Here is a 121,896-nt window from a genome sequence, read left to right on the forward strand (position 1 = left end):
TTGGCACTCAGCTTTCTTTATGGTCCAACTCTCACATCCATACATGACTACTAGAAAAACCATAGCTTTGACTAGACAGAACTTTGTTGGCAAAGTAGTCTCTGCTTCTTAATATGCCGTCTAGGTTGGTCATAACTTTTCTTCCAAGGAGCAAGCGTCTTTTAATTTCATGGCTGCAATCACCATCTGCAGTGATTTTGGAGCCCAAAAAATAAAGTCTCTCGCTGTTTTCCTATCTATTTGCCATGAAGTGATGGGACCAGATGCTATGATCTTAGTTTTCTGAATGTTGAGTTTTAAGCCAACTTTTTCACTCTCCTCATTGACTTTCATCAAGAGGCTCTTTAGTTCTTCTTCACTTTCTGCTTTAAGGGTGGTGTCATCTGCATATCTGAGGTTATTGATATTTCTCCTGTCAATCTTGATTCCAGCTTGTGCTTCATCCAGCCCGGCATTTCTCATGATGTACTCTGCATATAAGTTAAACAAGCAGGGTGACAATATACAGCCTTCACGTACTCCTTTCCTGATTTGGAACCAGTCTGTTGTTCCATGTCCAGTTCTAACTATTGCTTCAATAAAGCAGAAATACATGTTTTTCTGGAACTCTCTTGCTTTTTCAATGATCCAATGGATGTTGGCAATTTTATCTCTGGTTCCTCTGCCTTTTCTAAATACAAACAGATACAAACTATTATACATAAAATAGATAAGCAACACAGATTTATGTTGGGAGGATCTCCTGGAGGAGGAAATGGCAACCCACTCCAGTATTCCTGCCTGGAAAATTCCAAGGACAGAGGAGCCTTGTAAGCCACAGTCCACGGGGCAGCATAAGAGTTGGACATGACTTAGTAACTAAACAACAGGGAATCATATTCAAAACCTTGTAATAATTTGTAATGGAATACAACCTGAAAAAAAAAAAACTGCATCACTTTGTGTCCTGTAATCACAGGACCCTAAAATGAGAAAAACTTACAAATGTACAGTTTATTACAGGGAAAGCACACACCATATATAGCAAGGGTATGAAAGTCAAAATATACCTCACAGGGACTTCTCTGGTGGTCCAGTGGCTAAGATTCCACACTCCCAATGCACAGGGTCCAGGTTCAATCCCTGGTCAGGGAACTAGATCCCACATGCTACAACTAACAGTTTGCATGCTACAACTAAAGATCCCAAATGCTGCAACTAAGACCTGGCATAGCCAAATAAATAAATAAAAATAAATATTAAAAAAATACATCAAAGTGTATGATTCATAGCAGGGGTCTAGAAAGAACAAGTGTAGGGTCCCATTGTTTTTTTCCCCTCTGGTCCCACCAAATGTTTTGTACTCATTTTGTATCTTCCTGCCCCAGTGCCTAGAATCAGCCATTTCTTCAAGGAGCCCTGATTCCATTTATGGGAGAATGGTGTTTAGAAACAAAGATCTGGATGCGAGGTGTGCTTCCTACTGTTGGGGTGTAACTGTTTCTAGGTCATTTCAGCAGCCAGAGCCAGAAAATATATCTAAGTATACTATCTTACATATATAGACCTATCTATATTTCTGTATCTATTTACCAACTAGAGAACAGTATTTATGTATAGTTCTTTTTGTTGACAGTCTTACATTAGTTAAAACATGGGCTTTTAAAAACACATATATTGAGGTATAATTGACAAACATTATTATACTAGTGTCAGGTATATAACATAATGACTCAATATAAGTACATATTGCAAAATGATTCCCACAATAAGTCTAGTTAACATTCATCACTATACATAGTTACAGAATCTTTTTTCTTGTGATGAGAACTTTTAAGATCGACTCTCTTAGCAACTTTCAAATATGAAATATAGTAGTATTAACTATTATTAAATGAAGCACAAAATGATTCATGTAAATGAAGTAGAAATACATAAAACAAATGCAAATTAAGATAAATGAAAGATGAAAATACATTAATAGACTGGGCTTCCTTGGTGGCTCAGTGGTAAAAAATCTGCCTGCCAGTGCAGGCGACATGGGTTTGATCCCTGGTCTGGGGAGGTTCCACATGCCACAAGGCAAGTAGGTCTGTGCGCCACAACTACTGAGCCAGAGCTCTACAGCCTGTGAAACACAACTCCTGAGACCAGGTGCCACAACTACTGAAGCCCGAGCCCTAGAGCCCACGCTCCACAACAAGAAAAGCTACCTCAATAGGAAGCCTGTGCAATGCAACGAAGAGTAGCCCCTGCTTGCCACAACTAGAGAAAGCTTGTGTGCAGCAACAAAGACCCAGTGCAGCAATAAATAAATAAAAAAAATAGTGACATGGAAAGATATCCATGTCCTAATCCCCACAACTATTGAATATTATATCATATGACAAAGGGGATTTTACAGATGTGACTAAATTAAAATCTCGTGACTGACAGACTACCCTGGATTATCCAGGTGGGTCCTAAATGTAATCACAAGGGTCCTTAAAGAGGGCAGCAAGAAAGTCAAAGGAGATAGTAGGAGGCCTGAGAATGGAAGCAAAAGGTTGGAGTGATGTGAGGAAGGAGTCACAAGCTGAGGAAAACAGGCTGCTTCCGGAAGCTAGAAAAGTCGTGGAAAATGAATTCTTCTCTAGAGGTTCAAGAAGAAACCAGCCCTACAACACCTTGACTTTATTTAGCCTAGTGAAACTGATTTCAAATTTCTGGCCTCCAGAATTGTAAGAGAATAAATTTGTGTTAAATTTTTATAGCAGCGATAGGAAACTAATACACATATCTTTAGTTTTGCCTTTTTCAAAATGCCATATGAGGACTTCCCTGGTAGTACAGTGGATGGGAATCTGCTTGCCAATGCAGGGGACACGGGTTGGAGCCCTGTCTGGGAAGATCCCACATGTCATGGGGCAACTAAGCCTGTGAACCATAACTGCTGAGCCCAAGTGCTGCAACTACTGAAGCCTATATGCCCTGGAGCCCATGCTTGGCAACAGAAGGGGCCACTGCAATGAGAAGCCCATGCATCACAACTGGAGAGTAGCCTCCACTCTCCACAGTTACAGAAAAAACCCTTGTACAGCAACAAAGACCCCGTGCAACAACAACAACAACAAAAAGCCGTATCAATAGAATCATACAGTACTTTCGGGTCTTTGGACCCATTTTGCTTGGCAAAATGAATTAAGATTCATCAATGCTTATGTTATGCATACTTTACCACAAAAAGAAAGATTCATTCATTTTGCTGAGTGAATCAATAGATCTTTACTTCTTATTACTGACTAGTATTCCATTGTATGCATGCACCGGTTTGTTTACGGGTTTCCCAGGTGGCAAAAGTGGTAAAGAATCTGTCAGCCAAGCAGGAGATATGGGTTCGATCCTTGGGTCGGAAAGATCCCCTGGAGAAGGAAATGGCAACCCACTCCAGTATTCTTGCCTGGGAAATCCCATGAACAGAAGAACCTGATGGGCTACAGTCCATGCGGTCACAAAGAGGCAGACATGACTTAGCAACTAAACAGCAACAGCAACCAGTTTGTTTATCCATTCACCTGCTGAAGGACATCTGGTTGTTTCCAGTTTTTGATAATGATGCTATAAATATTTGCATACACGTTTGTGTGTGTACATAAATATTCATTTCACTTGGCTATTAAAACCAACTCATAGGTATTCATAGCTTTTAGGACATGGAGATGTAGATTTAAATAGCATTACCAGGGAAACATATTACTAAATAATACAAACAAAAAAAACCCAGACTTTTTAAGGCCAAGGTTACTTTCACAGAATAAGCTGTAAGTTCTCAGTTCCAGATATCTTATAAGATCCCTTTGTTAGATATAACATTTTAAGGACATCTTAAGAAACCAGAATATTGTCTTCTTATTCTGTTGCTGGGATTTCTTACAACAGCAGTTAGGAGGGCCCATGGTTTTTTCAGACTAAATGCTGAAATTTCATTATTCAGAACTATGAGAAATAAGGACAATTCTAAGAAGATTAAACTTACTATGGAAAGGAAAGGGGCAAAACAAAATTACAAACAATTGGAATAGGAACATGTAATGTTATCCATCTACGGTGTAAATAGAAAAAACCTAACAACAAATATTTGAATTTCTGATTTACAATATTAGCAATCCATTCACTCCTAGTCCTTAGTATTGTTTGCTATGAAACTTTGTCAAATGGTTTCATGAAGTCATTAAAATGTACCTGTTCTTTTTCAACAGATATGCAGTGACACTTCTGCCAAGGCAGTTTTGCCTGAATAGAGAAAAAATAAGACATTCAAACATAGAAGTGGCATTTTCCCCTAAGGCACCAAAGCCACAGAGGAAGAACTCTGAGTTGCAACACTCAATGCAAAATCAGGTTCATGTCACATAATTTGCAAAAGGTTTATAAAGCCAACAGCAAAGTATTTAACAAATATTTGTCAGGGTATGGGATTTTCTCCTATTTACAAGCTAACAAGTTAGTCTGTTACCATTTCCTGGATGCCAGCAGCACAGTAAGCAGTAGCAGCACCATCAGCATATTTGTGTGGGTTCCCCACAGCCCCAAGCCCCAAAAAGAGGCCATGCAGAGGGGCCAGGAGGACATACTATGTACACAATTCATGTCTGCATCACAGCCATGGGACACTGGCCTTGGGGAATTGACATCTTTTATAGTAAGCTTGCTCTTTACCCAGAAGGAAATATCACCTCCTCCCTCAAGGCAGCTCCTTGCACGTACAGCCCAGAGAAATGAGTCAGGTAAAGTGGTCAGGGCCTTGCATTCCTGGCACAGAAAGCAAGAACAAGCAGGGACACTCTGGGCTGTGTCAGATTGTATCTCCCAATTATACTATGCCCAGAGAGAAAAGAGGCCATCTCTCCTCCCACTTGAAGTGAACAGTAAGATGTACTGCCTGAAGTTTTGCCCCTAGAAGTACCTTCTGCCTTTAGCTGGTGCCAGCAAACTGTGCAAAAACCAGGCCTGTGCTTTTTCTCTGTTAACCAGTCATAGAGAACTCTCAGGAAGCCATAAATGTGGATTAAGTGAGAAATAAATTGATAGGATAAAGTACCACAGAGGTTTAAAACACCTCTCCAGGCAGTTTACTGGTGCCTTCTGACTAGCCTGGATTCAATCGTATATATAACATTATCATTTTCAAACAGAATACTGGTGTCATATCCAACTTTATGCTTCCATGGATTAGATAACATCTCGTTTCTAGCGGTCCTTTCAAGTGGCATATCTCACTCTCCTTTTGCCTTCCAGATCTCCTGCCCATGCTCTCGAATGAGTGAACCTACCCAGAAGCCAGAGGGCAAGGAAATCTATTGATCCAATCCCTTCCCAGGGTACAGTGAGGCAGAGAGGGTGGAGTGAATCTGGAAGGGCAATGGAAGATATCCAGCACAGCCCATAAATGGCATTGATGTCATTGGTGTGATTTTCTAAAACATTAAACCATTCTTGGTAAGGTTCCAAACAAAACAACACATACTCCTTTCAATTTACACAGTAGTTCCGTTCCTGGAAAATTCCAGGATATTAAAACTGCTCAAAAAATACTTTGAGTTATGCTTGCTTCAGCAGCAGTATACTAAGATTAGAATTATACAGAGAGGATAAGCATGGCCCTTGCACAGAATGACATGCACATTTGTGAAAGCATACCATATTTTTAAAAGTAAATTTTAGAAAAAGAAAGAAAGTACTTTAACTTTACATGTAAATGAGGTTAGGCTTAGGCTTGGATGACCACAGATAGTTTTTTCATACACGTGGAGGGCTAGAGGGACATTTGAAAATTATGTAAAACAGAGGAACGTTCATCCCTGTACAAATGTCATAGACACTGAAGGACACATGACATTCTTGGCTCCTGCCCTCTAACTGCCAGGAGATCCCTGCCAGGGGATTCCTGTCAATCACTGTAACAACCAAAATAGCCCCATGTGTTTTCAAAGTATACCCTTGATGGCACTGCCCCCAGGAAGACCCACTCTCCTAAGGCAAAACATTCATCCTTACAGAATTTGGGTTTGATACTTCACCCGTTAGTGGCTGGGGGAGACAACAAATGGAAGAAATGACTTCTCGATTCATGGCTCCTTGTTCAGTCCCATATACAGAAGTCTCTGACCCAGCTACCAAACACTTGCTGCAATTTCTAGCAACATGGGATTGTGAACTTGAATTTTATGATTTGGCATAAATAAAAAGCAAGAAAATAAATGGATGCAAAGCTCAAACTTCACATGGAGCCAGGTAAAGTTTATAAATAACCACAATTCGTGTGACTTGAAATTAAACTATAACATTTTTCTACGTTTAATTTACATATTTTTTTAAAATTTTGTTTCTTTTTTTCGGCTGCACCGTGGTGCATGTGGGGTCTTAGTTTCCCCACCAGGGATCTAACTTGTGCCCTCTGCTTGGGAGCATGGAGTCTTAACCCCTGGACCACCAGGTAAGTGCCTTAACTTACACATTTTAAGTAACACATACATGTTATATAAAATTACAAAATCTAGACACAAAAATAAAAAGTAAAAACATACTCTGTGGCATACAGAATCATGGCCCTCCTCAAAGATGTCCATGACCTTATCCCTGGAACCATTTACATGGCAAAAGGCATTCTGCAGATGTGACTAAGTGAAGGATTTTTTTTTTAATCAGAGGATAATTGCTTCTCAATGTTGGTTAATTTCTGCTGTACAACAACATGAATCAGCTATATGCATACATAAATTCCCTTCCCCTTGAGCCTCCCTCCCACTCTACCCTCCCTCCCACTCTGTCTTTCTAAGTGAAAGATCTTGAGATGGAGAGATTACCTTGAATGATCCATGTGCGCTCAATGTAATCACAAGGATTCTTAGAAAAGGGAAGGAGGGGAATCAGAAGGCCTCAAAACCTATAAGAAAATAAGTTTGTATTGTTTTAAGCTACTAATTTGTGGTTATTTGTTTCAGAAATAAGAAGAAATTCATAAACACCCCCCCACCCGTCACAGAGATCCACCATTGTTAACACCTCAGTACCTGTACTTCAAGAGGTTTTCCTACACTATTATGTGTATGCATGTGTGTGTACTTTTTGCAAGGATGGATCACAGTGTACATGCTATTTTATAACCTCCTTTTTTAAGTCAACAAACTCCATCTTTCCATTTCATCAAATACCTAAACCATATTAAAAATTTCCCAAATAACATAAAAATGCCCTTATCAGTTGTTTCATCCAAATCATGATCTGTTCAAGGACCACCAACAGCATTTAATTTTTAGGTATCTTTTGTTATGATGTTGACTATTGAAGAGATGGTCCTACAGTTGTTCAGAGCAACCTGCCACCTTCTGGGTTTGTTTAGTTTCTCTATTTTGAACATCATTATTAAATAATGGGTTTTCACAGAATTCATTTGTTTCCTTTAATTGCCACCATTAGTCTTTATAATGTTCTAAATGTTATGACTGTGGCCAGTGGAACATAACCTCATTGATTTTTGAGAACATTATGGATTGTGAGCATAAAAGATGTCCCTAGATCTCCTTGTACTTTCCCTGTCCCAGCCCTGGAAAAAGCTCTTTCTCCAAAAGGACCCAGCTTCCCTTTAAGGGGAATGGTCTTCAGAGGCTACAACCTGAGCACGAGGGAGGGTTCGTTAGTACTGAGGTGACATTGCTTTTAGGTCATTTTAATGGACAGACCTAAAAAAAAAATACATATTGTGGCAGACGTGCTTTAAGGTGACCACTATGATCCCTGTCTTCTGGTGTTCATACCTTTATGTACCTACCTTCTCCTAAAAGTGGGGAGAACTATGACTTGCTTCTGGTCAGTAGCATGTACCAAAGGTGAAAGGATGCACATGATCATATATATGTCCATCTGTGACTATAGCATGTATGGCTAACACCAGTCTTGCAAAGACACTATCTCCCTTGCTGGTTTTAAAGAAGCCAGCTGCCATGTTGTGAGCTGCTTTTGGAGAAGGCCACTTGGGTAAGGAACTAAGAGCAGCCTTTCGCTGAGAGCCAGCAAGAAACTGAGGCCCTCAGTCCAGCAGCCTACAAAGAATGAAAGGCTGCCAACAAACATGTGAGGCTGGAAGCAGATGTGACCGCAGCCCTGGCTAACACCTCGATTGCAGCTTTTTAGTCCCTGAAGCAGGGCATCTAACTAAGCTATGCCCAGACTCCTGACCCACAAAAAGTGTAATATAATAAATGTATCTTGCATTAAGCCTCTAAGTTGGTAGAAATATTGTTTTGTATAATAGATTATCAGCACACTAGTTAATCATGGATATACATGAATATTTTCAATTCCATTTTAATATTTCAATGTTTTCCTCAATTTCCTGGATTTTAGCCTAATATTTTTACCAGTAATGGAACTATTAGTCCTATCCCCTGGAGGACTGCACACTAAATTGTGAATGAAAAACTGAAAATGAGGGATCTCATTTCCATGCTTCCTCTCTTCCAATGGGAAAATTTATTCACTCATATTTTTTTTCTTATGGCCTTACTCATTTAAGTAAACTAAGTCTATGAAATCACTTCATGATACTTTTAGCCCTGAGATTCCTTTAAATTGTTACTACAAATTTTAATATTTCCTGTAAATATAGTACTTTATGGTTTAAAACAAATTTGCTCATGTATAGGTTTCTATAATAAATTTTGGAATAGTATTCAATTAGCAACCATTTGATTTAGGTAAAATTATCATACAAATTATCTACTTCTCGCTAATGATGTTTATTTCCCCAAACAAGGTATACCTACACTTCAAAAAAAAGTTTTAACAGTTAATACACAGTTTGATTCTTCATATTTTTAACTCACATATTAAATAAAAATTCAAAGTCGAAACTCTGAACAAATCTTATGATGAATAATGAGGTCCCTAATCTAAACCAATCACTTCTTTCTTGGAATATTTAGTAACAAATAATTTGTAAAATTATACAAGCACATTTATATTTCTATTATTTTTGCTCAAAAATTAAATGTTGTCAAATGTCTTCTTGAAATGATGTTATTTGTTGTTGTTGTTCAGTGGCTCAGTCATGTCCGACTTTTTGCAACCCCATGGACTGCAGCACGCCAGGCTTCCCTGTCCTTCACTATCTCCCAGAATTTGCTCAAATTCATGTCCATTGAGTGGGTGATGCCATCAACCATCTCATACTCTGTCATCCCCTTCTCCTCCTGCCTTCAATCTTTCCCAGCATCAGGTCTTTTCTAATGAGTTGGCTCTTTGCATCAGGTGGCCAAAATATTGGAGTTTCAGCTTCAGCATCAGTCCTTCCAATGAATATTTAGGGGTGATTTCCTTTAGGATTGACTGGTTGGATCTCCTTGCTGTCCAAGGGATTCTCAAGAGTCTTCTCCAGCACCACAGTTCAAAGGTGTCAATTCTTTGGTGCTCAGCCTTTTTTATTGTCCAGCTCTCACATCTGTGCATGACTATTGAAAAAACCATAGCTTTGACTCTACGACTTTGTAGGCAAAGTAATGTCTCTGCTTTTTTTTTAATCTAGGTTTGTCATTGCTTTTCTTCCAAGGGGCAAATGTCTTTTGGATTCATTTTGAATACTTGTCGATTACTTTCAGGTTCAACACAACATGTTATAGAATAATTCAGTCTGACAAAATAACATTTCCCAAAAGCACTATTTCCAGTAACAATTTCTCTGCTGAATAAAATTGACAGCAAATATTGTAAAATATCTCACAACCACCCGGCACATGGATCAATATTACTATAACATATTTTAAATAAAGTAGCAGTACTCGCTTTATAAAAGCTTGAGGAACAAGTTTCTCCTGACTAAAAATACCATACCCACCAAGAAAGAAATTGTTATTTAAATCAAAGACCTTTCTGGCACAGCTTCACATGTTCCTTAAAACACTCTTTTACATCATGAAATTTTTATCTGGATTTAATAATGTACTGAAGAGGCTAAAGCTGAAACTCCAATATTTTGGCTACCTGATGTGAAGAACTGACTCCTTAGAAAAGACCCTGATGCTGGGAAAGATTGAAGGCAGGAGGAGAAGGAGATGACAGAAGATGAGATGGTTGGATGGTATCACCGACTCAATGGACACGAGTTTGAGCAAGTTCCAGGAGTTGGTGATGGACAGGGAAGCCTGGCGTGCAGTAGTTCCTGGGGTTGCAAAGAGTCAAACACGACTGAGCGACTGAACTGAACTAACTGAAGAGGCTAACCTTGAGAAAAGGGTATGGGTTTTATTTACCTCTGTTCCCTGGTGTAGTATAGAAACTGGCATTGTAACTCAGTTAATGTTACATAAATGAATGGATAGTTGGGGGAAGGAAGGAAGGCAGGCAAATGATCAAATGAGATGGCCTTAAGTGGCTTTAAGTTACTCTGAAATATATTTAAACACCTTAAAAGGAATAAAGAAATTCAAAGCAATTAAGGACTGAAGGAAGTTAGCCAAAAGCTTAGTGAAAGCTGCAGATTTCCATGAGTCAGTTAAATAGGGATTAATAGGCTATAAACCCAGAAATGAGGATTATGTGGTCTATAGATACAACTCTTACTCTGAAATTTTGGAATTCATGTTATTTTATCTATAAAAGGGGAATTAGTCTAGCCTTTGAGACCACGAGAAACTGCAGATCTACAGCCCAGATGTCACAACCTAGCCAGTGTCTGGCCAACAACAACTCAAGTGACAATTATCTCAAAAGAGCACAGGTTCAACAGGAGCAATACTGCCCTCTAGGGAGAATTTTGGAAGTTTGTGGGTATTTTTTCTTGACACATTGAAGTGAAGCTGAAAAACAATGATAAAGGGGATCTTGAAAGTCACAAGAGAAAAAAACCACTAAGAAATGAAAATCAGAATACCAGAAGACTTTGCATCAGCCAACAATTGGTACCAGAAGACAGTGGAATGATATTTTCAAGTTGAAAAAGGGAAATTATTAGTAACGTAGGATTTTATACCTAGGTAAATTACCATTGTAAAGGCAAAATATAGACATTTACAGACATACAAAGAAGTAATTTACCACTCACAGACTTTCACTAAAAGAAACACTGTGGATGTACCAATTTCTGGTACCAGACAAGAAAAGAGTAAGCCCACTCCAATCTCTCTCTTCCACTTCAAACAACTAAAATTTCTGGGGGAAAAAACAGGACACAACAAGCAACTACTTGAGAATCCTGAAAAGTAAGCAAAGGAAGTGAATTGAGAAGAGAAGTAAAAACTTTAGGAAGTGACTCATACAGGGGTAAGTTACCAAAATTTTACCTACATTCTGTCCCAACACTGATCAGAAAGAAAGTCTCTAGCACAGCTACCGTAGACAGTACAAGGAGAAAAAAAATCCAAGGAACCCCATAGTTTGGGCCAGAGGTCTGAGAAAATGTGCCCCCAAAAGCTGGAAAGTGTAGGAGGAATCACTTTTAAAAAAATCTCACCCATCAGAGGACTTTAACAGGACCCAGATTCTTACTTTAGGTTCAGAATATTCAGTATACAATCCAAAATTACTTGACATACTAAGAATTAAGAAAATGTGACTAATTCCCAAAGGAAAAGACATTCAATGGATGCCAAATCCAAGATGATTCAGACGTTGAAATTGACAAAGACTTTAAAGCTGTTATAATTATGCTCTGTGAGGTAAACACACCCTTCAAATAAATAAAAAGATAGTTCGCAGCACAGTAAAAAGAAACTATAAAAACTAACCATTGGAAATTTTAGATGACAAAAATACAATATATGAAATTAAAAATTCACAGGATAAGTTTAGTAGAAGTAAATGTGTAATACATGTATAGAAAATATACATGTATAAAGTCCTCATTTTATATATATAATCACATATTTACTTCTATTCAGTTCATCTCATGCATTATGTTCATATAAAATGAGGATTATATAGGATATATTCTTACTTTAAAACTTTGGAATCCATATTGTTTTGTCTATAAAAAGGGGATTAGTCTAGCCTTGGGCACATGAGAAACTGAAGATCTACAGCCCAGATCTCACAACCCAGCCAGTCTCTGGCCAAACAGCAACCTCAATCAAATGAGATAGCAATTACCTCAAAAGTGCTATGGGCTCAATGAGGGGGCAATACTGCCCTCTAGGGGTCATTTTGGAAGTTAGTGGGTGCTTTTTCTTTTTGATACATTGGCATCAAACTGCAAAACATCAGTGATAGAGTATATATATATGAAGAGAGAATGATTGATTGTAAAGAACTGGATAATGCAATAGTGTGTGTGTGTGCCCAGTCATTGCTCTTTTCAACCCCATGGACTAAAACCTGCCAGGCTTCTCTGTCTGTGGAATTTTCCAAGCAAGAATACTGAAGTGGGTTGCCATTTCCTCCTCTATGGGATCTTCCTGACCCAAGGATTGAACCCATGTCTCCTGCACTGGCAGGTGGATTCTTTACCATCTGCACTGCCTGGGAAGTCTAATGTAATTGTGGAGGCTGCGAAAACCAAAATCTTCAGGGCACAAGAGGAGGCTGGAGACCCAAGGAAAAATTGATGTCACAGTCTTGAGTCCAAAAGCAGTCTAGAAGCAGAATTCTTTCTCCTTAAGAGAGGGAAATCTTTTCTCTTGAGGCCTTCAACTAATTAAATAAAGCCCACCCACATAATAAAGGATAACCTACTTTATTCAAGTCTGCTTATTTAAATGTTAACATATTTAAAAATATCTTCACAGCAACATCTAAACCAGTTTTTGACCAAACACTGGGTACCATAACCTAGCCAAGTTGACACATAAAAGTAACCATTACAGATGGCAAAGGAAACAATTAGTGAGACTGACGATAGATTAACAGAAATTATCCAATCCAAAAAATGGAAAGAAAGAAAACTGAAGAAATTTAACAGAACTTCAGAACTGTGAAAAAATACCAAAGAGTGTGTGTATACCACTTGTACCACTGGGGTCCCAGGAAAGCAGAAAGAGATTAGTACAGAAAAAATATTTGAAGAAATAATGGTTGAAAATTCTCCAGATTTGGATAAAGACATAAATATATAAGTAAATCCACAACAAGATAAACTGACCAACAAAAAATTCTGTTCATTCTTCTCTATTACATATAGAACATTTATAAAGAATGATCAGATATAAGTGACAAATGAAGTCTCAACAAATTTCAAAGCATCAGTAGTAGCCTTAACTCTGATGGAAAACAGCTATAAAAAGAAATTTTAAAAAAATTTAGCCTCAATAAAGCTGAAAAAATGTTTAGAACACTACAGTGCTGCTAAATAACTCATAGGTTTAACACTAAATCATGATTTGGCAAAGGATTCTTAGGTATGACACCAGAACCATGAGCAACAAAAGGGAACATAAATAAACTGGACTTTATGAAAATGAAAACCTTTTGTGTTTCAAAAGATACCATCAAGAAAATGCAAAAACTCAAAGAATGGGAGAACATATTTGCAAATCATAAATCTGATAAGAGCTTTGTATCCAGACTATATAAAGAACTATTACAACACAATAATATGAAGACAATCCATTTTTTTTAAAATGAGCAAATAATATGAATAGACATTTCTCTAAGGAAGATATACAAATGGCCAATAAACATATGAAAAGATGCTCAACATCACTCATTATTAGAGACATGCAAATCAAAACTACAATGAGGTATCACCTCACACCAGTCAGAATGGCCATTATCAAAAAATCTACAAAAAGTAAATACTGGAGAGGGTGTGGAGAAAAGGGAACCCTCCTGTAAGATTGGTGGGAATGAAAATTGATACAGCCATTATGGAGACAAGTATGGAGGTTCTTTAAAAGACTAGGAATAAATCTACCATATGAACCAGCAATCCCACTTACTGGGCATATACCCTGAGAAAAACCACAATTCTAAAAGACATATGCACCCCAATGTTCACTGCAGCACTATTTACAATAGCCAGGACATGGAAGCAGCCTAGATGTCTATCGACAGATGAATGGATAAAGAAGATGTGGTACATATATACAATGGAATATTACTCAGCCATAAAAGGGATGAATTTGAGTCAATTATAATGAGGTAGATGAACTAGAGCCTCTGACAGAGTGAAGTAAGTCAGAAAGAGAAAAACAAGTATCATATATTAATGCATATATATGGAATCTACAAAAATGGTACTGATGAACCTAGTAAAGGACTTGTGGATACAATGGGGGAAAGTTAGGATGGGATGAATTGAGAAGGTAGCATTGACATATATACACTATCATGTGTAAAAGAGTGGGAAATTGCTATATAACACATGGAGCCCAGCCTGGTTCTCTGTGATAACCTAGATGGGTGGGATAGGGGGAGGGGAGGGAGGCTCAACAAGGAGGGGAGGTATATGACTGCTTTGCATTGTTATATGGCAGAAACCAACATAATATTGTAAAGCAAGTTTCCTCCAATGAAAAAATAAATAAAACAAACAAACAAAAATGGGTAGAGGAGCTGAACAGACATTTTTCTAAGAGGACATATAGATGGCTAACAGGCACATGAAATGATGGTCAACATCATCAGCTGTTACAGAAATGCAAATCAAAACCACAATGAGATATCAACTCACACCTATCAGAATGGCAACTGTCAAAAAGGCAAGAAACAACAAGTACTAGCAAAGGTGTTGGGAAAAAGGAGCCCACATACACTGTTAGTAAGAATGTAGACTGGCACTGCCACTATGGAAAAAAAGATGGAGATTGGTCAAAAAATTAAGAACAGAACTATCACATGATCTGTCTATCCAACTTCCGGTTATTTATCCAAATACATGAACACTAATTTGAAAAGATATATGAACCCCTATGTACATCACAGCATTATTTACAATAGTCAAGATATGAAAACAACCTAAGCACCCATCAATGGACAAATGGATAAATGAGACATGATACACACACACACACACACACATATGACAGTGGAATACTACTCAGCCATAAAAATATGAAATCTTGCTATATGCAAGAACATGGATGGACCTTGAGGGTATTATGCAAAGTGAAATAAGTCAGATGTAGAAAGACAAATACCACATGATTTCAGACATGTGGAATACAAAACAAACAAACAAAAAAAACTAAATAAATGAACAAACCAAACAAAAACAAACGCATAGATACGGAGAACAGAGTAGTGGTGACCAAAGGGGAAGAGTGTAAGGATGAGATGGGTAAAGGGGGTCAAGTATATGGTGATGAAAGAAAACTAAATTTTTGGTAGTGAGTGCATTATAGTGTATACAGAAGTGTAAATATAATGTACACATGAAACTCATATAATGTTATAAACCAATGTTGCCTCAATAAAGAATAGCGTGAAAAAAAAAAGTTCAACATCATTAGCCATCAGGGAATGCAAATCAAAACAAAAATGGGATACCACTTCTCACCCACCAGGATCGCTAGAATCAAAAAGCCTCAACAAACTACAGGAACCCTCTCATTCATTGCAGGTGAGAACGTAAAACGTACAGTCACTCTGGAAGACAGTTTGGCAGTTTCATACAAAACTAAACATACTCTTACCATATGATCCAGCAATTTCTCTCCTCAGTATTTACCCAAATGAATCAAAAACTTATGCTCACACAAAAAACATCTGCACATGAGTATCCACAGCAGTTTTATTCATAATTGCCAAAATGTGGAAACAATCAAGACATCCTTCAATAGATGAATGAATAAACAAAGTGTTACATTCATACAATGGAATATTATTCAGTGATAAAAAGAAATAATCTATCAAGCCAGGAAGACATGGAGGAACTTTAAACACATATTGCTGAAGTGAAGGATGCTGACCTGAAAAGGTTATATACTGTACTATTCCAACTATGACATTCTAGAAAAGGCAAAACTATGGAGAGTGTAAAAAGATCAGTGGTTGCCAGGGGATGGAGGGGACAGAGGAAAAGAGGAATGAGTAGTGGAGCAAGGGGATTTTTAGGGTAGTAAATTATTCTGTATGACAACGTGCAAGGATGCTACCAGGACAGCACAGGAGTCACCGTGAAGGGGCCCCACTGGCCAAAAAGAATGAGAGAATTAGAAAATCAACATTTTGCCACCTCTAATGAAATTATGTATTTACATTCCAATTATCAGTGGAGGTTAAAACCTCTAGATGAGAGGTGAAATTGGAATTTTATAATGGAGAGGTAGCACTGAGAACACCTAGGTAACAAATACTTGACATACAAAGATTAAATGCTTTCCTCCTACAAGTCAAGGAAGATCAGAAATTGTCAGCTGACTACAAGAAGCGTGGCAAGCAGCCTGGAACAGTTTCTCCTTCACAGCCTCCTGGAGGAACCATTCCTGCTGACACCCTCATCTCAGACCTCTAGCCTCTGTAATCATGACACAATAAATTTCAGTTAAGTGATCCACTTTGTGGTAATTTGTTATGTCAGCCCTAGGAAACTAACACAAGTACTGATACACGCTACAGCATGGATAAATCTTGAAAACATTATACTAAATCAAAGTCAAGTATAAAAGGCCATATATGATATGATCCCATATATGTTAAAAGTCTAGAACAGGCAAATCCATAGAAACAGAAAGTAGATTAGTGGTTGCCAGGGGTTGGGGCATGAAATGACTGCCTAATGGATATGGGGTATGGGGCTTCAGGTTTGGGAATGAGATAGTGGTGCTGGTTACACAACTTCTTGAATATACTAGGACCCACCGAATCACACACTTTAAATGAATGAGTTTATGAGTTCAAATGAAGGAGTTGACAATATGTGAACTATATTTCAATAAAAAATAAATACCCTGAGCCTTAAGGAACAAGACAGTTCCAGTGGCTGCTCCTGGGGAAGGAGCTTGATTTAAGAAAAAAAAAGTGGAATAAAACAGAAAAGCCTGAGAATAAATGAGTTCCATATTCAGTTCAGGACCCTGGGGTGAAGAAAGTAAAGCCCTCAAAAGTAGAAAAGTGAGTATAAAAATATAAGTTCCCTGCTTCCTGGCCAGGACTCTGCACTTTCACTGCTGAGGGCACAGGTTTGGTCCCTGGTCAGGGAACCAGGGGGAGAAAAAAAGGAAAAAAAATACATGTAAGAGCAGAAATTAATGATAGAAAACAAAATAGTCAACAATAAAACTAAAATGTTGTTCTGTAACAAAATACTACATAAAAAAATCTCTAGGACGTCTGCTTACTAGAGAGATGAGAAAATAAACAACAAACAGTAATAGTAGATATTTTTAACAACATATGGGAATACTATGAACAACTTCCCTGATGGCTCAGATGGTAAAGAATCTGCCTGCAATGCAGGAGACCTGGGTTTGATCCCTGGGTAGGGAGATTCCCCTGGAGAAGGGAATGGCTACCCATTCCAGTGTTCTTGCCTGGAGAATTCCATTGACAGAAGAGCCTGGCAGGCTACAGACCATGGGGTCACACAGAGTCAGACACAACTGAGCGACTAACATACACAAATGAACAGCTTTATTCTAGTACATCTGAAAACTAAGAGGACATGGTGAGATTTCAAGAAAAATGTAAATTACCAAAACTTGAACTGACAATCAAACATCTCCCATGATAAGAAATACCAAGCCCATACAGTTTTACCAAAACTTCAAATAATACAAACAACACATTTCATAAAACAGAAGAAATGGAAAAGTTACTCAGACCATTTTATGAGGTGACATAAGCTTGATATCAAATCCGCAAAACAGTAAAATAAAGTAACATTTTAGAACACTTATTAATACACATGCAAATCTTCTGAATAAAATAGTAACAAATCAAATTTTTTTTCAATTATTTTTATTAGTTGGAGGCTAATTACTTCGCAACATTGCAGTGGGTTTTGTCATACATTGACATGAATCAGCCATGGAGTTACATGTATTCCCCATCCCGATCCCCCCTCCCACCTCCCCCCCCCACCCGATTCCCCTGGGTCCTCCCAGTGCACCTGACCCGAGCACCTGTCTCATGCATCCCACCTGGGCCGGTGGTCTGTTTCACCATAGATAATATACATGCTGTTCTCTCGAAACATCCCACCCTCGCCTTCTCCCACAGAGTCCAAAAGTCTGTTCTGTACATCTGTGTCTCTTTTTCTGTTTTGCATATAGGGTTATCATTACCATCTTTCTAAATTCCATATATATGTGTTAGTATGCTGTAATGATCTTTATCTTTCTGGCTTACTTCACTCTGTATAATGGGCTCCAGTTTCATCCATCTCATTAGAACTGATTCAAATGAATTCTTTTTAACGGCTGAGTAATATTCCATGGTGTATATGTACCACAGTTTCCTTATCCATTCGTCTGCTGATGGGCATCTAGGTTGCTTCCATGAACAAATCAAATTTAAGCAATGCATTAAAAAAAAAAGTAATGTGCAGAAATTCCCCAGTGGTCCAGTGGTTAGGGCTCCACACTGCCACTACAGGCGGCATGGGTTTGAACTCAGGTTACAAAACTAAAATCTGACAAGACACATGACGTAGCCAAAAAGAAAAAAAAGGTAATGTGCTGTGACCAAGTAGAACTTTTTGAGGAATGCATCAAGAGGAGTTCAATATGAGAAAATCTAGTAATATGATATTTTATAGACTAAAGGCAAAAATATGATCATTTCATCAGATATAGAAGAGAGAACTTTTTAAAAAAGGAAATTCCCTGGCAGTTCATACAGCATGGCAAAAATTAATAATAATATAATAAAACAAAATAAAAACCCTTAAGAGAATTACAATTAAATGGAAACTTTTTCAACCTGAAAAGAGCTTTTTTTTTTTTTTTTTAAAGACTATAGTAGAGAAGGGAAGGTGGAAGACAAATCCTTTCCCAGAAAACCAACCATAAAGGTGAATAAAATTGACAAGAACCATTTTGGCGTTCTAGAAATCAACCAAAGAGGGGAAAGGAAGGGAGGACACAAACTTCCAGTATCAGGAATGAAACAGGGACTATCTATCACTACAGACCCTGGAGACATAGAAATTCGAATGATAAGGGAATATTACAAGTATTTCTATACACGAGAACTTGACAACTAAGAGCAACTGCACCAATTCCTTAAAAAACACAAATTACCACAATGCACCCTATATGAAATACATAATTTTAATAGTCCTATAACTCTTTAAAAAATTGAATTTTTAATCTTAAAAATCCCCAAAAAGAAATCTCAAGTTCCAGATGGCTTCCATTAGAGAATTATACCAAACTTTTAAAAAAGACTTAAGATCAACTACACACAATCTTTTCCAGAAAACAAAACAGGGAACACTTCCCATTTCATGTTACGAAACTAGTATTTCTCTGACCAAAACCAGAGAGACAATACAAAAAAATGAAAACTACTGCCAATATCTCTCGTGAATACAGATGTAAAGTCACTAACAATACTTTGCAATGTATAAAAAGAATTATGTAAGTTCTATAATTAGATTATATTTAAAAACCTTCTATAACTCAACAACAAAAGACCCACTTAAAAAATGAACAAAGCACTATGGAAAACAGTGTGGAGATTCCTTAAAAAACTGGAAATAGAACTGCCATATGACCCAGCAATACCACTTCTGGGCATACACACTGAGGAAACCAGATCTGAAAGAGACACATGCACCCCAATGTTCATCGCAGCACTGTTTATAATAGCCAGGACATGGAAGCAACCTAGATGCCCATCAGCAGATGAATGGATAAGGAAGCTGTGGTACATATACACCATGGAATTTTACTCAGCCGTCAAAAAGAATTCATTTGAACCAGTCCTAATGAGATGGATGAAACTGGAGCCCCTTATACAGAGTGAAGTAAGCCAGAAAGATAAAGAACATTACAGCATACTAACACATATATATGGAATTTAGAAAGATGGTAACGATAACCCTATATGCAAAACAGAAAAAGAGACACAGAAATACAGAACAGACTTTTGAACTCTGTGGGAGAAGGTGAGGGTGGGATGTTTCAAAAGAACAGCATGTATACTATCTATGGTGAAACAGATCACCAGCCCAGGTGGGATGCATGAGACAAGTGCTCCGGCCTGGTGCACTGGGAAGACCCAGAGGAATCGGGTGGAGAGGGAGATGGGAGGGGGGATCGGGATGGGGAATAAGTGTAAATCCATGGCTGATTCATATCAATGTATGACAAAACCCACTGAAATGTTGTGAAGCAATTAGCCTCCAACTAATAAAAAAATTAAAAAAAAAAAAAAATGAACAAAGGACTATAACAGCCATTTTTCCAAAGACGATATAAACACAGCTAACAAGCATATGACAAAATGCTCAACATCATTAACAATAAAGAAATGCAAATCAAAATCACAATGAGACACCATTAGGGTCTCACCAAAACCACTTCACACCTATTAGGGTGGCCATAACAACAAGAGCAAAACATAAAATAACAAGTATTGATGAGGATGTGAAGAAACTTAAACCCTTCCCCATATATTCCTGCTGGGAATGCAAAATGGTGTAGCCACTTTGGAAAAGAGTTTGGCAGCTCCTCAAAAAGTTAAAATATTGAATTGCCATATGACCCAGTAATTCCACTTCTAGGTATATACCCAAAAGAATTGAAAACAGGTGTTCAAACAAAAACTTGTACATGAAAGTTCACAGCACCACTCTTCACAATAGCCAAAAGATGGAAACAACTCAAATATCCATCAACAGATGAATGAATAAACAAAATATGGCATATTATTCAGTCATAGAAAGGAATGAAGTACTGACACATGCTATGACATGGATGAACCTTGAAAACATTATGCTAAGTGAAAGAAACCAGACACAAAAGGCCACATATTGTATAATTCCATTTATATGAAATATGCAGAGTTGGCAAATCCATAGAAACAAAAAGCAGATTAGTGGTTGCCAGGGACTGTAGGAAATGGGAATGGAAGTGATTGCTTAATGAGAATGAGGTTTCCTTTTGAGGTGATGAAATGTTCTGGAATTAGATAGTGGTGATGGCTGAACAACACTGGAAATGTTCTTAGCAACAATTAGTCATACACTTTTAGATGGCTACAATGGTAAATTGTATGATATGTGTATTCTGCCATAATAATTTTTTAAAGAAAAAGAATCATTTATTCTCTAGATGCAAATCTAGTTTAATATTCAAACATCACATCAACAAACTAAACATGAGAAGTCACATAACCATATCATTTTATGCAGAAAAAGTATTTGACAAAAGTCAATACCTATTTCTCATTAGAAAATTTCGGAAACCTAGGTATAGAAGGTAACCTCTTCAACTTGATAAAGAAAATCTACAAAAAAAACTTACTGGTGAAAGATTGCTTTCTCACTAAGAACAGGAACAAGGCAAAGACACCTGCTCTAATCACCTTATTCAACACAGTACTAGAAGCCCTAGTCAGTGCAACAAGACAAAAAGGAAAAAAAGGCAACTTGTTTGTACAGGAAGAAATAAAACTGTCCCTATTTGCAGATGAATAAATATCTATGTAAAAACAATCTATAAAAGAACTCGTTGAACTTATGAGTCCAGCAAAGATGTAGGAGACAAAACAAACGTATAAAATCAATTGTATTTCTATATGTTAGCAATAAACACATGGACACCAAAACTTAAAAAGACAATACGATTTATCATCTGTCCAAAAAAATTGAAATGCTTAGGTGTAAATCTAATAAAACGTATATAGGACTTGTATACTGAAAATGACACAGCACTGATGAAAGAAAGAAAAGACAAATAAACTGAGAGACATTCTGTGTTCACGGATTGGAAGATTTAACCGAGAAAAGATGTCAGTTCTCCCCCAATTCAGGTACAGATTTAATCCAATTCCCATCAAAATCCTAGAAATATTTTTTTATAGATATAACCAAGTTTATTCTAGAATTTATATGGAAAGAAAAAGGAACTGTAACAGCTAATTTTGGAAAAGAGGAATACAGTGAAATGAATCAGTCTGCCTTCTTCATGACTTAATGAATAGCTACAGCAATCCAGATTGTGTGATATTTGCAGAGATAGACATAGATTAAGGGAATCCCTGGTGGCTCAAACGGTAAAGAATCTGCTTGGAATATGGGAGACCCTGGTTTGATCTCTGGGTCAGGAAGATCCCCTGGAGGAGGAAATGGCAACCCATTCCAGTATTCTTGTCTGGGAAATCTCATGGACAGAGGAGCCTGGTGGGCTACAGTCCACGGGGTAGCAAAGAGTCAGACATGACTGAGCAACTAACACAACAGACATAGGTCAATAAACAAAATAGAGAACTCAGAAACACACCCACACAAATATGCCCAAATGATTTTTGACAAAGGTGCAAAAAGTAATTCAATGGAGGTAGGAGAGCCTTTTCATCAAATGCTGTTTGATCAACTGAACACTGATAAGCAAAAATATGAACCTCAACCTAAACCTCATTCTTATATTAATACAAAAATTAATTCAAAATGGATCATGGACTTAAATATAAAACATGAAACTATAAAACTTTCAGGAAAAAAAACAGAAAATCTTTAGGACTTAGGGTCACATAGTGTTCATAGACTTAACACTAAAATCACCATACAAGGAAAAATGGGTAAGTTGAATTTTGTCAATATGTAAAATTTTTCTCTGTGAAAAACTTTAACTAGAGGATGAAAAGTCAAGCTACAGACTGGGAGAAAATATTTGCAAAGCACACATCTGACAAAGGATTAGTATTTCTAACTTAACTGTAGAAAAGTAAATAATCCAATTACAAAATGAAGAAAAAACATGAGCAGACATTTCACCAAAGAGGATATACAGATGGCAAATAAGCCCATGAACAGATGTTCAATATCACTACCATAAGAGATACAAATTAAAACAACAATGAGATATCATTATAACACTTACCAAAATGGCTAAAATAAAAAACAGGGACAACATCAAATGCTGGTGAGGATATGCAAAAACTGACTACATGACTGATGGGAAAGTAAAAAAGTATAACCATTCTAGAAAAGAGTTTGGCAGGTTTTTGAAAAACTAAACACGCTACTACCACATGATTCAGCAATTGCACTCCTAGGCATTTATTCCAGAGGACTAAAAACTTAAGTTCACACAAAGACCTGTATATGAATGTTTACAGCAGCCTTTTTTTTTTAAACAGCAGCCTTAATTGGAATAGGCAATAACCAGAAACAACCAATGTCCTTCAGCGGGTGAACAGTTAAACTATGGTACATCCATACCACGAAATACTATTCAGTAATAAAAAGGAGTGAACTACTGAACTATTGATACATACAACTCGGATGAATCTCCAGAGAACTAAACAGGTTTTAAAAAAAAGCCAGTACTCTAAGGTATGACTCCATTGATATAACATACTTGAAATGAAAAAATTATGAAAATGGAGAACACACTAGTGGTCACCAGGGCTTAAGAATTGAGGGAGAACAGGAAAAAAGCAGGTATGACTGGATGAGGGCAATATGAGAGATCTTTGGTGATGGAGAAATCCAGTATCTTGACTGTATCAATGTCCATATTTTGGTTGTGACATGGTACTATAGCTTTGTAAGATTTTGCCATCAGGGGACGGACTTCCCAGGTGGCATTGGTGGTAAAGAACCCGCCTGCCAATGCAGGTAGACCTAACGGGGTTTGATCTCTGGGATGGGAAGATCCCCTGGAGGAGGGCATAGCAACCCACTCCAGAATTCTTGCCTGGGAAATCCCATGGATAGAAGAGCCTGGCGGGCTACAGTCCTACAGTCCATATGGTCGCAAGGAGTCAGACACGACTGAAGTGATTTGGCATGCACGCATGCACCATCAGAGGACACTGGATAAAGGGTATCTGGTTATTTCTCTGTATGATTTCTTAGAACAGAATGTGAATTCATAAATATCTCATAGTAAAAAGTTTAATATTAAAAATAGGATGGGATACAGAGAAAACAATGCTGAAAGGGAAATTTATAGCTCTAAATGTCTATGCGAGAAAACAATATTTCAAATCAATATTCTATTGAATATTTAAAGAAGGATTAACAATCCTTCACAAATTCTTTCAGAAAACAGAGGAGCTGAGAACATTGACCAATTAATTCTAAGAGGCTAGCATTATCATTGCTTGGTATGTACCAAACAAAGCCATCAGAAGAAAACTAAAAATCAATATTTCTCATTAACATAAATGCAAGAATCCTTAACAAAATATAAACCAACTGAATTAAGCAACATATAAAAAGGATCACACACTATAACCACATGAGATTTAACCTGGGAATACAAGGTTGATGTAACATCCAAAAATTAATGTAACACACTGTGTTTAAAAAGAATAAATGATGAGACACACATTCATCTCAATACATGCAGAAAAAAACATTTCACAAAATTGATCATGCATCCATGATAAACACTGTCAACAAACAAGGAATCAAGAGGAATTTCCTCAATTTAAATAAACCCAGAGCTAGCATTCGTTGGATCATAGAAAAAGCAAGAGAATTCCAGAAAAACATCAATTTCTGCTGTATTGACTGTGCCAAAGCCTTTGACTGTGTGGATCACAAGAAACTGGAAAATTCTGAAAGAGATGGGAATACCAGACCACCTGATCTGCCTCTTGAGAAATCTGTATGCAGGTCAGGAAGCAACAGTTAGAACTGGACATGGAACAACAGACCAGTTCCAAATTGGGAAAGGAGTACGTCAAGGCTGTATATTGTCACCCTGCTTATTTAACTTATATTCAGAGTACATCATGAGAAACGCTGGGCTGGATGAAGCACAAGCTGGAATGAAGATTGCTGGGAGAAATATCAATAACCTCAGATATGCAGATGAACCCACCCTTATGGCAGAAAGTGAAGAACTAAAGAGCCTCTTAATGAAAGTGAAAGAGGAGAGTGAAAAAGTTGACTTAAAACTCAACATTCAGAAAACTAAGATCATAGCATCTGGTCCCATCACTTCATGGCAAATAGATGGGGAAACAGTGGAAACAGTGAGAGACTTTATTTTTTTGGGCTCCAAAATCACTGCAGATAGTGACTGAAGCCATGAAATTAAAAGATGCTTGGTCCTTGGAAGAAAAGCTATGACCAACCTAGACAGCATATTAAAAAGTAGAGACATTACTCTGCCAACAAAGGTCTGTCTAGTCAAAGCTATGGTTTTTCCGGTAGTCATATATGGATGTGAGAGTTGGACTATAAAGAAAACTGAGTGCCGAAGAATTGATGCTTTTGAACTGTGGTGTTGGAGAAGACTCTTGAGAGTCCCTTGGACTGCAAGGAGATCCAACCAGTCCATCCTAAAGGAAATCACCCCTGAATATTCATTGGAAGGACTGATGCTGAAGCTGAAACTCCAATACTTTGGCCACCTGATATGAAGAACTGACTCATTTGAAAAGACCCTGATGCTGAGAAAGATTGAAGGCAGGAGGAGAAGGGGATGATAGAGAATGAGATGGCTGGGTGGCATCACCAATTCAATGGACATGAGTTTGAGTAAACTCTGGGAGCTGGTGATGGACAGGGAGGCCAGGCATGCTGCAGTCCATGGGGTCACAAACAGCTGCATACGACTGAGCGGCTGAACTGAACTGCACATCATACTTGATGGACTGCTTTCTCTCTTAAGACCGGGAACAAAAACAAAGATGTCTGTTATTGTCACTTCTATTCAACACTGATCTAGATATTTTATCCAGCATGAAAAAGAAGAAAAAATGTTAAAGGTAACCAAACTGGGAAAGAAGATGTAATACTGTCTTAATTTGTAAATGATATGATCCTATTTGTAGAAAATCCCAAGGAATTCATACAAAAAAGATTAGAATAAATGATGGCCACAGAATATAAGAGCAACATGTGAAAATTAGAAAATCAAATAACCCGATTAAAAAAATGGGCAGAGGAGTTGAAAAGACACTTTTCCAAAGAAGACACACAGATGGCCAACAGGCACATGAAAAGATGCTTAACATCACTAATCATCAGGGAAATGCAAATCAAAACCACAGTGAGATACCACCTCACACCTGTCAGAATGGCTATCATCAAAAAGACAACAAGTAACAAGTGTTGGCAAGGATGTGGAGAAAAGAGAAACTTCCTGCACTGTTGATGGGAATGTAAATTTGTGCAGCCACTATGGAAAACAGATGGAGATTTCTCAAAAAATTGAAACGAGAGCTACCATGCAATCTAGCAATTTCTATTCTGCATATTTATCTGAAGAAAACAAACACACTAACTAGAAAAGATACATGCATCCTCATGTTCACTGCAGCATTATTTACAATAGCCAAGATATGGAAGTGATCTAAGTGCCCATCAATAGATAATGGATAAATAAGATGTGGTTGCTTGGACACAGAGACTGTTATTCAGAGTGAAGTCAGACAAAGACAAATATCGTATGATATTGCTTATATGTGGAATCTAAAAAATGGTACAAATGAACTTATGTACAAAACAGAAATAGAGTCACATATGTAGAAAACAAACTTATGGTTACCAAGGAGGAAAGTGTTGGGGGGGGCGGTGGTGAGGGATAAAATGGGAGCTTGGGATTGATATATATACACCACTATAAATAAAATAGATAACTAATACAAACCTACTGAATAGCACAGGGAACTCTACTCAATATTCTGTAATGACCTATTTGGGAAAAGAACCTTCAAAAGAGTGGATTATTGAATATATATAACCGATTTACTTTGTTGAACAGCTGAAACTAACACATTGCAAATCAACTATCCTCCAGGAAAAATTAGTTTTAATAAAAAATAAAAGAATGTGTTTTCTAAGACAGAAAGATGTGATACATACACACATACACAAAGAAAAATTACTCAGCCATAAAAAGTGAAACCTTGCCATTTTAGACAACATGGTTGAATTTAGAGGGCATTATGCGAAATAAAATAAGTTAGGCAGAGAAATACAAATACTGTATGACTTATATGTGGAATCTAAAAAAACAAAACAAAGGAACATATAATAAAACAAAAACAGTTACAGACACAGAGAACAAACAAGTGGCTGCCAGAAGGGAGAGGGGCAGATGGAGAAATAGGTGAGAGAGATTAAGAGGTACAAAGTTATCTGCAAAATAAATAACTGGTATGGAATGTAAAATGAGGGGAATACAGTCAACAACTATGTAATATCTCAGTATGACAACGTATCATAACTAGACTTTTCACGGTGATCATTTTGAAATGTATAGAAATATCACCGTATGAAAAATGGGCAGCTAGTGGGAAGGAAGTTGCTGTATAACAAAGGGAATTCAACCAGGTGCTCGGTGACAACCTAGGGGATTGTGATGGGGGTGGAGGGAGGGAGGTTCGAGAAGGAGGGGACCTGTGTATACCAAGGCTGATTGACATTGCTATACGGCAAAAACCAACACAATGTTGAAAACTATCCTCCAATTAAAAATAAATTTTGCTGAGACAAAACTAATGTGCAGATTGAGGGGTTGCTGTCTGCCTGTTGAAAGAAGTCGGTGTGCTGTGACATTTCGAAGGTGGAAACATTTCTGACTAGTGCTGCGAGATTTACTTGTCTGCCATATGAAAAATTTGGTGATTGGGAAAATCTCCATTTTATGGATGTGGGAAGAAAGTTCAAGATGAATTATATTCTTACATTGATTTGTACATAGATTCTGAACCAGCATCGAGTCTAGATAATGCATTCATAAGAGTCAAGGCATTTCTGTTTGACCATGACACTGCTGTAGAATCATAACCTGTTAACCAGTGTATTACTTTCTACCTATGAAACTATTTTGAAAGGAAAATTCTTTTCTAGTTATCCAGCCTTGTAATTAAATAATTTTGAATAGCAAAAAAAAAAATTAAAAAAAATAAATTTTGAAAAAATTACTATGTTGTGTCACAGGAACTAACATACCACTGTAGGTCAATTATATTTCAGAAACAAACTTTTAAAAAAAAGCAAGATCAGATTTCTGGCCACAAAAGGTAGGGGTTGAGGGGAGGGGGATTGGATGAAACCAGTCAAAAGGTATAAACTTCCAGTTCTGAGTAAGTACTAGGGAGGCAATATCCAACATAAGTAATAATTAACACTCCTGTGTATTATATATGAAGGTTAAGAGAACAAACCCTTAGACTTGTCATCAAAAGGAAGAAGACATTTTTCTATGTCTTTAATTTTGTATCTATATGAGATGATGGATAGTCACCGAACTTATTGTGGTAATCACTTCAAGATATGTGCAAGTCAAATCATTATGCTGTATATCTTAAACTTACACAGTGCTGTTATAGCAGTTATTATCTCAATAAAACTGGAAGAAAAAAATAAACTGTATCAACTGCAAAACAAAGAAAGAAAATTAACTAATTTTTACATGTGAGCAACAACCCCAAAATGAAATCAGAACAATTATATTCATAAGCATCAAAAACAACTAAGTAGGAATACATTTAACAAAAGAAGTGCAAGACTGCTTGCGCTAGTACAGTGAAAACTAAAAAACATGATGGAGAGAAAGTAAAGATAATTTAAATGAATGGAGAGAAATCCATATCTATGAATTGGAAGAACGAATATCGTCAGGATAGTAATTCCCTCTAGGCAAGATCTATAAACTTAATGTGATCCCTATCAAAGTTACAGCAAGCTTTTCTGGAGAAACTGACAAGTTGAACCTAAAATTTATATGGAAATTTGAAGGACTTAGAATAGTCAAAGCCAATTTGAAAAAAAGAAGAACAAAGTTGGAGGGTTTTTATTTTTAAATTTTTATTGGAGTATAGTTGCTTTACCATGTTGTAAAATATGGAGGACTTCTATTACTCGATCTAAAAACTTACTGTTCATGGAAAAGGAAATGGCAACCCACTCCAGTGTTCTTGCCTGGAGAATCCCAGGGATGGGGGAGCCTGGTGGGCTGCCGTCTATGGGATCACACAGAGTCGGACATGACTGAAGTGACTTAGCAGCAGCAGCAGCAGAAGAAAATGCTGTCTCACTGGGAAAAGATCTGTTTGCTTCTTTCCTACTCAACATTTGGTTCTTTCTACCCAGTGGGTTTCTATCATGGCCACCGTGGGACAGGCCAGCCTGGATTACTCCTTTGCTGATTCTGGGTCTCATTTCACCAGCCAGGTTTAGACAGAGACAGCAAATACATTCTGGAAACCAATCAAAGGCCATAACCCACAGGCCTCTTGGGGAGCGAGAAGGTGACTGGCAAGGACCAGAGAGTAAAACCGAGGCTTGGTCAAGAGGAATGACTGTGGCTCTGTCCAGAGTCAGCCTTGACAAGCTCTGGGCTGGCTCAGAGGCTCCTTCTTTGAGTGCATCTGAACCGTATTGTTCTAGCCTTCTGGGCAACTTGCCCTGGCTTGCTCTTGCCACCTATGTCAAAGACCATATCACCATGCATCTGTAGTGGTCATCTTCTTCCCACATCTTTGCTGGTCTCTGATGCTATCTGGTTAATTCAGATTCTGGGGCTGAGAAGAGAGAAGAAAGCTGAGAATTCAGCATTGACTTGAAACAAGTTGTGCCAGAGATTATAAACTCTTTTATTTCGGTGGCACACTGGTTTCCCTAAACTTCATAAAAGGCCAGAAACCATGAATCTGATGACTGGACGAAATCCAGGGGGAAGCACACTGTCATGTCAGGGGGCACAAACACAGCAATGCTTATGAAGGGGGCACAGAATATTCTTTTGCGTCATAGGACAAGATACGGGTTTAGTCTAGATGCAAGACTGTTCTTTCCCTTCTTGATAAGGAAAGCTAGCACAAAGTTTATTTAAATCACTTCTTGAGCTTTTATCTTTTTGACAATATACTGGAGTAACTTTGAAAAACCAGTTCCAGCTGATACACATATACGTATTTTTTGATAATGTAAATACAACAGCCACATGTTAATCCACCCTGCACTGCTTTGAGTGACTATACTTCGAAAAAACCTTTGTTAAGAGAGAAGGCTTTTTTCCCTCTAAATAGGAATGTAAATGTCTATTTTACTAGAAATAACAAGCTTTTGTTTTTCTTTAATGAAAAATGAATATGAGATAGGCTGATGATGAAGTATTTGTCTTGCAGACTGGGCGTTTTTATTTTGTAAATATGGTCCTCATCCCCTCCCTGTAAAGTCCCAGCATATAACAATAAGGGTTGTAGTCAATATGCAACCTGGTTGGGAAGAGGGGTTTTAGAACCCAGTCCAATCTTTATTTTTTTAACAGAAGAGTCTGAAGCCCATAAAGTGACCTGGTGAAACTCACATATTTAGTGACAGAAAACAGGCTTAAAACCTGGACTGGAAAACTGTCCAGTGCTGTGTGCCTCAGGAAGAAACCAACAAATTAAGGCCTGCTAATTAAGGGCAGGCAGCAGAGTGATATCAAGGACAGATCTGCAGCAAGGGTAGGGAAAGCATGAAGACAAAAACAGGAACCTTACTGGTCTGTGGCTTATTTAGGTCTAAGACTTAAATGAACAATTGTGTTCTGCCAAGAATAGTTTTGAATAGTTTCTACATATAGGACTAAGGATCAAAGGGAACAAGATGGGAAGGCAGAGGGGGCGAAAGTAAAGCAATGGTTTTCATCATTGTCATTAGCTGATTAACTCAACTTTGGTGAAAACCCTACCCTGAGTCACAGGAGGGGATTACTATTTGCTCCACATCTTTTTTAAAAAATTAGTGAATGTTCAAAGAGTTTGCTCAGGAGACTGGGGGAGCTGTGTCTTAGTGGACAGGAGTCTAAAGTACACTGGAATTTACTAAGAAACCTGTTTGTAAAAATTATTACTTATTGCCATTTTCTTACAAAAATATATTTTGGAAAGTTGTATACTGTCAATTAAATGGCTTTTGTCTAAAAAAGTAAAAATAAAAAAAATAAAAACTTACTGTTCAGTTCAGCTCAGTTCAGTCACTCAGTCTTGTCCGACTCTTTGCGACCCCGTGAATCACAGCACACCAGGCCTCCCTGTCCATCACCAACTGCCGGAGTTTACTCAAACTCATGCCCATCGAGTTGGTGATGCCATCCAGCCATCTCATCCTCTGCCGGCCCCTTCTCCTCCTGCCCCCAATCCCTCCCAGCATCAGGGTCTTTTCCAATGAGTCAACTCTGAGCATGAGGTGGCCAAAGTACTGGAGTTTCAGCTTCAGCATGTGTCTTTCCAATGAACACCCAGGACTGATCTCCTTTAGGATGGACTGTTTGGATCTCCTTGCAGTCCAAGGGACTCTCAAGAGTCTTCTCCAACACCACCGTTCAAAAGCATTAATTTTTCGGCACTCAGCTTTCTTCACAGTCCAACTCTCACATCCATACATGACTAGTGGAAAAACCATAGCCTTGACCAGACGGACCTTTGTTGGCAAAGTAGTGTCTCTGCTTTTTAATATGCTATCTAGGTTGGTCATAACTTTCCTTCCAAGGAGTAAGCGTCTTTTAATTTCATGGCTGCAGTCACCATCTGCAGTGATTTTGGAGCCCAAAAAAATAAAGTCTGACATTGTTTCCACTGTTTCCCCATCTATTTCCCATGAGGTGATGTAAAGACACAGTAATCAAGACAGTGTGTCATACAGATCAATGGAAAAGAATTCAAGAAATCAACCTTTACACGTATGTCAACTGCTTTTCAATATAGGTACCAAGACAATTCACTAGAAAAAGGATAGTCTTTTCAACAAATGGCTTAGGACACTTGGATACCCATATAGGAAAAAAAGTAAACTTAGATCTTTACTTCATACCATAAAAAGATTAACTCAAAACAGATCAGACTTAAATGTAAGAGCTAAAACTATAAAACTTCGAGAAGAAAACATAGGAGAAAAAGTCTTTGTGAGCTTGGGGTAGGCAATAATTTTTAGATATGGCACCAATAGCATAATCCATAAAATTAAAAAATAAATTAGACTTCACCAAAATAAAAAACTGCACTTCAAAAGATACCACTGATAAAAGACAAGCCACAGAAATGGAGAAAATATTTGCATATCATGTATTTGATAAGAGATTTGTATCGAGACTATACAAAGAACTCTTACAGTTCAGTAATAAAACAATCCAATCAAAAAGTGGGCAAAATATTTGAATACACATTTCACCAAAGAAATATGAATGGCTAGTAATCACATGAAAAGATGCTCAACATCATTATTCATTAGGAAAATGCAAATTAAAACTACATTGAGATACTACTGCATATCCACTAAAATTGCTGTAATAAAAAACAGATCATACCAAGTGTTAGAAAAGATGTGGAGAAACCAGAACCGCCCCATACATTGTTGATGGGAATATAAAATTGAGAGCCACTTTGGAAAACAGTTTAGTAGTTTCTTAAAAAGTGGAACACAGACTTACCATAGAAGCTAACATTCCATTCCTCGGAAATTTACTCAAGAGAAACTAAAACATACATCTACACAGACTTGAATACTGATGTTCATAGCAGATTTATTCTTAACAGCCAAAAAGTAGAAATAATCCAAATGTACATCAACCGGTGAATGCATAAACAAAACATGGTATTAATGTTACAGTGTAATGGTATCTAGCAATAAAAGAAACTACTGAATCTCATAAACATCCTAATTAGAATTCAGATGCTGAAAGACTATACATGTTGTAGAAGCATGAGAGAATTTTCTGAGGTGATGGAAATGTTCTATATTTTGCTTGGGCTGATGGATACATAGGTGTATAAAATAATCAAAACTCATCAAACTGAGCACTTGAGATTTGTGAATTTTACTGGTAGATTATACCTAAATAAATTAAAATTTGCTTGATTCTGTTATAAAAGTCCCAAGTGAGAAATGCTTGGCTTCCAATGTTAGTATTAGAAAGAAGAAAAGCTAAAAGAAAATTAACAAGTTAAGTACTTGGTAAAAATTAGCAGAATAAATCCAAAGAAAGTAGAAGAAAGGAAATAATGAAGGTAAAAAATCAATGAAATAAAAAGCACAATAGAGACTCAACAAAGCCAAAAACTGGTCCTTTGAAAAGGCCAATAAAAGTTTTAAAAAAATAGGCCATGAGTCATAATAGCAGTTGATGAGAAACTTCTGAGACAAAAGATTATTGGAATACTGTTCTTGAGAACACAAACCAAAGACTAATGGGTTTTGTTGTATTTTTTACACTTTGGAGAAGGCTGAAGATGATTTACAAATCACAAAGTTACTAAGACAAGATAATTTGAAAGGAATAAAGGTTTTCTTTAAATTTGACCTATAATCTGTATCTTGCCATCATTAAATGCATTCCTGGTTAATTGCAGCTCCTTCTGTGATAGTCTTGACATCAACACACATTATTTTTAAAGGGTTGATTTTTAACTCTTCTGGAGTACACTACTTAAAATTATGATTTCTGCTAAGTCTTTTTATATGTTTGTTGTAGGAAACATATTACTCACTGTATCCTTATAATAGGAAATTATATTTTATAGGAAGTATTTACTATAGGAATATAGATTGCAATGGATATACCAGCCTGATAGTGACAAACTTTAATGTATAATTTCACTATTATGTAAGTTGCACGAATTCAGTTGCTGGTCTTGGCTTTCCCCCATAAACTTGTTTGAGAAAATAAACTTGTAATTCTAATAGAGTCAATGCTAACACAGACAAGAAGCTTGTTCAACAATCCTTTTCATTCCTTTTGCTAAGGTAACAACCAATACTGCATTGTGAATTCTCAAAGTACTTTAAGTCAAAGAAATTATTACCTCTCAGGGATTCCCATAAAATACCTTTGGGACCAATATTTTCATCTTTAATTTTAACCATGGCTGAATCAAAGGTGGCTTACAGTTTTACTTCATAAAAGAATACATGTACCAGAAAACCTACTTAATGAACCCCTTCTGACTAACATTTAGGTATTCTACAATGTTGCTATACTAAGCAATGCTGGAATAAACTTCCTTCTACACAGATCTTCGTGAACATGAGCAAATACCTCATTATGATAGATTCCCAGATATGGAATTCTGGGCCAAAGGCTGAGATGTTTTAAATCTTGATAGATGTAATCAAACTGTCCTTTTTAAAGAATGTAGCAGTGGAAATTCCCTGGTGCTCCAGGGGCTAAGACTCTGAGCTCCCAATGCAGGGGGTCCAGGTTTGATCCCTGCTCAGGGAACTAGTTCCCACATGCCGCAAATTAAGAGTTCAAATACTGCAAGTAATGATCCTTCAGGCTGCAATGAAAAGAACTCGCATGCTGCAACAAAAATTGAAGATCCACGTGCAGCAACTAAGACCTGGCACAGTCAAATAAATAAACACTAAATATTTTTAAAGTGCTCCTACAAATAAAAACATCAATAATGACAAATTTAAAAAACTATACTAGTTTACACTTCTCACCAACAATATATCCTCACCAACACTGGTTGCTATAAATCTTTTTAATTTTTGCCAATTTTAATGAGTGAAAATGAATTGTATTATTAGTTTCATACATTTCTTATTACTGGATAGGCCGACCATTTCACAAATGTTTATTGAAAACTTGGTATTTCTTTTATAAATGGCCTGTACATATTTCCAAGATGGATTTTCACAGTTGCCAAAAAGTTGAAGTCAGACATATTGTCCCATAACAGTTCTTTATTCTCCAGAAGAGCATGATTACCCTGCTGCCCAATGTTTGTAAACATTCCCTCAAATGCAAGCATTAAGAGGAGTATTCAAGTTCTTCCTGAATGGTGATATGATCCCTGACTATGAAAGTCAATGGCCCAGCACAGAACAAAAGTTTTTTCTCATCTGGCAAGACCCTACCTTCTAAGAGTCACTGGCAGCAGCACAGCCCTTCCCTGTTGTGGGGCCCGAGGCAAAAAGAACACTCCATGGAGATGAGACGCCACTTCTGCTCCTGCCTCTGGGGCTTCACTGCCACCAACTTCCATCTTTGCCCAAATCACATCAGCGGCACTCAGTGTGTTCATGAGTCTACATGAGTCCTCTTCATGTTTAGTCTTTAGCCCACCGAAAGTGATGCCATATGTATTTTGTCCTATTTCTATTCTATCTTACTGATTTGTACTAGGAACAGAAGTACATTCACATCACAGTAATCCAAGTCTATGCCCCAACCACTGATGCCGAAGAAACTGAAGTTTACTGGTTCTATGAAGACGTACAAGACCTCCTAGAACTAACATCAAAAAAAGATGTCCTTTTCATCATAGGGGACTGGAATGCAAAAGCAGAAAAGTCAAGAGATACCTGGAGTAACAGGTAAGTTTGGTCTTGGAGTACAAAATGAAGCAGGGCAAAGGCTAACAGAGTTTTTCCAAGAGAACACACTGGTCATAGCAAACACCTTCTTCCAACAACACAAGAGATGAGTCAACACATGGACATCACCAGAGGGTCAATACCGAAATCAGATTGGCTATATTCTTTGCAGCCAGAGATGAAGAAGCCCTATACAGTCAAAAAGAAGACCTGGAACTGTCTTGTGGCTCAGATCATCAGCTCCTTAGTGCAAAATTCAGGTTTAAATTGAAGAAAATAGGGAAAACCACTAGGCCATCCAGGTATGGCCTAAATCAAATCCCTTATGATTATACAGTGGAGGTGATGAACTGACTCAAGGGATCAGATCTGGGAGACAGAGTGCCTGAAGAACTGTGGATGGAGGTTCATAACATTGTACAGGGGGCAGTGACCAAAACCATCCCAAAGAAAAAGGAATGCAAGAAGGCCAAGTGGTTGTCTGAGGAGGCTTTACAAACATCTGAGGAAAGAAGAAAAGCGAAAAGCAAGGGAGAAAGGGAAAGATATACCCAACTGAATGCAGAGTTCCAGAGAAGCGCAAGGAGAGATAATAAGGACTTCTTAAATGAACGATGCAAAGAAGTAGAGGAAGACAATAGAATGGGAGACTAGAGGTCTCTTCAAGAAAACTGGAAAAAAAAAACTGGAGATATCAAGGGAACATTTCATGCAAGGGTGGGCATGATAAAGGACATTAACAGTAAGGACCTAACAGAGGCAGAAGGTATTAAGAGGTGGCAAGAATACACAAAACTATACAAAAAAGCTTAATGACCTGGATAATCACAATGGTGTGGTCACTCACCTAGAGCCAAACTTCCTGTAGGGTGAAGTCAAGAGGGCCTTTGGAAGTATTACTAAAATCAAAGCTAGTAGAGGTGATGGAATTCCAGCTATTTCAAATCCGAAAAGATGATGCTGTTAAAGTGTTGCACTCAGTATGTCAGCAAATTTGGAAAATTCAGCAGTGGCCACAGGACTGGCAAAGGTCAATTTTTCATTCCAATCCCAAAGCAGGGCAGTGCCGAAGAATGTTCAAATCACTGTACAACTTGCACTCATTTCACATGCTGGTAAGGCTATGCTCAAAAACCTTCAAGCTAGGTTTCAACAGTACACGAACCGAGAACTTCTAGATGTACAAGTTGGGTTTAGAAAAGGCAGAGGAATCAGATATCAAATAGCCAATATTTGTTGGATCATAGAGAAAACAAGGGAATTCCAGAAAAATATCTACCTGTCTCACTGACTACCCAAAAGCCTCTGACTGTGTGAATCACAACAAACTGTGGAAAATTCTTAAAGAAATGGGAATATCAGACCACCTTATCTGTCTCCTGAGAAACCTGTATGGGGGATCAAGAAGCAACAGAAGAACCTTACATCGAACAACTGACTGGTTCAAAATTGGGAAAAGAGTACGACACAGCTGTATATTTTCACCTTGTTTATTTAACTTATATGGAGAGTTTATCATGCGAAATGCCAGGCTGGAGGAATCACAAGCTGGAATCAAGACTGCTGGGAGAAATATTAACAATCTTAGATAGGCAGGTGACATCACTCTAATGGTAGGAAGTGAAGAGGAACTAAAGAGCCTCTTGAGGATGAAAGAGGAGTGAAAAAGTTGGCTTAAACCTCAACATTCAAAAAATGAAGATCATGGCATCCAGTCCCATCATTTCATGGCAAATAGAAGGGAAAAGTAGAAGCAGTGAGTTTTTATTTTCTTGGTCTCCAAAATCACTGCAGATGGTGACTGCAGCCATGAAATTAAAAGATGCTTGCTCCTTGGAAGGATAGCTATGACAAACTTAGACAGCATATTAAAAAGCAAAGACATCACTTTGCCAACAAAGGTCCGTATGGTCAAAACTACTTTTTCCTGTAGTGATGTACAGATGTGAGAGGTGGACCATAAAGAAAGCTGAGTGCCAAAGAACTGATGGTTTCAAACTGCAGTGCTGGAGAAGACTCTTGAGAGTCCCTTGGACTGTAAGGGGATCAAATCAGTCAATCCTAAAGGAAATCAACCCTGAATATTCACTGGAAGGACTGATGCTGAAGCCGAAGCTCCAATACTTTGGCCATTTGATGCAAAGAGCTGACACACTGGAAAAGACCCTGATGCTGTGAATGACTGAGTAAAAGAAGTAGGCAGCAGAGGATGAGATGGTTAGACACCATCTACAACTCAATGGACATGAATTTGAGCAAACTCCGGGAGATAGTGAAGGACAGGGAAGCCTGGCATGCTGCAGTCCATAGGGTTGCAGAGTCAGACAGGACTTAGTGACTGAACAACATCAAAGGAATATTATTCTTTAATATTTCATATAAGTTTTAATTACTTTTTCTCATTCTATCATCTTTTAAACTGTAATCTTTTTGGTGCTAAGTTTTGAACTTTTTATGTAACAGATCTACCAACTTTTCCTATACGACTTTTGGATTTGTTTTGCATTCCTTATCTGAACCATTAAAATAATCTCCTAAAAAAATAAAATAAAATAATCTCCTAAGATATCTTTGTTTGTAATTATAATTTTGTCTCAATAAGTAAAATCTTAACACTTTAAATATCTTTCACCATCATATGGGTAATAATTTGAACTAAAAGTCTATCCTTTTCCTGACATAAATGCTGTCTATAAGCATGTATTATTAAAACTTTTTATCTAGTTGTAAATTTTGTTCCAATGATCTATTCACTTAATACCACACACAAATCTATTCAATACCATACTTCATGTATTGTAGCTTTATTATATGTTCTAAAGCACACCAACTTTCCCATCATAATTCTTTTTCAGAAGTTTATTATTCCACCACCCTGAAGGACACTTACAATTTTTACTTATGTGACTGTGCTGTACAATTTGTGGGATCTTAGTTTCCAGACCAGGGACTGAACCCAGGCCCCCAACAGTGAGAGCCGAGAGTCCTAATCACTAGACTGCCAGGAAATTCACATTTATTTACTATTCTTGTGAATCTTACTTTTCCAAATCTTTAATATCAACTGGACAAGTTCTTTTTAAAAACCTATTATTATTCATATTGCACTGAATTTATAGGGGGAAAAAAGGCAGTCACCTGTACAATATTGAGTATTCTCATCTAATAATATTGTCTACTTTCTCATTACTCCTATCTCCTCTCTTGTCCTTCAAGAAATGTTAGTTTTATTCATATGTATCTTGCATAATCTTGTTAAATTTATACCCGCCAAGTTTATACCCACTGCATTTTTTGATTTGTGTATGTACATGTACATGTGTGGTACAAATGAATTAGTAAATTATTGAGTAAATTAACAATTTTTTCATGTTTATTTTGAACTGTCACCTCACTGAACTCTTGTAGCAGTGCAAGTTTTTCAGCTTCTGGTTTATATTTTCTAGGTAGATAATCTTATACCTTGTAAGTAACATTCTGTTGCTTCCATTCTCAATATTTCTATCTCATTTGCTAAGCCCCAGAGAACAATACTGAAGAATTCAAGTGGCAGCTGATATTTCTGACTTGTTCCAGACTCTGAGAATATAGAAAAATCAAGCAATAATATGAATTCCAGTATATGCAATTGATGACTACTTCCCAACCCTCTGAATTTGCCTGTTATTTGGTCAAGCTCACAACCCCACATTTTACCCAAATGAAACTTACCCCACCCAGCATTATGGGAGGATGTTACTGTGCTCCAATGTTTCATCATTAACACTGATTCTGATAGCTCTCTAAGTACCTTATAGCAAGTTAACAATTTCCTTCTCTATATTACCTACATTAAAAAAATTTTGAATTGTATCAAATGTATCTTCAAGGTATGCTTTTTTCTTTCCACCAATAAAAGATCCATGCAAATACAAGAATGCATTACTCTTCAATATAATGTTGGACTTAATTTACCAATGTTTCAGAATGGATTTTGTAACTGTGAGAATGGCCTTGGGTGGTTTGCTTTTGCTTTGTCTCAGGCCAGAGAATGGCCCCTCTCCAGGTTTGGGCAGCAAGGATGTAAAAATTTTGAACAATGAATCAGAACGTCTCCTTATTTTTGCCTCCTTTTTGTGTCCTACATTCTGAAACTTTAAATAACAGGAATTACCTGTTCCTTGAAATCTGGCAGAATGTATATTATGAGTCTGTGGAAACTTCTGCAGAGGTAATTTTTTAATAACCTTGCTTCTTGATTATCAGTATTTTAAGGATATCTGCTTTGTGTCAGGTAATTTGAAAAACTTTTATATATTTCCAGAAAAGCATCCATTTTCCTCTGCCATGTTAAATTTTCCTAGAAACACAATTTCAGAAGTTTATGAGTGCAGCTATTTGCACTCCAAATCAGAAACACACAAACACACACATCATCTTTGGAGGTTACAAACAAAAAAGAGTGAAATAGCAGAGCAAGCTTTCTAGGTCAGCCTGGAAATTATTTGGATGACGTCAAAGCTAGTGTCCTCGTGTCCCCCATTTTCATGAGATGAACTTTACAGTTTATGAGTTTTACTGGGTTGGCCAAAAACTTCGTTTGGGTTTTCTGTACAATGTTATGGGAAAACCCGAACAAACATTTTGGCTAACCCAATACATAGCATTCTCTTACAAAAAGAGTAACTCTGGCTGTGTTACCCCACAGACTGCAGTGGGACAAGTGTGGAAGGCAGGAGTTGTTACAGGGCTATTCTAGGTGAGAGCCACTGGTGGCTGGGAGTAGGACAACAGCAGTGAAGATGGTGAGAACTGGTCAGATTGTGAAAATATTTTAACAGGAGAGACAAGAGGATTCACATATACAGTTACTTTCATCAGTAACATCACACTATAGGCAGATTCTCAACCAGGTACAACTTTTACTGAGAATCACTGTATGGAGTTCAGGTTCTATGAAAATATGGCCTGTTATTTTCATATTTGTGTATTCCCATTTACAGTAAGTACAGTGCTTTGCAAATTTATTGAAAGTCATGTGCATGTCTGAAATAGTTCTGACATGAGGTTAATTACAATAAACAAGTCAACTTGGGTCTTATGTTACTCCAGAACTTCAGGTAGAAGGTGCTTATGTTAGACATAAAATCAATGTCTGGATTAAAATTTTGCTTCATTAAACTGTGTTTCTCATGCTATAATGCAACCTTTCAAAGTCAAGCAACTATGTAATATTAATATGCTTCCTCAAAACTTACGTTAACAACCAGAGTCAGAGCTTTTAAACTTCTACATGTCAGCATGTCCAATGCCCAAAAGAGCACAAGGCTACAACTGCAGAATAAAGTCCTACATGAAATGCAAATTTAAGAAAAATAAACTAAAGAGTATTATCAGACTACCCAAACATAGTAAGAATCTGTGTTATTTGATAAACCTACTTCTCAACTCTCTAAATTTGTTTTTCAACACAGGGGAGCTTAAAAAAAAAAATAACGCCTGGGCTCCACCCAAAGCCAATTAAAACCAGAATCTCCATGGAGCACTTTTTAAAAAAAATAAAAAAACTTCTCCAACAATGCTAGTATCAGCCCGTTAAGAACCACTGCTTCAACAGAATTTTATGAAAGATAAAATAAGCAAAATTAAAATGCACAGCACAAGAAAAGTATAGGAAAAGGGAGAGTAAGTTAAAACCCAAAGGGCTCACCCTTTGCTACCTCCTCCAACTACCAAAGATTACTAATATTAGGATAGACATCATAATCTTATCAATTAGGCTGGAAGATAAAACATAAAATAAAGCCTGGAAAGATCTTTGCTACTTAACTAAAATCATCTGGTGTTTACAATACTTTCCAATGGGAGAAGGCTGTAGGGTTTCAGGTGTAAAGCAATGCAGAGACAATCGCAGGGCACCAGGTGGAGTAGCTGAAAACTTCGGGCTCTAGTTTCCTGTGCTCTAGTCCAGAAAGGGAAAGGGGAGAGAAAGGCCATGTCCATGGAAACAAGCCCTCACGCCTGAAAGGATAATTTTATTTGAGTCTATTTTCACTCAAAATTTTAAAAAATAAAGCAACATAAAATATGGGGAAAGGGAAGTTGGTCTTTTGAGAATTTGTCAAGTTTTTACTGCTACAACAATCCTTCAAACCTGGAGCTACTTAAAGATGAATCATGTAAAATAAGAACAAAGACTTTATTTCAAACAGGTTCAGTGGTATGTCTACTACAGCAAAGTCTGGTTGTAGCAGTTTCCTTTCAAATCTGCACTGACGTATAAATTAGACATTATTTGGGAATGATTAATTTCTGGTAAAATGTAGATTCAATCCAACATGATGCTAATTTCTACATTTATTGTAGGCTCTATTTCAGTACTAGAGGTTAAATTTTCATCACCAAAAAATGAGAATAACCTTACAGCTACTACTAAGGTAATGAGCTGTGAAATTACTTTCCCAGTATTGTTCTGAAAATATACCCCTAGGTTGTTAAGAGAAATTCCAACTTCATCCAAATCTGTTATTTAATTCTTCAGTCATCATCTACTGTTGGCTTGATTGTCACTCCTCTTCTTATTTGACCCCAACCAATTAAACTGCAAAATGAAAATAAAAGAAATCATGAATTTTATATCCGCTTCATTATCATTACCACATCATCACATGATACAACTAGTTTTACTTGCCTATCTGCTCAAATTGAATGTTTCTAAAACCTGCTCCTCCAGAAAGAAAGCTCACACTATCTTCATAGACCCAGAGATGGGCTCTGGCCAGAAGGACTGACAGGAAAAGCAAACAAAAAGTTGCTACTATAAACATGCTCAACTTCGCAAATACACCTGCCCCTTCAGAACCACTAAGGAAGAACATTCCAGTCCACCCAAGGAACCATGCTAACATACAAACCACTTCAGTCTGATTTTTTAAAATTCTTTTTTCCTTTTTGAAAAAAAAATTTATTATTTTTTTTAACGGTTCGCAGCACTTCAACAGGTCACATGGCTTTCTCATGACTTTAACTGGTAAAGGAAATTAAGAGATGACCTAGAGTAGATAATCTATAAACAGATTACTCTCAATAGCAGACGGATTTCTGCTCCATCTGTTTCAGTGTCTGCTTTAGTCCAGGACAGATTGTTATCTAAATTGTATGTTCCAGACAAGAACTTACCTAAGCATGGGTTAAAAACAATAAATCTAAAGAACATTTCTTTTAACAATTTTAACATACTTGCTTATTTTTAAGCAACATCTAAAATTTCATTTGGACAGAATCCTCTTATAATATTAGTAGATACACAAAGATCATTCCTTTCTTTAAAAATACACTGGGAAAAAGGAAAAAAAAAAAGATAAAAAATACACTGGAAATCAGTCTGTCTATAACAGCAAATAGTATAATCACATGAGAGTCAGATCAAGCAGGCATGAATCACCACAAAGCAGGATGATTTATTTAAAGGTTTAACTCTGTCTCAATTAGAAATAATTCAGATCTTCTGAACAGTACATGATTAGATCATCCTGAGGCCCTGTGCCAGGGAAGCCTTAATAAGGGAGGTAGATAGTGAGGAATAAACAAAACTAAACCAAAGGTGATTTAAGTAATTATGTGGACAATCAGGACACAAAACAGTCTAATGTAGAAGGTTTATATGAGATTAAGCAGGAGGAATTTAAAATGCATTCAAGTAGACTTCCACAAAGGTCCTGAATCATAAAGTAGTGGGAAGTTACTAGAAATTACTGAGTACTGCATGAAAAAATGTTCTAGGAAGATTAATTTTGACTGAATGCTTAAATAACAGTAGAAGAGGCATATTAGCAACCTTTTGCAATAACTTTTAAGTGTGAAATGATGATGGTATGGGCTACAGAGAGGTCACACAGAATAGAAAGGAAAGGGTAGATTTAGTACCTAACCAGGAAAAGAGAAAAGAGGAGTCAACAATATGTGTATGTTTCCAAGCTCTATCCACTCAAAGGGCCCTGAAGAAACAGCACCTTTGGAGAAGTGAGCACACCTCAGTTCAGTTCAGTCGCTCAATTGTGTCTGACTCTTTGCGACCCCATGAATCACAGCACACCAGGCCTCCCTGTCCCTCACCAACTCCCAGAGTCTATCCAAACCCATGTCCATTGGGTCAGTGATGCCATCCAGCCATCTCATCCTGTCGTCCCCTTCTCCTCCTGCCCCCAATCCTTCCCAATTGGGTCTTTTCCAATGAGTCAACTCTTTGCATGAGGTGGCCAAAGTATTGGAGTTTCAGCTTCAACATCAGTCCTTCCAACAAACACCCAGGACTGATCTCCTTTAGGATGGACTGGTTGGATCTTCTTGCAGTCCTAGCACACCTAGCACCCAAATCTTCATTTCTAACACCATTTCCCACTAAGAGGAACCAGGGCTCCCTGGAGAAATGGCCAATTCTAAACTGGAGCAGGGGAGACACACAAGGTGACTTCAGAACAACTTGAGCCAGAAAGTAAGGAACTATTAAAAAACAAACCCAACAGAGACATACTGAGGCTTCCGCAGCTCCCAAACTGTCCGTGGGGTTGTGATCTGCTTCAGAAAGCAAAGTAGAGGGTTTGTCTTCTGGGAAGATAAAACTCATTTTCTCTGAAAAGTCCTCTTATATATTCTCCAGAAATAGGAGGGCAAGGATTTGATGCTGCCTGAGTCTAGGTTTCAGTTGAAGTAGAGAGAATACAGTGGCTATTCCCCAAAAGTCCATAGTGGGGTGTAGTTATCTCCAGAATATGTCACTGTTAATTTAGCATGGGTTTCATGATAGTCATAGAGATGGACCCCTTAATAAAATAATAGGTTAAAAAACATGGGGAAATACCAACAGGACATAGGAGCCAGTTTGTCTCCTGGACAAATTCTAGACATCAAAATAAGTAAGTACAGTAATGAATCGGTAAGGGCCTGCTGAATAAAATAGGACTCCATGAATGCATATTATAACTAGGTAAGTAAATAATGGGGAAGAAAGAATGTCAAATGACAAATGATGAGTGACAGAGTTAGAGTTTTGGGAAATGGGTAATCACCATTTTGTAATCACTATAATCAAGCTCAATTCAGACAAAAATCATCAGTGGATGGTAAGCTAAATCCCTACCCCTGGGGGGAGGGTGGGGTGTGATAAGGAACAGACTATTTGCATAGGGTCTCCCCCAAAGAATACTAATTCACAAGTGTAAAGAGTAACTATAGGGTGGAGAAACTGGCTAATGCCTTGCCTGTATGATCAAAATTAACCTCAACAAGAAGCAATCAGATAACATGCATCTCTAGTTATGACTCCCTGAGGAGACATCACCACCTACCTGAAAATATCCTAACCAAGAATACATAACCTGAACCTAATCTTAGGAAACATCAAATAAACCCAAATTGAGGAACAATCTATAAAGTAACTAGCTTGTATTCTTCAAAATTGTCACTGACAAGTAAGACAAGGAAAGGCTGAGGAAATTCCAAATTAGAGATCAAAGAGCCATGAAAACTAAATGCAGTGCATAACCCTAGACAGGAAGAAGACAGACGACATTATCAGAACAAGTGATAAAACTGACTGTAGACTTTAGTATTTTAACAATGTTAAGCTTCTTGAAGTGGTTATATAAGATAATCTTGTTTTTAAGAAATATATACCAAAGTATTAAGAGATAAAGGGGCAACCTATTTCTCAGAAAAAGGGAGGTATTAAACCTAAATTCACTGGTTTTTGCATAGCTTGTGTCTATCACAAATCGGGCCTAGAAAAACAGATTTCAAAATCATCCGAATAAACAGTTGAGAATTAAAGCCATGGTACAGTAACTGTTGCGTTCAAGGTAAAGTGTGTTTGTGAGTGTGTTAAGTAAACTATGTCTTTTTTATTAGATACTGACAAAGGCTAATAAACTTACCGCCAGTGTTTCTCAACTCTTCGGCTAAGTGCAATTTTTTCTCCTACTTCTGTGCACACAGGATTAGTCAAGACGATTTTGCCCAAATCAGCCTTGACTGCACTAACTCTTCCTCCTGTTGACAGGGATCCTATATTCACCATAAGCACTTCATTCTTAGACAGCTTTTGTACCTAAGGAAATCAAGTGGTGAAAAATAAACCCCCAAATCAAGAAGATGCTTTCCAAATAACTGCTTATTTTCCTACCACCTTACCAACAAAAGACATCAGCAATTTTTCATCTCTGCCAACCTGATTTCAGTTAAGACTTTCAAGAAAAACATACAGATAACAGGAATTATCCTGTCACTGTTGTATAGGACATACTGTTTCCTGTTTTGTTTTACTTTAGACTGCCATATGCAAGTTCTCGATTTTCAGGAAGTCAAATTTATTTACCTTCTCTCTTTTCTTAATCCTATGTTAACTAAAAGTATGAACCTCAAAACTGGTCTTAACGTCACTGGCACTTGAAGCACTTACTTTCGCTGCTTTCTTGTCTCCTTCAGTGCGAACACCTAGAAGCCGTCTAAGCAGGAAATAGGAAATTTCCAATTCTGTGAAGATCTCAGGTAAAGCTCCAACTGCACCAAGAACTTGCCCCACCATTCTGTCAGCCCGGCACAAAGTGGGGTCAATTTTTGTTCCAACTCCTGATCCAAAATAAGATATATGTGGTCCAACATTTTATTTCCGTTTACCCAAAAACCTTATTCAAACTAGTACAGCACATACCTACCTACACATTTTAATACACAACTTATACTTTCATACTCGTTTATTGGCTACATAGATGTGACAACAGTTATCTGAAGGAAGAGAACTGTAAACTCACAAGTTAGTTGGGTATTTGAGGACGATTCTCTTGATTTAAATTGTAAGCAAAGGACAAACAGAGATAACAGCCTAAATTAAAAAATGAATCTGAATATCCTTAATGAAAGCTGAAACAATACAAAATTCATGAGCAGTTTGCAGGATATTTACCCGCATTTCTCCCCTGAAAGAATGATCAAAAAGATAGCTTAAAGATTTTAAGTGATTCCTGGGATTGATTTCAAAAAATTTTAGCTGCATGTCTTTCATGGAGGAGAGAAGACATAAAGATGAGGCAAGAACGGTAAAGTATTGGGAATTCCCTGGCGGTTCAGTGGTTAGGAATTGGCACTCTCACTGCTGTAGACCTAAATTCGATCCCTGGTTGGAGAACTAAGATCCTGCAAGCCATGTAGCACATCCCCCCTAAGAAACAACTGTAAAGTATTGATAATCTTTGAAGTTGCGTGGTGGCTACATGACCACACATTACACTACTCTCTGTACTTTTATGTTGGAAAAGTTCCATAAGTTAAACCTTAAAAGTCCCAAGAGTTTCCTTATTTACAAAACAAACAAAAAGGATAAAATTATACAGCAAACTCCTAATTACAAAATACAATAGAAAAGTGAATTAAAGAGCCAAACATCAGAGAACAAAAAGACGAACTCCTTCACACCAAACATTTTCTTTAATCCAAAAGTTATTAACACCTCTGACTAATTCTCACTGTATCTTGCCTTCTTCTGGGTATCTGGTAATACACTACTGCATGAGACCAGGAAACCCATATATTATTTCAGTAACAGCAAGATAATGGAAGTTATAATCTTTAATTCCCACCTCAGTGTTTAACTATGATCTATCATGATTTAATTGACATTTGTGGGTAACTCTCCATTTGAAAATCATACAAAAACAACAAAAAAACCACACTACCCTAAAATCATGTTTAAAAAAAACTATGGTTAGGTATTTTTACATTTTAGGCCATAAAATTTACTTTGGTACTGCTAAAAAGGAGCTACTTTAAAAATTAAACCAAAATTCTTATGTTTAAAAATAATTTTCACAAGCATATGAAATCATCATATGACCTAAAATCAACAGCTTAACCACATAAACATTCCCCTACCCTGCTCGATCATTAAACATCAAATGCTGATTCTTGTTGATGTTTGACAAAAAACAGCAAAATTCTGTAAAGTAATTACCCTTCAAAAAAAATAAATAGATAAAGTGGCAAAAAAAAACCCTGTAGGGATGAGAGGAAAAGCCTTACCAATAAGACCTCCTGGGGCAGCATACTGAAGATCATTATGCTCTGCGAAAAGTGATACAATTTTGGAAAAGATAGGTTTACACATGAGTTTTCCTTCACTGTCTTTGGAAACAATACCAGGTCTGACTTCTATCTCCTGGCCCACCTGTAAAAATATAAATTAATAATTAGAATTTGTGGGACAACACCATTTTCCTTACATACGAAAAGTCCTAACAGGAAGACCACGAAACTGAAAGGTCATCCTTATTTCAAAGATCACTATTTAAAAAAAAAAAAAGATATGGAAGAGATCTTCAAATTCAGAACCATCCAAATGTTTTGAACAACCTATCATACAAGCCTATTGCCAATTTAAAATGTGCTTCATATTCATAGAAGCCTATAAAGTTTGAGGTCAAACACACTCAAAAGATACACTGGTAAACAAAGAAATCTACATCAAGTACTAGACACCATGAAGAAAAAAATTATTTTTCAATTTGAGTGTCTATACTATTCTCCTACTTAGGACAAGAGAAAAAATAAAGCAAAAACACAACAATCAAAATCCAGTTTACCTTTAACACTCCTTTTAGAATACTACCACCAGCTACACCCCCCTTAAGGTCATCAACTTCACAGCCAGGTTTGTTGACATCAAAGGATCTAATAACTAAAGAAAACAAAACAAATTAAAGCCAATTCTATTCACTTTAACTTCAGAAAAATTTATTTTTTGTAAGTTAACTTTTCTTAAATAGTAGACACATAAAATTTACACAAGGAGACTTTGTCACAAAGTTTAAAATTATTATTCCAGCTAAGTATACTGCAATTTTAATTATGCTAGAAAAAGCAGAAGTAACTTAAAAGTACATTGATAGGAGGCATATTATGGTACACCCATAGTATGGAGTATCATGCAGCTATTAAAAAAAAGACTGTTAGAGCGGAGAATAGTTTGAGGGAGAATGGATACATGTGTATGTATGGCTGAGTCCCTCTGTTGTCCACCTGAAACTATTACAACATTCTTAATTGGCTATACCCCAATATAAAATTAAAAACTGGAAAAAAAAAAAAAAAGAATGTTAAGAGTATATGTAATGATGTAGAAGGAAAACCTTCATCTGTTGTTCAGAAAAAAAGAAAAGACTAGTTATGCATAGTAAGATCCCACTTTCACATACAAAAACTGAAACAAGAAACATATTATGTTTATACATGATGATATGAACAAAGAGAAAGGTGCACAAACAGTACACACCAACTGTTAACTGTAACTTCAGGGCTAAGGGGTGAGGCAAGAATTGTGGACCTTTCTGGTCATGTACCTTTATATGACTTCTGCAACAAAAAGATTTAGTTTCAAAACTTCAAAACAACCCTAGGACTATGTGACCTGCACTTCAGTCCTGAGAACAGGAACCATTAACAAGGGGTACTCATTACAATAATCCAAGAGAACCCTGCCCACAACACACAGAAAGGGCTGGGGGGGGCGCCTAGGTGAAGCTTCAGAGGGTTCAAATGTCTGTTGTGAAAAGGTTCCACCATCTATGTACAAATCATGAGTTTAAATGATCAAATTATACCAATATTGATACCACAAACTTAAACAAATGAGAGAGATGAATAACTTCATTAATGGTACAATGAAATCATTTGTCTGTAAGTCCTAATATCCTGTTTCTAACTAAAACATAATTCCATAAGGCATACTTTATTGCTCCATCTTGATCATGTAACATAACACATACCAAGCACAAAAAGGCTAAAAGTTGTGTCTGTATTCAGGATTCTCATCCAGTAATGCAATCTAACTCTGCTAATACAATCTCAGAATTAACTGACTTAAAAAAAAAGTTTTTCATGGAGACTGTAATTTATTATCACCTCTGCAGAAATCATTGGTGATTCCCTTAAAGAGGAATCAGCAATGTGGTAAAGATCAGATAAAAATTCTATTACTTACCAATAAGTCTGGGTTCTGAAGTAAAGTCTCTTGGGGGTACTGGAATTTTCTTTACTATGTACTCACAGACAACTTCAATATTGTATTTTAGCTGAGCAGAAATTGGGATAATAGGAGCGCCTTCTGCTACTGTACCTATAAGACAAAATTTTCAAAAGATCAAAATTTTTCAGTTTTATAGAGCCTGTTCTTTATATATTATAGGAAACAGTTAAGATTATTAAAATAGATGCCTAAATATACCCACATATACCCACAGCAACAGGCAAAAATGGTCATTCTTTTCAGAAAATTGTCAGTATTCTACGTTTGTTTCTACTCCTGAAAATTAACACTACTGCATTCAAGGGGAAAAAACTCAAATTTTACTAATAGATAAAAACTGTTTAAAGGATTAAAATACTTAACACTCCTGGGAAAGACCATTTTACTAGTTGAAAGGTTTCTTCAGTTCAGTGCAGTCGCTCAGTTGTGTCCGACTCTTTGCGACCCCATGAACCGCAGCACGCCAGGCCTCCCTGTCCATCACCAAGTGCTGAAGTCCACCCAAACCCATGTCCATTGAGTCGGTGATGCCATCCAACCATCTCATCCTCTGTCGTCCCCTTCTCCTCCTGCCCTCAATCTTGCCCAGCATCAGGGTCTTTGCAAATGAGTCAGCTCTTCGCATCAGGTGGCCAAAGTATTGGAGTTTCATCTTCAACATCAGTCCTACCAATGAACACCCAGGACTGATCTCCTTTAGGATGGACTGGTTGGATCTCCTTTCTAATAACATGCAACTGATCTCCCAATAAAAGTCAAAACAAAATTATAGTCTCTTGCTAATCAAAGACTAATGGCATACATAATATCTGCTCCTTATTAATTAAATGTCTAACAGGTTCATGAAAGAAATGTACCAAACACAATGAGGCTTTAATCAAAATGAGACATTCATTTTTGTTATGAGAGAACTGGATGCAGAAGAAGTCAACCTTTCTCACAAGAAAAACAAGGATAAGAGAGAATCTAATGTCAACAATAAGATGTCTTCCCTGAAATGAAAAACACCATGTTATTAAAGGAAAGGAACACTAAAGATAAATCACTATCAGTTCCAATTCTAAAAGTAACTGATCAGTAAGGATAGTCTAAGACTGAAATTTTTTTATGGATCTTAAAAAATATTTATTTTTGTGCCCATGCCACAAAGCTTGTGAGATCTGTTTCCCAACTGAGGGATTGAATCAGTGCCCTCGGAGTAAAAGCAGAGTCCTAACCAGTGGACTGCCAGGGAATTCCCAAGACCAAAGTTTTTTTTTTTTATCAAAGTTTTTTTTTTTTAAAGCTTTTGCTTATTTTACCATTACTGAGGAAGATTTTTATTAGGTATTATAGCTTCTTACCTTGAACAAATGCAAGGATCTGTTCATACTGTTCTTTAGCCTGGCTTTCTTTTACCAAATCAATTTTATTTTGTAGAATCAAAATATGCTTCAGTTTCATGATTTCTATAGCAGCCAAGTGTTCAGATGTCTGAGGCTGAGGACAAGACTCGTTACCAGCTAGATGATAAAGAATAAAAAAGATGCATGAGAATTAGCTAGAACTATCTGTCAGAATAGGAAAATCCATAAGAGGCAGATTAGTGGTTGCCAGGGAGTGAAGGAAAGGGGGATTAGAGTGACTTCTTAATGGGCACAGGGTTTCCTTCTAGGGAGACAAAAATGTTCTGGAACTCAATAGCACTGATGCTTGTAAAACACTGTAAATGTACTTAATATCACCAAATTGTATACTTTAAATAGCTATAGTGCTAACTTTTATGCTATGTATATTATACTATTAAAAAAACCAAAACAAAACACCTACCTGACATCTAAAAAAAGGAAATGCTTGAATGCCCTAACCCTATTCAAAACAAAAGTCCTGGATTATTGCCAAGCATTCAACTTTTGCCCCTGCTCCACCCCTTGTGCCTGCATTCACTGGAGTCTCCTGATTATTAGATTCTCTTTCCTGGTCGTAAGCCAGAAACTTAAAAATCTACAAGTTTGGCATTTCAGGGTCTGCCCTTGGCTTTTGCTCAAGCATAAGGTAGAGCCCCCTGGCTCTATCCAGTTTTAGAGATGCTCTGACCTGGTCAAGCTCCTGAGACGTGGGGAGTGATTAAGGGAAGACACTTAACACGGTCCATGAATTCAACTACTATCAGAGGCCACTCCCCAACAAATAGAGGAAAGAAAAAATAACCATTGGTGTTATCAAGAAGTAGGTATGTTTTGCTGGATACTCCAACGACCATCCTTCCTAAATAGTGATGTTTAGGTGTGTCTTATACTCTACCCACTCAGCCTACTTTTAAAAATTATCTCTCACAGCAACAAAATCTCTTGCCAGCTCACATAAGGTGGCACAACTCCAGACTTGAAAATCACAGTTCATCTACTAGACTTCAGCACTTATTATAAATGAAATTTGCATCTAATAAAACCATTATACACCAATGTTGCAGTAAACACTTCAAAGATGCACACATACAAAAAAATCTAAAACTAAAGTAATAAATCATTTCATGGAATCTAAGGGGACAAAATGCACTACAGACTTTAGATCACTGGAAGACAAGGATGTCATACTGGGTGACATGTTAGTTCCCATTCCTGTCACCTTTAGACACAGGATGTGGTCCTTAAAGGCCTTAGTTTTCCTTTAAGTATTCCATCTTGGATTTGCTCCACAGTGATTTGTTGAAACCAATTCTGATGTATTTACCTATCAACAGAAGAGCGGCATCCATCACTGCGGCACCGTTCAGCATAGTAGCCATCAGAATATCGTGGCCAGGACAGTCAACAAAGGAAACATGCCTAACAAATTAAAAAAGAACCATCAGTCCTAAGATCAATCAATACGTCAACATTCGCGTTACAGATTCCCTAAAATTAAACCCCGTTAAGTACAGAATGTCAATATGGCGTAAGAATATGCAAATAATTCTTATTCTTGTAAAGTCAAGCAGTTACAGGACTTGGTGTTTCTAGACTTTAGAAATAAGACCACCTACTGGCTCAATTATACTTCAGAAACAAACAAAAATTTCATAGAAACAGAGATCAGATTTGTAATTAACAGATCTATTGTTACCAACAGTGGGGTTGGGGGAAAAAGGAATCAGATGAAAGCAGTCACCAACTTTTTTAAGATAAAGAATTACTAGGGGTATAACATACAATACAATAGATATAGTTAACACCACTGTATGTCATACATGAAAGTTGTTAACAGAATAAATCCTGAGTCTTCATCACAAGATATTTTTTTCTATTTATTTAAGCTTATATCTATATGAGATAATGGATGGTCACTAAACTTACTGTGAAAATCATTTCAAAATGTATGTATGTCAAATTATTATGCTGTATACCTTAAAGCTTATACAGTGCTGTATGCCAATTATATCTCAATAAAACTGGAGAGAAAAAAATAAAATATGTAAAGAACAAAAATTACCCATTGGCTAAGAGTAAAATCACTGCAGATCATTACAAAGCAAATGAAATTAGTCATGTATAGAAATAACTGAAGAAACACAAACTCCCAAATCCAGTCAAAGAAAATATGGTATAAAGTAAATACTGGGAATGTCATTGATTTGAAAGCTAAAACTGTTAACAGAATGGGCAGTGCTATCTGAAAAAATTTGCCAAAAACTTCTCCAGCATCTTGAAAAGCTGGAAATGCCAATGAGAAGTAGAGATGGGAGCACTGTCTTAACAAAACTATGCTACTCATTTGGAACCATTATTTTTAATAGTTGTATGCTCACACTCATAATCTAAAATAGGGGCAGCAAACTACCCCACTGTCATAACCACTCATGGACATCACGACTGCTTTCCTAACACAAGAGCAGAAATAAGTTAATTCAAAAAAGAATCTGTGACCTGCAAAGCTGAAAATACTTATTATTGGGCCCTCTCCAGGACAAGTTTGCTAGTAAGGGCCACAAGTAGGGTGAGGCAAGTGAGGCACTTGACACACATGCAAAATTTAAGGGTAGACCCAAAAAGCCAGTAATCAAAACAATTAATATTTAAGTACTTAAAAAAACCAAAATTCATACAAGAAAATCCAAGATGAACAAAATATCAAAAATTTACTGAAAACAGGATCAGCAACAATGCCATGCCAAAAGCAAAACAAACAAAAAATCCAGCGATAATGAAAAGAAAAAAACAGTAATTTGAGCCTCTCTTTATTTTACTTTAGGAATTCCCTGCCTGTCCAGTAGTTAGGACTCCAAGCTTTCACTGCAGGGGGCCCAGGCTCGACCCCTGATCACAAGGCATGTGGCATGCCCCCCAAAAGTTTCAATTTAAAAGTAAATAAATAACACTGTTTACTTTGATTGTTGTTTAGTTGCTAACTCATGTTCTCTCTTGTGAGGTCATGGACTGTAGCCCACTAGGCTGCTCTGTTCATGGGATTTCCCAAGCAAGATTACTGGACAGGGTTGCCATTTCCTTCTCCAAGATTCTTCCCACCCAGGGACAGAACCTGCATCTCCCGCATTGCAGGTGGATTCTTTACCGCTGAGCCACCTGGGAAGCCCTTATCTTCATCTTGATTACCAGGCCTGATTTTTTTTCTTAAAGCATTCTCCCTCGCCTCAAACTCTGAGCCTCATTCACCTCTCCCTAACCCCAGCTCTGCCTTGCTCTACAACTTCCCTGTGGACATCCCCAAACACCATAAACATCACCAGGTGGATATCAGTATCCTCCAATAAAGAATATATAATCATATTCCCTCCAACTAATAAAAAAAAAATAAATAAATTAAAAAAAAAAAAAAAGAATATATAATCATATTCGGAAAATAAATGGGTTACAAGTCCTTGTATTTAAGAGAGGTGATTAAGAATGGCTTTGTTCCCTTATCTAAGACAAAACCAACACTGCTCAAGAGAAATTTAGGAAGCCTGGCAAAAAGAATCCCTTAAATCCAATGAGCTGTGTTTCCCTCTATTTCATTTTGCTTATGTGATACTTTTCCTTTGGAGCACTTACACGTATGTGTCTTAATGTAGTTTTAAATACTTGACTTTTCAAATTACTGTCATTATGGACCAGGAAAAATAAAGCCATTCAACAATTAGGTTCACTGTGTAACATCTCAATTAAATATCTCAAAAAGTACAAACCACACGACAACAAAATATGAAATGTTAAGTGTTTTTAGCACAAAAAAGGTCACCTGACTAATTTGAAGTTCCCTTTGGTCCCTGGAATGTCTGTAGGAAACTCATCGGGTGTGCTACTTCCACAGGATCTATAACATTCTGGCCGAGGACAACTTGGGTCGTCAAGTTTATAAATCTAAAAGTTTCAATAAGAAAAGACTTGGATTTGTTATCTGCACATTCAACAATTAAAGTGAGTTTTTCATTTCACTGTACACAGCTCACCTTAGCATTAGCATAGCCAAGTTTGATTGTAATATTTCTTTCCAGTTCATTTTTGAAACGGACAGTGTGGACTCCAGAAATAGCTTTTACAACTGTAGATTTCCCATGAGCTACGTGACCAATTGTACCTACAAAGTACAAAAAATTAATTCAAGTGCATTCGGTTACACCGCATATTTTTTCAATTTTAGGGGAGAAAACCCAAAGCCATAACTCACTATGAACATCACTGTAAAACCAACAGTGACTTTGATTTTTCCTCCTATGTATCCCTGATTACAAAAACTTATTATGATACAGGACTGAAGAGAACTTTCCGTGTGACTGACAACCTTGTTTTAAACCATACTGAGCATAATAAAAGCCATCCATCTTTGATTACAGAAAACAGTGCCTTCATTTAAAATAAACACTTGTAAAAAAGTGCATGAAACTTTGTATGTCAAGAAACTTTTCAGCATTTTCAGAGCGAAGTAAGTATGAAGAGCCCTGACACACAAAAAAGGAATCCATGGAAATAAGAGAAAAACTCAGGCATGATTATAGTAATGCTATTAAGGCTAGCACGTATCTTACAACTTTTTTTAAGAGTCTCAAGGTAGAGCCTTACTTTTAAGGAGGTTTATACTGTTTTTGTACAGACTCTCAAATACTCCAAGTTTACACTCAGTCAACATAACTTCTCCAAAGTTCCAGGTGCCAATTAAGGGGAAAAAAAAAAACACCCTAATTATAGCTTATGCACATATCAAACAAAACTTTCACAAACTCTGCTCTTGCAACAACCCTGTGTGGCAAGTACAATCACATTTCCCCTCTGCTTTACTAGATGACTACACATCCCTTATGCTATTAAAAGTTTTCTTTAAGTCTTTACCTTTTCTTCTCACCTAGTCTATAAGCTAGACATAGGCAAGAGGGGCCTGCCACCAAAAATCTAGCAGATGCATTGCTCCCAAGAGCTCAACATCTATTTCTTGAATATCTGCATCTTCATGTAATTCAGGTACTTACACAAAGGGAAAGATTAAAATTATTTGCTGGAAATTAATAAAATCTCCAAGTTATTCTTATCTTACCTATATTAATTGTGGCTTGTCTGCTGATAACTTCATGTGAAAGTGGCGTCAACTTGGAAACATCCTGCAATCAAATATTTCTATATTAAATCATTGTACATAAGATAAATCAGAATAGCCCTCTTCTACTTTTAAAGCGCTTTTCCTGTACAATCTTGCATTCTGGAAAGCACTAAAAGTCCTTCATCCTTACACACTGATTATGGGAGATGTGGAGGCTCGGGGTCCCCCAACCTTGAGAGCATTAGCACTAAGGAATGTGTAGATACTCCCTTCCCAAAACTTCCAAAGTGAAGAGCCTTAATGACACTTAACATTGTAAGTTTCTAGCCGAATCATTCGGGAGGTTCGGGGCCCCACGACCGCACAGCTCCATGCCCAGCTCCCTAACTGACAGAAGCGCGTGGGGAAGCGCGAGCGCGGCTTAGGGCGCCGGGCTCCAGGTCTCTCTCCTAACTCATGATCCTGACCGCCCGGCACCGCCTCGTTTCACAGCCTCGCGGGAGGTCCGGTCATCCCTACTCCTGAGCGCATTCCGCATACTTCCAGAGCCATGCCTTACCAAAGTAGCGAGATCTTGCCGAGAAAGGTGCGGCTGCCCTAAAGTCACACCAGCCTCGCCCCCCGCCATCTTGCCCGGAGAGGAAGGAAGTCGGCAGCGTCCCTGCCTGAGCGCGCGCAGGCCCCCGGGTGCAGGGCGGAGCAGCGGAGGCGGGAGGGCTGGCTACGGCCCAGGCCTGGGAGAGGAGGATGGCCGCAGCAGCGGACGCCTCACTGCTTGGACTTGTCTCCTAATTAGTTTGTATAGTGCCCGCCGGCAGGCTGACCAAAAAACACAAGGCCAAGTTTCGGGATCTACTCGCGGCAGACCTGTTGGATATTTCTGCAGGCAACGGTGCGGGCAGCCCCAACAAAGGCCCCCGACGAGGCGGGCGATGCCACCGAGGCGCGCGCTGACGAGGGTGAACCCACTTCCGGTTTCCCTAGGGATGGCCGAAAGTTTCCCGGAACCTGGGGTTCTTATCTGGGGTGTGAGGATAGACTGTTGGAATGTCCTTCTTTACCGATTTCCATAATTTAATAAGACGAGATCAGCCCCGGGTCCGTCTCGCCTGTGACGGGGTTCGTGGCCGCGTACCGAGCTGGCGGGCGGTGAGCAGGGCGCCCTCAAGCGGATGTTTTGCGACCCAGGGATGGCAAAAGCAAAGTCTCTAACTTGTTCTCACAGAGAGGTTTCTAGAGCCTGGGAGGTGGTCCATGGTGGCGCTAATGGAGTTAGCACAGGATAGAAGCTAGGTGTCGTGAGAGCGCCCAAAGGTGTTTTTTGGTTTTTTTAGCCGATCCGAATCTCTATTTTCTTTACTCTTTCTCCTTTCTAAATATTCATTGTTCTTTTCCTGCAGCTAATGAAAACTGAAGGTTTTCAAATGTCATGTTTGCGAATACAGACTGTATTCAGCGGAAATTGGGAGTCACTAATGTGTTTTTTTAATCCCAAGAACATAACAGTCTGTACACACATTTTTTGGAAATCTTAAATGTAAGAAAATATAATTAAAAATCACTCTAAAATCAAAAGTAAAATTATTCTTTGGGGATTTGTTTAAAAAAAAAAACAGTGAAAAGCAAAGTGTAGTGTATGTACTAAAGCTACTTAAAATCTCTTAATGTACTTGAAATTTTTTTCTGTTAAAAGCTATTGCTTTTTTATGTGACTTCCTGATTTTCAGTAAAATGTGCATATAATAACAATAAACTGTATTCTGTGTGAAAAAAAAAAGATCTGAGAAAGCCCATCTTTTCACTGGACCTATTACCAATAAATCAGTATTTTAAAATTTAAAGATTTTTGAGATTTTCTTAACCCCTTTTTCAATAAGGTTCATTTCTGCTTAAGCATTTCTACACTGTAAATTTTCTATCATGTACAGGTCTTCATTTCTAGCCAGAAAAATAATGTAAGGAGAAATGAGTACATATTTAGGTTATCTGTGGTCATTGACTATGTAAGCAAGATTAAAATGAATATATGTTTTCTATCAGAGAAAGACAAATACCACATGATACCACTTATATATGGAATCTAAAATATGACTCAAATGAACTTAACCTATGAAACAGAATCATAGACATAGAGAACAGACTTCTGGTTGTCAAAAGGGAACAGGGTGTGGGGGAGGGATGGTTTGGGAGTTTGGGATTAAATGCACACTATTATATAGAGAGTGGATAAACAACAAGGTCCTTCTGTGTAGCACAGGAAACTGTTCAGTATCCTATGGTAAACTATGATGAAAAAGAATATGAAAAAAGTGGCTGTTTTAGGGTCCAGTTGCAATGCAAGAGACCCAGGTTCAATCCCTGGGTGGGGAAGATCCCTTGGAGAAGGAAATGGCAACCCACTCCAGTATTCTTGCCTGGGAAATCCCATGAACAGAGGAATCTGGCAGGCTACAGTCCATGGGGTCACAAGAGTTGGACACACCTGAGCGATTAAACCTACCTGCTGCTGCTGCTGCTAACTCGTTTCAGTCGTGTCTGACTCTGTGCGACCCCATAGACGGCAGCCCACCAGGCTCTGCCGTCCCTGGGATTCTCCAGGCAAACCTACCTACCTATATATATATATATAACTGAATCACTGCTATACAGCAGAAATTAATACACTGTAAATCAACTATACTTCAATAAAATCTATATATTTTTCTTTTTAAATTTATTTTTAATTGAAGGATAATTGCTTTACAATATTGTTGGCTTCTGTCATACATCAACGTGAATCAGTCAAAGGTATACATGTTCCCTCCCTTTCTGAACCTCCCTCCCACCTCCCACCCCATCCCACCCTTCTAGGTTGTCATATTTTTTTTTCTATCACACAAGTTTTGGGCACAACAGTTTACCTAAAATAGGAAGTTACATTTCAATAAATGTATTCATCGGTTGATGGTAGAAACTGTACCATATATTGTATTTGGGTGGAGGCATTTGGTTACTAAATTTATACTAGGAACCAAATGCCTCCAACAAAATATAACTTCTAAATTTATAAGTTCCTAAATTTAGAATTTTTATCTTATATTCTAAATAGTTATACTGTACCAGCCAATTCAGAAAACCCACTGAGGTAATAAAGATGTGGAATTAGTGGTGGTTACACAATTACATACATACTAAAGAACAGTGAATTGTACTGTTTAAAAGGATGAATCTTATGGCATGTGAATTATTTTTCAATAAAATAAAAACTTGTTGGTAATAATATATAATATGCTTCACTATCAGAAACTTTTATTGGAAGTAGAAATGTCACTGAAAATAATGCTATTAATAATAATAGTATTAATATTGGCTCCAACCTGGGGAATTCTCTGGCAGTCTAATGGTTAGGATTTGGCGCTTTCACTGCCAGGGCTTGAGTTCAGTCCCTGTTCAGGGAACTAAGATCCCACAAGCTGTGAGGAGTGACCAAAAAAAAAAAAAAGGTATACAATTCAGTGACATTTTAGTAAATTTACAGTTGTACAGACAATTCCATGGACAGAGGAGCCTGGTGGGTGACATGTAGTCCATCGGATTGCATAGAGTTGGACACCACAGAGCGACTAACACACAAAGAATTGTGCAACTATCATGCCAATCCAGATTTTGAACATTTCCATCACCCCAAAGAGATCCCTCATGTCAATCCCCTTTGCAGTCAATCCCCATACCCATTTCTAGCCCCAGGCAATCACAAGTAGTCTATCTCTCTATACTGATTTGCCTTTTCTGGACATTTTCTATAAATGGCATCATACAATATGTGGTCTTTTTTCACTCAGCATAAGGATCTTGAGGTTCATCTACGCTGTAGCATCTATCAATAGTAGTTCATTCCTTTCTATTGCTCAATATAATTCCATTTCATGGACAGATCTCTTGATTTTTTTCCACTTTTTGGGTGTTGTGAATAATATTTCCACAAACATTTCTGTACAAGTTTTTTATGAAAATATTTTTATTTATCTTGGTAAATATCTACTTGTGCGATTGCTGAGTCCTATGGTAAACCTATGTTAAACATTCTGAGGAACAGCCAAATTTTTCCAAAATGGCTGAACCATTTTACATTCCCACCACCAATATACGAGGTTCCAGTTTCTCCTTACCAATGCCTGATATCGTCTCTTCTTTTTATTATAGACATTCTTGTAGATGTGGTTTTAATGTGCATTTCTCTAATGAATATATTGAGCATCCTTTCATGTATTTAATAACCACTCAAATATCTTCTTTGGTAAAGTATCTATTTAAATCAATTTTAAAATTGGGTTGTTCATCTTATTGAGTTGCAAGAGTTCTTTATATATTCTGGATACAAATCCTCATCAAATGCGTGATTTGCAAATGTTTTCTCCCAGTTTGTAGCTTGTCTTTTCGTTTTCTTAATGTTATCTTTGAAGAACAAAAATTTCTACCTTTGATGAAATCCAATTTATTTCTTTTATGAATCTTGCTTTGGGTGTCAAATTTAATAACCCTTTGCCTAACCCAAAGTGATGAATACTTACTCCTATGTTTTCTTCTTAAAGGTTTATGGTTTCAGTTATTACCTTCCAGATATATGATCTATTTTGAGTTAATTTTTGTGTATAGTGTGAGGTAAGAGTTTAACTCCATATTTTTGCATGTAGATAGCCAATTGTACCAGCACTGTATACTGAAAAGACAATCCTTTCCCTATGGAATTGTCTTGGCATGTTTGTCAAAAATAAATTTGACCATAAAAATGCTTATTTCTGGACTCTCAGTTCTGTTCCATTGATGTACATGTCTATTCTTATGTCAGTACTACAATGTCTTGACTTCTGTAGTCATATAGTACATTTTTAACTATGTTCTTTTTCACAACTGGTTTGGCTCTCCTGGACCCTTTGAATTTCCATGTAAATTTCAGGATCAGCTCATCAGTTCCTGCAATAAAGTTTGCTGGGTTTTTGATAGGGATTGTTTTATTTTGGGGGTGGATTATATCCTTTTATTCCTTTGGAAACTCTCGTCTTCCTAAATACCCCCCAAACTCTTAGCGTATATTTCCTAGTAATAATTACTGTGTACTGGGCATGGTGCTGAGTGGTTTGCAGTCATTTCTGCATTTGTTCCTTACAATTACCCTTGGAAATTTTCTATATCCTTAGAAAGGTGAGAAAAAAAAAGTTTTTGATGTGTACAATGACATTTATTTTTCCACAAACATTTTCTGGCCTCTATGGCAGCATGGACAGTAGTAAGCAAGCAGGTTCTGAAATCAGAACAGTTCAAATTTTAACTTCTTCATTTTCCATCTATGTAAATTTAAATCAGGTACTAGCTACTCTGGGCTTCCCACATGGCGCAGGTGGTAAAGAATCCACCTGCCAATGTAAGACAGGTCAGTTTGACCCCTAGGTTGGGAAGATCCCCTGGAGAAGGAAATGGCAACCCATTCCAGTATTCTTGCCTGGGAAATCCCATGGATGGAGGAGCCTGGTGGGCTACAGCCCATGGGGTTGCAAAAGTCAAACACAACTGCACGCATGCACCAGGCACTAGCTACTCTGTCAGCAACTTAATCTGTAACAAAGGGCTAGAAATAGTACTGACCTCAAAAAGGAGTAAATGAGTAAATACATCAAACATTTGACAAAAGTAAGCAAGTAATACTTGGTAGGTGTTAAGAAGTCATGTATACCAGATTTTATTCATGACCTTCTTTGTCAGGAACCCTGGAGTAACTGACTAGAGCAACGGTTAAAGGAAATGAAATCGCAGTATGAACTGAGCATCGTCTTACTAATGATCAATATCTTTCCTCTAAATATTTGCTTGTTTATCTTCACTTCCATCTTTGTGCTATCACATAGAAAGGTACAAGTGACATGTACTGCTATATTTAAAATAGATAATCAACAAGGATCTATTGTATAGCATAGGGAACTCTGCCCAGTATTCTGGTAATAACCTAGATGGGAAAAGAATTTGAAATACATACATGTCTATGTATAACCAATCACTTTTCTGTACATCTAAAACTAACGCAAGATTGTTAATCAACTATACTCCAATATAAAATAATTTTTTTTAAATGAATTGCCCTAAGGCATTAAGCAAAGCAGTGGGGGAGCTAGGATTTGAATCCACGCAGTCAGACCCAGAACCCACATGTTGAAGTATCATGCTGCAAGTCTCCTGCATGGCTGTCTGGTGAAGCTGACCCAAATGCCACAAGCACATGTTGTTTGCTTGTATAAGGAGAATACTTCTGATAGGAATTGCTGTGTGTGTGTGTCTCAGTTGAGTCTGACCCTGTGACCCCATGGACTGTGTAGCCTGTCAGGCTTCTTGGTCTATGGAATTCTCCAGGCAAGAATACTGGAGAGGGTTGCCATTTCTTACTTCAGGGGATTGTTTTAAATCTGTAGGTAAGTTTGAAGAGAACCACCATCCTCTTGACCTTGAGACTTCCATTCCCAGAGGGCCATCTAGCCCCACCTAAATGGCCCTCCCCGGTCACGCTTCCAGGACAGTGGGACTCTCAGCCTTCCTCTCAGCCAGGCCTAGGTCCTGGTTGTTCACCAGCTTCCACTCCAGCTACCCCCGCCCCAAGCAGAAGAGGCCAAACTAACTTACTCAAGTCCCTACGTGCCCTGTATGGACAAAGATATTTTGTCCTGAGACAGCTATGCAATCGCTGTTGGTTTTTTTTTTTCCCAAAGAACTTAGAACCAATAAATAACCTCAGAGCCGAGATTCAATCTCGTCTCTATTCTTAACCACAGTCCCCAAACCCTAAAGCTGTGCTTCTGGCAACAGTCATTACTGGAGACTTTTCTTCACTTCTTTCATCAAGCGAACACCATGTAGCAGCTTTTCATTGCTCCCACTCACTCAACTCGGCTGCTCACACTTCGGACGTGAATGTGTGTGTGTGTGTGTGTGTGTGTGTGTGTATGCACATCTACTGAAATGCAGGACTGGTGAATATGTGGCTTGTATCCTGAGGCTTCTGAAGTATACTGCTGCTTTTCACTGATTCATAAAGAAGATAAAAAAGATTAACTTTAGGAAAAGGGTTCGTTCTTTTTAACATTTTCATTTACAAAGAGGCATTGCCTGTACTGTGTTTCAAAGTAAATACATTTCATTAAAATGATGACATTAATTTTATCTTTGCTTGATAGTGGATGTTTAACAAGTTACAGTACTTTTCTAGCTAGACTAGCATATCACACTCTTTGTTTTTACTCATCTCCCTGGCTACTCTCTACCTTTGCCTGGATGACTCCTGGTGCTCCAGACCCCAGACCTTGCTCTATTTCCCCTCAGTCCCTTGGTAATCTCCCAAACACGTCATGAATATTTGGCTTCCATGCTGAGGCTTCTGAAACAGTGTTATTTTTCACTGGTTTGTAAGGAACACAAAAGTGATTAATTTTTTTGAAAAGTTTATTCTTTTTCATGTTTTCATTTTCAAGAGGGCCTTGTCAACACTGTATTTCAAGGTAAATATGTTCAGTTAAAATGGACCTAGAGATTGTCATAATGAGTGAAGTAGGTCAGACAGAAAAAGACAAATATCACGAGATCAATTGCTTATATGTGGAATGGTACAAATGAACTTATTTACAAAATAGAAATAGAGTCACAAATGTGGAAAACAAACTTACAGTTCCCAAGGGGGTTTGAAGGAGGAGACAGGGATAAACTGGGAGATTGGGGTTGATACACACACACGACTATATATAAAAGAGATAACTAAAAGAACCTACTGTATAGCACAGGGAGCTCTAGTCAATACCCTGTAATGACCAGTATGGGAAAAGAATCTAAAAAAGAGTGAATATATGTATAACAGATTCATTTTGCTGTACAGCAGAAATGAACACAACATTGTAAATCAACTGCTACAACAAAAATTAATTTAAAAATGGCAACATTCACTGTACTTGATGGTGGACGTTTAGCAATTTATGGTACCTGTCTCTATAGCTCGCAGTGTACCACACTTTAGTCTCCGAGACCAGATCCCAAAGTTCTCCTGGATAGCTCCCTACCCTTGGCATGCCCCAGGTTCTACTCCTTGCACCTTCTCCTTTCTCCCCCATTCCCTTCAAACCTGCTCTTTCTTGAAGTCTTCCAGATGTCAGGAAATGAAAATTTCACCCTTCTTTGCAACCTCTTTTTCCTTTGTCCCTACATCCAGGAAATTCTGTTGGCTCCACCTTCAAGAACATTTACAGAGTCTGGTCAGTTCTCATGTCTCCACTGTGGCTCCCACTTCACTCCATTGTTAGAATACTCTCCTTACCTATCTCCCTGCTTCCACACTTGTTTGCCTAATTCTTTTTTTAACTGACCACTTTGTGTGTGTGTGTGTTATCTTCCAGTGTTTCTCCCCCCTTTCCGTTTTATTGAGATGTAACTGACTTACAGCACTATATAAGTTTAAAGTATACAGGATAATGACCTGACTTACATATATTGTGAAATGATTACCACAGTAAGTCTAGTTTAACACCCATCACCTCATACAGATATAAGGGGGAAAAAAGAAAAAAATACTTTTTCCCTTGTGATGAGAACTTTTAGAATCTATTCTTTAAGTAACTTTCAAATATACGATACAACAGTGTTAACTATAGTTGTCACATTGAATATTACATTACGCCTAAGTTCTATTTTTCACACAACAGCCTGAGTATTAATCATATTACTCCTCTTCTCAAAACTTTCCAGTGGTTCGTAATTTCTCAAAAGACCAAAGACTTTATAATGACCAAAAAGGCTTTACACAGCCTGGTCCCTTATCTCCTTCAAGTCAAGGCTAAAATGACTATCCAATCATCCTAGTTAAAAAGGAAACACCTCTCCTCCTTGACACCCCTCATCTCTTTATCCTGCTCTGTTATTTCCTGTATGGTCACATTCTAAGAGATCGTATAATTATAATTTGCTTATTTGTTTATTGCCTGACTTATGTAGTCTATAAGAGGGTAAGCATTTTCATGCATGTGTCACTGATAGAACTGCAGTGCTTAGAACAGGACTTTATATATAGTAGGCACTCATACACAGAAGAACTGTACACAAAAGGTCTTAATGACCCAGATAACCACGATGGTGTGGCTACTCACCCAGAGCCAGACATTCTGGAGTGTGAAGTCAAGTGGGCCTCAGGAAGCATCACTACAAACAAAGCTAGTGGAGGTGATGGAATTCCAGCTGAGCTATTTCAAATCCTAAAAGATGATGCTGTAAAAGTGCTGCACTCAATATGCCAGCAAATTTGGAAAACTCAGCAGTGGCCACAGTACTGGAAAGGTCAGTTTTTATTCCAATCCCAAAGAAAGGCAATGCCAAACAACACCCATACTACCATACAATTGTCCTCATTTCACATGCTAGCAAGGTGATGCTCAAAATCCTTTAAGGGCTAGGCTTCAATAGTACGCGAACTGAGAACTTCCAGATGTTCAAGCTGGATTTAGAAAAGGCAGAGGAACCAGAGATCAAACTGCTAACATCTTCTGGATCATAGAAAAAGCAAGGGAATTAAAAAAAATCTATTTCTGCTTTATTGACTATACTAAAGCCTTTGACTGTGTGGATCACAACAAACTGTGGAAAACTTTTAAAGAGATGGGAACGCCAGACCATCTTACCTGTCTCCTGAGAAATCTGTATGCAGGACAAGAAGAAACAGTTAGAACTGGACATGGAACGGACTGGTTCAAAATTGGGAAAGAAGTACCTCAAGGCGGTATTTTGTCAACCTGCTTATTTAATTTTTATATATATATAAATATATATAATATATAAATATATTTTAATATATATAATTATATATAAATATATAAAATTTATATATAATATATATTTATGTTTATATATTTATTATATTTGTATATAATATATATTTATATTAATACATATATTATATATTATATGTTATATGTTATATATATGTTATATATTATTTATATGTTTATATATTTATTATATATTTATATATAATATATATATATTATAAATATATATTATATATATATAAATTACATATTATATATTACATCATGTGAAATGCTGGGCTGGATGACTCACAAGCTGGAATCAAGATTGTCAACAGGAGAAATATCAATAACCTCAGAAAGGCAGATGATACCGCTTCAATGGCAGAAAGCAAAAAGGAACTAAAGAGCCTCTTGATGAAGGTGAAAGAGGAGAGTGAAAAAGCTGGTTGAAAACTCAACATTAAAAAAATGAAGATCATGGCATCCAGTCCCATCACTTCATGGCAAATAGAAGGGGTAAAAGTGGAAACAGTGACAGATTTTATTTTCTTGGGCTCCAAAACCACTGTGGACGGTGACTGCAACCACAAAATTAAAAGTGCTCCTTGGAAGAAAAGCTATAACAAACTTAGACAGTGTATTCAAAAGCAGAGACATCACTTTGCCAACAAAGGTACATATAGTCAAAGCTATAGTTTTTTTCTAGTAGTCACATACAGATGTCCAAGTTGGACCATAAAGAAGTGCTGAAGAATTGATACTTTTGAATTGTGATCTTGAAGAAGACTCTTGAGAGTCCCTTGGCTAGAAAGGAGATCAAACCAGTCAACCTTAAAGGAAATCAACCCTGACTATTTGTTGGAAGGACTGATGCTGAAGCTGAAGCTCCACTACTTTTGCACACCTGATGTGAAGAGCTGACTCACTGGAAGATCCTGATGCTGGGAAAGATTGAGGCCGAGAGGAGAAGCGGGTGACAGAGGATAAGACGGTCAGAAAGAAAGTCAAGTCACTCAGTTGTGTCCGACTCTGTGACTCCATGGACTGTAGCCTGCCAGACTCCTCTGTCCATGGAATTTTCCAGGCAAGGATACTGGAGTGGGTTGCCATTTCCTTCTCCAGGGGATCTTCCCAACCCAGGGATTGAACTCGGATCTCCTGCACTGCAGGCAGCCTCTTTACCGTCTGAGCCACCAGGGAGATGGTTAGATGGCATCACTAACTCAATGGACATGAGTCTGAGGAAACTCCAGGAGATAGTGAAGGACACGGAAGCCTGGCGAGCTGCAGTCCATGAGGTCATAAAGAGTCGGATGCAACTTAGAGACCGAACAACAAAGGCACTCATAAATATTTATGGCATGAATAAGTAAATGAGTATAGTAGATTATAAGTGAACAATTTATTTAATTAACTACGAGTAAAAATGCAACAGTGTGAAGATCATTTAATATGTTAATTAGTATAATAACATAATGGTCTTCCCAGGTGGCTCAGTTGGTAAAGAATCTGCCTGCCAATATAGGAGACCCAAGAGACATGGGTTTGTTCCCTGGATCAGGAAGATCCCCGGGAGAAGGAAATGGCAACCCACTCCAGCACTCTTGCCTGGAAAATTCCATGGACAGAGGAGCCTGGTGGGCTACAGTCCATGCGGTCGCAAAGAGTTGGACATGACTGACTAACTGAGGACACATAATAACATAATACAGTGCAGACAGCATGAGCTAAGAGGTGACACAGGAGGGGAGAAGCCCTGACTGCCAAGGTCTACACATGCCAGCCTTCCTGAGTTTTGCTTCTTTTCCCTCTCCCCTTCATGTCCTACTGTGACTCTACTAAATTTTTGGCGGTTCTGTAAATAAAGGTACCTGGCTGACTCTTTCAGGCCTGGAAGGCACTGCCCTATGGGTGTCCTTTACCCATTTCCTTTTCCCCTTTCCTCCTTCCCTTTGGACGGTACTTAGCAATCACTGCCTCTGAGTAGCCTTGCTTGACCCGCTGAACCCTAGACTGCATCTTCTCATTTGTGATTGCACACACAGCACCCCATGCTGTCTAAACCTGTCGCCATGTGTTGCTGCTGCTGCTGCTAAGTCGCTTCAGTCGTGTCCGACTCTGTGCGACCCCATAGACGGCAGCCCACCAGGCTCCGCCGTCCCTGGGATCCTCCAGGCAAGAACACTGGAGTGGGTTGCCATTTCCTTCTCCAGCGCATGAAAGGGAAAAGCGAAAGTGAAGTCGCTCAGTCCTGTCCGACTCCTAGCGACCCCATGGACTGCAGCCTACCAGGCTCCTCCGTCCATGGGATTTTCCAGGCAAGAGTACTGGAGTGGGGTGCCATTGCCTTCTCCACACCATGTGTTAGGGACTCTGAAACCAAACCTGAATAGTTTTGAACCCTTTTTAGCTGACCACAGGTGCAAAGCAGTTCCTCTAACAACTGCCAGTAGAGAATTGTTTGCTAGGGCTTTAAGGATGGAAGTGAAATATGAAGAAGCATTGGGTTTCTGGAAGGATCACAGTGTTGAGTCTTCTTGACTATAAAGATATACGTTATCACTTCATTTTCCTTTCGGTGGTGCGGTGCCTCCCCATGTTGGCGAAATGACACACGTGTAAACATTTTGGACACAGTTTCATGAGGGGAGGGCCCTTGGAAGGGCCTTTGCCTCTTTTCGCGTCCACAACCCTTCTGGATTTCGTATTCTCCTGGCTGGGCCCAGGGGATGGGTCTGGGGGCTCATGAGATTTGGGAAGAGAGATGGGAGAAACTACTGATATGTTTAACAATGGGTTCACACCAAATAGTCCAGATCTGACTTTGAGATGATCAAAGAGAACATCCAGGTGCAAGCATTTCTAGAACCTGTGACCTGTTTTTAAAGAGACTGAAGTTTCTTTGTGAAGGCTTTAGGCTTTTGCTTTCCTAGGGAAGTGCAGGGAAAATTAAGTTTGTGTGTCATGCACTGAGGAAACCAGAATTGAAAGAGACACGTGTACCCCAGTGTTCATCGCAGCACTGTTTATAATAGCCAGGACATGGAAGCAACCTAGATGTCCAACAGCAGATGAATGGATAAGGAAGCTGTGGTACATATACACAATGGAATATCACTCAGCCATTAAAAAGAATACATTTGAATCATTTCTAAGGAGGTGGATGAAACTGGAGGCTATTATACAGAGTGAAGTAAGCCAGAAAGAAAAACACCAACACAGTATACTAACGCATATATATGGAATTTAGAAAGATGGTAATGATAACCCTGTCTGTGAGACAGCAAGAGAGACACAGATGTATTGAACAGTCTTTTGGACTCTGGGGGAGAGGGTGAGGGCGGGATGACATGGGAGAATGGCATTGAAACATGCAAATTATCATATGTGAAATGAATTGCCAGTCCAGGTTTGATGCATGATACAGGATGCTCGGGGCTGCTGCACTGGGATGACCCAGGGGGATGGGATGGGGAGGGAGGTGGGAGGGAGATTCAGGATGGGGAACACATGTATACCCATGGTGGAGTCAAGTCAATGTATGGAAAAACCAATACAATGTTGTAAAGTAAAATAAATAAATAAATTAACTAAAAAAAAAAAAAGTTTGTGTATCATGAAGTGCAAAGAGAGATTTGGAGAAATGTGGAGAGGTGGTGACAGACCAGAAGGCCAGAAGTAATAGGAGAGAAGGTAAGGAGAGCCATTCCAAGTGACAGCTGACCAGTGATAACCGAGATGGGGAAACATTAACCAGAGTCCTCCAACGTTCATGAAAACACCAATTTCCTATTAGTCACACAACATAAAGATTCAAGTTATTCTATTTGGCTGTTAAAACAACAAACTGTCAAGGCTGGAAAATCTGGGGATCCTCAGATTGCACGTTAAAGGCTCCATCTGGGTTAGGGCCTCCCAGGGGTACCTAGTGGTAAAGAATCCGCCTGCCAATGCAGGGGATAGAAGAGAGGAGGGTTCAGTCCCGGGGTTGGGAAGATCCCCTGGAGGAGGGCATGGCAACCCACTCCAGTATTCTTGCCTGGAGAATCCCATGGACAGAGGAGCCTGGTGGGCTACTGTCCATAGGATCGTAAAGGGACACAACTGAGCAACTTAGTACTCATCTGGGATAGTGACCAGGAAATAATGCTCAGGGCAAGAGCCACCAACCTGTTGAATGGGTCAGTGTACAGGTCTTGGTGTGGACCCACAGAAGAAGTTTGTGTGGATTTGGGGGATACTGGTGAGACCTGAAGGACTGAGATAGACTGGATCTCACAAGTTACCTCTTCAGGGGAACCCCTGAAGAGCTATGGAGTGCTTGGCAAAAGTTTTCAAGAGGAAAGAAAACGCATGTGCAGCTTTATTAGGTTTTCCTGAGGGTGTAACTCTGATTCCCTGAGACTGGGGTGGAGGTTAGTTACATGAAAAGTGATTACCAAGATATTTACTGCAGACTCTAGATTTCTGAAAAGCCTCAATTTATTTAAATAAAAAGAGAGACAGAGAGAGACACGGAGGGACTTCCCTGGTGGTCCAGTGGCTAAAACTCTGAGCTCCCAATGCAGACGGCCTAGGTTTGATCCCTGGTCAGGGAGAATGGCAAACCACTTCAGCATTCTTGCCTTGAGATCCCCATGAACAGTACGAAAAGGCAAAAAGATATGACACTGAAAGATGAACTCTGCAGGTTGGTAGGTGCCCAATATGCTACTAGAGAAGAGCAGAGAAATAGCTGCAAAAGGAACAAAGAGGCTGAGCCAAAGCAGAAACAACGCCCAGTTGCATATGTATCTGGTGGTGAAAGTAAAGTCTGATGCTCTAAAGAAAAATATTGCATAGAAACCTGGAATGTTAGATCCATGAATCAAGGTAAATTGGAAGTGGTCAAACAGGAGATGGCAAGAGTGAACAATGGCATTTTAGGAATCAGTGAACTAAAATGGACAGGAATGGGCTTCTTTAATTCAGATTACTATTATATCTACTACTGTGGGAAAGAATCCCTTAGAAGAAATGGAGTAGCCTTTATAGTCAACAAGACTATATGCAGTACTTGGGTGCAATCTCAAAACTGACAGAATGATCTGTTTGTTTCCAAGGCAACCCATTCAATTACACAGTAATCCAAGTCTATGCCTCAACCACTAATGCCAAAGAAGTTGAAGTTGAACAGTTCTATGAGGACCTACAAGACCTTCTAGAACTAACACCAAAAAAAGATGTCCTTTTCATCATAGGGGACTGGAATGCAAAAGTAGGAAGTCAAGAGATACCTGGAGTAACAGGCAAGTTTGGCCTGGGAGTACAAAATGAAGTAAGGCAAAGGCTAACAGAGTTTTGCCAAAAGAACGCACTGGTCATAGCAAACACCCTCTTCTAACAACACAAGAGATGACTCTACACATGGACATCACCAGATGGTCAACACCAAAATCAGACTGATTATATTCTTTGCAGCCGAAGATGGAGAAGCTCTATAAAGTCAGCAAAAGCAAGACCAGGAGCTGACTGCAGCTCAGATCATGAACTCCTTACTGCCAAATTCAGACTGAAATTGAAGAAAGTAGGGAAAACAACTAGACCATTCAGGTATGACCTAAATCAAATCCCTTATGATTATACAGTGGAAGTGACAAATAGATTCAAGGTATTAGATCTGATAGACAGAGTGCCTGAAGAACTATCGACGGAGGCTTGTAACACTGTACAGGAGACAGTGATCAAAACCATCCCCAAGAAAAAGAAATGTAAAATGGTTGTCTGAGGAGGCCTTACAAATAGCTGAGAAAAGAAGAGAATTGACAGACAAAGGAGAAAAGGAGAGATATACCCATCTGAATGCAGAGTTCCAAAGAATAGCAAGGAGAGATGAGAAAGCCTTCCTCAGTGATCAATGCAAAGAAATAGAGGAAAACAATAGAATGGGAAAGACTAGAAATCTCTTCAAGAAAATTAGAGACACCAAGGGACATTTCATGCAAAGATGGGCACAATAAAGGATAGAAACGGTAAGGACCTAACAGAAGCAGAAGATATTATGAAGAGGTGGCAAGAATACACAGAAGAACTTTACAAAAAGATCTTAATGACCTGAATAACCACAGTGGTGTGATCCGTCACCTAGAGCCAAATACCTTGGACTGCGAAGTCAAGTGGGCTTTAGGAAGCATCACTATGAACAAAGCTAGTGGAAGTGATAGAATTCCAGCTGAGCTATTTCAAATCCTAAAAGATGATGCTGTAAAAGTGCTGCACTCAATATGTCAGCAAATTTGGAAAACTCAGCAGTGGCCACAGTACTGGAAAAAGGTCAGTTTTTATTCCAATCCCAAAGAAAGGCAACGCCAAACAATGTCCATATTACCATACAATTGCACTCATTTCACATGCTAGCAAGGTAAGGGCTAGGCTTCAACAGTATGTGAACTGAGAAATTCCAGACGCACAAGCTGGATTTAGAAGAAGCAGAGGAACCAGAGATCAAATTGTCAACACCTATTAGATCACAGAAAAAGCAAGAGGATTTCAGAAAAACATCTACTTCTGCTTCACTGACTATGATAAAGCTTTCAATTATGTGGATCACAACAAACTATGAAACATTCTTAAAGAGATAGAATACCAGACCATCTTACCTCTCTCCTGAGAAACCTGTATGCAGGTCAAGAAGTAACAGTCAGAACCGGACATGGAACAACAGACTGGTTCCAAATCGGGAAAGGAGTACCTGAAGGCTGTATATTGTCACCCTGCTTATTTAACTTCTATGCAGAGTACATCACGAGAAATGCTGGGCTGGAGGAAGCTCAAGCTGGAATCAAGATTGCCAGGAGATATATCAATAACCTCAGATATGCAGATGACACTACCCCTATGGCAGAAAGGGAAGAGGAACTAAACAGCCTCTTGATGAAGGTGAAAGAGGAGAGTGAAAAAGCTGGCTTAAAGCTCAACATTAAAAAAACTAAGATCATGGCATCCAGTCCCATCACCTCACAGCAAATAGATGGGGAAACAACGGCAACCGTGACAGATTTTATTTTTGTGGGCTCCAAAATCACTGTGGATGGTGACTGCAGCCATGAAATTAAAAGACAATTGCTCCTTGGAAGGAAATCTATGACAAACCTAGACAGCGTATTAAAAATCAGAGACATTACTTTGCCAGTAAAGGTCCATATAGTCAAAGCTATCGATTTGCCAGTAGTCATGTATGGATGTGATAGTTGGACCATAAAGAAGGCTGGGCACTGAAAAATTGATGCTTTCAAACTGTGTTAGAGAAGACTCTTGAGAGTCCCTTTGATCAAACCAGTCAATCATAAAGGAAATCAGTCCTGAACATTCACTGGAAGGACTGATGCTGACGTTGAAGCTCCAATACTTAGGCCACCTGATGTGAAGAGCCGACTCATTAGAAAAGACCCTGATGCTGGGAAAGATTGAGGGCAAGAGGAAAAGTGGCTGACAGAGGACAAGATGGTTGGATGGCATCACTAACTCAATGGACATGAGTTTGAGCAAACTACGGGATATGGTGAAGGACAGGGAAACCTGGAGTGCTGCAGGCCATGGGGTTGCAAAGAGTCAGACACAACTGAGTAACTGAACAACAGGGAACCAGATCTCACACGTGGTGACTAAGAGTTTACATGCCGCAGCTAAAGATCCCGCATGCCACAACGGAGATCCCTCAAGCCGCAACTAAGACCAGCACAGCCAAATAAGTAAATAAAAATTAAAAGACCCTTTAAAAAATGATGGAGAGGAGGGGTTGTAGTGGATATACAGTATCCTAAATCCTCAGAATCCCTGGCTGGGAACTTCCTTCCAACTTCCCTACCACTCCCAGCCCCAAGCCTCTAGCATGCTTCGGGACTGCTAGATACCTGGTTTGAGGACTGTATTCTTACAAAGTAAGCCAGCCGGCTAGGAAAAGCAGCTTTCACTTCCCCCATGGGGCTCTATCAGTGTGAAAGATGCCCTCAAGGCATTCAGGAGCTCCTATTACTTTCCAGTGAGAGAAAGAACTGAAGACAGGAATTACCTGGAGGAGTTAATTTAAAAGATGTGGTTTTACTTTGGTTGGTCTCTTAGAAGCGGAATGCTTCTTATTATACCAAGACCTTTCCATAAAACACTCACTTTTTAAAATGTATTATGCTTCTTTTTTTTTTTAATTTTGTTTAAAAACACATTTTATTTTTTTTAAAAAAACACATTTTAAAAAGTGGTAGTGAGGGAGGCATCTGTGAGTGAAGATAACCTTTTTTTCCCCCAGGGGTGGGCTCTACATAGTAAATATAAAGATTGGTGGAAAGACATGACTCAGTTTCAGAAACTATACACATACACATTTTGGACTTGATGAAATTTCACAAATGAAACCATGAAATATCATAATAAGGACTGTACTGATGGGGCTTCCCTGCTGATCCAGTGGTTAAGAATCTGCCTTGCAGTGCAAGAGATACAGGTTCGGTCCCTGGTCCCTGAAGATCCCACATACCTCAGAGCAACTAAGCCCATATGCCACAACTACTGAGCCTGTGCTCTAGAGGCCAAGAACACATCAGCTACTGAAGCCCCTGCGCCCTAGGGCGGATGCTCCACAAGAGAGGCCATTGCAATGAAAAGCCTGTATATGCAAGGAAGAGTAGCCCCCGCTTGCCGAAACTAGAGAAAGCCCACGCGACAAAGAAGACCCAGCACAGCCAAAAATAAATAAATAAATCTTAAAAAAAAAAAAAGGAGTGTGTGGAAGACAACAGCTCATGATGTCACCCACTGCAGTTATATGGACACCTGCTACTCAGAATACAGATACATTTCAGTTCCCGCTTGAATAAGGAACAGAAGTCTCTCTCCGACAGGTCAGTGCGACTCCGTAATGCATAGTTTAAAATGTATGTCTGTTAGCTAATGTGCAAAAATCAAAATCCAGCGCTTTTGGATGTGCAAAGTTGAATCTATGCCGTTTTAAAGTTATTTTATGACTTACAGTTTTTAAAAACTGGTTTTATACTTTAAATTGGAAAAGGGACGCGTATTTCCCTATTTTCAAAAGATGAGAGTGATTCTCTTATTTTTTCCCACGAAGTAGACTACTTCAGCAAAATGGTACACCATGTGCTATTCTGGCCTCTTGGGAAACATGACATATTCAAGTTTGCTAGAAAGAGATTAATGATCGCTTTCAGCCATACATCTCACTGTGACTTCTTCGGGATATTTATTGATCTGAAGAGAAAATGGCGGCGGGGGGTGGGGGTAAGAGAAATTTCTGTTTAGGATCAGATATGGGCAATGGATGAGTTAAGATTAACTGTAGAACCACTGGCTTCCAACTGTGTTTTTCTGTCATCTACACTTTTCCCACATAAGAGATTTCACAACAATAAATTTACAAAACAGTCCTGTAATGCAGTTTTAAATTATTAAATCAAGAGAAGGCGGTATGTAAAAAGCATGAGCTACACCTCTAGAGCCGATTTGTCAGAAACGAACAACAACCTTAAAATCACTGCTCTCTGAATGTTCGTTCTTGCCTTCTATTTTGACGCAAATAGAAACAGAACAGCATTTTTAGATCCGGCATTTCTGTGTGGTGCAGACATGCCGGCTTCTATGAATTTTCTCACCTCTGGGAAATGTACTTCTGAACCGTGTAACTGTTGTGCAACTAGCCAAGTGGAACTATGACGCAACAGTCCGCTGCAAGTTGCCTTGAAAACAATGATGTCATTTGGCGCAGATGTAGTCACGTTTATAACACAGGTAGATACCGCAAAGCACCCTCCATATCATCCCTGAGTCCCCCACCCCCACCGTGTGCAAGACGCAAAAAGGCATTTTCCGGGTTTCCTAACCCTCAACTTGTGGACGGTGGGCGCACCACAGTAGCTCGAGCCCACCGCTCGTGCAAGTGAAGTGGGACCGCGGCGAGGTTAGTGGGCCACTGCCGAGAGTTCGCAGCCCCGACGGCAAAGCCGCGTTGGGCCGGGCCCACGGCCTCAGCGCCGACCCGCTTTATTCCCTCCGTGAGGCCCGCTGGCGCGGCGGGTAGAACGTGGGGCCCCGCGGGCGTGGGACAGCCCTGCCCCCATCCCGCTCCCACACCCGCTCCCGCTCCCGCGGCGCCGGAAGTGACGCGCGCTGGCTGAAAGATGGCGGCATTGGCGCTCGACCAGGGGGAAGGTAAACACCCTCCAGGCCGCTGCCCGCGCGCGGGCCCCCTCGAGGCGCCGGCGGGGGCCGAGGGTGCCTCCCGGGCCTGCGTTCCAACTCCCGGCTCCCCACCCTTCGACCGCCCTACCCGCGTGGCAGGCTTCCGCGTTGTACGACGGCGCACGGGGCCCCCTGCCGGCGGGCCCCGCCTCCCTGGGCGGGCCCCGGGCGGCTCCCGCGGCCCGCAGGGGGCGCGCGGCCCGGAGCGGCCCCTGGCTCGTGGCCCCGCAAGCTCCTCCCTTTTCCCGCCCCTTTCCCGCCTTCCTCCACCCCCGGCGTGGGTGATCCTGAGGCTCCGCGCGCTCTGGGGCAGAAGCCCGGAGACGCCGTCGTCGACGTCTTCACCGCCGGTGCTTCTGCTAACCGCGGCCCCCCAGCCCCTCTCTCCGCCCGAGGCCCCGCGTCGGCCCTCCCGCCGAACCCCGCCGGGCGCTGCGAAGCCCCTGGCGTTGGCAAGGCCGGCCCCGGCCCCGACGCCGCTCCGCCTCGCCCGACTGTCTCGAATCTCTCCTCAGTGCTGTCTTCTTTCCCAGGACTGGTTTCGTGGGGGCCGCAGGCGCGCAGTCTCGCCCCCCGCCAGAGCGCCCCGGCTCGGCCCGGGATCGGCTTCTTGTAGACGTTCGAGGAGCCTGCCGAGTGCCGTCCCGGCGCCCGACCGCCCACCGTCCGGCCCGTTGGCCCGCTTCTTCCTGATGCAGACTGCCGTCCACTAGAGGCTGGACAGACCCCCGAGGTGCGTAGCCGCCCCTGGCCCTCCGGCCTGCGGGAGCCCGGGCTTCGTCCGCGGCTCCGCGCTAGGCTCGGATTCGATAGCCCCTCTGCACTGACCCCAGTCGCACATTTGGTTGACGCCGGGATCTAATTTGTCTTTGAGTTTACTTAGATTGTTTGAAATCTTATTTTTTTTCCCAAGGAGAAAAAAAAAAAAGGAAGAAGCATAATTCAGCCATTTTTTGCAGCACACAGCTGCAGGTACCATGATTATTTTCTCCCTATCCTGCTCCTTCCCTTTAAAAATGCTATTTTTGCCTGAAATAGAACTATGCGAAATGCGAGGCATAAAACGCGGAATCAGAAGGTCTGGGTTCGACTAGGTGACTCTGAGAAAATAGCTTACCGAACCTCGGTTTCTTATCTATGAAATCGAGTCGGTAATAGCCACATCACAGGGGAGTGAGGACTGTATGAGGTCATATATGTGAAAATAATCCGTAGCTGTAAAGTGTTGTAAAAATGCAAGGCAATTTTTAAAGTAACCTTTGCCAGAGTGGTGAATGTTGTAGTGGCTAACTGTTGCTGCCTCTTTTTTCCTATATTATAAGTATAAGCGATAAGGACGGAAATTAGTAAAGCACTGCTCTGAATCGATTAGATATAGTCACGTTGCTTGGCCTTCTTCCTCCGAAATGCTAACTGCTTATTTAAATAACGGTATTCTTTAATTCAAATTTAACGTTTCTGAGGTGCTTTGCTTTTCATTTTTCTAGGCCGCTTATGCCCTTTTGCTTACTCGGAATATTAAACACCTTGCATTTGTTGAGTCTTTTCTATTTTTCGAATTTACATTTTTCTTTTCAAGATTAATATCTTGATAAAATTGTCATTTGGAAAATGCTGTTAAGATATATACCTTTATTTTTACTGCTTATTTTTCATATCTAGGAAACAAGATGCCTGAATATCTCTACTAATTTGAAAATTGTTTTTGGAGAGCTTATACATGCATTCGAATTTCTGTAACTAATAGATCTAGAAATGTATAGAAAAATCTCAGCTTTTTGACACTTAATGTAGTGTTTATGTAATTTAATTCTTTTTTTATTCATCACCACACTTAGTTGGTGCTTAGAATCAGTTTTTTTATGGTAAGGGATGTTAATTTGCACTTTTTATTGCTGATTAGCTTGGGGGAGATAATGAAATACATAAGCCATAAATACTTGTGGGTTGAAAATCGGAATTTTTTAATCAAAATTTATAATATATATGTGTAACAGTATGGGATCATTCTTATTTGACACATTAAAAATATATGGTCTGGCTTTTTAAAATGGGTCATAAAAAGTGAAAGAGAAGCTTTTTAAAATATATAGTTAGTTTTAGCTAATAAATGGGTTTTCTGAGTTTTTTTTCTGAAATGTTTTATTAAATTTATATTCCATACCGATTGTCTTTCTGAATATGCTTTTGTTTTTTTAAAAAAGGCAGAATAATATAAGGCGGCAGGATTAAATTAGCAAAAGGAGGAGCCTACTTTAATGTGCTAGCTTTTATACGTTGGACTTACTGCTTGTCCTGAAGATAAAATTTTGGCAAATCATTGCTTTATTGGGAATTTCAAAGTTTGGCCATCTCTTTGCCTTGATCTGGGTTACCTGGGGCTAAAATTTTGGAACCAGGACTGGTGTGGCTTCATGGTTGTCCAGAAGAACCCCAAACTTGGTTTAATAATCAGTGCGTAAAACTGGTATTGTACAATATAAAGGTGAACAGTAAAATTCATAATAATGTAAATTTCTGATTTATCTTTACTTAGAATGCATTAAACAGCAAATTAAAAGAACACCATGATATGTCGAGAGAGACCTCAGAAGAAAGGAGAAAGCTTTATACTTTAGTACTTTTTAAAAAAATAGTTTAGTACCTTTAATGACACTTTTTTCCAGCTTTTGAACAAGGGGTCCCGCATTTTCATTTTGCCTTGGGCTCCCCAAATTATGTAGCAAGTCAGTTGTCAAATTTGCTTTTTCCTATTTTAAATGTTTTGAGAGTGAAAAACGTAAACTGTGAGGAGAATGAATCTGTAGCTTAGGAAGGGTTGGATTAATTTATTAGAATATATTCCCTTTGAATTGGAATGCTGTAGTCCGTGTGGGCTTCCCTGATAGCTCAGTTGGTAAAGAATTCGCCTGCAATGCAGGAGACCCCGGTTCGATTCCTGGGTGGGGAAGATCCGCTGGAGAAGGGATAGACTACCCGTTCCAGTGTTCTTGGGCTTGCATTGTGGCTCAGCTGGTAAAGAATCCGCCTGCAATGCGGAAGACTTAGGTACGATCCCTGGGTTTGGAAAATCCCCTGAAGAAGGAAAAGGCTACCCACTCCAGTATTCTGGCCTGGAGAATTCAGTCCATGGGGTCGCAGAGAGTCGGATGCGAGTGATCGACTTTCACTTTCAGCCCGTGTGGACTTCCCCCGCCCCCCCCCCCCCGCAATTTAAAAAAAATTTTGATCATGCCACACTGCATGTGGAATCCTAGTTCTCAGACCAGGGATCGAACCTGCACCCCCTGCATTGGAAGCGCGGAGTCTTAACCAGTGCGCCTCCAGGGAAGTCCTGATGTGGTGTTTTTTGTTGTTTTTTACTGAAGCGACATGAAAGGCAGTTATTGGTGAAAGATTGCAGGATAGTGGTTAAACTCCAAGGCTCTGAAGTCAGACTGGCCCCATCTTATTAGGTATCATAGCCTTGGGCAAGTTACTTAACCTCCATGAGTTTTGATTTTTCTCATCTCTAAATCAGGGATGGTTACAGAACATGGAGGGTTGTGAGAGTTAAACTTATCTATTCATCCTACAAGTATTTATTAAGCACTTCTTATGTGCCAAGCAGCGTTCCTAGAAAGGTTCTGGGAATACAACAGAGAATACAAAGCAAAAAAAGAAAAGAAACAACAGAAAAATAAACTGAATAAGAAATATAGCCTGTATCTCATTTACTATACTGTGTAGAAAAATAAAACAGAAAAGGAAAGGGAAGATTTTCTGTTGCATAGGGTGGGTGGATGGTTTTCTCTTTTAAAGAAGGGTTGCAGGGAGATGCCTCACCAAGATAAAACACTGGAGTAAAGACCTAAAGGGAGCCATGTATGTTGGGATTAGTGATCCAGTCAGAGGGAACGCCAATTTTAGGGGCTTTAAGGTGGGTGTGTGACTGGTTTTCAAGAAGCAGCAAAGAGGCTGGTGTGTCTGGGACAGGGTGAACAAGGGGCAGGAATTAGGAGATAAATATTATTTATTATTGTTGTCTAGGAGTCACTGGAGAAACTCTGATAGTTTCATCTTTGTCATGTGTATGTGTGTATACACAGATACATACACATACATACATACTGCTGCTGGTCAGAAAGTGGGAGGCCTTTTCAGAATTAAAAATTTTAACTTTGGAATAAAGAAACTAGAAAAGGCAAGATATTTCCGCAGACTTTTTGTTTTTAATATAAGCCCTTTAAAATTCATCTGGCTGAATCATTGAAGCAGATAGAAACGAATAGAAGATTTATTCTTCGTCTCTGATAAGATCATTGAATTTAGTTAATGATTCTGCATCACTTAAAAGATTTACAGGAAATCCGTATCATAACATCAAGACCTTCTAGAAGGTTCAGTTTAGTTGTTTACTTCTTGTGTAAAACTAAGATGTTAACATTATAGTATTGATGATTTCATGTTAGAAAGTAACTTAGAAGATTTGGGGTTTTATTCCCCAGTAGAGGCTTTTCCTAGAATTCTCACTGGATCCAATCTCTAAAGGCTAGGGAAGCTGTTTTCCATGACATCACTCTTGGACTACTTTTACTTGTGAGGAATAAGCAGAGGAGCATTAAATTAAAATCTTCTGATGAAAAAATAGCATTGAAACAGGAGTGGTTTTTTTTTCTCATAAGGGTTCTTTTTATTATAGGATGACTAAATGCTAAACATACCTGAAAAATGAAGTAATTTAGATAAAAGATGCCAACTGGGAGGCTGGAGAACCCAGAGCCTTCCTAAAAGCTTAGTTAAATGGTCATTGGCAGTTTGGTACTGAGTTTTAAAAACATTTTGATGGACAAGAAAGAATTTCCAGTACTAAACAAATTAGTTAACTTACACAGCCTTTTCTCTAATATTAGACTTAATTGTTTCTCAATTTGAGCAGTATATCTCAGGGTAAAAGGGCTGCAAATAGAGCTAATAAAGTTGGTCTGTTTTTGAATTTTTCTTTCTTTTTAGATTAAGGTGGTCACTTTGAGGTTGTTGAATAAAAGATTTTTACTTTATAGATTAAAGAAATTGTGAGGAATTTTATGACTCGGAAATTAATTCTATTTTTATCTGTAGTAAGCTTTGCATTTTCTTTTTAGTATGCAAGTATGGCATTTTCTACATAGGGTTTAACACTGGTAGGCTAACAGTTTGAGGATGAAGGTAATATGAAATAATTTCAAATTTTCACTGAAGATATGTATATCAACCTCTGAGAATCTAGCTTTGGTATTGAATAAATTAGGGATTTGTATGAATTTTCAAGCAGCTGTGGGGATAGTGTAAAAGCATTAAATTATTGCTTATGGCATAAACATGAAGGTTAGTTAATTTTGAAACATCTCTACTTGCCTAGAATTTTGCTTTCCAATCAGAATGACAGCCTTCTAGCTGAAAAGGAAGCATTTAATTTCTTTGCCTTTTATTTCCTGTCTAGTTTTACCCCCACCAGACTTGCTTTACTCGTCACTAGAGAGTTTGAACTGTTAGAAATTTCTGTGGTATAAATAGCAGTAATGGTCTTTCAGAGCAGAGGTAGGAAGAGGTTGCTTTGTGTGTGTGTGTTTGTGTGTGTGTTGTCATTTATCTCTTGTACAGTCAGTGGTACTTAATTTTTTGGTCTTAGAACGTCATTATATTCTTAAAATTTATTGGAATATCAAAGAGCTTTTGTTTATGTGGGTTGTATCTATTTATACTGAGCATTTTAGAAATTAAAACTGGAAAGTTTAAAAAAATACTTAAAATGAATTTAAAATCCCATTACTTGTTAATTCTAAATTTTTTTTTCTGACTTCACCAGGGCTTGTGGGATCTTAGTTCCTGAGGCGCCCCCCCCCCCCCCACCCCAATTGGGAGCTCAGAGTCTTAACCACTAGACCACCAGGGAAGTTCCTAAATAGCATTTTTTTTTTAATGAAAAATAACTACTTTCCCAAACAAAAAAAACTTAGAAGAATGGCATAGTTTTACATTTTTGCAAATCTCTTTAATGTCTGACTTAATAAAAGAAAATGGCTTCTTATCGGCTTCTACATTCTTATCACATGTAGTCTCTGGAAAACACTGAGAGAATGAAAGTAAACAAGAAAAGTCACTTTTAAAATTATTATGAAAATTGTTTTGATCTCACAAAGTCCTGTTCGGGGACTGAAGCCCTTGGACCACACTTTGAGAAATACTATACCACTCATTCTCATGCATAGAGAATGTGAGGCTTTCTTTTTTCTTTAGTCAGTGCCAAGTTTATGGAATAGGACAAACTCCCGTGTTTCTTTCCTGATAGTGTAAGTATGCCTTGTCATTTAGTTTAAGTTGGTTCCCCTTTTGAAAAAAACCTACTGTTTGAAATTCTGAAGGCCAAATGTAGAATACAGAAGTGTAGAAGGCCAAGGGTATGCAGGTTTATAAACCCATGATTTCTCTTAATCTGACTTAGCTGTTTTCAAGAGTGAGGATGTGTGATTTTTGTACATTGAGCATTTTGTTTGTTAGTAAATAACTTTTCTCAAAGCCCCTTAACAGATTTTTTTCTCCAAACCTCATTGATTTTGTAGAAGTATTCGATTTTGTTTACTTTTACAGTGATTAGTTCTTACAATTATTAATTTATTCCTTACATTGCTATAATTATATAAATTTTGTGTTTTCCTTTTTGTATTCTTCTTACACTTTTTCTTGTTATTTGTTTATATGTTTTTTTTGTGTGTGTTATTTTTGTTTTATTTTAATTTAAGCCTTTTTTTTCTTTTCTTTGTAGCTTCCAGGGTATGGATTGTGAACAAGGTGGTTTTGTTTCACATGTTCATTTGTAAGTTTGGTTGTTTGATGCCTTAAACATTTATGTTACAGATCCGTGCTGTCCAATAGAATGTAATGCAAGCCACATATGTAATTTAAAATTTTCTCATAGCCACAGTTTTAAAAAGCAGAAAACAGGTGAGATTAATTGTAATGTTTTATTTAACTCAGTATATCCAAAATATTATTCCAACATGTAATCACTATTAAAAATTTGTATAATGAGAGAGTTTCCCTTTTTTTGTACTAAGTCTTCAAAATCTGGTGTTCATTTTACACTTAAAGCACATCTCAATTTGATCTAACCATATTTCCAATGTTCAAAAACCCCATAGGTAGTGGCTTTCATATTGAACAGCACAGATACAAAGAGTAGTTACTCTTGTTGGGGCAGAAAAGCTAGAAAATTGTGCTTGTGTGAAGAGAAAAAAATGGAAAACAATGCCATTATAAACAAGGTCCAGTGTTTTGACTACCAGTACATTTCCTGATCTCTTATAAATTTGCATTGTGGTAAACCTTCGGGTAGTATGGGGTCTATAGAGGGGAGTTTGAAGGATGTTAAGTTCTGTGGTTGTGTGGGTGATAAGGACATTAGGTAAGAGTTAGACAGGGAAGGCAGCATTGATTGACCTCTGGTGGGGTGCTTCCCTCTGGGCTAGACATTTAACTTACCTTAATTTATTTGATCATCACCCCAACTCAATAATAATAGATGATGATTGTTCCTAATATATGGATGGAAACTGAGGTCAGGAAGTTAGATTTCTCTCAGACACACTGATGGTAAGTACTAGTAAGTGCTCTGATTTCAAAGATTTTGCTCTTTTCTAGCCACACTACTTTGTATGTTTTGCAAATCAGGTTCTAGCCTTAACTCTGTTTCAAACTAGTTGTATGACCTTGAAAAAAATATCACCTGTGGATATGAGTATCTTCATCTATCAAGTCAGAGTTGGCTTGAGTCCTGAGAGACTTTACTAAGAAAATAAGCTGGGTTTGAAGTGTTGTTGCTAAGGAGAAGGGTTTCACCGCATTAACTGGACTGTTAAAGGGTCAGGGTTATTTTATTCGTTGCAGTAACAGTAAGTGAAGGGGCGTAATAATAGGCCCTGAGGCTATGGTTACTTAAGGATCATATGCTGTTCTACATTGTCCTGTGTATTAACGCGTTTATTTCTCACAGCAGCCTTTGAGATAGGCTCTATTAATATTAGTATCCCCTTTTTACAGATGAGGACATTAAAACCCAGAGAGGCTAAGTAGCTTGCCCCAAGGTCACAGAGCTAATAAGAGGTACAACCAGGATTCAAACACAGGCATCTGACTCCAGACCTGTACTCACTACTGTTTAGAGACTGTATCATGTTGGGCAGTTAATCACTGAGTATTGATATACATACTTCCCATAAAAGTGTAAGATACTGCTCCTTCCCTAAAGCTGTTGCACTGATAGATGCATAAATCTTTTTCATGTAGAAAGAGTGACTGCAAATTTCCAAACTATTACAAACTAGTAGAAGAACTTTAGATCAGATAAACTTCAGAAATGCATTGCTAAGACCTAAAACATAGCTATAGTTTATTTACTTTGCATATCTTTATAAGTGCTTTACACATCTGTAAAATCATATAAAAGTAAATGAAAGTTTTATGACTAAAAATCTTTAGAAATCATCATGTTTAATGCTTTTGTAGATGTGGAGATAAGGCCAAGAAAGTTTGAGTAACTTATTCAAAGTATAGCTATTTCTATTCTAAAACTGTCTTAGTAGGAACCTTGGTTATATGTAGGAAAAACCCAACTGAGGTAGTAAAGGCGAGTGGGGGGGATTTATGCTGCGCATGTAAGGATTTCTCTCAGCACCCACTGGCAGGAATGGAGCGGGGCCTAGGAACTGGGAAAATGAAGGCGTTCAGGAGCACTCCCTTTCTTCTGTCTTGGCTTTCCTCTTTTTTCTCAGTTGACTGGCATTCTCTGATACTCAGCCCACATGACAGGCAAAAGTTGGTGCCCACAACTGAGCAGAGGCTGCTCTTTGACATGTTCTAGTTCCAGTCATATACAGTGCACTTCTGTTTCTTTTTCTTTCTCTCCTCTTTCTAGATTCTCGACACAGGAGCAGTCATCTTAATTCATATTTCCCAGTCCCATCTGACCATATGTAGTGACATACTAGCCGTGGTTAGTGTGTCCATGGAAGCTGTCTGCTAGGAATCCCCCTTTGTGGGCTGGGTGCCTAGAGGACAGCAGGTGCTGTCCTTACATCTAAAGACCTAAAGGATCTTTTGCCTCACAGCTTACCAATTCCCTCCCACCTCGTTTGTGCTATGATGTCTACACCATATTAAGTATCTGGAAACTAAATTACTTTTTTTTTTGAGAAAGCATAGTGTTTCCTTTAGATGGAATCTTTGTCACAAAGGTGAATATTAGCTGTTTTTAACTGTTGAATAGAGAGGGTTACTTTGACAAGAAGTGAAATACATAGTATTTTAGGCACTGTCAAAATAACAGATAATGACACAAAGCAGTCTCATCTCAAGTATGTGAATGCTGGTGTTCAGCCTTCCATTATTAAATCTACATTAAATGTGACCAATAAATCTTGATGAGTCAGAGTGATAGTTGGTGTCCTTAATGATCCTGAGAAAGAGTGAAATACTGAAATTTTCATCCAGTTTAATTTGTTATATTTTTTATTCGAATTATTTTGAAAACTGCTAATTAGTGTGATGTTGATAGCACTCTACTAACCAGAATGTTTGATTATTCAGATACCACGGTGGGTGATGTTCCTTCTGTTCACAGAATGCATTTGTGTATATGTTTTTTATATCACTTGGAAAATTCTAAGTTCTTTAAAGTTGCCTTTAAAAGTAATTCAAGAAATAAAATCTCATAGCTTGCTTTAACCTTGAATGTGTTAGTAAAGTAGTTCTGCCAAGCATTGATTACAGTGTCTAAAATATTTTATATCGATTTTCCAAATTATAGACAGCTCTCTTGTTTTCTCCCTTTCCAAAATGAAAGTGTATAGCTTTTGGATTAATGGATTACTAATAAAAATAAATTTTGATGTAAAGTATCTTGTGCATACTTTACTGTCTTAAGTAAGTTAACATAAGTGAACATGTAGTATAATTCAATATTGTAAAGTAATTAGCCGCCAACTAATAAAAATAAATGAAAAAAAGCTTTATTTTATTCATTTTCAGTATTGAGTACTACAATTTTTGAAACTAATAAAACTTAATAATTAACTGTCAAAAAAAGACAGGTAAGTTAGGGACAAAAGGGGAGAAGGAGGCACCTAGAATCCTCTTGATAAGGAGGGAATACAAAAGAAAGAACTGATTGGGGAGAGGAGAGAATTAGGATTCTGTCTAAACATGATTTTGAGATCCCTGTGGTGCACCCAGAGATATCTAATGGGAGATGTGCCATGTAGTACTAGTGTAAGGTTAGCGATTGGGACAGTGATGGTCAAGGCATTGGTAAAGGTAAATGTTAGTAGAAACCATAGGTTTAGATGAGATCGTTGAGGGAAATACAGTGTTTAGATGAAAAGATAAAAGGTGCAAGAATAGAATCCTGGGGAATACCCATGTTTAAGGGATAGCTCAAGAAAAGTAAATCCAGGAAGGAGATTCAGAAATAAGCACCCCAAAATAGGTAGACAACTAGGAAAATAGTGGCCTGAAGCTGAGAGAGTAATGAGCCAAGGGAGTAAGTCATGCTGCAGAAGGATCCTGAGAAACAAGAGACTACGATGTAACCACTGGATTTGACTCAGGATTTTGTAGATTTTTTAAAATGAGCTTTTTGAAAGCAGTAATACACTTTTATTGAAGATAGATTAACAAACACAGATCAGCCAAAAGAAAAAAAAAAAAGACTTGCAGGATAGTCTCCCGTCCCAAGATAACTTTTTTTTTTTTAGCATTTTAGTTTATTATCCTTTTAGACTTTTTTATTATTTATTAACAAAGGGTTTTTATTTTCTTGGAGATAACCCCAGACTGGGATAACTACTGAATAAATTGGTTAATATGTCAGGGAGTATAAAGTGATTAGCCTCCAACTAATAAAAATAATTGGGAAAAAAATAGAGTGTCAAACAAAGTAGTCAAATCGAGTGATAGCTTGCTCAAAGAGTGGAGAGACAGTGCCTGTTAGTACGTCTGTGGAAGTGCCGTTTTTACTCTCGGCAGCTGAGGGCTCTGCCAGACCCAGGGTGCAGAGGGGATTCCTGAATGGCACACACCTTTATATCTAGTAGTGCCTGGCACACGGAGGTGCTCTTTTAGTTAACAAAGGGGAAGGCATCTGTGATAAGAGCGGTGAGGCTGGCAGCGATGGTCTACCTGAAGAAGAGAGTGGAGCAGGTGCCCGCAGTGACTGTGGTTCCAGCTGCTTCGCTGGAGGGCTCGTGGCCACCCAAACACCCAGCCAGGGTAAGGAAAGAGGTGGGGAGTTGGGGTCTGATACCAGAAGATCTAAGCTGGAGAAGGACAGGTAAGGTTCGGAGGTGACAGACCAAATGAAAGGGGAGGAGAATATTAAGCCAGAGAGTGGGAAGTTGACAGTTAAGATTTCAGGTGTGGATCAGTTCCTGACTGTGGTGAGGCCCAGCAGATTGGAGCATAAGATTTTAAAATGGAGTAAGAAGGGAGGTGACAAGAGTTTAGGTGATCAGGGAACTTCACCTCTCGGTTTTTGGGTGAGCGATCTTAGGTGAACATTGAAGAGGTGAGGGAAATGACTCTTAGCCAAGTACCACAGTCATCAGTGAATGTGGAGGGAAGAGAGAGGATATGTGTATGTGATAAATAACAGGGAGCAATAGAAGGTGGATTTAAACTAAGAGAAAAGCCATATTTTAGAAAAAGGACAGTAGAAAGCCAAGAGAAGGCTCAGGAGGTAGGTTGTAAGCTATAGAAGAGCATTTTGTTCTAAGAACATAGACAAGGGTGTTTTGTTTTGAAATCAGACTGCAGAGAAAACTTTCTGTGACCAGCATGACGCTGTAGGGGAGTTTGTTTCCACTGAAGCCAGGTTCCACAGGGCACAGTGGAAAGGGTTGGGAGGGAATTCGTGGATGAGGATGCGTCATTGGGGAGGAAGCTCAGAGGTAAGTGAGGATGAGAGTTGAGGAGAGGACAGATAGTTGGCCTGGGGGGGGGGTGGTTGTGTGAAAAGAAGAAAATTACTTAGTTTCATAAAACATCTGATAGACTGAATTATTCTGCTTAAGAGATCTGATTATAATTCTACTATTTTGGCTTTGTTTCTCTGATATGCAAAAATGCAGTTTAATTTCCTTTAAAATTGTATATTTATGTTTTAAATATATAAGCAATATAAGCTCACTGTTTTTTAAAATAAGGTTAATGAGGTAAGTAAGTATACTCAAAATTTCCTGAAATCCCACTACCCCAGGGCCATAATTTTGATATATATTCCTCCAGACTTTTTCTCATCTAAACATATATATGTGTGTGTGTGTGTATTTAGTATTGAAAATACACTGAACATACTGTAGTTACCTGCCTTTTTTTCTCATAACAATACATAGTAAATGTTATTTGTCAGAATTAGGTATATTGCTGCCATCATTTTTAGTTATTACAGTAATCCATTATAGGACTACACTATACTTGTTTCTGTTGTTGGGCTTTTGAATACTTTCCAGTTTTTTAAATCATAAATGAGGCTAGAAAGAAAAACCTTTGTGGGTACAAGTTGGCATATGTATCTGATTATTTCCTTTGGGTAAGTTTCAAGGTCAGTTTAAGTTTGGGTAAGTTTCAAGGTCAGGAGTTTTCAAGGTCAACAGTATACTTTTTGGTTTAATTTCTTTTTTGTTTCTCTTTCTCATGATTTAGCATTTGGCTGAGAAATCCTTCTTGGTTGATGATTTGGGGACATGTTTAAATATATTTGGTAAACAGTGTAATGTCACTGTGATAGGCATATATTTGTAAGTTAATAATTTACTGTTGTTGAATAGATATTTAATAGATTTTTTTCACCAGGTGGGGAAGCCAAAAATATTAACCTGCAAATCTTTAAGTTGTCTTCTCCCAAAGGGTTTGTATATGTGAGACTTAACGCAGTAGAATTGAGATAATTTTATTTTATTTTTTTTTGTGAGATAATTTTAAAAATTGTTTAAGTTCTAAGTTCATAATGTCTTTAGAATGCATGGAAATGAGTAACACAGTTTTCTTTGATTACTGTTTTCCCAGGTGATCCATGGCAGGGGACATGGAAGGATTCTGTTCCTCCATCCATGACACCAGTGTCTCTGCTGGGTTCAGAGCACTGTATGAGGAGGGATTGCTTCTTGATGTCACTCTGGTTATTGAAGACCATCAGTTCCAGGCCCATAAAGCACTCTTGGCCACCCAGAGTGATTACTTCAGAATTATGTTTACTGCAGACATGAGGGAGCGAGATCAGAACAAAATTCACTTAAAAGGTCTAACTGCTACAGGCTTCAGCCACGTCCTTCAGTTTATGTACTATGGAACTATAGAACTGAGTATGAGTACAGTTCATGAGATTCTTCAGGCTGCCATGTATGTTCAACTTATAGAGGTGGTGAAGTTCTGCTGCTCTTTCCTGTTAGCGAAAATCTGCTTAGAAAATTGTGCAGAAATTATGAGACTCTTAGATGATTTCGGTGTAAACATCGAAGGAGTCAGGGAGAAGTTGGATACCTTTCTGCTAGACAACTTTGTACCACTCATGTCCAGGCCTGACTTCCTGTCTTACCTGAGCTTTGAGAAGCTCATGTCTTACTTGGATAATGACCATCTGAGCAGGTTCCCAGAGATAGAGCTGTACGAGGCTGTGCAGTCTTGGCTGCGGCATGACAGAAGACGCTGGAGACACACCGACACCATCATTCAGAACATTAGATTTTGTCTGATGACCCCATCCAGTGTTTTTGAAAAGGTTGGTGCATTTGAAAGAAATAGACAAGACTCATTTAGTTAATAAGGCAGTATGTCTTTAGAGAGAAGATTCCCAGGCTTGGTTTGAGCCAAAAAGGGAATGAATCATTTTTAAGACTAGTTATGCATAAGAACTCTAATTTGTTGTAGCTTGTGTATTTAGGTTTTTTAAAAACACATTTTGTGGGTAAAAGATGGACCAGGTAAGTGGTAGAGTAGTTTCACTTAGAAAGTACTTTTAAAGTTGAAGTATAATTATTTAATCTAAAGATTGTAAGTTTGCTTTAGCTTCTCATTCTTTTCACAGAGTAATTAAATCTGAACTGGGTCAGTCTAGCTCTCTTTTTAAAAATTAATTTAAGTGATACATGCTGAAATTAGAGTCGAGAGGAGTTTTATAGTTCTGAGTGTTAAACATTAACACAACCTCTTATTCCTCTAAAATGTAGTAAGGAAGAACATAAAATAGATCTTGAAAAGCAGTAGGCCTTGGTGGTGATTTTCTTCCCTTCTCTTACTTAGTTCTGCATCCCCCTCTTTGTCCATTCCCCACCCCACACTGTGAATACTAACTACATGTAACCATGAAAACATATATTTGTCCAAAACCGTTTTTGGCATTTCAAAGCAAATAAGACTATAAGTCTTCTGTCTACATTGATCAAACATTCCTGTGTACCTTTTCCCATGTAATAGTTCTGCTATCTTAAAATTGTCTTTCTCCAAAGCAGTCTTGGCCTTTTTGCATGTAAGCATTTTTCATTTTTTACCAGTCTCAGTTGTGATCCTTTCTTGCCCAAAGGAGAAGAAAGCATTTTCGGTAATTGCTTAACTTAATTGGTTTCTAATCACATGGTTACCTCTGGGGCTCTGGTTTACCTCTTGCATCTTTTCTTTCTAGAAAGCATACTTAAGTCTTTGGTTGACACCCTTCATGTTAGGTAGTTCCTCAGTTTTAGTTACCAGACCTGGTGATAAAAATACAATTTTTGCAAAGGAGTGTTGTTTACACCATTTGAAAAATAAGCAAATTTGTGCCTTCAAATAACACTCAGCAGCCTGGGATGCGTTTTTGTTTCCTCTCTGAAATGGTGCGAAATATCATTAACTTACACTTTCAATAGATAACTCAATTTTGTGGGATTTTATCTTTATTCTCAGAATGTACTGATATGGCAGACATAATTGAAACTAAAGAATACACTTCTTAATTACTTTTTGTTCAGTGATAATCAGCCCCATGTCAGCAGTGCAAATCATTTTTCTCTGCCCTTTTGATTTTTGTCCTTATTGTTTTTATTGCCTTCTTTTCCTGGGGAATCCTGTTTTATCTTTATGTGTTAGATGCAGGTGCTTTCCCACTACTAAAGCAAACAACCCTGCCCTCCCCAACTTTAGTTTAGATGGAGGTGCTCGTGAAATAGAAAATAAAATAAAATTTTCCCTCTTGTAAGACATTATGATAGATAATTGATAGCAGTAAATGATTTTTTAGTGCTGAGTTGCAAGAGTGAGGTAATTCTACACAACCATAATACCATTATTGAAATTAACAGTCTTTCCTTAATATCATGTAATATCCCAGTTTATTTTCTGATATTCTCAGTTATCTCCAAGATGTCTTTTTTAAGCTGTTTTTTGAAGATTTAATCAAGGTTCATATAGCACATTAGTTACGATGTCTCTCTTTTAATCTGGAATGGTCCCTTCTTTTTTTGTTTATGATGAGGATACTCAGACATACAAAAAGTTGAAAGAATAGTATAATGAATAGCTATGTAACTATCACCTAGATTCAAGAACTGTTAACATTTTACCATATTTTCTCTATATAGATTTTCCTTTGCTGAACCTTGGAGAATAAGTAGAAAATACAACATCTTGTCTCTTAATACTCATTAACTCTTCTAAGAATAAGGATGTTTTCCTACTATTAAAAATAAGACCCTAGTATCAACTAATAGCTAGTTAATATTCAAAGTTGTCCCCCAAATGCCCTAGAATCTAGTCATGGTTTATGCATTGCTTTTAGTTATCATGTCTTTTTAATCTTTCTTTTTTTTTTCCTTTGAGCATTGATGATTTTCTTTTTTTTTCATTTAATTTTATTAGTTGGAGGCTAATTACTTTACAATATTGTAGTGGTTTTTGTCATACATTGATATGAATCAGCCATGGATTTACATGTATTCCCCATCCCGATCCCCCCTCCCACCTCCCTCTCTACCCAATCACTCTGGGTCTTCCCAGTGCACCAGGCACAAGCAATTGTCTCATGCATCCAACCTGGGCTGGTGATTTTTAATTATTCTTAATCTAAAACAGACCCCCACATTTTTTTTTTTTTTTTAGAAAATCAGATTAGCAATTATCTTAGTGTGTCCCCACATTCTGGATTTATCAGATTTCCTTATGTTGGTGTTAACTTAGTTGCTCTCTTCCTTATATTTCCTATTAACACATCTAACATCCTGTATTTTCAGGAACAGCTACAGGAAAATATTGTTGTAATGCCAGAGAAAGTCTTAGAAAACCACTTGGCAGCTCTGATCAAACTTAGAGTTTACCATTCTTTTTTGTATTAGGAGGCTAAGTAGCCCCAAATCTTCGAGGACTTCATTCACATTATTTTGGGTTAGGTTTCTTTTACATTCATAAAGTTGCCCTCCCTTTAAAAAATTTGGAACTCTTCCATTCAATTTATAGAAACTGAAACTAGCTAAAGTGTCAAAATTAAAAGATTATTCTTTCTTACTTAAAAAAAGTTGTATATTTATAACTGTAGAACTGCTCTGTTCGGTACAGTCACTGCTTGTGGCTTTTTGAATACTTGAAATGTGACACATATGATTTGAGATTTCAAAGATTAAAAGATGACAAAAAGGATATAAATTACCTAATTACTAACTTTTATATTTTGGATATTTTGGATATATTGGGTTAAACAAAATACATTATTAAGGTCAATTTTACCTTTTTACTTAAAATATGGCTGATAGAAAGTATAAAATTATATCTCTGACTCACATTTGTGACTCAGATTATCTTTCTGTTGCACTGAGCTGCTCTAGAAGTTCAAGGAGTTAAGTTGTGCTTTAGAAACTCTAAAGATGCATACATTAAACAGTCTTTCTCACATATATAACCCCTCTCCTGGAGTTTTAGCCTTTAGAAATGTTCTGTTAGGTTTAGTGTTCAATTAACAGATAACTTACCTTAGCTAATTATTCTGTGGAGTGGCTGATGCAGATAGCTTGAGAATAGCATCTCTTTGTCTGAATCCTTTCCCTGGCCTCAGGACAATTCAAAAGTGATTGAACAGAACTTGGTGAAGGAATCTTGAGAGATTTTAATTCTTCCTTTGGTAGTAACGATCAGATCTTAGCAGTGGCTTGATCAGATCTGAGCAGTGGCTTTGTAAGGGGTCATTCTGCCTCTCCCCAAGGAAGAGCCCCCACTGATTCCAGGTACCTGGATCATGCCCTCTGGATCTGCCGAAGTCTTTAGATTTATTCTTTTCCCCTAGTCCTCTACTAGAATTTCTCCCCAGCTGAAAAACTGTCTTAAACTTCTGTACTGAATATTCTGGGATAGGATCTTCACCCAAGAGACCAAGACTCCCAGATTTCCACACCAAGTTCCATCTAGGCAGTGATTCTCTTAATCTGAACACCTAACACATACATGCCAGGCCATGCACTGAGTGCTCTACACATAGGCAAAGTCAATAGGTTCTCTCTGTTTTGTAGCTAGGAAAACAGGCTCAGAATGGTCTGGGAGTCTTATCCAAGAGTAGGCGCTCTGTCCAGACTGGACCCAGGTCTGCTTGCTTCTCAGTTGGAGCTGCCAGAGTTGGGAGAGGAGAGGATTCTGCGGTGCAGGAAGCACGCAGTTAACTCTGTGGCCCTGCTTGGGTGGCCTAGAAGTTGGTACAGAGTTGTCAAAATCCTAACATGTTTGCATGAAGGAAACATAGCCTAACAATTTTAATGGCACTGAAAAAAAGTATAAGATATGGGAATAAGATATGAAAGCACAATTCTGGAGTTTTTACTGTATAATCAAAAAAACCTGAAAATAAATTTAAGGATCTTGTCCTTTTGATATAGTTGTTTAGGAGTTCTTATGATTTGTTTTATCTATAGTGGATTCCCAGTTTTAATACTAGACATCAATTTCAGTTTTTACATAATGCAAATATCTGTAGCATATATTTTTGCTAACTCTAACGGTCTTTGCATCTGGAGAGATTAGGCCTGACATTTGTCATTCTGAATTTCAGTGATGTGCAGATTTAAATAGTTTTAAACTTTGTCCTCTTTGGTCTTTTAGTTTTTAAAAAACAATTATTAGTTTATCAAAAACATTTTATGAAGTGAATGTATATTTGGCAAAAGGCACATATACTTTTTTGTACAGAAAAGATCTTTTTACAAATTTGTTAGATTAGTCATTAAAATACCCATATGTTGATTTATCTTCCATATCATAAATATGCATAAAGTAAGATTTAGCATACCAATGATGTCTTTAGAAATTGTATTAATCATAATCATAATCTTAAAATTTTTCAGAAGAAAATATTTTTGAAGGAATCAGGTTATATAGATGAATTCTGCTTTATTTCAAATGTTTTATAAAGTAGTTTATGATATTCAGATACTCTAATGTGCTTTTTCCCTCTGATCTGTTAAATGTAATTCACCATATCCCCCCAAATTGAGTTTATATAAACTTTTGAAGAGCAAAACTAATGTTTTAATGAGAAAAGAGGTTAATTCTCCTTCACTGAGAATATATTTGGATTTAACAAATCATATCTACATTTGATAAAATTTGTTATAAGGATATTTACAGCCTTAAGATAATTTTGATAGTCCATTAAAAGATAAATTCATTACTAGTGAATATTAATCCTAGGATCAGAGTGAAATTTTATGCTTAGAAAGGCTAACACTTTTTTAAAAATGTCTTTTACTTAAGGAGCAGAATGTGTGACTTTAAAAGCTACACTATAAAATGCGGATAAGGTGTCCTGGACTTACCTTGAAACTGATAGAATTTAAGTATTACAAGTTTACCTTACTAAGACCCTTTTAGTACCTTCCTAAGAACATGGTAGCTCGCAGAACTGGTCTTCACAAAGCACTGATAATCTTCCAAATATTTCTCTATCAGCGTAGTTGGCTTATATAGCATTAACAATGGACTGTGACACATAAGGAAACTTATTCATGTGTCATGCTTGGGTGCTGTGATATTCTGGTTAATTGAGGCACAACACATTTGATAGATGATAGAGATTAACTCTACTTTATTCCGTTTGCTTTTAGCAAGGACACATCTATAAAAAGTGTAGGTGGTATGCACCCTTCAGAATTCTTTCATTTAGGCACTGTAAAATGTTTTGACTAATCTCACACTTGACCAATCCAAAATTTCTGTCCAGAAACCAAACCAATAACTCTAGTGTTACCAGAGTTTGCCCCCAAATTCAAAAAAAGTAATTACTTCTAATGAGTTAAGCTACAATCAGACAAATCTAGAGGAAAAATAAATTTCCCTCTAACCCTCACAGTTTTAAGAAACAAGCAGTGCTGTATTTGACAGAAAACATATTTTAAAAAGATAATAACCTGGATTTCAAATGTGAACTTTGATTAGAATTTCTAATAAGCTTGTGTTGTTTTTGAAAAAGTTTAAAATCCCCTTCATAAATTAACAGGACTTATATAGCTATAAACTTGAAATTACTTAACAATCAGCTCACTTGCCCCTTGGAGTAAAAGCACAAGATTAGCAGGTTTTTGTTTGAAACTAGGTCAGTGGGTTAAGCATGCTTTCTCAGTTAATTTAAAATCTTTTTCTACATGTTTCCTTTTTGCTGACCTCTCCCTTCCAGCCCCTTGGACTGGGATGATTGTAATTAATACGTGTACAGTTCTTTAAAACTCACCCAGGGTATTTTTCTCAAGTCTTCTGCCCTTTGTGTACAGATAGGAATGTTCTTATTTCCCACCTTTGATTTGCATTCACTCCAGGTTCAGGTTCCTGGAGAGTGCTGGTAGTCTAGGTGTTGACTGGTGTTCATCCCATGAAAAAGACTATCTTAAGCTGACAGGAACCTACTAAAATTGGAGTTAAAAAATTCAACCTTACGTGCTGATTTTCCTTTTAAATAAAAGGGAGATGAAAACAAAAGCACAGAATTGGAAATTAACTGTTGTAAAAGGAAGGGAAGACATGTAATGGGGATAGCATGTTTACCTGTAAAAGGAGAAAAATTTTTTAATGAATGGGAAAAATTAAGGGGAAAAAAACATGATAAACAGAAATCTAAAAGGATCAGAGAAGTCAGAAACTGACTGGAGAAAAAGTTAGGAGCAGGAAAGGAAACACAGGGGCTTATTAAGATTTTAGGCTTTAAAGTTTTAATTCTCAGATGTAATACTTACCCAGAAAATGTTCCGTGTCATAGGTAAGCCTTGCTCATTCAGAGTTAGTTTTAGGATTAAACTTTTGCCTTTGCTTCTGCTCTTCCATATTTATAAATAAGATATTTATGTAGTTGAGTGTATTTCCATAAATAGGAGAAAAGTGTGTAAAAAAGTTTCGAATTCTAGAACTTAGTTGTATTCTCTAAATATTAGTATAAGCAAATGATAAGATGTTCTTAAGTCTTTCAAAATTTTCTACCTTTAGGCTTGTGTACTCTAATTTCTAGTGGTGCTCTATTACTATTGCATCAAAATTGGAAGGAAATTAAATTTTCTAAGCACATTTATTTATTTATTTATTTGGCCACACAGTGGGGCTTGTGGGATCTTAGTTCCCTGACTAGGGATTGATCCTAGGCCCTTGGCGGCGAAAGCTCCAAGTCCTCACAACTGGACCACCAGGGAGTTCCGTAAGCACATTTATTTATAATTGATTTTTTTGGAGTATAGTTGATTTACAGTGTTGTATTAGTTTCTGCTGTATAGCTAAATGAATCAGTTATACATATTCATGTATCCAGTCCTTTTTAGATTCTTTTCCCATATAGGTCATTATAGAGTATTGAGTAGAGTTCCCTGTGCTATAGTGTGTATATGTCAATCCCAATGTCCCAGTTTATTGCCCATCTATCCTCTTGGTAACCATAATTTGTTTTCTACATGTGAAAAACATTTACTTTTGAGTTAAACATTTTTCACTGTATAGAAAAGTTGAGCAGATAAGAGGACTCACCAGATTGTGCTGAAACTCTTATTAGAATATTGTCCTCAGGGAGTCCTCTCCCTTGCTCCCATTTGCCCTGGTCGCTGCCTTCTGAAGCTCTGTCAATATTTTAGACTCTGCTTGGAGAAGACAGGATGGGTAAATCCTTTTTAAAATTTGCCTTTACCATTTGGCATTTGACTGCAATTATAGTATTACTAAGAGGATTTGTGCTTAGCAGGAACTGATATTTTTAAAATAGCCTTATCCCTGGTCATTATTCAGTTTTTCAGGACAAAGGGATTAATTAAAGGCCTTTTGTAGCTAGCTTTTTTGTGATGATTTTGTTTCACATAAATCAGGATCAACCTCAGTTCTGAGCATGATTTTATAAGTAGACTTCTGATATCAGGATAGATGCTTTTGCAGTATAACATATAAAGATTTCCACATTTTACTGAATATAAAAATCAATATCAAATGTAGCTGTGGTTCCCAAAGACATAATTTGTTTTCCCACTAAAGTTCCATGACAGTCACTGCTTTATTTCTGGGTATTTGAGAACACTGGATCATGTAGGAAGGATGATAAAACTGACAGCTAGGACTCAATCTTCCTTCCACATGACACCTTATACTCATCATTCCAAAAATGAGGTTAGTAGTTGTGAATGTGGGAAGGGCCGGAGAGCTGCCTGTTCATGCAGCGTACTCCTTTTTATGATGGGAAAACACCTAAACTGGAGGTTTGTCCGTGGTCACACAGTGGCCTGTGCACGGTGTCGAGTCCTAGACCTGGGATCTTGAGTTCAGAGATGATTCTAACCCTCAGTCCCCACCCCTTCTACCTCCCCACAACTGGGTAAACTAATAAAAGACATTTTGTTTTGATTTAGTATAAGTGTATTGGGCATTTAAAAAATCCTTTCGGAAGGTGAAACAGCTGATAATACCTTAAATTAGTTGGCTGAAAATGTAAAATAATTTTTTAGACTGTACCCCTTTTTAGTAGATATTTTTAAATTGTAGATTTTTAATTAAAAAAATAGTAAGCTCTATGGAAATGCCTGTTTTAATTGTATTGCCTGTTTCATTTTAATTCTTTCAAAATTAAGAATAGTATAAACAAATTACCTTTAAAAGTTAAAAATTTAATAAGTGGATTATACAACATTTTGACAGTGCGGGGAGAATCATGGAATTTTTACCCAGTGGTAATGGCTAGCTAATAATTCTTTGACTTAATAAATATATTTCTAGGAACCACATTTAAAATTATTAATTTCTCACATTTTCTCTATGTGCATGCACACAATTACATTAAACTAAAAGATTATTAGAGGAGGAAATGGCCAATTTAAAATTTTTAGATCACTGTTTTTAAGAGGTAATAAATACTTTCACTTCAAAATGCTTTTCATAATACAATTTTTAAAGTATCAAAGCACGAAAAGTGATAAAATATTCTTTGCAAGTTTCAAAATAAGACAGCTTTTTAAATCCTAGAAAGAATAAGGAAAGTAGTTCAGAACATGAAAGAAGTGTCGTCCTTCCCATATTCTTTCTTTTGAGAGCCACTGATATATACAGATAGGTAAACTGTTACATGAGGAGCCAATGATGAGAGAAATGCTTTCTCTGTGAAAAGGTGAGCCACACATTTCTTTTTGAATAGTCCCCTTCATTAATGCATTTTGAGTGATTGCATTCACGGAGAAGGTTTCGGCCCTACGCTTTCTGTTCTAAAGCGGAGTATTTGTATTTACTTTGTCTAGGATTATCAGTGAGGCATTAATTTCCTGTTTCTGCCATGAAAGGAGAAGCTAGTTATGTTTATGGATTTTGTGTGGTTTTAGAGTAAAATTGCAGCGATAAGTAGCCCAGAGAAAAGGGCAAGGTAGATCTAGAACTTCTAGCCTTGGCAGAGAGAATTATGAGCTAAACTTGTTCGGTTAGAAGATCTCTTACGGTATAACAGCTATCTCAAAAGGCACAACTTCCAGTGTGGTGGACTTAGAGGTAGAGCAAATCGGGTAAAGGTGTAACTTTGACTGGGACTTCAACATAGTGCTCAAGTGGTGCTTGTAAACCCATTGGAACCCAGATATCAAAGGAGCACAATAGAATGAATAGGGAGAGAACAAAGGGGCCAGAAGAGTGGGTATAAACAAAGAAAGACTCAGAAATAGACTGTAGGAAGCCATTAAGCTGGTCCCGTTCGATGTGATCTGCAAGAACCTGGGGTTGAAAGGTGGAATGCCATTACAGGCCATGGTGCCTAGTCCTCATGAGACACTGGATGGGTGGTCACACCTGAAGTTCCTTCAGTGGCAGTATGCTTAGACTCAGAGGTATACTGCTCTTGACTTTGGGAACATGCACCTGTATCCTTTTTACTAGAGCCCCTGTGAAAAGCAAAGTCCCTCACGAGCTCATTAGTAAGTATATGTTGTACACATATTAAGTACATTTTCCTCCTGCATAGATTACTGACTGTGAGTCCATTTTTATTTTTTGAGAATATTATGTATACAGCTCTGCAGGTTTTGTCATTTGACATTTTAAATGTCTGTGTTACTGCATATGGATTAATCTCATTCTTTTCGATTGCATATGTTATATACCAGAGTTTGTTCAGTCAGTTTCATATTGATATGTGAGTTATGCCCAGTTTTTGTGCTCTTACAAATAATAATGCAGTGAACATCCATTAAGTTGTCAGTCCTGATTACAAAGCTCCTCCTTATTTTGGCCTAAAATCTTTCTTTTAGCTTCTACTTACTGGCCTTGAAAACAGGTGCCATTTTTCTCCTGCGTCTTCTCTTGAATTGAAACATTCCTAGTCTGACTACTCTTCCTATGATTTGGATCCCTTTGCTGTCTTCTGGACATGATCCACTTTGTCATCTAAAGTACAGTGGTAAAAAATAAATAAAGTACAGTGGTGGAATTGAGCACTGTCTTAGTTGTGGTTCCACCTGAGCAGATAGGGTAGGGTTGTCTGTTCTTTTAATTTGGTCCACAATTTTATTAGTTCTGAAGACTGTCATATCACATTTTTGGTTCGTGGTAAGGGTAGAGTCAGTTAAAAGCTTTACGTTTGAAGTTTGTGGATCCCTGGAGCATTTGATAAAAGCTGTGGACTTCCCACCTCCCACCCTAAATGCATTAACACAGTCATTGTTGGAACTTCAGGTGTTTCATGGGTCCCTAGTGTTTCTGTTTTCTTTATGATTAGGCTTTGTTGATTACTTTGCCAAAGTCATAAGTTCTCTCATTCTCTATCAGTGTTGTTACAGTATCAAAATTTAAACCAGAAATGGTCAGTCTGGGCATTACTTGGTGAGTCTGTGTTGCCTCCTGGCTTGTAGTGCTTTCTTATATGCAAGTGCTAACAGTTTTTCACAGTTCAGGATCAGCCTCTAGCTAACCGGTCTGTAGTTCAGAGATCTGTCTGGTTTCTAGTCCTCTCCTATTTTTCATGATTCCACACAGATTACAGAAAGCAATTAAGCAGCCTTATCTGCGAAGCCTCCTAGGATCCCAGGACGTGACTTGAGAGATCAAATGACTTGAACTCGGTGAGAATATCTAGCTGGTTTTTCTTTTTTTCTCAGCCATCTTGGATTTAAGTTTCTTCTTAGTCATTATGTTTGATCTTCAGATTGAAAAGAATATTCTTAGCCGAGAATGGAAATAAGATAGGAGGCTGTTTCTCTTTATCTTTGTAAATATTACATTAACCATGTCACCCAGGGAGGAATTCACTTTTTTCTCTACTTTTTTTTTTTTTTTACTTTAGCCTCTAAAATGCCATTTATTCACGATCTGGCACTTTGTAAAGTCACAATTCATCTTTAGGCTTTAGCTTTGTTCACAATATTCTTAAAGCTCCATTTCATTGTTCATAATACTTGGTTTATATGCCTGTTTTTTTTTTTTTTTACCATCTGTTGTAAATGGTTTTTTAACATCTGAATTCCAGAAAGCTCTCTGTGCAGCACATCAGATTTTTTAGATGCTTTCCCCTTTTCTTCCCCTCATCAGTGTGTTTTGCAGTTATGCAGTCAGCATTATTACTTTTGAGAGCCTCCAAGCTTTCTCAAGCTTCCTTACACAGTTTCTGATCTTGGAATTGATCCTAATTTTCCTTTGAAAATCTTGAAATCTGACTATGCAATATGGGCAGCATTCCCCTTCCTTTTCTTTCTTGATCTCCAGACAATACGGCTGCTTCCTTTAAAGCTTCCTCCTACTTGCATGTCACCAGTCATGCTTTCCTGGTGAAGATTAGGTACAAAGTATCAGTTTTTCTAATTTCTCGTCCAGTTTCTGGAAGACTGAATTTTTACACAAACCAAAAGCACATCATCAGATGCACTAATGTAGACTGAGTGATACTTAAACAGATGTCTCCTGGTCAGTAATAATAGCTAATAGCAGCTGTAATGTTTTCTACACAGCCACATGACAGGCACCATACTAAGTACTTTCCACATAGGATTATCTTGCCCATCTTCTACCTTAGGGTTATGAGGTTTAGGTGATATTGTTGTCCCAATAATACAGATGAGGAAATAGGCTTAAGAATGTTGAGTCACTTGCCCAAAATCACACAGCTTGTGAGTGGGAAAGTCAGATATTTCCTAAGTCAAATTCTTAATCACCCTACTGGGCTGTTTGATGAGGTTCTTAATTATTATGCTGATTCTATTACTTTAAAACCTGTGTAACTGTCAGTCTACTGGCTGTGCACAGTAGGCACTTAAATATTTAATTTGAGATTTATGTTTCTTGTTGATTTCCAAGATATTGCCTTTTAGCTCTTAGAAATCAATAAGAAAAAGATGAGAAAAATAGGTGAGGCACACTATTAGTTCATAGAAGAAATGAATGGAAAATGAAGATTTGAAAAGATGTCTCTTTTTTACTAATCAGACATTTATGATGGTTTTAGGAGACCAATTGTTTGAATGACAAGATTCTGTAAATGTGACACATGAAAAAGAATGCAAAAATCTGGAATACCAGAAATAATCACTTTTAACACAAGCAAACATATACAAAATTTTATTTAATTGGGATACCAGAGTACTATTGCCTTTTAGAAAATATATTGTGATCACTCCATGGTAACAAATAGTCTGTTTTAACTGTTTATATGTGAAGTAAAAGTAGTACAGGATAAGACCTCAGATCTTAATCATTTTTCTCTTTACTGAAATTGTTTACCATTATTATTTACTATCTTTTCTCTTAGAGGGACCATTAGACTAATTCATTGAAACATATTAAGTGTTTTTTTTAATTTAATAAGTATGTCATTTAAAGAGTTTTCTAAAGAGTGATGGAAGCAGTGTTATAATATACTAGAAATTGAGCCTTGGAATAAGACTGTCCTGGTTGAAGGTTCAGCTCCCAGCTCTACTAGTTTTAGTCATGTAAATAATTTGGGCAAGTCACTTAACATTCTAAGCATCAGTTTTCTCACTAGGAGAATGGTTACCACTTTCTCAGAGGAGGAATAATTTAACATGAGATGCACACATAAAGCACCTGTTTCTGCAGTAATGTCAGTTTTCTCTGTTTTACAAAGACATGGAGTTCTCGATCTTTTTTGTGCCATTTACCCCTTGGCTAGTCTGGCAAGACCCATGGAAGGACCCTTCCCCCTCAGAATAGTGATTTTAAGTACATAAAATAAAATGCTTAGGATTACAAAGGAAGCCAACTATATTGAAATACAGTTCTCAAAATACTTCAAGTAAACATCTGTAGTGCTTTCTGTTTCAGATATGTTTTTTTGGACTATGGTCGGAAGTGAATGAGAAAGAAAGAAGGGAAGAGAAAGGAGAGATGCAAAGAAGGAAAGCAAGTTCATAAACACATATGCCTGGTTTTGACTCCCTCCCAAGCTGTCATCCCAGATTTCCAACAGGCTCCTAGACATTTCCACCTCAGCATCCTACTAGCAATTCACATTCATCACCAGTGAAGTTGAATGCCTCTCCCAAACCATCTTCCTTGTTTCCCTTATCAGTACCACTCTCCCTATCACCTACTTCTAAATCCTCAAATCACATTTGAGTCCTGTTTCTTCATCTTATCTCTACTTCAAATCGGCCACAAACTTCTGTCAATTTTTTCTCCACAGTGTCTAATTCTACCATCCAAATCCTAACCCTCTTACCTCATCCTTGTCATTATGATACAGGCTCTTTCTGCTTGATTTCCAACTTCCTACCTCTTTCACAAAATATCCCCTGAATGTTTTGGACCAGTTTGATATTTTCTTTATCTAAAGTTCTATAGCACTCACAGATGTGCTATACAGCTTCATACTTAACTGTCAATTGCCTCATTTGCTTAAAACTGGTAGATGTGTATTTTTTTTATTTCCCCAAATATATTCTAAGTTCTTTGAGTGAATGAACCACATCTTCTGCTTTTTAAAAAAAATCTCCCCACAGTAGTTAGCATAATACTTAAAAGTTTCATAAGATCTTAGCATAATACTTAAAAGTTTCATAAGATCTTAGCAATCATAATTAGGTAGTTCCAACTCCAAAAACAAAGGAAAAAGTTTGACCTTTTGTTGTCAACTGAACTATTACTGTAGGAGTTGGTGACACTAGACCAAAATTTTATGTCTAAAACCGACTGAGAATTTTTTTGTGTCTTTAAATTTTTACCAACTCACTACAAACAAACTCACACCAAACAACTTAATTCCTTAGATTATTCAGTCATGGTTGTTCTTACAGTGTTCCTTATGGTTAAGAAAACCATGGCCAAGGTTTCCTCTGCTGTGAAACCTCTGCTTATCCTTCTATAGCCACCACTTGTAGCCTAGGGCCTGACATAGACTAATAACATTTTGTTAGAGGAATTTAGCTTGTGCCTAGAGAATAACTTGTTTACTTGAAAAAGATTGGGAATGTGCATTAATTACTACAAATACAAATTACAAAAACAAATATAAGAGATTTGTTAAAAAGAAAGTGTATGATCTTAACAGGAAATCAGTTTTAGGAAAGTAGCTTAAAATCAAAAGCTAATCTTAGTGGGCTTTGATATTTTGCCATTGATGTTCTTTTCTCTCTTTTTTTTTTTTTTGTTAAATTCTTTTACTTGTATTCTTAGGTTAAGACATCAGAATTTTACAGATACTCTCGACAGCTGCGCTATGAAGTTGAGCAAGCATTGAATTACTTTCAGAACATTCACCAGCAGCCTCTGTTGGATATGAAATCAAGCCGCATCCGCTCTGCCAAACCCCAAACTACAGTATTCCGAGGCATGATTGGACATAGCATGGTTAACAGTAAAATACTTCTCTTAAAGAAACCAAGAGTCTGGTGGGAACTAGAGGGCCCACAAGTACCTCTGCGTCCGGACTGCCTTGCTATCGTCAATAACTTCGTGTTCTTGTTGGGCGGGGAAGAGCTGGGCCCAGATGGCGAATTCCATGCTTCTTCCAAAGTGTTTAGATATGACCCAAGACAAAACTCTTGGCTCCGAATGGCAGACATGTCTGTGCCACGTTCAGAATTCGCAGTTGGTGTTATTGGGAAGTTTATTTACGCTGTAGCAGGCAGAACCAGAGATGAGACTTTCTATTCAACTGAGAGATATGACATCACCAATGATAAATGGGAATTTGTGGATCCTTATCCAGTTAACAAATATGGACATGAGGGGACAGTGCTCAATAACAAGTTGTTTATCACTGGTGGAATCACCTCATCTTCCACCTCCAAGCAAGTATGCGTGTTTGACCCCAGTAAAGAAGGGACCATAGAACAGCGGACCAGGAGAACGCAAGTAGTTACCAACTGTTGGGAGAATAAGAGCAAAATGAATTATGCCAGATGCTTTCACAAGATGATTTCATACAATGGCAAGCTTTATGTCTTCGGTGGTGTCTGTGTGATCTTGAGAGCCTCTTTTGAGTCTCAGGGATGCCCTTCCACAGAAGTGTACAACCCAGAGACTGATCAGTGGACCATCTTGGCATCCATGCCAATTGGTAGAAGTGGCCATGGTGTGACTGTGCTGGACAGACAAATAATGGTTCTTGGAGGCCTTTGCTACAACGGTCATTACAGCGATTCTATTCTCACCTTTGATCCGGATGAAAACAAGTGGAAGGAAGATGAGTACCCGCGGATGCCCTGCAAGCTGGATGGTTTACAAGTGTGCAACCTGCATTTTCCAGAATATATTCTGGATGAGGTCAGACGTTGCAACTGATGACATCTTTCTCCCTTCAAAAAAGCCAAACAAAATCCATTTGCGACAGAGTAGTTAATTAAAAAACATAAGAAAAACCTCACCAGTTTTACTCTCAAAGCCATTGGTCTAATATCGTAAAAATGTTTTCATTCTGTGCTAGCATCCTTTTTTTTCTTTTTAGTGGCCTCAAACTCATGCAATAAGTCAGTTGTAAGCGCTAGCTCTTGAAACTACTTCCAGAAGCAGTTTAATAGAACAATTCACTTATCTGGGAAGTTGATGTTATGCTTTAAACATTTCTTTCAAATGTCAGTGTAGGAGTCATGCATCTTCTAAGAGAAGACCTGATAAGTGTCACTGGATGTAATTTCAGTTCCTATCTCTAGCTGAAATCTTTTTGAACATTTATTTCAGTGTATTTCAGTCTGTTAGACTTTTTGATTTTATTATTTAAGTTTAAAACTCTTGACCTTTTTGCATGGCTTTTTGCTGAAAACGCAAAAGTATAAATTTTCTACAAGATTAACTTTTTTATATTCAGAACACTATTTCTAAGCTGCCTTCTCTTATCTGCATTGTGTTAGTGAAAGCATATCCATACTTGCTTACATCTTATGAATATATAAGGCACATCCCCTTTTATGCGTGGTTAGGATTCTATATTTTTAAGCTAGTGCACTTGCACACACGGTTTGCCATACGTGTTGTATTTTAGATGTAACGTCTTTTCATGTATTAACATTTTTAGAAAGATAATAACTGGAGTCCTCGTTTCGTATCAGAGTAGCCTATCTTCAGTCCATACTGATTCAGTAATATTCAAACTCCTTATATTCCTGAAACGTATGGTTTTATGAAAGCTAACATTTTATGTTTTACTTTCAAAAGTAAACATTAGTGTTCCTTATCGATGTATGTCTTCTTTTTGAAAATGTTTTTCTTTGCAGTCTGTTTAATGTTACCCTGTTTTTAGTGAGAATTGGAGTGGTATGTGACAAGGCCTGGCCCTGCAGCGTGCAAGCACTTTTAAAAGAGAACTTAGGTAATACCAGACTCCTAAATAAAGGTCCCTTCAAAGTAAGTGCAACTCCCATTCTTTGCATTCAATAAGGCTGCTGCATCTGTTATTGAATGGAAAGTAGCAACTTGTGGAAAATTTGAGCTCAGTTTTGACTTAGAGGTAAGGAATAGAATTATAATCTTAACTGGTCATATTTTCTTGTTTATTTAGTACAAAATATTTAGCGGCACTGGGGATGTAAGCCCTCAGCTTTTATTTACTGAAAGCTACTAGCATGAAGGATAGTAACCTCCAAGTTCAGAGTGGATCAAGAATAACTGTTCAGAATCATGGATCAAGAATAACTGTTCAGAATCATGGATCAAGAATAACTGTTTGAAATCACGGATCAAGATAACTGTTCAAAATCATTCTTAAGTGTTTTAGGATTAGCCGCACCTTTCAACTCAAAGGAAAAACAGAGTTGTCAAAATTAAGCAAGAATAACCAGGGAGTGGATCATTCAAATTGATGCCATTTTATCCTGAGTAGAGTCTATATCTGATACTACGCTGGCAAAACTTGCCAGATCTTAGATGTTGGTGCAATATTGCAATGCCTTCTATACGGCTGTTGTAAAAAGTTTCGAGTTTCACTTTTTTTTTCTTTCTTTCTTTCTTTTTTTTTTTTTTTTTTTGCTGCTGCCACCACTGAACATAAAATGGAAGCGCGAAATCATGGAAATGTGAAGACTTGTTTCATTTTTGCGATTAAAATAGACAACTGAAAAAAACCTGATTTTAAAACTCCACGGCTTGAGGCATTTGAGTTTAAGAAACAGTCAGGTACAGAAGTAGTTTTTTTTTTTAAAGCAAAACATTGGGATTGGTTTTAGAAATCAGGTTAATAATATTCTTCACGTATGAGACAGATTTTTATTAAGTGGTCCTGTCATTTAGTTTCTAAAAATTAAATTTGATACCTTGTTTCCCATGGTTATATGGCTAAAAGTCTTTTTATACATCTGAAAAATCATTTCTAATCATTGTACTTTTGAAAACTAGGAATTAGGTGAGCCATTTGATTCTGTTCCTCATGTATTAGTTGGTGTAGTATTTTATATGTGTGCTGTCTTGCTTTAAAGAAAATAACAATAATGTCTTCATTATTTTCCTCATTGTTGTCTTTTGCTGAAAAAGACTGAGACAGGGTACCCCTATCAGGCTTTTACACTCCCGTGGTGGTTCTCTTTAATTGCTTAGATATGACTTCGTAGCCCTAGTTAAAGTAAGATGGAACAAACAATTGAATATTCTTGGTCTTCATTGTAAAAGCACAAGGCCAAGATGAAAGTTCATGTTTTGGAAAATTTGTGAAATCTTAACTTGAACTAATTCTGGGTTCAGCTTCACACGTGAGTCATGTCTGACCTGATGTTAGCTGTAATCAGTTTTGAGCTTTAAGAATAGTTGTTATTGCTTGGGTTCTGAATGTATGAGAAAACTCTTCTGTTTATTTGTAGTGCTGACTTAGGTTATTTTAAATCCATGATTAACGTACATTCCCTTTTAAAATTATGGTTTAATTGCTGAAAGAGATTTATTTTTGTTATACTAGACTATGGAAAATTTTTTCATAGAATTTTTTTTGAGTTTATTTTTTGTGTGCTTCATTTGGAACCATTTTTGTTTATATACATTGTATGTGCTCAAAATAGTTTTTTTTTTAAATTCAGTAAGAGATTTAAAACTACAGTGTAACACGCTGTGATCTTTGTGTGTTAATTTTCATTTTACATTTTAAATGCCAGACTTTACAAAAATGGCTGATCTTTATTAATTGCATCTTAATTAGAAACATTTGTTCTCTTCCATGTCTTTGACCTTCTAAGTTTTTATTTTAGTCTGCTTAAAGAAAATCCTTGCACTACAGCCTTTTCATAAAATTCAAGATTCTCACATTGAAGGTTTTGTATTGGAAGAAATACTACTGGTTTTTAAAAAGCTAAGGCTTACTTAATAGAATTATTAGCATTTCTTGAGACAGCTTTCTGTGTCCTCATTACTCTGTGTGAGTGTTACTATAATTTGTGAAATATTGACTGAGCCCTTCACTTATCTTTTCTGAAGCAGCACCTTTGGACACCTCATTCTGGGAAGCCTGCTCAAGTTATAGTAAAGGACACACACATTTGTGTGGGGAGAAGTGGTAAAAAATGGAGAGTTGTGTCTTAATTACATGAAACTAAGCTTTAAAATATTTTATAACAAATTATTTGAGCTGCATAATCTAAACATGTCAAACGTTCAGTGGGACTATTTTTATATATGTATATGTGGTTGTAGGTCATAACATTTCAGTTTATAATATAAATTGTTATTTCAGTTTATAAGCTATCTCTCAGAAAAGACTAGCTCTTTTGAGAATACATAATTTAAAGTTTTAGAGTGAAGTAAAACACAACATAGATAATAGTGTAAATTAGATATAAATGAGGGCTATATGGCAGTAAAACTGCTAGTGCCATTTTTCCTCTTTGTCTATTACACATTTTTTATTTTATTTTTTTTGTACTCTGAACATTTTTAGGGATCATACATTCTATCAGATTAGAGTTGGTTTGGGAATAAGTATCTTCTAAAAAGAGATTTATCTTAAAAATGAAAGTCCTGAAAAATTAGTTTATCAGGAGTTTATAAAGTCAGATATTCCATAGACATAGACTGGAATAGGTAAACTCATGAAAGTCGCATCCTTTCAGTACACCAGTGTAACTTCAATATTACATGAGTAACATTGAGAGAATGCCATCAGCTTTGTTCCCCCTTAATATTGGATTTTCGTTTTACGTCTTTGGGAACAACTACATTAAGAACCTTATTAATCAGTATATCAGTAAGGATTAGGTGTTTGCTTTCGGAAAGAATGTTCCAGTGAGGTGATCAGAGAGGTTATTTTCTACCTAACTTGTTTATGCCCTGTACCTCTTGGGCATACTTTGTCTATAGAAGAAATATTTTGACCTTTAGGTACATTTTGGGCCAGTAGTCAAGTAATCCTAGGACTGATTTAAAAATCTTAGACTAATTTAAGGTTTGCCTTTTATACCTATTTTGAAAGCCTTTACATTTCTGTCAGGTAATTTTTCCCATGCCGTGAATATAAAACATGTTTATGCTATCCATTCTGTTTTTAAATTGAAAAAAATGTTAAAAGTGTTTATGAAGAAAAGTTTAAATAAAATATTTTCAATCTTTAAAATATACTCATCTCTTATTATTTACTATCTTGATATAATCTATCGCTTTCAAAGTCACTCATGACTTGATTAACAGTATACATTTTATTTTCCTTCAACCTGCCAGGGAAGTGCCACAAAAATGTAATTTCTACTGATGCTTTCAGCCACAGATTGAAATGAGAGCATTTGAGTGAAATTATTTACACTTACATGCAATGGAAATTTTATAATGAAGCCAAGTAATTAAAGTTCCACTAGCAGAGTTTTGCAGAATGGAAATAGCTAATAGCATTTATAAGCCCTCAAGCTTTAGTTTGGTGATTTTTTAATTTTCTTTAGCATTTTTGCTTCATTGTTCTTAAAGGCATTTCTGAAATTAGGGAACCCAGCAGAAATGAATCTGCTACAACACAAGCACTTGGGTATTTTTAGGCACATGTGTGCCTTCTTTAAAACGGACTCCTGAGAACGACAGGATTCCCTGGATCTTGGCCTCAAGCCACCTTTCTAGCCTCTCTTCTTATCACTTCCTGCACTCCTTTCTGTTGTGATCTTTGTATGTTTATTTCCAGCTTCAAATCACTTGCCTTCTTTTCCCTTTCCTGCTTGCAAAATCCATTTATTTTGCAAAGCCCCACTCAAATGCTCTTCTCTCCTACTGAAACCTGTTACTTCCATTGAATTAATTGCCTCTTCTGTACTCAACACATTTATAGCTCTTATTTCATTTTGCATACTAGTTGGGTATAATTCCTTCCACAATTAGATCATAATCTCCTTGGATGAAGAGACTATCTTTTATTCCTTTTTGTACCCTCATATCTAGCGTGATACTTTTTGTACATAATAGGCACTGAGCTAAATGTTTATCGCAGCATGTGACTAATTCTACCTGAGCTGTAGACATTCAGAAGAGGGAGACAATATAGTTCCCCAAGGTTGTTTTTTTTTTTTTTTTTTTTAATAGTTCCCCAAGGTTTTTGTCTGTGCTTTTTTGTCAAGTCTACTGCCTGTCCAGTTTCACCCACAGCTATGGCTTCACCTACCACTTTTATTCTAATATCTTGTAAATCTGTATTTCTCAACCGAGAAATATCTCCAACTATCTCATGAACATGTCTTACATGTTTTATAGGAATCTCAAACTGAACAAGTGCAAACCTGAATGCATTATCTCCCCCCCTCCCCCCGCAAACTTGCCCCTTGTCCTGTATTCCCTGTATTATTATGTAGCTCTATCACTGCCTGAGATCGTTCCAAGTCAGAAACCTGGAATTGTCTACCCTTGCCTCTCTCCCACTTCTCCCCAACATCTTAGTTCATCTACTGTTATCACTGCCCTCACCTCTCTGTCCATACTGTCCTCCTGGAGCTTTCTCTCCAATCTTCTACCTCCACAACCCATTTTCTACTCTGCTGCCAGAGAGAGCTTTCGGAAGGTTAATCTGGTCCTAAGATTCAGCAGCATTTAATAATCCCCCTTCACCATGGGAAGAAGATCCAGACACCCTAGCATGCCCTTCGGACCTGTTCAGTCTCTCTTGTGCCCAATTCTCCAGCTATGCACGATGCTGGGAGTTCCCTGAGTATGTCATGTTTTCTTCAGCCTGTCTGCCTTCACACATGCTCTTTCCATCTTCCTTTCCTGGCTAACCCTTTCTTGGCCTTCAAGAACCAGCCCGAGCATCATGGCCTTTGTCATCTTTTTGAACTGTCCCCTATGGATACCTAGATCCTACCTTCTCTGACACTTGATTATGACTGTCTTCTTTAACTATACTCATTGAGGAAAGATTCTGTCTTTTTATCTTTATTTTCCAAGAATCTGATAATGTCTGGCACAGGGTCAGTCTTCCTTAATAAAAATAGAACCCAGAAACTTGGAAGGTCACCAATGAAATGCTCCTGATGAGGAGGGGCAGTTTTATTAGAGAGCTTGATTGTCTGCCAAAACTGACCTCCCTGAGGAATTTCCCTCCATTCAGTTTCCACTACCACTGCTCCTGTGTCTAAAAGGTGGATGCATACGGCTATACAATTGTTAACAGACAGTTCTTCCCTTAATATCCAATATTTCTGACCCAGGGGTGTTTTGTAGATCATTAATCTCCTGAAATGCTCTGGGTAGAGGATGGGGCAAGTGTTCAGTGGTCACAATAATCTTTAGGAAACACTACATTTCATCTCTTGAGAATCTCAAACAGCAAATATAAACATCTCTGAGAAGTCCTGATGTTAATTCATTTTTATTTGGTTTAGCTAGGTGTAAATTAAACATTTGACCACTGAGCTTTTTTTCATGGAATATATATGATCCATGATTGCTCTTGCAAGAGCCTGGCTAATGAGTAACTGAAAGAAAACAATCACAAAGGACCACTGATTCAGGCACTCTGGTCTACAAAGTAGGACTTGCTCCTGCAGCACCAGTTAGATTCCAGGCTTGAAGTCAACATCTTGCCAAGATGACATTACCCTGGAGATTTCACATCCCAAGGAAGGTCCCACCTTCTCCCCCCAGTAGTAAGATAAGTTTGTATAATTAATTTGTACAACTTGTGTGATTTAAGGAGCAGGACTTCCAGAATGGCCAAGTAAGGAGCTCAGCAAATCCTCTACCTAAAAAGCAATGATAAAAGTGAACAAACTCGAGACTTCCCTGAAGGTCCAGTGGTTAGGACTCTGCACTTCCAATGCAAGGGCATGGGTTCTATCCCTGGTTGGGGAATTAAGATCCCTCAAGCCGTGTGGTGTGGCCTAAATAAATAAATGAATAAATTTTAAAAAGCAAACTTGTCCAAAAAAAAAGTAAAGACTCTGGAAATTGACCAAAGGCATACAACAACTTGAGAAGCATTTATTTGAGAAAATGTACTGAACTTGAGGAAAGAATGGTGGGAATCTGATGTTTTAGCCTGAGGCTGTTTCCATTCCAACTCCCTGTCCTAGAACTCTGTGGCAAGGAAATTCTACCAGGGTCATCAGAGGGGGCCTGCCTTCCTTTGGAATGGAGTGTGGAGACTCCCACGTGTCATTGTGGCTAACACTGCAGCTCGCCTGAGGTCTCAGTAGTGATCGGGTTTAGCAATAGACAGTGGACAGGCCAGGAGATCTTGAGAATTAGATAGCTCCTGGTGCTCCAGGAAGCTGTGCTCATGGACAGGGCCATGTGTATCTAAGGGGAGTCCTAAGAAGGCCCTATGAAGCTACTTGTCCCTGGCTGGATGTGAGGCCTTGTAAACGCAGAAAATAAAAACTGCAGCAGACTTGGGAACTACTCAAACTTTGAATGCATTCCCCAGGCCACACATAGATTGCTCAGCAAAGAGCAGAAGCCTTACTGGCTTAAGGTGTTTAAGTGTAACTTCTGAGCAGTCATTGGTTGACCACAAAGCTGTGTCGACTCAGGTGATCCCTGGAATCCAAGCTTAAAAATAAAAACAAGAATTATAAAGGAAGAAACAGCTGAGCCATCAGTGGCTGTACATGGGGTGGGGGAGGTGAGTGGGGGATGGCCTCCATAGAATTCCTCCTGGCGAGTCGCTAAGCACACAAGCCAGAAAAACCACAAAAAACCAAAAAATTTAAAATGAGCAAAACAACCACACAGAAGCCAGGGTTGCTAAAATATATTATCTGTAATGTTTCTAATGAAAAATTACGAGACATGCAAAGAAACAGCAAAGTGACCATACCCAGGAAAATAAGGAGTCATTAGAAAGCTGTCTCAGGGATCAGAGTATTATGGAGATGAGTGAGATTAGTTTTATATCCTGTATTCCACATAAAATTTTATTGAAAACAATTGCACAAGTCATTAAAATTTCTTTGAAAATATTTGTAATGATTGCTTAGTGTTCCGTAACATGGCTATACATAATTTATCTAACTATGCCCCCATTGTGACACTATACTACATTTAAAAAATTTCTTTCATTTGATACATTCCATGCTTTTGATTGTTTCCTTTATGTAGTTTTGTAAGATGGAATTAAAAAATGAACTAAGATCCTTGACAAATATTGCCAGGCTAAGCTCCAGGAAAGTTGTACAATATTAAACTCACATCAGTAGTGAATATGAATTTCTCTATTACCACATCTTGTACTTAGAAATAAATAAATTAACAATTTAATAGGTGAACATTGTATTTTAATTACTATTTCTTTGATTACAGTGAATGTTTTTTTTTTATTACAGTGAATGTTGAGTGATATTTCCCATGTCTATTTGCCATAATGTCCTATGAATTCCTGTTCATGTCTTTTATGCATTTTTCACTGGTATTTTGGTGTTTTATTATGGATTTTGAAGGATTCTTCATCAACAATGCTTTGTTACACTTGAGTATAGTCTTTCAAATGATGACTAGGTATCTTTAATTACTGGCGATTATTAAAAATCATATAATCAAATTTCATTAAATGTGGAAAACAAATAAAACAATGTAGAGAAAACAAGGGATGGAGAGTATACTGATGGAACAAAATGATTAAGAATCAAATATATTTGAGAGATAGGAGAAGCTGATAAAAATACTGAGAAAAGCATGGTATACATTACAGATTCAAAAGATACCTTATTCAAAAGTTAACAAACATACCCCTTAGATCTGGGGTATGAGAATTTTCTTTGTAGGGTGCCATCTTCTCTAATGGAAACATATATTCACACTTGTATTGAATACCTGCTATGTGGGTGCTAGTAGGCGTGAAAGAAAAGATCTCCTTTGCTCTCAATCTAATGAGGAAACATAGACACCCAAATGTCACTTAAGGCAAGAAAAGGTGCCAAGTAGAGGGAAAAACAGGATGCTGTGGGAGCTCAGGAAGTTAGTTACTATAGATGAGATTCAGGTTTATGGAGAAATTGGCATTTCTAGTTGGTCATGAAGATTAACTTGGATTTCTCTAGGTGGAGAATATGAAAAAGAATTTTAAAGAAAGATTATGCAAAAAATCTGAGGAGGTCATATGAGGCGGGAGGTTCTGATCCAGGCATGCACACAGATCCAATCCATCATGCACCCAGTTTTCTATTCAAGTGGATTCTAGTACTGGTAGAAATAATCAACATAGAACAGCACCTAGTAAAATTTGTTAAGATGAAAAAAATGGCTCATTTTTATCTAAGGGCTCATTTAACTCATTAAAATTATTTATCTCTGAGAATTTAAAAAATAGCTACCGTAGAAAATTTAGGCTCTGTAGAAATAATCAACACAATAAAACTGAGAATGGCAAAAACTTTATACAATTACATTTGTAATCGTAGGTTGGGCTCCCTGGTAGCTGACTTCATCTGAGACTAGAATGTGAATACAAGTTATCTAAGGTCATTCCAGAAAGCATCATTAGGGAGGTGGGAAATAAGACAGGGATGGGGGTTCTTTCCTGGTTGGCTCAGTGGTAAAGAATCTGCCTGCCAATGCAGGAGACACGAGTTTAATCCCTGATCCAGGAAGATCCCACTTGCTGCAGAGCAACTAAGCTCGAGAGAAAAAGGAGGAAAAAAAAAAAAAAAAGACAACGATAGGGATGAACCAGTAAAGGGTGTATCATCAAGCAGTTTTTCACTGGGGGTGACTGGGTTCAATTCCATCGCCCTCCCCAGGGTACTGGGAAAAACTGTGTAGAACATACCTGAGTCATCCCCACCAGAGGACTAGGAAGCTGGGGTACTGATTGCCATCTGTCACTGGCTTAGGGTTACTTGCAGGTACATTAACTCCCCAGCACTTCTGGCCTGGGGTGTCCGGCTGAGAGAAAGCCCTCAGGTGGGGAGTTGCACGTATGTATTCGGAAGGATAAGTGCCAAGGGAGTATGGGGAGGGCCACAACTACTATCTGCTACATTTGTTATTGACTCAAAACTATTAGAAGAATCACCTATTGACAAAATTTAGGGCCACAAAATTTGCATCTCAAGAAATTGGTTGACATTATTGCCATAAAAGTAAACTCACCTTGTAAGAGGTTAAAGCTAAGACTTTTTTTATTGGGACAAATTTTAAAACACGTCTCCATGGTAACATTTTTATGAACAAGAATTTTCCAGATGAAAATAATTTCAGTAAAATGAAAGCAAGTAAAAAATTTAAAATATATCTTAGAAACATTTTACCTGCATTATACAGAAAAAGGATATCAAGAAATTAAACTGATTTTGAGTTTGCTCAGGAAAATACGTTCTTTGTTAAATTTCATCAGTGTTGGCATGATTTTGATTAGAATGTTTGTACTCACAAACATGGAGTCACAGTGTCCTCAGGCTCAAAACAAGAGGAGGGTAGAAACATCCTGTTCCTGAACTGCTAGAGGCCAAAAAATGAAGAGGATTTGTGCCAGGGGAAATTGCATGGGTAAATGCAGAGTGGAAAAGCATATGGAATGCTTTGGGAATGATGAATTCCTCACTGACAGAGCTATGAGAGCAGATGTTAAGCAAAAAAAAAAAAAAATCATATTCATGAATATTCTGTGGATCTGCAGAGTTCTTTGTTGAAAGAGGATAAGAGAAAAATTGGATATTACAGCCCTCCAGTGAAACGCCTCACGACTTTTCACTAATATCCCATGACCTTACAGAAATGAATAAAAACCCATTAAAATAATGAAAGATTGACAGACAACATAATACAAAATTGTGAGCAGCCTTGAAAACTTTAAGGCAAATGGAGTTAGACTGAGAAAAATAGATCTATACTTCACATTATGGAATACTCAGGCTTCTCTTCATGATAGACAGCAAATCAAAGAAAGATTTTTTTTTTAAAGAAAGATTTTTTTAAGGTATATTGTTCTTGCTCCACCAACTGCGTCCTGACTCAGAGATTTGTGCCTTTACTAGCTAGAGAATTGGCCCTTCAATTCTCTCGATTCCAAGGAGCTACACTGTAAGGGAAGCAGTTTTGTTGCTGAGTTTTGCCTCTTGCCTTGAAACCCCTCACCCCCACCAGCACCCTCTGACCCCTTTGGCCCCCATCTCCACTCCTCAGTCTACCCACTGTCTTTTTGTATTTTCACATTGAGACAGCCCAACGATCAACTAGGTAGGAAGTAAGAGCCGAGTGGCTGTGGTACAAAGCATATCCTCCCCCATTAGTGTAGGTGACCACAGACATAGGAAGGACAGTTGCACTTACTGCCACTGGCTTCCAGTACCAGAGAAGGAGATGAGAGGAGGGCAATAAGCATCAGAGCTGAAAGAGGCACAATGAGGGGAGAGCCTGTTAGAAGCTGAAATGTGGACTGGAAGCTATGCTCATCACCTTACCCACTTTCCAACTGCAAATGCATCAAAGGAATGGAACCATGACCCAATGGATAGAAGTTAAGAGCAAAGGCAACCCACACGTTCTGTTGACACATCGAGACTGGAAAGGTCTTCCCTTGTTTGTGTATGAATTAAGAGAAAAAACAAGTTGGGGTTTACAAACAAAGACTATGGGATAAAAGAAGTAGTTGGGAGACTCAGAGAAAGGAAATATTTGTGAAAAATTATTTGCTTTCAGATCCAGAAGAACAAAGTAACACTGCTTGGCATTTTCAAAAGATTGCAAATAATCATAACCTCTGTGTGTGAGAAACAAAAGGTTACAGGTAAATGAGCAAAAGTTGAAAAGGTCATTGACTCAAAGACTGTAAGCAAAGGCAACAAGAGAATTAAAACCCATATGAAGTCAGTAAAGAAAAGAAAGGATGTTGTAGAAAATTCACCTGCTGATGTGAAAGGCATCTTTGAGATGCTTTCCCAGAGTGCAGGAGAAAATGACAAGGAGATTTAGTTCTCACCACAGGCTTCATGAATACCTACTATGGTGCCAGTCACTGTGCAAGGTGCTAGGATCTAAAGGCTTTCATATTCTCAATCCTGAGAGTATGAGAGGCTTTCATTAAATCCTTAAACACAAATTAGCAAGGAGATATAAGAAAGCCTTCCTCAGTGATCAATGCAAAGAAATAGAGGAAAACAATAGAATGGGAAAGACTACAGAACTCTTCAAGAAAATTAGAGATAACTAGGGAACATTTCCGGAGAAGGCAATGGCACCCCACTCCAGTACTCTTGTCTGGAGAATCCCAGGGATGGGGGAGCCTGGTGGGCTGCCGTCTATGGGGTTGCACAGAGTCGGACACTACTGAAGCGACTTAGCAGCAGCAGCAGCAGGGAACATTTCATGCAAGTTCAGTTCAGTTCAGTCACTCAGTCGTGTCTGACTCTTTGCGACCCCATGGACTGCAGCATGTCAGGCCTCACTGTCCATCACCAACTCCAGAAGTTTACTCAAACTCATGTCATTGAGTCGGTGATGCCATCCAACCATCTCATCCTCTGTCGTCCCCTTCTCCTCCTGCCTTCTATCTTTCCCAGCATCAGGGTCTTTTCAAATGAGTCAGTTCTTCACATCAGGTGGCCAAAGTATTGGAGTTTCAGCTTCAACATCAATCCGTCCAATGAATATTCAGGACTGATTTCCTTAAGGATGGACTGGTTTGATCTCCTTGCAGTCCAAGCAACTCTCAAGAGTCTTCTCCAACACCATAGTTCAAAAGCATCAATTCTTCAGCGCTCAGCTTTCTTTATAGTCAAAATGTCACATCCATACATGAGTACTGGAAAAACCATAGCCTTGACTAGACAGACATTTGTTGGCAGAGTAATGTCTCTGCTTTTTAATATGCTGTCTAGGTTGGTCATAACTTTCCTTTCAAGGAGTAAGCGTCTTTTAATTTCATGGCTGCAGTCACCATCTGCAGTGATTTGGGAGCCCCAAAAAATAAACTCTGCCACTGTTTCCACTGTTTCCCCATCTATTTGCCATGAAGCGATAGAACCGGATGCCATGATCTTAGCTTTCTGAATGTTGAGCTATAAGCCAACTTTTTCACTCTCCTCATTCACTTTCATCAAGAGGCTCTTTAGTTCTTCTTCAGTTTCTGCAATAAGGGTGGTGTCATCTGCATATCTGAGGTTATTGATATTTCTCCCAGCAATCTTTATTCCAACTTGTGCTTCATCCAGCCCAGCATTTCTCAAGCTGTACTCTGCACAGAAGTTAAATAAGCAAGGTGACAAAATACAGCCTTGACGTACTCCTTTCCCAATTTGGAACCAGTCTGTTGTTCCATGTCCAGTTCTAACTGTTGCTTTCTGACCTGCATACAGATCATATCAGAGGCAGGTCAGGTGTAAAGGCAGGTCATGCAAAGATGGGCACAATAAAGGACAGAAATGGTATGGACCTAACAGAAGCCGAAGATATTAAGAAGAGGTGGCAAGAAAACACAGAACTATACAAAAAAGATCTTCATGACCCAGATAACCACGATGGTTAACCTAAAGCCAGACATCCTGGAATGTGAGGTTAAGTGGGCCTTAGGAAGTATCACTACGAACAAAGCTAGTGGAGGTGATGGAATTCCATTTGAGCTATTTCAAATCCTAAAAGATGATTCTGTGAAAGTGCTGCACTCAATATGCAAGCAATTTTGGAAAACTCAGCAGTGGCCACAGGATTGGAAAAGGTCAGTTTTCATTCCAATTCCAAAGAAGGGCAATGCCAAAGAATGTTCAAGCTACCACACAATTACAATCATCTCACACGCTAGCAAAGTAATGCTCAAAATTCTCCAAGCCAGGCTTCAACAGTAGGTGAACTGTGAACTTCCAGGTGTTCAAGCTGGATTTAGAAAAGGCAGAGGAACCAGAGATCAAATTGCCAACATCCGTTGGATCACAGAAAAAGCAAAAGAATTCCAGAAAAACATATACTTTTGCTTTATTGATTACACCAAAGCCTTTGACTGTGTGGATCACAACACACTGTGGAAAATTCTTCAAGAAATGGAAATACCAGACCACCTGACCTGCCTCCTGAGAAATCTGTATGCAGGTCAAGAAGCAACAGTTAGAACTGGACTTGGAACAACAGACTGGTTCCAAATTGGGAAAGGAGTACCTGAAGGCTGTATACTGTCACCCTGCTTATTTAACTTACATGCAGAGTACGTCATGTGAAATGCTGGGCTGGATAAAGCACAAGCTGGAATCAAGATTGCCAGAAGAAATACCAATAACCTCAGATATGCAGATGACATCACCCTTATGGCAGAAAGTGAAGAGGAACTAAAGAGCCTCTTGATGAAAGTGAAAGAGGAGAGTGAAAAAGTTGGCTTAAAACTCAACATTCAGAAAACTAAGATCATGGCATCTGGTCCCATCACTTCATGGTAAATAGATGAGGAAATGGTGGAAACAGTGGCAGAGTTTATTTTTTTGGGCTCCCAAATCAGTGCAGATGGTGACTGCAGCCATGAAGTTAAAAGACGCTTACTCCTTGGAAGAAAAGCTATGACCAACCTAGACAGCATATTAAAAAGCAGAGACATTACTTTGCTGACAAAGGTCTGTATAGTCAGAGCTATGGTTTTTCCAGTAGTCATGTATTGGTATAGAGTTGGACTATAAAGAAAGCTGAGCGCTGAAGAATTGATGCTTTTGAACTGTGGTGTTGGAGAAGACCCTTGGATGGCAAGGAGATCCAACCAGTCCATCCTAAAGGAAATCAGTCCTGAATATTCATTGGAAGGACTGATGCTGAAGCTGAAACTACAATACTTTGGCCACCTGATGTGAAGAACTGACTCATTTGAAAAGACCCTGATGCTGGGAAAGATTGAAGGCAGGAGGAGAAGGGGATGACAGAGGATGAAATGGTTGGATGGCATCACTGACTTGATGGACATGAGTTTGAGTAAACTTCTGGAGTTGGTGATGGACAGTGAGGCCTTACGTGCTGCAGTCCATGGGGTTGCAAAGAGTCAGACACGACTGAGCAACTGAACTGAACATAAAAATAGTGGCACATTGTGATGGCTGTCACAACTGGCACTATAAAGACTGCTCAGAGGAAGCCAGTTCTGCTTCTATGGTTAGGAAAGGTCTCTTTAAAGAAGATATATATATATATATATATATATATATATATATATATATATATATATAAAGAAGGTATATATAGTCAGAGATATAAACTGTGAGTAAAAGAAGATCAAAAAATAGAGAGTGGGGCAGGGTGTGTAATTGTGAAGCAAAAAATGCTTGTGGAGCAGCAGAGATTGAAAGAGGGCTGAGGAGAGGAAGGTGAGAATGTGGTGCACGTTGTGATGAGAGAGCTACTAGGGCCATATCATGCAACACCACTGAAGGCTGGGTGAGGTGTTTGTATTTTATTCTAAGGGAAATGGGAAGTCACTGAAGTGTTCTAGTAGGTGGGTGATGGGATTTACATTTTAAAGGGTCATCTGGTTTCCAAATGGCGATAAGGATGGAGTTGGAAATCTCACTGAGGGGTCAGTAAAGTGTGAAGGGTGATGATGACTTGGACAACGGTGGTGCCTAACACTACATAGAGAAGCGAATGGTTAGGACATGCTTGGGAGATTACAACTGGCAGAACCTGGTGATGGGTTGGGTACAAGGTGTTGGAGAGGGGACCATCTTGAGGACAGTACATATGATGATGCCACAAATTACAATGGGAAAGATAGGTAGAAGAGTGATTTGGGAAGGGAACAGCAAGAATGCAGGTTCGGACACATCAGGTCTCAAATGCTTGTGAGGTGTTCACCAGTGAAGAGGTCCAAAAAGTCCGTAGATAGACATCTAGATGAAGTTCAGAAGAGAGGTAAGAGCTGCAGAGATACAACGGACAGTCATTCACCATTAATGACAGTACTTATTTATTTTGCTTTTACATACCTTTTCCTGATGGAAGTATTCAAAGATACACAAAAGTAGAATTATATACTGAATTTCTATGTACCCACCATAGTATGTATAATATTTTGTCATGAGAATGGTAGGTATCCTAAAGAGAGAAAGATCCCAACTCCAACTCATCCAAAAAAATGGGAATGTCTGAACCTACTTCATGGAGTTATGATGAGAATAAAATGAAATTCACCATATCAACAGTGTGTGGTAACCGATGTTAGCCATTATTATTTTGGTATTGTTTGGTGGGCAATATTGATCCAATATTGGAGGGAAAAAATATATCCAGGTTAATGAGTGGAAACAAATTACTTAAGTTTCTAAACTCCAGGAGAAAGTATTCAAATCACTGAGTTCTTAGGGAGGGAAGAACCAAACAGAAGCTACTGACACAACTATGGCAAGTTTTGGAATTCTCGACAAGGTGAGGCAAGCCAGGGACGGATCAGGAGTCTGACCTGGTAAAATTAAAGTTTCAAGAAAGTGTGAATTGTGCATATAAGATTCCCAGTCCCTGGCAATAGAGCCCCCAATTTATGGTAGTAACATTACATGCAGGGAGAATTCACATGAAGATGAAGTAAGAAGTAAAGAGAACGTGACATGATGTGGTCTGGTGAGAAGTTTGGGAAGCTTTTTGCTGTAAAGAATGACTCTGTCAGTAGACCTCCCCACACAAAAAAAGGATTATGAATAAAAGGGTTGAAACGCCTGTGCTCTGGAGCCGAGATTTTCAAACATTAA

General features: G+C 38.1%; 2 protein-coding genes and 2 non-coding genes across 5 annotated transcripts; 2 read left to right on the forward strand and 2 right to left on the reverse strand.

The window, feature by feature from the left end:
- Positions 1 to 5,562: 5,562 nt before the first annotated feature.
- Positions 5,563 to 5,667, forward strand: LOC122691051. Its single transcript, XR_006340298.1, has one exon. It is a non-coding gene; the product is annotated as a U6 spliceosomal RNA (small nuclear RNA).
- A 35,660-nt stretch (positions 5,668 to 41,327) lies between these two features.
- On the reverse strand, positions 41,328 to 56,581 carry EIF2S3 (eukaryotic translation initiation factor 2 subunit gamma). Its single transcript, XM_043896241.1, has 12 exons — positions 56,431 to 56,581; positions 55,869 to 55,932; positions 54,790 to 54,917; positions 54,579 to 54,700; positions 52,095 to 52,189; positions 50,726 to 50,884; positions 49,338 to 49,472; positions 47,941 to 48,035; positions 47,381 to 47,525; positions 45,765 to 45,934; positions 45,241 to 45,413; positions 41,328 to 41,909 (listed from the first exon to the last, which is right to left on the reverse strand). The coding sequence occupies exons 1-12, from the start codon at positions 56,497 to 56,499 to the stop codon at positions 41,846 to 41,848; spliced, it is 1,419 nt and encodes a 472-aa protein (XP_043752176.1). The 5' UTR covers positions 56,500 to 56,581; the 3' UTR covers positions 41,328 to 41,845.
- Positions 56,582 to 75,833: 19,252 nt separating this feature from the next.
- KLHL15 (kelch like family member 15) lies at positions 75,834 to 108,178 on the forward strand. 2 transcript variants are annotated; one of them, XM_043896184.1, is made up of 4 exons: positions 75,834 to 75,880; positions 76,444 to 76,643; positions 88,988 to 89,699; positions 104,042 to 108,178. In XM_043896184.1, the coding sequence occupies exons 3-4, from the start codon at positions 88,995 to 88,997 to the stop codon at positions 105,149 to 105,151; spliced, it is 1,815 nt and encodes a 604-aa protein (XP_043752119.1). In that variant the 5' UTR covers positions 75,834 to 75,880; positions 76,444 to 76,643; positions 88,988 to 88,994; the 3' UTR covers positions 105,152 to 108,178. The 2 variants fall into 2 exon arrangements, with proteins under 2 accessions (XP_043752119.1, XP_043752118.1); XM_043896183.1 differs by lacking the exon at positions 75,834 to 75,880 and adding an exon at positions 82,695 to 82,745 and having other exon boundaries at positions 76,207 to 76,643.
- TRNAE-UUC lies at positions 96,528 to 96,600 on the reverse strand. The gene has a single exon. It is a non-coding gene; the product is annotated as a tRNA-Glu (tRNA).
- Positions 108,179 to 121,896: the final 13,718 nt, after the last annotated feature.

Source organism: Cervus elaphus, chromosome X (assembly GCF_910594005.1).
Source record: "Cervus elaphus chromosome X, mCerEla1.1, whole genome shotgun sequence".
NCBI lineage: Eukaryota > Metazoa > Chordata > Mammalia > Artiodactyla > Cervidae > Cervus > Cervus elaphus.

What these genes read in the sequence shown, in the direction of transcription:
- EIF2S3 (XM_043896241.1), bottom strand. Translation starts at nt 56,499, where the DNA reads ATGGCGGGGGGCGAGGCTGGTGTGACTTTAGGGCAGCCGCACCTTTCT. An exon ending in TTCAGAACCCAGACTTATTG is followed by an intron (nt 48,036 to 49,337) that starts GTAAGTAATAGA and finishes TGTTTTCTTTAG; the next exon opens with TTATTAGATCCTTTGATGTC. An exon ending in GAGACAAGAAAGCAGCGAAA is followed by an intron (nt 45,414 to 45,764) that starts GTAAGTGCTTCA and finishes TGATTTCCTTAG; the next exon opens with GTACAAAAGCTGTCTAAGAA.
- KLHL15 (XM_043896184.1), top strand. Translation starts at nt 88,995, where the DNA reads ATGGCAGGGGACATGGAAGGATTCTGTTCCTCCATCCATGACACCAGT. An exon ending in CATCCAGTGTTTTTGAAAAG is followed by an intron (nt 89,700 to 104,041) that starts GTTGGTGCATTT and finishes TTGTATTCTTAG; the next exon opens with GTTAAGACATCAGAATTTTA.